The 144,179-nt window shown below is 45.4% G+C and overlaps 3 protein-coding genes, 1 long non-coding RNA gene and 2 pseudogenes across 5 annotated transcripts; 3 read left to right on the plus strand and 3 right to left on the minus strand.

Annotated features, from left to right (window-relative positions):
- Nucleotides 1–15,910: 15,910 nt before the first annotated feature.
- On the minus strand, nt 15,911–16,945 carry LOC144140845 (uncharacterized; annotated as a pseudogene).
- A 25,094-nt stretch (nt 16,946–42,039) lies between these two features.
- LOC144140852 (uncharacterized) lies at nt 42,040–46,183 on the plus strand. The gene is made up of 3 exons (XM_077672362.1): nt 42,040–42,399; nt 44,812–44,878; nt 45,996–46,183. Exons 1-3 carry the CDS (start codon nt 42,055–42,057, stop codon nt 46,181–46,183), a joined length of 600 nt encoding a protein of 199 aa, XP_077528488.1. The 5' UTR covers nt 42,040–42,054.
- A 4,942-nt stretch (nt 46,184–51,125) lies between these two features.
- On the plus strand, nt 51,126–67,083 carry LOC144140831 (iripin-2-like). Its single transcript, XM_077672339.1, has 3 exons — nt 51,126–51,283; nt 54,331–55,229; nt 66,699–67,083. Exons 2-3 carry the CDS (start codon nt 54,343–54,345, stop codon nt 67,006–67,008), a joined length of 1,197 nt encoding a protein of 398 aa, XP_077528465.1. The 5' UTR covers nt 51,126–51,283; nt 54,331–54,342; the 3' UTR covers nt 67,009–67,083.
- On the minus strand, nt 63,506–65,521 carry LOC144140832 (uncharacterized). Its single transcript, XR_013316363.1, has 2 exons — nt 64,775–65,521; nt 63,506–63,637 (listed from the first exon to the last, which is right to left on the minus strand). It is a non-coding gene; the product is annotated as an uncharacterized LOC144140832 (long non-coding RNA).
- Nucleotides 67,084–92,151: 25,068 nt separating the features above from the next.
- On the plus strand, nt 92,152–98,106 carry LOC144140833 (iripin-2-like). Its single transcript, XM_077672340.1, has 3 exons — nt 92,152–92,308; nt 94,654–95,552; nt 97,724–98,106. The coding sequence occupies exons 2-3, from the start codon at nt 94,666–94,668 to the stop codon at nt 98,031–98,033; spliced, it is 1,197 nt and encodes a 398-aa protein (XP_077528466.1). The 5' UTR covers nt 92,152–92,308; nt 94,654–94,665; the 3' UTR covers nt 98,034–98,106.
- An 8,551-nt stretch (nt 98,107–106,657) lies between these two features.
- LOC144140853 (iripin-2-like) lies at nt 106,658–110,759 on the minus strand (annotated as a pseudogene). Its single transcript, XR_013316364.1, has 3 exons — nt 110,623–110,759; nt 108,859–109,755; nt 106,658–106,994 (listed from the first exon to the last, which is right to left on the minus strand). The product of XR_013316364.1 is annotated as an iripin-2-like (transcript).
- Between the last annotated feature and the right edge of the window lie 33,420 nt (nt 110,760–144,179).

The raw sequence follows: 144,179 nt of genomic DNA on the forward strand, positions 1-144,179 counted from the left end.
GTCCGGAATAAGAAGACCCCGCCTGTACATGTCGGGGCTTCCCAAAATGAAGGATAGAAGAGTGCTGTAATAAAGCAACGGGTTAAAAGGAAACGAAGATACATTGCCGCGTTGAAGGCTGATAACTTCCGCAGTGAATACTTGTCAACGCGTAAATGTGGTCTAGTTGGTTCGAACTGTGAAACATGGGTACGTAGCGCTGTAAAGACGGGACAAAAGAAGAGACTACACAGGGCTAGCGCTAGTCCTGTGTAGTCTCTTTTTTTGTCCCGTCTTTACCGCGCTACGGAACCAGGTGAGTGAACATCGAACGGGAACTGCGCTGTCCGATATTTTCACAGGAAACATTAGAATCTCATCGACGCACAGACGAATGAGGTAGGCCAGTGTCACCTTGGCAGCGTCACGTCACTGCTTATTATGCAGGCACGTCTGAACAAGCCCCTGTAGTCGTCAGTGTCATACACTGATCCATAGGGGTTGGGGGAACGGCCGTGTTCATGGAACATCGATTCTGTAGCCTGCCGAAGGGATTTAGGTAGCCTTAGGCGACCGGTTCGGGATTTGAGACAAGGAGAAGGAGTGGGCGATGTATGGTATGGAGGGCACAGTCTTTTTTTAGGCTAGTTTGCCCAACCAGGACAAGTTTACTGAAATAATGTGGAAGTCAACTGCACTTATCTGCTCATACCGCATGGCCGCCTCCATCGCAGACACAATGTGTACCTCGTCAACGCGACACTGCCCAGATCACTATAATCGATAGTCTTTATTGGGCTACATAAACACCACACATCTGATCCCCGGGTCCGTCTGTAATATGTGTCCCTCGATGTAAACCGAATGTGACGGGCCTAGCCGTAAGTGTGGATGTGGCATGGCATGTTCTGGACAGCTTGCATCATCCTCAAAAATGTCTACTTTTTTGGGTGGATACGATCTCTTCATTTACTTTTATCACTGTCTCAATCACTTCTGAGGTCCGGGATAAAACGCTGTGTTCTCTCACGAGGAGCGGTGTCCTAATCTGACCATATATTCTGCCCCGTAGTTTTTGGGGGGATGGCGGGGTACACAACCAACTAAAACAGAACCAGTGAGCTAGCAAGGCTATGCCAGGATTTCCGTAGCGTGAGCTAAGTTTGCGGTGGTTATCCTTAGCTTTCCTGGTTGTCTAGGATGATCTTGAATATCATGCCTACTGCTGCTTCAATGACACACCTACACAGTATACGCATTAGGTTAAACAGGTATATTTATCAAGCGGATCCGGCTTAGAGTCACCAATAGCCCCAGAGCTAAGCTGGTTCCACAGTCGCACGCCGGTATTGCTGCGACGCACGAGGCGTGAGAGAAGCCGGCCAGCCAGCAACGCTCTGTGCGACGTCTGACGTCACTGCTCCTCGCGAATGCACAGCACGGCTCTCCAAGAGCCACGCGAAACTGCCCTAGCTTGGCTGTTGTAACTCAAGCTTAGAAAAAACAGATATTTTCCAAGGGCGCCCAGCGTCACACCCCAAGCGTTCTGTTACTGCATTGCTCAAAAGAACTGAAGAACTGAGGACTACGAGTCTTTGCAGTGACAGTAACAAACCCTCTGCTTGATAACCCCAATAGTGCTTTGCCTTAACCGCTCTTCTGAGTAGCCTAGATTAGCCACTTGAGGAATTAGGCAACGCCGCCTCTGGGTGACACCGAATGCGGTGAATCTTAAATACTTAGGAATAAGGTTTAAATACTTCACTTGGGACTTCATCTTTAGCCATTCTGAATTTATTCATTGATTGATTGTAGGGTTTAACGCACCGACGCATCGCAGGCGATGAGGCGTGCCGTAGTGGAGGCCTCCGGAATAATTTTGACCACCTGGGGATCTTTAACCTGCACCGAAACTTCGTAAGCACAGGCGTTCTTGCTTTTCGCCTCCATGAGAAAAGCGGCTGACGTGGCCGGGATACGAACCCGCGTACTTGGGCTCAGCAGCATAATGTCATAGCCATTGAGCCACCGCGGAGTATTTCTTTCTGAATTCACACATACAAAAGCAAGAAAAAGGTAGACGGCCGCATTTTTAATCCAAAGCAACAAATCAACAATGTATCCACACTGAATACGAAAGGTTATATTAACTTATTTCATACTGCAACTTGCCAAGTTGATTTTATTTCTATCTCATTGTAATGATGCAGGAGCTGCTATATACGCACCCTGCATATGGAAGCAGCATGCACGAAAGCGAAAGAAATGCAGGTGACTATAAGGCAGACGTGGAGCCGGCTTTCCAGATATGTGTCCCCCGCCTACATAAAAAGCACCCATAGTCACCACTACAGATACGATATCATCATTCAGACAACTTTTCGAACGTGCCTGTCTAGTCTTTTTAGGGTATATTTTGTACTAACACGGAAGAAAAGGCGGTGGAGGTATTTTTATGACGTGGTGTTCGCCATTTAATTGTTGCATATAACAAATGAACCTTGCCTACTTAATAAACTGGGTAAAAAATAGGTCTTTGGCTATGGTAAACGGAGTAGCTTGATTCAGAAAACCATTTTTAATCGTGTAAAACGTTTATATGCGTTTATAATTGCATTTGAGATTTTAACAGCCTTCGCGCCGATATAAACGCCAACCTCAATGTTTCACGCAGGGAACAAAACGTGGACGGAAACGTTGGTGGAGATTGCAGAAGGCGAGGTGTGCGCAGTGTTTATTACCACATTTCCGAAAGAAGGTAAGATCAGCAGTCCAGACTAGAGTAAGAAGAATGCCAATATCTTCAGTAGACTCCGTTTTGAGGAATGCAAAGCGGCTACACCATCTTCTTGGTTGGGCACGGGGAACTTTCTCAATTTTGATCTGTAGAACGGCACTGACCTTGCAATACGTGCACGAGTGATCCAGGGGCAAAAGTTGGAAAGATAGTAGCACCAACGTGTTGTATGGAACAGTGAGGGTGTCACCAATTTTCGACCCACCGCATTTCCTGGGACGAGAGGAAGATAAAATAGCCTGGCTTCAATGAGGAACAACCGAGCTTTTGGAATCTCAGCACCTTGTCCTCCCGACTTGCAAGACAGTAAACAAAAACGTTTTCGCAGAGTCGCTTGGGTAGAGGAACTCTTCAACACTGCCGGCAAACGTTTTCCCTCTTTCCTTTGCGGGTGGAACCTCTGCGAAAGCTACACGTATCGCAAGGCTACAGCCACACTGCTTGATTTCCTCGTCGCAGCACAAGCACCTTCCGTTTCGGGTTTGGTTTTTCTACTTTTTAAAGTGGCTATCAAATGCATTCATTGCTCCAAATCAAAGAATGCCGGCCAACCGTTGCTGCATTGGTGAAGTCACGATATTGAATCATGCTCCTAGAAACGACAGAAAAGTTTTAAAAAGTTTGTAATCTACCTGAGGGGCATAGAGCAAATATTTCTATCTCGATTACTTTTTCCCGTTATTTTAGCCCGGAGTGGGTTCCTGGACTACGTTCTGAAAGCATTTTAGATATAAAAAGTGATAAAGAGTGTTGGAAGGTCTTGTTAACAAGCTAGGTGAAAAACGCGGTAAATAAACAGCATCATATCCGTTAGAGCTAGTTTGTGAACCATTATACGAATTTGAGCGCATAAATTCAAGCGCGAAAATCCTGCTACTGTACCAAGCAGAGGGGGAGTGTGAGTGACGTGCCAGCAGCCAATGAACAAAACAGGTTTCTGATATGGCGTCGGCTGTCAGCCGAAGGGTGGGGAAAAATGCGCCACGCACCTTCAATAAAAGCAATTGAATGGGAAAGACAGACTGCTGTCGAACAGGTCACCCGCGCTTCCGCCACAAATCACACGGAAACCGCAGCCGGCTAGACGACGTATATATGTTCACTGCTCTGAACTGCGCTGTTTTGATAATTATTTCTTTGAAAGACTTCGTGGAACTCATCGCATCAGCTAAAACACCTGAAACAGCTTTGCCGGGAAATGCGCCCTTATAAATTGGTGGGGCCAGTATATTTTTCTCTTGAAGATTTTACATTATTTATAATTTTCGTCACAAAGCGGTGTGGACACCCGGAAGATTAAACATTAAAAATAAAGCTAGCCGTTGTTCCAAAGGGCTAAATCAGAAGGAAAAACGTTTCAAACGCCATATAGGCGGTTCTAGTTAGACATATCGCAGAAAATTATGGACGTTCTCAGAAGCTCATACTCGGTAACACCAGCAGACCAAGCTCGCCTCAATTACATTTTTAGAGCATTTTTTTCCCCTGAGAAACGTGCAGTAGAACCTTCAAATAAGCAAAGGCTCCATTCCAAGTATTGACGTTTCTGCTTTTGTGTATGCGGTAGCCCCGCATTCCGGTTTAGACGCACTTACAGCCACAACAACTGGGTGCTGTGTGCCACCAGAGTATGAAGGTTACTTGCAACGAAGACAAGCTTGCACCAATACCTCATGAAACCCACCGAAAGGTCAGCATAAAATTGGTGGTAAACAATTTCAAGCCCCCTGAAGCAATTCCTAAACAACTTCCTTATTCATCCTACCACAAGCAGCATCCATAAAGCTCCATATACGGCACGCCGTTAGCAATGCAGGGTTTGCCTTACTTGCGGTCGTCGTGGTGATCACAACCAAAAATCAGTTTTGAAGCGATCAGGGAAACAGAACACAAGATTCTTGTTCGGACTTCTTGGTGGAGGGGAAGCCCAAGGTGAGAGCCCGCGGTGGCGACTACATTACACCATGTTCACAAGAAAATGAACACTTTCAAAAAGTACACAAAACCGGGAAAGGACAGTCCCAATCGTCGCTGCTTCCTGCACGGAGAGCCATCTTCAACCCCCGAATCACGCAGTCGTCATACCAGAGCAAAAGCTTCGAGTAGTTACTTATTCATTGAATAATTTTTACTGTGCCGGAATCTGGATTTGGCCGTTTATTTTTAAAACGTTGCTCCAAGTAGAATTGTTGCCGGATCCCTAATACACATCCGTAACTTCTGGTGGTATCTTTGATCCGCATTATTCGCTATTCTTATGGTATTGGCATCATGGATAGGCGAGCTAAAAATACTACAAGCGCTTCTACCGAGAAAGTATCGTTCCCTCACGTGACTAAGCGCGAGCAGAACAGTACGCAGTTGCTGGATGCCCTTCTAACCATCGGGTATGCTAACCTGGGGGGCGCTTCTCTCTAACCTCCAGAGCTCGCATATCTCCTGTTCGTTTTACCCACTAGGAAAACAAATTCAATTTTAAATAAGGGGGAGAATCGTTCAATTAAAGCAAAAGTTAAACACTGTTCGACGCAGAATAAAATCTGCTAATGCATGGAGCAGTCCTTCCATTGTGTTGGCTAATACATAAACAGGCGCTCACCCGAAAACGGCTGCGCCTTTGACACGTACATTCTGCGGTTGGAGCAAAGAAATCGGCAGCTAAACGTCAGCGGCCGTAGGCTCCGTTCGTTCTCGTTCCCCTGGCATTAGGCGCATGAACCCGCCACTGCGATACCACTGTCTTCTACAGGTGGGTGTGGGAACCGGTTTATGTGAGGTCGTCGGCGGTTCTAGGAATCTTTTCCTACGTCTGCATAACGCTTCATGACTTTTACAAAAAGGCTCTACAAAAAGGCTTTTTACAGCTCCGCTGATAAAAACGCACACCCGCCCGTTTTTGAAAGAGGTTCTGACAAAAGCTATTCACGTTGTGACTCATCGGACTAAGGTACAGAAGCATGAAGAGGCACTCACTAATAACAAGTCTACATGCAACCACGAATTAAAACGGGCCATACAGCGTTGTGCGAAAACTATTACGACGACATCCACTGGCCCAGCGCTGTAGTGATATAGCTGTGTGCGCGTGCGTGTCCTTCTGTTGTCAAAGCAACCCATTTTTATATCAGCCGCAGCGCCTCGTTTTTATTGAATGTAGCATCCAGCAGCGCCTTGGGTGGCGCCCCTAGCAAGTGACACGATTCTGCATAGTGGCTGGCATGTGCAGAAGCCGTGGAACGACCTTGTTTATCTTTGAGATAGCATGATCGTCAGGTTCTCGTCAGTGAGTTTCTTAAAAGATATTGCCGTGAACCACCCATTGTATTTGTTTATTTACGTTTTTTTCTTTTTCGCATGGCTGTGCCCGCCCGTGTTATCTTTGTGCCAACTGAAGCTCTTGTTATCCATTTTGATAGGGAGAGTGCTTTGAAGTAACGTAACCAGCGTAGAATATTCTTGTTTGAGCTGCAGTGTTCTCGATGTAATTTGACGATTTGAGAAACACCCGCGCCGTAAGATAAACACCCGCAGAGCAGACACCGTGGCATTCGATTCGCCGACACTCGCCTGCGCACGTCACTTTGTTGACTGCTGCTTCGCCGCCTTGATATTCTCCGGGTTGTTATGGGAGCGCACGTTCGCTCCAATGAACTTGTTTTTCCTTGAAGACAACTGCGTGGTCTTTGGCTTTGTGACGATATACTAGGGAGATAACTGGCGCTACAACCAAACGAAACCGTGTGAACTGTGTTTAAAGCAACTTTTTCGGCTTTACTCCCTAAACATCTCGATTGTGATGTTTAACAATTGTAAAAAAGGTGCAGCCAAATTGCGGTCAAATAAGGTAGTTTCTAGCCAAAAATGTAAACACCGAGCACCAGCTATTCGTGGCGCATTTCTTTCGTTTTCGTTTTTTGGACATGAGGTTTGGGTGAAAATTATTGCTGTGATTATCTTAAACGCGGCAGGCCAGCTTTTCGAACATACGTTGAATTCCGCAATACCTTAAGATGATGCGTTTTAATCCTTCTAGTGTTCTTGTAAAAGAATAAATTATCAGAATAGCTCGTAAATATTGTATACATACGAAATTCTTTTGCCCTACATTGAACAACACCTGAGCAGTTCAGCTTAGGCCATTCGTTTTTAGACCAGTTTAGCCCAGTTTTAGACCAGTTTAGCTTAGACCATATCTGGCTGCCGCAGCGCCTTGCCATAAACTCGCTTGTAAATTCAGTGGCTATCAGCCGGCTGCACTGGATGTATCGAAGGTTATGCATTCGCATGTTCTGAAACGTTTTGACCTCTTTGCATGCCATGGCTTACGCAGGCATGTCGTATATTACTGCTCAGTCGCTTGGTAACACTCCGAGCTGATAAGTTGAACATTTGTTCAATAAGGTTGGTAAAGTGACTTTCTTCTTAGTTCCCACAAATAATTTATCACTGCAGACAGAAATTTAGTAAAATGTCTGTTTGTTTCCTTGTGCTTTGCTATAAGATCAGGAATTAAAGGTTCAGGAGGACTTTTATTGTTTTTTGTAGTGTCTTTAAATGGCTACTTTGGCGTTTGTGTCTATATGCCGTAAATGCTTCAGTGCAATATTGTCGCCTTTATGAAGACTATTTAGCCAGAACTTTTGTGTCCAGTTTTAGATCGTTATTTTTTTGACCGGGAAGAAGTTAGTGTTCCAAATTATATAGAATCCACCATAGTTTTATAGTTCAATTACTGCCGAAAAATGACCGCTCGTAGCACGGAAACATGACGCTCATTTTAAATATCAAAAGGCTCAATTTGGAAGCGAAATTGCGAGGTGATGTAGTGCGCTAATGTATCCACAATTTTTTCCGTGAATAAAACAGGAGAAATAAGCTACGAAGGTTCAAAAAAGGACTTATTCGACCTCTTGTTTCTGGCCTAAACGACTTTACGATGACGAGAATTCTGTCACGGCTGTATTCGTTACTAGCGCTATTACAAGCAGCACAACGATCATAAATTTAGCTAGTATTGTGTCCGCGTGATCACCATAGGAGTTGGAATGTGTTTGAAGAAATGACCGAAAAAATAATAAACCAACCCAAGCCGTAAAAGGTCACTGCAGCAGGTGGGCAACACGCGTCATATAATTGCAACCCAAAAAACATGTGTACTTCTTCTAGGGCTCCAGGCGATGCTTCTGCAGTATAGCGCTACGTTCATCTCCCCTGCGTTCTGCTATGGTGCAAGCGGCTGCTTTGAATGTCCAGCTGTGTCCGCTTTGTTATCTATGCGTCTGTGCAAGTAATATGAAGTGTACGCGCAGTCCCACGTGTAATGAGGTAGATGCTAGAGCTGAGCCTAGCGGTGAGCGCTTTGACCACAATCCCAACCTTGAACTAACCCCGTTAATCTGCAGGTGAACCTAATCGGGATAAAAAACTGAAGCACTGCAAGAATGTCGCTCAGTAGTTTGGACATACTTATGCCGCCTTTCTATACAATTGGAAACGGAGCTTGCTACACCTCCGTGCAACGTAGGGACTGTTGCCCCACCCATTTGTTTAATCATGTTAAGCGGTTCTGATAACAAGGAAACCTACACGTCTTGTACTACTACGGCACCTACTGGTGTACAAGCTCACAGATGTATATCATAACTAGGAACAATGGTGCGCTATGGGAAATGAAGAATTCATAATGTGTGTAACAGTCTTTAACACAGCCACTCATTCCCTCAAAAGAAGGTGCCAAGCTTTCAAACGAGACAGATCCCCACTCCCCGCATAATATTGAATACAATACCTAAAACCACGTTACATATCTTTATAGGAAGTGCAGATAAAAATTTTGAGTTTTAGCCCTGTTTATACTAAACATGTTTGCCTGTTCACCCAAACAATAACCTCCGCTGCTTTCAGAAAGACCAACAAAACGATTTCCCAATAGGAAGTTTCACACGTTCAAGAAGGGTTGCTTAACCGTTCACTTTGAGCTGTTCCCTTACTTTTATGGTGTGCGTCTATGCGTATTAAATTCACTTTTGTTCACTTGTACATTCTTAATTTCAGAAAAACGTGGACTCTTGTGTGAGATGCGACTTCAAGGCATTGCACGGTGCCACCAGCTGGAACAATGTGAGAACATGTATCAAAGAAACTGCGGAAATGCAAAGTACAAAATTGATTCCGACATGTGTGGAAATCGAAGTGAGCACGAACAAGTAATGGCGTACTCTAGGTGTCCTGATTAGCCAATAAATATTTAATGTTGGTCTTTTTATTGTCATTTTATACGGGATCACCAAGAAAACGTATCATAAAGCACCTGTTGTGAAAGTGTTGGGAATCAATCCGTAAATGTAATACTGAGCTTAGAATCTCATACTACCCCCCAGCATGGCCCAATATTATTTCCAACTTCATTTTTATTTCAGCCTTGCGTGGACAAAAAATGGGAGCCAGAGAAAACATTTCTTTATTTTTATACCATTTGTAGACGCTTGCTAAGAAGAGTATAAATATTGTCCTCTACTCAACAGAATGTCCCAGTTCCTTGTTACATCACTAGAATTATACGCAGTGATTTTTTTCCGAAGTATTTATATCGACAAACAAGGTTTAGGCAAGGGTGTTAATGTTTAGGATTTGAAGTTGCGAAAACATCGTCTATTTTACTACTAAGAAACAATATTCTCAATTTGGTCATTATCTCACTATGGTTCCAGACGTTTTTCTGGTGGTAGCCAAAGAAAATCACTGAACGATTTTTCTACCCAGTTAAGAAGAGGGAAACACATATAACAGCAGTTGTAGCGAAGGAAAAAGAGCAGAGGGAGACACGAGTATTGTCGATAGAGATATGGTGAAAATTTCTGACTGGAAAAGACGCATGATTGAAATGCAGATGAAGTGAGCTGATTTAGGTGTAGAGAGGGTAATAATACAGGGCGATGAGTTAAGTGATTAGGGTTCTTTTACGGAAATCTACAACACAACACTCTCGGTGATTTTGACACCAGGTAGGGCTCCTGGCCTAAGAAGTTTAATGTATAAACTGAAGGTTCGGCTGAATGTATATACAAATAGGTTGAATGCACGCCCTGCTGAATAAGCCATATTCGGTATATAATAACACTCGTGTTTCGGTCTTTTCAGCAGTCTGAGAAAAAGTGCGCATCGGTGCAATTGACTCACGACTGGCGGTGGGATACGGCTTTCGTGGTCTGCGTTGCATACAGCATCAAAAGATAAAGTTGGTAATAATATTGGCACCGCTGAAAGTTCGCTCAGTTCACTGCAAAAAATACCGCCCCTAAGCCCGGCCTCGTAGCCTCATTCCTCAACGATATCAGCGCTGCTGGGCACGACGCATGCTTTGCAGGTACATACCTTTTTTTTTTCCTTCTTGTAGTTAAAATGGTCAAGAGAAACACGATCTAAAGACAGTTCTCCACGGCAAAGCGCTAGTTGCCTCACCGGCGACTCATCGGGCACCATATTACCCGGCCTGTAGACCCTCTGCATTACTGACTCGCAACTGCTTGAGGTTTCCCTGGATACATCGTCTCACCGTAAGCCAACGACCGCTCGGAAGGCAAGAGTCCTTTTCTCCCGTAGTCTGGTCGCTGAACCAGTGCAGAAACTTGTATGTTACGGCTGATAGGCCCTGTACCGATAGCAGCGTTACCAAAAAGCATTGACAATGAATACATTTTGCGGATTTGATTTAATGGTGCGTTTTCTTTACTCTATTTCTTTAACTTACACTTTTCAATACTTCGACTGTACGTCTACCTTTAACACGTAATTGACATTGCCGCCAAAAGATTAGGACAAACAAACTGTAGTATGTAAACCTTTTAGCATCAAAGCTCCTGGACCATCGCCAATAGCAAACACACGGCGCTAGCTAATAATAATAATATTAATAATAATAATAATAATAATAATAATAATAATAATATTAATAATAATAATAATAACAATGACTTTATTTGGCATCAAGGATACATGATGCAGGAGACCTGCAGAAAAAGCTGGCGTGATGCCAGCTTGACAAGGCCGCAGGCCCCCCTACCCCTCCCCGAACACGCGGCAGCAGCCGTCTCACTTTCATAAAAATATTCCGGATCATACGCGTGAAATAAACAGGTCTACTACAAGAAGAATTATTACTGTACATGTGTAATGAAACGAAACGTGTAATGCTTGAACAAAATATAGTTTCACAAAATGCGAAAAATGTAGGCGCATTAGCCTTAAAAAAAGAGAGAGAGAAGAACCATACGCGTGATACATACAAGTGAAGCATACGAGAAAGTCTACGAGAACAAAAAAAGAAAAAAGGAGCAACAAACACTGTACAGGTGAAGTGCATTGGTGCGTATAATGCTAGAAACAGATAACCGATTTCTCAATGCGAAAGACAGGCGTACTTGCCTTGCAAACACAAAAACAGCATCATAAAGAAAGGAAATGCCTAATTTAGCGCTTTGGCAAACACCACAAATACATTGTCATTTTCCGAAACAGTGAAAAAAAACAAACGAGACACTACCAAACGTATCGCGGGAAAACACAGATCAGTATACAAAAATACAAGTAAATAAAAAAAACAGGATACAAAAACACATTTTTAGGAAAATTGCAAGTAACAGAGCAAGTGATCATGTCGCCAGGTGAAAATCACTTCGTAGTTGTTTAAAGGTGACTTTTTCTAAGTCAATTTCTTTATCCCAAAGTTCATTTATCAATCGTGGAAGTTTATTTCCCAGCGATTGAAGACCGTATGTGGTTCTAAAGGTTCGAACATTCCACATTTCATTTTTTCGGGTATTATACTTAGGCTGGTTAAGTACTAAATCTGCCAACTGCTTTAGAAACGGGTTACAGTTTTTGATATCTTGCTTATATTTCTTTGACAAAATAAAATCGTACATTTGTATTACTGGCATTAAGTTGTATTTTTCAAATAAGGAGCGCGTGTGATACGTACTTGGCACTTCCGCTACCGCCCGTAAAAACCTCTTTTGAAGCTTATGAAGTTTGTTTAGGTTTTCTTGAGACGTTAGAGCCCAAACTCGATGGCAGTAATTGATTCTTGATAAAAAATAAGGTATTCTAAATTAAGAACAAAATATTCCGAGGAAGCAAGTGCTTGTTTCGGTACACAAGGCCGACTACCTGAGAGACCTTCGCAGCTAAAAAGTGCATGTGACGATCCCATGATAATGTTTCTTGAAATATTACTCCTAATATTTTAAGTGAAGGGACTATCTCGACAGGGATGGAATTTAAAATAATCGTTTGATTTACGATTTCCGTTTTATTTTTAGCATGAAATACCATAGCCTTAGTCTTTGCAACATTTATTTTTAGACCATTTTCTCTTGTCCATTTTTCTAATCTAACCAGCAGTAGATTTGCATGTGTTATTAGTTCGTTCACCGATTTTCCTGTTAACAGTAAACTTGTATCATCTGCATATATTATAAATCTAACGTTTGAGGAAATGTTCACGACATCATTAATGTAAATATTGAAGAGGAAAGGCCCCGAAATGCTTTCTTGTGGAACTCCTGTAACGATTGACAAAGAATCTGAATTGTGACAACCCACACTAACAATCTGATTACGGTGTTGCAAATAAGCCTGTAGTAATGACCCCGCCGTTTCACGAATACCGTACCGTTCCAGTTTTTGAATAAGTAATTTGCGTTTAATGTGGTCAACAGCTTTCGTAAAATCAACAAACAAGCCCAACACAACGTTTCCCTGTTCGAATTGCTGATAAATGTACTCTTTCTGTGCCATGAGAGCATATTCTGTACTAAGGCCTTTGCGGAAACCATACTGCGAATCATGAAGCAACTGAAACTTCTGTTCAAAATTATTCAACCGTTTCAAGATTAGCTTTTCTAATGCCTTCGATAAGACTGGCAGAATGGACACTGGCCGGTAATTTGACATGTTATTCCTATCGCCTTTCTTGAAGAGTACGGTAACGCGTGCAACTTGCATTTTGGAGGGAAAAACAGCGCGGCCAAGGCACAAATTAAATATATGTGTTATATATGGAAGAAGGAACATAAGAACATGTTTTATAGGTTGAACTTGCATCCCATCAATATCAAGTGCGGTAGTATTTTTCAAATTCAAAACTAGTAATTTCCCTTCATTCTCACTTGTCGGATCTATAAAAATGGTACTGTCGATAAATGGGACATTTTCAAGATTATTACTCACATCACGTATTGTGTATAAGAACATGAATTCTTTCTGTACAAAATATAACTGACTGAATCCTGCTCAGTTCGGTTTCCGCAGTGGAATAAGCACGATCACACTATTAGAGGACTTTAACGACTTTATTTGCCATGAACTGGATAATAATAATGTTGTTCTTTCGTTGTTCGTTGATTTGCAAAAGGCATTCGATACCGTTGACCATCAATTATTATTGCACAAATTGTACGATATTGGATTCAGAGGCCCATATTTGTCGTTCTTTAAAAATTATTTTTTCAATCGGGTGCAATGTGTAAAAGTAGGTACTTCTTTAAGTAAAAACAGGGCAGTGAATTTTGGTATTCCACAGGGTTCTGTGCTAGGGCCTCTTTTGTTTAATATTTATGTTAACGACCTTGCCAATGTACCACTAAAATCTAAACTTTATATGTACGCTGACGACACGGTCTTAGCCTTTCCGAGTAACTCGTATGATGAAGCTGCAAGAATTTTTCAGACTGACATATGCCATTTGCTCGATTGGTTTGTTTCTAATCGTATATTCATTAATAAATCAAAAACGACCCTACTTTGCTTTCATAGCCCACATAAGCGGCTCACAATATCTAGGCCTATTTATCTACACGATAGCGGCTGCCGTCAGTGCTTCTGCCCAACTGTGCCACGATCAAGTACTGTTAAGTACTTAGGTTTAACATTCGATGAAACACTAGCTTGGGACACGCACATTCAAGAAGTGGCGAAGCGCTTGCGGGTAGTTTGCAGTTATCTTTATTCCCTACAATTTACATCAGATATTTTAATCAGAAAAATGGTGTACAAATCATTGGGAGAGTCAATAGTACGTTACGGGCTAACTATCTATGGTCATGCCTCACAATACCGGCTAAACATATTAAACCATATAATAAAACGAATATCTCGCAGCATTTCATATGGAACACTCCTTCAAGGAGAGGACAAAGATTTAACAATGCATCAACTAGAAATGCTGTCTGTTGACAAACAGTTTGCCTTTGATGCACTTTGCAAACATTATTTTTCAAATACCTTTAAAGTAGACAACAAAAAACAAAGACCTTTGCGCCGTATTGAAACGTATGTAATTCCTCGAGTTTATACCAATTACGGGAAAAGAACACGACCCTACTATGTACCTTCTCTTTTTAATAAACTTGAAGTAGATGCTGCCCTTCATAGTTTTAAAAAAATCAAATTGTTCCTGCGCTTATGGCTAACCGAAACTTCTTGATTTCTTAGCTATACACCCGCACACTTGACATGCTCATGCTTGTATGGTATAGGTTTCATAATAAGTTTAGTATTTAAGTTTGCATTGTATATGTTCTTCCGTTACATTGTGTTAGTTGAAATTTCTTTTGTTTTGTCTGTGTTATCGAACAGTAATTGTTGTCCGGCCAGAGGAAGTTCCCTCCTCTTATTTACCTTTGTATATTTTGTAAAGGGCATAGGCATGTGCCCCGTGCACGAAATTGGGCTGCCCAGCCCGCTCACAAGCATCGCTGCTTATGTGGGCTGGAATGTATAATGTGTACTTTTCCTGTAATAAAGATTATTATTATTATTATTATTATTATTACGTGTTTCTGCGACATTTACAAAGAATTTATTAAAAGTGTCGGCCAAGGGCTTTCTCGATATAACCTCGCCGTTAAGATTTATGCTGTGTACTGAACCCGAGGACACATTGCGATTTAAGAGAGAATTTAGCCTTTTCCACATTATATCTGAACACCCAGCAACTGAGCTAAACATATTGTTATAATACTCTTGCTTAGCCTTTTTCTGGTCTTTATTTAGGCGATTCCTTTTAACCTTGAATTCTTTAAACAGTTTAGTATCTCTCGTTTTAAGATAGCGGCTAAATAACATATTTTTTTCTTGTATTCTTTTCCCCAAGTTCAGCGTTAATCCAGAGTTTACGAACCTTTCTGTTCTGCTTTCCTTTAACCAAAGGAAACGAAGCAGCATAAATTGGCTTTAGAATGTTCAGAAATTCTTCGTACGCCTTGTTTGGCTCTTTTATTTTAAGCACATTCTCCCAAGGAGCCCTTAAAATATTCTCCGAAAACGTTTTCAGCGTTTGTTCGTTTATACGCTGGGTGAAAAACGTGTTCGGTTTGTTTTTATCACATACATGTTTCCGACAACAAATGTATATTGGCAAATGATCACTCAAATCCACAGTAATAACACCAGCCTTGAGGTTTCCTGTCGGTATATTTGTTAAGAACAAATCAATCAAGGACGAAGACATTTGTGTGATTCTCGTAGGAACAGTGATCACATTAAAAAAGTACTGAGACTTCAACAAAATATCAAGTTTTTGTACTACAGCTTCCTGTTTGAGCATATTTATGTTCATGTCACCCACACACAACGTCAAAGCGATTTGTATTAGCGAACGCAAAAGAAGTGTCCAGGTAATCCAAAAAGGATGCCGTTTCGCCGTTTGGTGGTCTATAACAAACAGCAAGAACCACATTTTGTAGTTTACCTGATAGAAACTCGAAGTCATTGCAAGACGTGGTGAAATTTTGAATTAGGTCACAGTCAAAGATCTTTTTCACTAGAATACATACACCACCGCCACGAGCGGAATTTCGATTAAGGTAGAATGTATTGTACGAAGGCAGGCGAAACACGCTGGCTTCATCTGTCGACCATGTTTCAGTTAACTATATGACGTCAAATACGTGATTCAGCTGTTCTAAAAAAAGTCTAAGATCGGACTGTTTATTATTTACCGATTGCACATTCAAGTGAAAACATTTAAACGAGTTGGAATACAAATTTCCTAAACTTTGCGAACACGCTTGCGGAAGCACGTAGGAATCGTTTCCTACGCTAGCCATGTCGAGCCGATCATTTCCTCTTTCTTTAAGTTAGCTTGTTCAGATCAGCAGCATTCGCGATGCGTATGGCTTTCTCCCCATCAGCTTTGCGCACTAGAACTTTCCCATTTGAGTGCCATGCATACTTGAAATTCCGTTCTTTAGCCCAGTTCTTTACCTCAAACAACAGCGCACGTGTTCTTTTCGTCAGGTTTTCCATCAAGAAGAAGTCCGTATCTAGGCTGCTCAGTTTCTTTCTGTTTTTTCACCAAAAGTCTCGGTTCGCTTGCTTCGCAAGACGACAGATAACGACCGGCGTCTTATCATTTTAGGGCGGAAGCCGATGAATGGCGACCACATCATTTTCTGCGAGTAGCGGAAGCTGGTGTTTAGCTGCCATTGCATTGATCTCTTCTAGCAAGTTTTCTTCTTCCGTTTCCTCTATTCCGTGGAATTCTAGGTTAAGTCTACGGCTCCTCCACTCAAGATTATCTACTTCTGCCTGTAGTTCAGCTACTTCTCGGTCCCGCATCTCTACCTTTTCCAATCTACGCTTAAGGTCTTTGACGTCATGCTCATTCTGCTCTGTTTTTCTAAGTATTTCGTCGTATTGCTCACTCAAGTATTGTATCGCGTCGTCAATGCTCTCAACCGTTTCTCTGAGCGGTACCAGTTTGTCCAGCTTGTCGTTAATATCTTGAATCCAAATTCGGACATCCTGCATGTCGGCCTTACTGCTCAGTTATTTTGATTCAGCTGGAGCTGCTCGCAACCTCGACCGCCTACAGGTAGGGCAGCGCCATGCATCGCAGTATGCCTGCCCTTTGGACTTGATAGTTGCTCCAGAAATTCCAGCACTTTTGCCGGCGTGGAATGCCCGACAGCAGTCGCTACATTAAATCCATACGACGTCCCCAGTGAACGACTTATCGCACACTGGACATTTTCCGTCCCGGGGCATAGTTGCACAGAGCGGCAAATGAAAAAAAGCAGTGTACAAAGCAGCACCAGCAGCAGCATCAGTAGTTGCGGCGTAAACAAATTTACAACGTGCATAGAAACAGCACTAACCTGCGAAACAGAAGGAGACCGCGTTCGTTTTACGCCGTTCTTTGCGCCGCAACCGCTGCTGCCAAGTGGTCTCTGTGATGGCTTGGTCCCCCCTTTAAGAAGCCCAGCGGCTGTACGGCGCAGGTGCAGTAGATTGCATCGCAGGACAGTTGGGCGCAGGCGCAGCGGGGCCTAATTGGTAGCTCTTCGTTCCGACGACGATGGGCACATGGACGACGAAAAATGCGCACGGTGGCTGGCGAACGCCAACAGCCTGCGAAACAGAAGGAGACCGCGTTCGTTTTACGCCGTTCTGAGTACAACTAATAATTTTGCGGGCTGTACATTCGAAAGCGCTAACGTTCCCTTGAGCACATCAGACGCCTTGCTTCCTTCTCGTCCAGCCGAATAGCTTTGCAATGTCGCCCCTTCTCGTTTCTGCCGCCATTTAAAGGGAGAGTTGACAACGATGGTGAACATACTACTTACCTGCTGATCGATGCAGTTGTTCATCTGCATTGTTCCTGTTTTTTTAATCGCATGGTTGAGCCTAATGAGTGAAACGCCGCGTGCTAACCTACGCTATCGAAGGAGCCAGCTCTCGCTTAGGCCTAACTAGACTGTAGCGACTGCTGGCAATGTTTGAGAGCTCGAGCAGGTAGCTTTTTGTCTTAATGGGACCATCAAGCCTACCTCTTCTTCATAATGGCAGCCTCAGGCACAAAGTCGCTGTCTGGAATTTTATACCTCTAGAAACAAAAGTCTCTCAGGGCTGCTATTACCTGCGGCATTACAATTATACACACTGAGTATTGGACTATCTTCAAGAAGCACTACATGCAAAGGTGCAGTAGCCAGACTTAGGACAAATTTATCACGCATTCAGTAAAAAGCGGGGACCCCTTGCGCCGCTTTGACAAATCTCCTACCGCAGCAATTGGCTAATGCCCCTTTGATTGCGCGCTCTGTGCCAACTACCTGCCACGCACGCACTATACAGCAAAAAGCTTAAAGCATCTGATGCTGTAACCTTTGCAGTAGCGCAAAATGGTAGTTCACGTCAGTATACCGAAGATAATTGAAAGCTCGACAATCTTTTTGAAGAACGAAGCTATAAAGAGCACTCAGCGGCCTTCAATATACATTTTATATTCCAAACTCGCGAGTGCTTAGCTACATGTTTCTTGCTTGTGCGGGAACAGTCATGAACTGTCACAGCCGGTTTTAGAAGCCTATGTTTGGTGTCTGCTTCGTTAAGCTTTTTTGTCAATCATTCCGTTATATCCAAGCATCAAACGCTTGTGGTCCCAGCGCATTTGAGGGACACGGCGACGCTTGCATGCGACGGCCACTCGTTAAGCCAAAGGACAATCTCTGGAGAGTGTGGCGAGGGGAAACTCCTTCGGGGGTTGTTTTCAGATATTCTGTGGCGACTGGGACCTGCCAGAGTACCAATAATTAGAAGAGGGCGCTTGACAATGGCACTAAAACATGTATTATTAACCAAATACACACACGGCAAGCAGCAATGACAACTCAATGTTAAACGACCGTTATATAAACCTCGGCAATCCAAATTCTAGTGAAAATATAAAGTACAGTCCCCACCAAATGTTCAGGGCGATAGAGCGTTGTTCGCAGGGTGTCATGGGTGCTGGTGATGATGAGGGGTATGGCATTGCGGGGCTCTGATGATGGCGTTGCACACGCTGGAGCGTCGACGAGGAAGACGCACCGTTGTCCTAGTATACAATGGTCTGCTTGGCCGCCGCTCACAATATGGCGCCCTGTAGCAGCGGGCAGGATGCAACCGTGCACTGCCGGTCGCTGACGGGCAGCGGGCGGCGGATCGTCCTAGGGGTGGAGCACGCCGACGTTGCGCGCCTCCACGAGTCAGGAGTCGCGCCTCGGCTCAAGGATGCCAAGGCGCCAGGTAGACACCTCTCGAGCTCGGGTCCCGAAAACCCTACGAGCTTCCAGTCTACCACCTGGACGTTGCGTTCCTCTAACCTCCTCCGTCCACTGCTCCCGGTGTTCTCTGTTCTCACCTCGGCACCCAAGCTCTTCGCTTGTGGTCACTACCCATTAGCCCACGTCAGCCTCTCGTGTGGCTTGGCATTTCTTTCTTGTCGGGGCAGTCACACTAAGAGCGATTCCCGAACGAGTACTGCGTTGTTCCCGCGAGATTGTCGTTGTCGACGTTACAACGGGAACCTCACCTCACAGAGAGAAAGCCTTAAGACAATTCTAGCAGCTCGGCGTGCACTATTTAAGATGTTCCTTCAGGGATAATAAAGCTCAACAAAACGATAACCCAATGGTTTACACGGTATTTTGGAACTAACATAATGCTTTATTGTGTGACGTCGTAAGCCGGTACCCAATGCATAACGTTTTCGTTCTCCTTAAGGATGCGGATACCGATTGGCATAGTACAATTGGTAACGAGCAGTTAGGCTTACAGTCCGCTTCAGACGGAACATTGCATCCTGCAAAGTAGTACACACACCACATTTGTTTTTGCGGGACTGCTAGACGCTTGATAAGCTTGACGCGCTCTTAACCGTTCAAAAAAACGTGAATTATTAGGTACAATTTAATTGCTCAGTAAAAAGACCTTTGCCGTACTCTGATTGCTCTACGCGTAATCTGAATTCTACAAACATTTTACATCTACCATATAATCACAAACCCTCTGTTGGTGTTTCATTGCCGCGACAAACGCCTTCACGTTGTTTATGGGTGTGGATTCAGTCTCCCTTTCCACGACGTGGACACAGTGGCAAGCTTCTACGACGGTATTTTGGACCCTACTGCATTCTACAAGATGTTGGCCAACTTAACTACGAAGTGATCCCCGATGGTGATGGCGAAACTTCACGACGAAGCGCGCGCCCCGGAGTCGTCCACGTGGTTCGCTTAAAACCCTTCCACGCAAGATGACGGATTTTACTTCTTTTTTGCTCGGACTGTCACATTATTTTAGCATCGGGTGGGTGCACTCGTAAAGGGGGTAATGCCGCGAACCATGTATTGGGTTGGCCTGTTTATGTTTGTTTATATTGCGCGGCCATGCCCGGCTTTGTTATCAGTGTCCCAAGCGAAGCGCGTGTCTCATTGTTTATTTTCATGCCGCACGGGCGTGCGCACGGGTTATCCAATTCTGATAAAGAGAGGGTTTCGCCCTAACGTCACTAGCCTAGAATAGTCTTCTTTTATATACAGGTTTCTCGAATTCGATGGTTCGGGAAACACCCGCGCTGAAATATAAATTTTCGCAGAGCCGACGCCGAGGTATTCGATTCCCCAACACCAGCCTACGTACGTCACTTTGTTGATTGCTGCTCGCTGCCTCTGGATTGTTTGAGTTGTTAGGGGAGAACAAGTTCGCTCCACTTAACTTGTTTCTCCTTCAGTACAACTGAGTCGTCCTTGCCTTCCTGACAATAATAAAGTATTAAACTTGATAAGACAAATGATCGCTGGTTTCGAACGAATACCGAATTGTTATCGCTAAACCATCCTAAAAATACCTAAGGTACCATTGTTTTGGACAATTATTATTAAGGGATTACCACTTTTTCTATCAGCTGAAAGAAATTAAAAATATTCGTAAACCGCCAAATCCTTTATAGAGCGTGCCCCGATATATACAAAATACAATAATGCACAGTTTTTAAGCTGTAATAAAAACCGGATATCTGGGACAAATAAAACCAGTTTGTACCGCATAAGTTTGAGAAGCGCCGAGTTTTACAAGATACAGTGGAGACAGATCTGAACGATGCGTCTAGATTATTGATTACCTATAGGGATTAGCGCGGCTAAACTACCTAGGTCATGAGGAACGACCAACTGAAAGCTACTGCATTAATTTTTACCACCTGGGGATCTTGAACGTCCGCCGAAACCTGCTCAGAACAACAGGTATACGGTACGAAGTCGCCTGTAATAATTATTTCGCAGTGTGCCCCAATGACGTACTCCTTAAAGGGGCAATGCAGACAAAATAGAAGTTTGTTTTATTCGAAAGATTTCGTGTTTTATAGTGCCCGTAGCGCTTGTCCGGCAATTTATCTTACCATTTCTATTCTCCCACCAAATCGCGTGTTTTTGGGACGTCTGCAATGACGCCATAAGTGCGCGTATTCACCAACTCTGTGCTCTGCTCACATTCATAGCGGCCACAGGGCCACCCGCTCGCCTTCACAGTGTCCTACACATTTCGCGCTCCGTTCACCATGGTTGTACGGTTTTGTTTTTCTGCCTGTCGCCCTTCTGGGGTCGTGGCGGTATGTCTCGGGCTGGGTGTGGTGTGCTGCGTGTTTCCCCTGGCTGCCGGGGTCGGCGCGCGTTGGGTGTGCCGGTTCCGCGCGGGTAGGGGGGAGGCGACGTCGCGCATTCCAGCTCCCCCTCCATTTACAATCCTCAATCCCGTTCTACTACAATTCACCGTAATTACACTCCTTCTCTTCCTCGATTCCTCCTTCTTCACTTTTTACTGTACCCCTCCTCGCTTCTGTTCGGCTGGTTGAGGTGTCGGCGTAACGCCAGACAGTTATCGGCCTCTATTCCCTCTTCCCCCACCCCTCCAACAACCACTTCCTCCTCCGCCTCCAAGCTAACTTCCCATTGCAAAATTCGGATTTGCAGCCTTGCTGGCCGTCAGTCCCCCCAAATAGCGCTACCATACGTACACACGGACCGTTTACCGCCGTTGCTTTGTTTTGGACATATTTGCGCTTGGGTTCTTTTGGTTGCGGTAGAAAGTAATCGGTTCGTCGAACAGGGGGTATGCTCGACAAACATGCTCACGTAGGACAACTTCGGTTATGCCAATCGGCCAGTGTCGTGTAAGACAACTCCAAAGCGGCGGCTTGCTGTGCAGCTAAAACAAACATAGTGCGCCAAGTTCGAACAGCAGTGCACATCGGTACTTCTATGCTTGCGTGTATTTCCTAACTTCCATTGTTTTCCACACCATCCTTGCTGCTGTAAAAAGGATATACATTACCTTTATTCGCAAATAGCTGGCTCGGCTAGCTTATAAGCCCTGCCTAAATTGCGTTTGCTTTTGCCGACCTCAGCGAATCGTGCAGCTAAGCGCGTATGATTTCATAGGTTTTGTTGGGGCAAATGAGCTGGTGGGTCGTTTGGCCAATCCCATTTTTCTAATTATATAGCTTATCTGAGCGGAGTGTGTGCTAACAGTGGTTTCAGTATGGTTCTAACAGGGCAACTTTTCGAATGAACCAAACCTGTGTTTTGTTTGAATGGCTTTTTTAAGAGCGCAAATAACCATGCATCTCTAACGACCTAATATAGCTTAAGCAAAAAGGGCTAAACTAGGGACAAAAATACAGCTGTTAGTCTTCGCGGTCAACAGTTCATCTTTCATGGGATTATCTGTAGCAGAGTGTGTGTGCACAAATCCGGACTAACTGTTCGTCTACGCCGATCTATAAGGAGTAAGGGGAAGACGAAACGCATGCATTTAGTCCCTTTGCTGTGTAGTTAATCCCCTAATGGCGTAGTCGTTCCCATTTCGCACATATATCTGTGGACAGTTTCAGATTTCAAAAACACAAGTCATTGCAGTCAGTGGGCCCTTTACATGGTGCCACTGGGAAAAATCTTTATGTTAATTATAAAAAAAAGCACCTAGTGTCAATCGAGCGACGGGTAATGGCAAGTAGCGGCGATGCGTGATCGACAAAAGCTTCTCGGCGAGGTTACGGTGATACGCTGTGTTGCATACGATTCGGGCGAGGTAATAACGGCCAATGAAATATTTCAAGCCCGTCAACAATACCACAAATATTACTGACAATAGCAAACGTTGATCCCCAAGCGTAATGAATATGTATGTTTCACAGACGCGAAAAAAAGCATTAGTTGCAGATGACAACAACTGCAAAATAAAAATTCTCGCTACAGGTAAGCGTCTTGGAGTTATCTTTTACACTCGGTACATAATTGCCTTGTGCACCAAAGCTATGACAATGATGAAACTGCTGTAAAACCCAGTTGCATCTCCCAGTCCTGATCGTCTAGCGACGCTAAATTGAAGAATTCAGGCTAAGCAACACCAAATTTGATTTCGCCGATGCAGGAAAATATGGTCTGTTTCCCTATTCTGTCACTCACACAGACTACCGCTTTCACACACCATACCTAGACCACTTAACGCATGTATCGAACACTAAAAATACACTTAGTTTGCGCTAATTTGTGCGTAAACAAATGAGTCGTCCGATCACCCAGCCATCTATCTCAACAGGCGACGAGTTGATTGCTCTTTACGAGAAAAAACTCAATGAACCCTCAAGTTAGCAAAGCGCTAAGCGAAAAGCGCAAATCGGTGTCACGGTCGCTTGCACGGATAAAAATTCCAGCACCAGTTGAAATGATCCCATCACCTGGCACAGCACTACATGCTGTACACTTGAAAATTATCTACTCGACCATTCGTCCGGCGGCGTGGTGAAGTGATTCTGCTTCGGGCCACCACCATGAACGGACGCAGGATGCAGGGCTCCTCAGGAGCGGTTAATGCGGCCAGGTCTGGCCCCGGTATCAGGTTTCTTGCCCAGGACGATGATGAATACCAGGTTTCCCTGCCAACTTTGCCAACAGGTCGTATTGTTTTTAATGCTGTTTTTTTTTCATGGTGATATGAAGGCCCGCCTGTATCGCGTCGAAGATTTCCGAGACGCGTTGGCTTGTTTGGAACTGCTTCCCGAGGTGCTTTCCTTGGGAGCGTTTCATATGAGTCACGTTTGGGCAGTGACTTTCAAGAATGAGCAAGCTGTGAAGAAGATGCTCGAAGGGAAGGACGTAAGAGGGAAGAGACGGCAGTGTATTGTCATCGACCCAGCGAACCAGGACCTCCGGCTGAAGTGGCATTGGGTGCTATACAATGTGACCGAAGAACACGTGCGTGTTGCGCTCGCCCGGTACGGCAGAGGCACCGACGTTACCAGGGAGAGGTGGAGAGTTCAAGGCATCAACGACAAGGGCTCGACTACGCGGTCAGTTAACCTCAAGCTCAAAGCCGGCGTGGGGGCCGAGGACCTTCCACACCGGCTCCGAGTGGCGGGCGAGTCAGCGCTCGTGGTCGTGCCCGGGAGAGCCCCGCAGTGCCTGCGCTGCCAAAGTACGGGACATATGCGGCGGGACTGCAAGGTGCCGCGTTGCAGTGTCTGTCGCCGCTTCGGCCATGAGGCGGCACAGTGCACGAGGACGTACGGCGCCGTAACCGGACCCGTTCCAGGCGACAGCTCGGCCGAGCTTGTCATGGACGAGGAGGAAACCGAAGAGTTGGCTGCGGGAAGTGAGCCGCCACGACAACCGACGCAGGAGGCCGGAGCAGAAGTGCCAGGGAGTTTGGCTCCTCCACCCATGGACTAGGAAATCGTTCGTGAGGAGGAGACTACATCGCCGGTTGCGGCAACGGTTTCAGCTTCCAGCGTCGCACCGGAGGTCACCTTGTCTCAACAAACGCCGACGCGAGCAACCGAAGGCGCCGGGGACGCCGCCAGTAACAGCGAAGCTAATGAGGTGAGCGGTGAAGATGGTTCGGCGACGAAACGCCCCCGGCACGAACGAGACGACCAGGCGGCGAAAGAGGACACGGCTACTGACGGGAAACCGGCCCCTAAAGGGCTAGCGACTCGTCGTTCGTCCCTCAAACCAAAACCAAACAGTACGCCGTACGAGCGAACGCCAGCCACAGCCAAACCGCCGTGAAAGTGTGCGTCCATCCAGGTACCCCTCCACCGTTTTTGCTTTTGTCGCATTCTTGGCTCATTGAGAACGCTTGTTTGACATTTACCAGCGTTCGCCTCAATATGAAGAATCAACGAGAAGTGTTAGTGACTCCTTCGGCGGTTTGCAGTGTGGCGCCCGTGTGCGCAGGCCCCCCTCGAGGCGTTTCCCCCGCTTTTGAATGCGCCATATACGCCCGCGCGTCCTGACTTTTCGCTGCCTTGAAATGCTAAATTTTAGCACCCCTGTTCGTATCGCCACGCTAAACGTTCGTGGCCTGGCTGACAGGCGTCGGCAAAACTAAGTTTACCGCTTGGTTGCCGATAAAGAACTCGATATTGTGGCTATTCAGGAAACGAAAGTCGGGGGAGAAGGGCAAACGCAGCGTATGGCGCAAACTTTCAATGCGCACCACCATGTTTGCGTAAGTCACGCAGTTGGCGTTTCTGGGGGGTGTATGCTGTTAATTAAACACAGTTTGGGCGTTGCAATTCAATCCGTCACGGCTTGTCTTGCAGGACGGTTCATAGTTTGCGATTTTAAATTTTTTTCGCGCGATTGGCGTGTTGTAGTTGTGTATGCGCCGACACGAGCGAACGAAAGGAAAGTTTTTTTCGAAAATATTCGTTCAGGACTGCACACGGAACGTATAGTTGTTTTTCTAGGAGACTTTCTCTGTGTATGCTCTGCGCGCGACAAGTCCAGTGATACGCCATTCCGTGACTACGTATAGTTGTTTTTCTAGGAGACTTTAACTGTGTATGCTCTGCGCGCGACAAGTCCAGTGATACGCCATTCCGTGCTGAGCACGAGGTCGCGGGTTCGATTCCCGGCCGCGGCGGCCGCTTTTCTGATGGAGGCGAAAAGCAAAAAACGCCCGTGTGTACGAGATTTCGGCGCACGTTAAAGATCCCCAGGTGGTCAAAATTAATCCGGAGCCCTCCACTACGGCGCGCCTCATCGCCTGCGTTGCGTCGGCGCGTTAAACCCTACAATCAATCAATCGATACGCCATTCCGTGACTCGAGTATCTTGGCGTTGCTTGAGGCAGCATCAGACTATTGTTTAGAAGATGTCGGGGATGTGCTTCTTGGCGTAAGACAAGTGCATTTCAGCCATTTTCAGGGCACAAGCCACGCCCGCTTGGATCGGGCTTATGTTTCGCTCGAGCTCTTACCTGAGTGCGGAGATTATTGCGCGTCACCCGTGTCGTTTAGCGATCACTGCCTGGTTTCTTTCACCCTTGGTGGGCGCACGTCAAGAGAAAACACGTTTAATTGGAGTCTTTGGAAAATGAATAGTAAATTATTGCAGAAGGAAGAATTTACAACTGAAATAAATGAAAAAATACGGCGTTTACCAGATACGAAAACTAGCTGGTCCTCTAGGTGGGGAATTTTCAAACAAGAAGTAAAGTTGAGTGCGATAGAAAAATCAAGTGCACGGAAGTATCGTGAGAGACAAAGAGAACAACTTCTACGTAAAAACCTCGCATTGCTTACTAATGAAGAATGCCAGTCGCCAGGGTCGCATACGGAAGAGATTAAAAGGGTTAGATCGGAGCTTGAAGTTATAGACTAGAATAAATACCACGGTGCCCTGGTGAGAGCAAGGGCGGAAAAGTTGCTATTGGGTGAAGCGCCCACCAAGAGATCACTTGCATCAGAAAAGCGCTACGCTTCTAGAAATCGTATAGTCCAAATCGAAAATCACGGAGTGCTAACGAGTGACCTGACGCAGATAGAGGGTGCATTTAAGGATTTTTATGAAGCCCTTTTTTCTGTTCATAAGGTCGACACCGATAATTTCAGAGACGAATTTCTTGAACTTACTGCCTAGAACAGAAGACGACATGAAGGCTTCTCTTGAGATGCCAATCACCATAAATGAAATTTTGAGTGCCATTGATGATTTAGCCCAAGGTAAAACGCCAGGCCCAGATGGCCTAGGCGCGTGTTTTTACAAGGCCTTTAAAGACACACTTAGCGCAGTGTTATATGAAGTTTACGCCGAAGCGTACGAAAGCAACAGACTGCCACCGTCCTTCACTCTATCTCGCACAGTTCTCATCCCAAAGACTAAAGATGCCATTAAACTTAGGAATGTAACAGCGTGCCGTCCAATTAGTCTCTTAAATGTCGACTATAAGATATTAATGAAGGTCTTAGCTGCTCAGTTGCAATTAGTAGTGAAAAAAATAGTCGGACCACACGAAACTTGTGGCATTAAGCGTCGTTCTATTAGGACCAATACCCACGTAGCCCGTAGCATCCTGGAATGCTCTGACAGCCTTGAGCAAGGAGTAGCAATAATACAAATAGACTTAGAAAAAGCGTTCGACAAGGTCTCCCACGAACTGCTATTGATGATTCTTGAGCACACAAACGTAGGAAAAATGATTACGGATGGTGTACGCATGGCATACAGGGACTGTAGTACAAGTTTGGTGGTCAACAAGTCGGTAGGCGCTCCAGTTCAGGTCAGCCGTTCTGTGCGCCAGGGGTGCCCACTGTCCTCGCTGCTATTCTGTATGTTTATTGAAACGTTTTGTGTAAACATCCTTAAAAATAAGAAAATCAGCGGGTTTTCATTACAGTCCTGCGAAGTTCGTGTGCTCACTTATGCAGACGACATTGCTTTGTTTTTCCAAGACACGAGTAGCATCCACGAAAGTATAAGTGTCCTTAAAAGGTTCTGCCTCTACACTGGTACTTCCGTCAATTGGGATAAGTGTATTGGTTTCTGGCACGGAAGCTGGTTATGGAAGCCACGTACATTCGCAGGTATCAGCTGGGTAGACACGCCAGTGAAGTACCTAGGTGTTCCCCTCGAAAACTATAGTGACAGTGATCCTTTCTGGCGCAGGCAAGCCACCGAAATTCGTGATAAAGCGGAGAAGTGGGGAGGTAAGCAGTTGTCCGTGTCCGCGCGAGCGACTGTGTGTAATCTATTCTGCGTGTCAAACCTTTGGTACGTGATGCAGGTTCTGCATTGCTCGCGTGCCAATGTTCAAAGATTGCACAGGGTGTTTGCTTTTTTTATTTGGTGTTCCACTTGGGAGCGCACAAGCCGAACCAACCTGTTTAGACGAGTACGCTGTGGGGGCCTTTCTCTGGCGCACCTTTTTCTACGCCAGGTAGTGAACCACTTTCTTTTTCTACGTGATGTGCAAAACCCTTTTCTGCGCCCCGTGTGTCAAGTGGGCCTAGGTAGAGTTTTGCCTGAATTTTTTGTTACTTCTTGTGTGCGTGACGGTGGCATTCATGGATATCTACGTGAGGTGGTACTTGCGGCAAGATTTTTAGTTTCACGGTTTTCTTTCGAATATCTGGCTACCGTGCACAGAAAAAAAGCTGTATAGAGGCCTTCTTGACATCACTTTGCTGACTCCTTTGTACCGATCCCTATACTGTGCAGGGCCAGGACGAGATGTGTGTCAGCGTGTGAAACAAATGACTGTCCCCCCTTATGTAAAGTCTTTTTTTTAATTACACGCGGGAGTATTACCTGTTAAAACTTGGATGATTGAAAAAGGTTGGTTTGTTCCCTGGGGCCCTGACTGCTTGGTTTGTAAAAAGCCAGATACAGTAGAGCACGCATTCATAGACTGCTGGGACAGGGTTTTCCTGTGGGACGTTTTGCAGAGAACACTAAAAAAGCATTTCCCGTTGGATAGCCATGGAATCAGGTTCTTGGCCGTTGAAAACTACGGCGGTGTCCCGTATGATCTTTTGATGTTGCTGGCCCTGCATAGTATATGGAAATCTCGAATGGCAGTTCGCCATAATGATGTTGATGTGAAACCGAGCAGAGAGTTGTTCTGCCAGAGTGTACGGGAGATCTTAGAAGTGTATAAAGCCCAACCATCTCTACCTGACTGGTTAAATGTGTTGCAAAGTGTGGCAAGGCTTCGGCCTTTTTAACAATTGCACACTAGCAAGTGGTGTGCTGGTGTCTTTTCGCGCTTTGTAATTTTTTTGTTTGTATTGTGTATACCGAAGATAAGCAATAAAGAAAAAAAAGGTGGCGTGGTGAATTGGTAGCGCGTCGGATTCCTTGCGTCTATTTGCGGGCGTCGGCGGTTCAATCCCTGTTGGTGGACGTCTGTTTTTTTTTTCTGAGACTCGGCAGTTCGTCCCTTGGGGAGTATCGGAATGGACCAACCGGGTGGCGGACTGACCATTCGTTCCCTCACAATTAGTCCCCAAAGGGACTAATGATTGTGGCAACGGCCGTTAGTCCCCCAAAGGACGAACTTTTAGTCCTTTTTGCCTAAGAGTGTAAGAGCGATGAATATTTCTACTTTAATTTGCAATAGGATTAACCACCCGATGACTCTTTCCACCGAGCACCAGAGCTTACAGAGCCCTGGTAACAACAGAAGAGTAAATAGAACAGTTATCGGTCGGCAGCAGGATTTTTGCGGAAGGGTCGACCATATCAACCACATCATTTACGTATACCAATAATGCAATCGTCCCAACACTGACACTTGTGGGGTACAAGGACAAATATCGTGAGATTCAGAATCAAACCCATGAAATCACACCAACTACTGGATTTTCATTAGGTAGGCCTCCATTCACTTTAAAATATTTTTGTTTCTTCGGTTTGTAAGGGCGTGAAACGCAATTTCGGTGTAATACTCGTTTGGAAGCTTTCGCAAAATGCGTGCATATTACGTCAAATAGTTTCTTGTTGTCTACCGAAGCGCTAAAATAGGGGAGAGCTCAAACGAGTGGGGACACGATTGAAAGCACTTGTACGAAGCACTGCTGTTGCCTACATATAGGCTCATTGGTCTCCAAGAAGAAAACCATGTGTTTTCCATGACATGTTCGCTATCCTTAGAGCAAACCGACGCAGAGATACGGGCTTGTAAATCTCAAAAAGCATCCAATTGCAACTTTTAAATTGCGGGTTGAATGGACAATGGCGACAAAACGCGTTTGGTTCATTCGACATTTCTCCGGGTTAGAATGATACAAACTGTTTTTATCGCAATCTTCAATCATATGTGCTATATAATACGGAACAAATAGAATGGGCGGGCCACATACCAGCTCATCTCTCGCACTAGAACTTATGACAGAATAAGGTCATATGCGCGACTAGCTTAAGCAGGCAAAAGTTAAACAAAAGCTTGCAGAACGAGGTTTTCACGCCTAAATATAATGCGTATTACTTCGTAGCGTAAAAAATGGCATTGCAAACAATGTAAGTAACAGATGTACACGTAAATATAGAAGCACGAATGCGTACTGGGAGCACCTGCTTGTTATAACTACAAAGCACTACAAGGGTTCGGGGTTGTCTCAACTAAAACTGGCCAATTGGCGCAAGCGACATTCTCTTACGTTACACTGTGTGTCGAGCATACCAAATATATCCCGAAAATATTGTGATCCACCCTAACAAAAATGAGGCAGCTGCAAATCCTGTTAAATACAAAGCGAGTGTGGTCAGCGGGCCTGACAGGTATTGTGGCGGCATGTACACAACGGACGTATACAAAGCAACAAAGCATGTCCTTTGTTCATCTTCTTAAAGCCTTGACTTAACATTCGTTTCAACTACTTGGTCTGAAGGAGTCATCGCTGACGTCACAAAATACACAATTTAGCGGGATAATTTATGAATTTCAATAAACCAATTTTATCAGTTTCCGAAAGTTACACATGAACGCTTTATACAGAAAGCGGTCTCAAGGCCAGAGACTGAAGTGCGACCTCTTGTATAAAATAACCTAAAATACACTGAATAATTCCACGAAACGATGACACAGGAGGATATGTACACGAATGATGTAAGCAGATTTGATAGGAGGAAGTACAAGTCACAGTAACTATACAGGTGCAACTTCAAAAATGTTGAACCATGTAGCTTTGGGAATAATCATGGTCATGCTTTAGGTACAGACATAAAGTATCACTTTCTCTCTTTTAATTTTGGTCATCTGTTAGAAGATTGAATTTATTGTTTTGAAGAATTCTGTAAAAATATTGCCGATAAGTGCACTGTTTTTCTGCCGTAGTTACGTTTTACTCTCGGCAGGATGAAATGGTTATCAGAAGCAAACCTTGTGGCGTTTGTATGACAAGATTAGTGGCCAAAAAAGATAAATTGGGAAACTACTTCAAAATTGATTGAAAACTGATAACACATGAGTTATATGGGGCAATGAATGACCATTGGCGGTATACGAACTACATGAGATTATTCGAGTAGCTGGATTTTGAATTTTTTCTAATTGTACAAGGGGAGGTTTATATGCTGTACAAGCATGATATGGAGTATAAAATATGTGAATGAATATATGAGAAGTATAATGATCCGAGTGTTACGGACTTGAAGGGCTTATTTAACACTGCGTGCGGCATAAGCCATTTTTCTAGTTATGTTACTTATGTGTTGAGGCTTGTGAAAAAGGAAGAGTGTTCACTAGCAAGAATATTTTCGTCGGTAAACGTAATATATGGTGCGGATATTATGCCTGTTTGATGGGAGTAAAGGCACAAATATTTGATTTCGAGGCAAGCATTTTTGGCTCCTTAATATTAGCCCAGTCTTATACGTTTAACAGAATCGATATTTTTTTTAACAATTAAGGGTTTAACAGTACTATCGAAGTTGTAAAAAGAAGTATCGCCTGAGTACAATGTTACTTTGAGGAGGAATAACATATGGGTAAAGTAATAACGTATAACAGAAAAAGTAGCGGCCCAAAGGTCGAACTTTTCGTTACGCCAATGCTAGTCTTTGTCACCCAGTATACGTCTGCTATAACGACAACTTCAATATTATCATCTAAATTTCTTTAAGGAGCAATAAGGCTGGTCCACAAACACAAGCAATTCAAGTTTAGTGAGAAAGATAAAGTGATTTATAGTGTCCAATGCTTCAGATAGATCGATGAAAACTGAACTACGAAAAATGGCAGCATCTCTACTTTGGGGATCATGGTGAGGGTGCGGAGTACGGGGACTCGAAATGATATCCAGGTTGCCCCCTGACCGTTATTCTATTTCAGCCTAGAGCTGCACCTTGATTATTCCCTAAATGAAACTGCAACTCACGGCTCAAATCCTATAGCGCTTGATTTTCACTTGATGGTTGTGTGCGAACGGATGGACGCAGATTGACATTGGAATGTCCCAAAATACTCCGCACTGTCACCAGCGAGGGAGTAAGCTGTTTGACTCTCGGGTACTGACTCACGGTCGTAGCCCAATGGTTAAGACGAGTGGCACCAACTCTCTCTGGTCTATCAGACACAGGCTCGAATCCTGCCGGTGCCTGTGGGATATTTTGTGATTGTAAATGCCATGCGCACGAACGCGGACGGACATTGTGCGGTCCTAAGGTACGCCTCACCGCTTTCATCATTGAATTTTTTCACCCTATCTGTAAGAAGAGGGAAAGTGGACTAGCCGGGTCACAAAGCAAACTGGCATAGATAGAGCACATTGGGTTTACTTCAATAGATTCTAAGACGACTGGCACGGAGATTTCCATATAATTTACTGAGAAACGGTTGTATGCCTGTGGGCGTGTAGTTAGGGAGCAATTATCAATCACTGTTCGTAGGACAGGCACAATTTTACTTTGCTTAAATTCCTTCAAAAACGCAGAGCTTTTTAACATAAGGTATAGAATATAAGAAAGCACCTCTGAAATGGGATAAGGAATCATTTTTATTTGGCTATGTTGAACGTTGTCAACCCCGGCTCTGGTTATATTTTTGTTGGTATGTTACTAAAAATTTGGAGGGGGGGGGATTTAGTGGGAAAAAAACGAATGGGGCAGATCCAAACACATCCGATACCTTCGTGCAATATTTTGGAGATGTGATGGAGATGCAGGCGTCTACAATAGACTGAATTTACAAGTTCACATTTTCTACTTGACAATCAGTTGATTATCACAGTGATTCAGTAGAAACCGAGAGATGAGTATAGAAAAACAGGACCTAATTGTCGATGGAGGGACGCAACCGGGAAATTCTGGGAACAAAATTCAGGAAACAAAAATCAGGAAATGCAAATCAGGAAATGAAACACGTCGAATTTGGGAAACAAACCTCCATTGAAAATTGAAAAAACTTTTTAAAAATGACGAGGGGAAAAATAGACTCGTTCGGAGCGCGACAAGACGGGTCGGAGATCGATGGGAGAGGCCTTCATCCTGCAGTATACCCAGTGTGCTGCTGCTGATGTTGATTATTCAACAGCCGGATCTCCGATGAAGGGAAAGGGGCCGCCACACTGCGTCAGTTGCTCCCGCCTATGACATTCACAGTACTGCACTATAGGTGGTTACATGCTACAAATATCTTGGTGTACTCTTAACTTCTAGCCTCACCGGGAATAAACATGTAACGTACATTATCTGAAATGCTAACCGCATGTTAGGTTATTTGAAACGAAATTTAAAGCTGCAACGCCGTCCGTGAAGCTTCTTCTGTATAATTCATTTGTCAGGTCCAAACTTGAGTATACCGCACCAATTTGGGACCCACACCCCAAATTACTAACGCAAGCACTTGAAGCGGTTCAGAACCGTTCAGCTCGCTTTATTTCTGTTAACTATAACCGTCTAGCTAGTGTAACCGCAATGAAAAACACATTATCACTACCCAATCCTGCATTGCAGCGCAGCGTAGCACGTCTTTGCCTATTCTTTAAAATTTATCACCAGAACACAGACCTAAAAAATGCACTCCTAAACGCTCCCACTTACATTTCACGACGCATTGATCATTCTCGCAAGGTTGGCATTCCGCGCTGTCGCACTGCTGCATATTCCAGTTCATTTATTCCCAACACAGCATCAGAGTGGAGCCACCTACCAGCATCGATTGCGCTAATCAACGATTTTGACGAATTCAAAAGACGTTTGAATGACCTGTATTCCATGAGCTAAGTGACGTATTTCATTCTATGTACAATGCTTCATATATTCCGTTACTGTACTTTGTCTTGTAATTCTTTTTATGGGTAATCTGTTGACAGTAGCATTTACACTTTGTCATTGTCATTTCGTATTTGTTTTTGGTACGTGTTTCATTACGAGTATGAACACGCTTACAGGTTTTTGGTTCTATTACTATCTTTTTTCCTTTGCCTTGTATACGCGTTGCAAGTTGTCTTACGTTTGTCCTTTTTTTGTGTTGTACTGCTCATGTACCACTCCCCTCAGTAATGCCCCTGGTGCCATGAGGGTATCTTGAATAAATAAATATATAAATAAATTTGCGCAGGTCGGCTTCACGACAACGCCCCAGAACGGCCATTCAGCGTGCTTAAATGTGCGAATTCGGCAGAAAAAGACGCCCAGCATTCAATTAATATAAAAACTAGGATCTGCGCTGGGACTACAGCACACACGCACGCATTGCGCAGTTGTCCCAGCGCAGATCCTAGTTTTTACTTTAATCGCATGCGGGGCCTCGTTATTCGCCAAATTCGTACATGTAAGCACGCTGAATGGTCGTTCTGGGGCGTTGTCGTGAAGACCAACAGCGCCGGTTTCTTGGACTGCAGCTCTGGTACTTCGGCAAGCTGCGCCATTTTTTTGCAAAGATTATATGGTGTGCACATGGCTAATAGCCGTGTAACGTTAATCCAGAAATTATGTGCAAATGGAAATTACTTTTATGTTCTTTTTTACTTTTGGCTTACTGCAGTTATCAAGTAGGCATGCTGAAATCATCAGTAAAACTGGGGATAGGCTCTTTCCGTGGCGTTCTTCGCGTGATTTCCGACGAATCGTTTTTTTTTCAATTTGTCCAGGGACCTTTTCTTTGTATAAACTTATGCATGTAAAGTGCACCAGATAGAGCCGAGTGTGATGAGGTGTCTGCAGCCATTCAAAAGTGGCCAATCTACAAATAATATGGGTGTGACCCACGAGGAAGAAGAAGAAAAGGTAGAGGGAAGCTGTTCGTTTGAGGAGGCAGCAAGACGGCCACCCTCGTGGTGTAGGCCCGAGGACCGTCCCCGGCTCTCCCTTCCAAGCCACAACTAGGGCTGTCAACGAGACGTTGGCAGACAACGACGCGACAAGACGCTGGTGCGCCCGTCGGAGTGATCGGGGTTATGGTGGCAAAGAGCACGGGCAGCGAGGCCTCGCTGCGGACCAGGCCTCAGCACTTCACTCCCGCCGCTAGCCATCGGCAGCCATCACGTCCCTGCCAGCGAGATGCCACCTCAACGACTCCAGTAACCAGCGCTGTGGCCAGCCAGACAAGTGTGTCTCCGAGTCGTCACATCCAGGCAATCACGTCCGGCGATCGCCGTTTGTGAGCGTGTGACTCCGTTCATTTCAGCGATTTTAGGTGGGTTGGTGTCTTTGCAGATCGGGAGCACTTTACAGTCAGTTCTTCTTTTTGACTTGATGTGGGTGTTGTCAGTCCACAAAACCATCCGTATTTTTCCTTCTTTTGTACCAGTGCTTTGGCAAACAATTTGAGTAAATATCTATTATCCAGAAGACCGAATTTGGTACGTTGAAATCGGGGATCAACGTTGGGCTGCCTTCCTGTCGCCCCCAGAGTACCACAGGGAAGTTTTTTTGGGATCCGGTTTGTTCTTTTATAAATCAATAATACGAATGCTGTATGTTCATATGTAAAATTCCGGCTTTTCTCCGAAGATTTTTTGTTATATAAATAATTACTTGCCTATAAATACGCAACAGCCTAAGCACAATGTGATAAATGTGTTTAAATAGTGTAATTGTTTGGTGAATGTTTTCAATTTAGATAAAGCTGCATTTATTCGTGTACCCTTAAGAAAAACTCACGCGAATATTGCCGCGAACCATGCATTGCGTTTATTTGTGATTTGCTTTTACCGCCCGGCTGCGCCGGTCTGTGTTATCTCTGTGCCAAGGGAAGCGACTGTTCCACTCTTTTTTCTGTGCCGCATGTGTTATCTGTTCTGATAGGGAGAGCATTCCGATCTAACGTGAACAGCCCAGAATAATCTTCTTGGATCTACAATGTTCTAGATGGGAATCGACGATTCGAGAACCACGCGCACCGAAAGATAAAAAGCCTGCAGAGCAGAAGCCGGGTTATTCGACTCGTCGTAGCTCGCATGCGTACGTCACTTCGTTGACTGCTGCTTCGCCGCCTCTGTATTCTTTGAGTTGTTAGGGGAGCACGAGTTCGCTCCAATAAACGTGTTTTCCTCGAAGACATATGCGTCGTCTGTGGCTTCGTGACAATATATTTACACACGAGATGGCTTACCCGTACAGCAATCTTCTCATTTCAAATATTTAGAAGTAACGCTCACAAGTTATTTGTCATGTACCAAATGTATTGACAATATTTATGGTTCAGCCTTCCGTAAACTGTCTTAAGACACAAATTAAAGAACACTTCCTCAGATGTGAAACTCCTTGCTGTTGAATTCAAATGTTACCCTCCTTATTCAGCGTTAAGCCCTTGCGACCCTCCAGAGAATCCTTCTGGAAAATAAATTGAAATGAATTTACTCCCGCCGGACCCTTTACAGCGGGTTATGTGAGCGAACTTCCGGAGAGCCAGGGTAGAAGACGTTTGGTCTGGTGGGCGACAGTTTCAAATAAAGTCTTCGAGGGGGTGCGACCACCGTTTAATCTATCAATGTACGCTTTACGGCAAGGTCTTTTCCAATTGAGGCATTTTACTTATGTCTGTGGGTGAGGAAAAACCTTACATGTGGGGTGCGCCTTTTATGTTCCTATCACTTGTTTAATCGCGCTATGTGAAAGCGACTGGTAACATCCACAGCAGTGCCTCACTGTTTGTGGAGTTCATAAACTTATAAACCCCCACTTAAAAAGTCCAGCAACTAACGGAGCATAGCAGCTTCGTTTAGGCCTCAATGAGATGTACGTGAAAATGTAGGCCCAAGAGCGTAAGTGCTGAATTCTCCTGAATTTGGTAGTTTAAAACCATTTCTTATACGCTCAGCATGTACAGTGCTCAGCGATTGAAACGCGATACTCGGAGCGCGTGGCTGCCGGTGCTTGTTGCGCCACCGGTGAGCGCTTGTGAAAGCGAGCTGACGCATTGTGGTATACGGTGAGGGTGAGAGCGTTTGTGACGCAGGCTGACGGCAGGCCGCGCCGCGCCCCGCGAAGCTGGGCGAGCTGGCACCGCGCGCGTTATGAAGAAGTTGAATCCGCATTTATCGCGATGGGTTATCGTGGCGCGCACGGCACGCAGGCGCAGCGTTTTGAAGCCATGACATGTTGCACCCCTATGGCGCCGCCAAGAACCACACACTGAAAGGCTGTCTCCCGGATGCAGTCAGCCTGCGTCACAAACGCTCTCACCCTCACAGTATACCACAATGCGTCAGCTCGCTTTCACAAGCGCTCACCGGTGGCGCAACAACCACCGGCGGCCACGCGCTCCGAGTATCGCGTTTCAATCGCTGAGCACTGTACGTATAGTTTCGCTTGTAATCCAAATTTCCATGTCATCAACGTCACACGTAGTGTTTACTCGCAGAGGCTGCCGAGAACAGAACAGCGTAGCTTTCCTTCCGCATGAAAAAAAAATCCCCCGCCATCAACAGCAGTTCACTTCCACGCTTCTATTGTGGCCTGACGGGGTGGTAGCAAACATCACAGACACAAAAACATGCACGATGGGTGAAAGGCTCGCATGCCAACAAATATTTGCTTAAAAAAGCACGCTCACCTTCGTCATCATCAGTATTACATTGTTGCAATAGAAGCCCTATGGGAAGCGGCTCGCCATTTCGTTCACATTTTTTGGTGCAAGAAAACCAAGACAAAGTAACCTACAGAGGAGACCGACGCGGAGCAGATGTTGGCTTACCTTTGAATGCTTTGTCACCATTGGGGAACGAGAACGAAGCCGCCGGCAGAACGATCCCTTTGGGAGACCTTTAGGCCCGCATAAGAAAAAGAAATTGTAAGCCGGGCCTAATACCACTGCTACTTTGCGGACACATAAAATGTGCATTCAAGGTTCTGTAACTGCCTGGGCAATGGCCAGAACGTTCACCCTGTAAGTCCATTCGCCAGACCGACCGGCGCCTATGACACCGGGCTGGACCAATGAGGCGTTACTCGAAAGACGTCTGATTGTGCGGGAGGCACTAACCGATGTTACCGGCAGGGTTAAAGACCCCCTCGTAGAGCAACCACTTGTACGTCAGTTGACTGATGTTTTGAAAACTCTAACTGGCCAGAACGATTGCGTGACTCCGATTAACACAGATGTAGAAAACCCCTTGAACATTGTGAACACAAAATCACTAATGTTTGACGAATTTGACTTTAAGGGCCCGATGATATCGGAAAATATTAAACTAAAACGGAAGATAACCGATGTCAGAAGTAATCAGCGAACTCTCAATACACGCAAAGAACAACTCCAAGTAGATAAGATCTCAGAGCGCCCAAACAACGAAGCGAATAACACACAAAATACGGAAACTGCTAGTTATCTTCGTGATGTTCTTTTCCCCGGGGCTTCTCCTCCAAGCCGCAGTAGCGCTGAGGATCTGACCCCGGGGAAAAGAACATCACGAAGATAACTGGCGCAGTCGACAGGATCTTCAACAGCGACGACTCAGCCAGCCGGCGGGCGAGACGGGCCCCTCGACGGGCGGAGCTTCCGGTCTGCTGAACGAGATCGGCGGGAGCAGCGAGCTCGTCAGCCAGGTGGAGAAGCGGCTCGACCGGCGCTCAGCGGGCTTCTCAACGGAGAGCGGCAGCCTGCTGAACGAGATCGGCAGGAGCAGCGAGCTCGCCAGCCTGGCGGAGAAGCGGCTCGACCGGCGCTCTGCGAACTTCTCATCGGAGACCGAGGCAGTGTCTGCGGCCTGCTGAGCGGCGGAGAAGCAGCTTGACCAGCGCTCAGTGGAGGCATCAGCAGCCCACTGAACGAGGAGCGGAGCGGCAGGAGCAGCGAGCTGTCGGCAGGCGAGAAGTCGGCGGGCCATTGTTTGGTGGACACCTCGGCTGAAGGAGCCGAGCCTAAATGGATACCCCATCTGCACCGGTGCGGCATCTCTACAGGCACGGAGCCATGCAGGTCAGTGCCTCACTTGATCCTGGGTGCGTGGCTCACCATGACATGTAGGGGTGCTTCATGAGCAGCCCTGAGATAATGGGGGCCGGTTAGCTAGGTATGATGAGATGGAGCTGACTGTGAGGGCTGACGAGGCAGCGAGCGTCAGAATTAGGTCAGCCATGTCTTTCGCTGACGAGATGGCCCTACTGCAGGCGAAATTGAAGATCGCTGAGGCGGAGTTAGCAGCGGAACGCCTAAGGAGTGAGCGTTTGAGAAGCGCTAACAACGCCACCGCCTCACCGATCGGGCAGAGAGCACAAGAGTGCAGCGAGATGGATGGGAGATTAGATTGCATGAGCATGCTGCAAGGGGTGCTCGTAGATATGCCGTCCCAGGAAGCGCTTGTGCTTGACTGGTTCGCTGATGCCGAGGCCAGGCTAGACTCCCACTGTGTTCTGCCAAAATGGCGAGCAGGGGTAATTCTTCCCTACTTGAGCGTGAGGGCTAGAGGCTGCCTAGCTGGACTCTCGGGGGAGCAGCGGAAGAACTATGCAGTTCTTAAAGCAGCAGTACTGAAGGGGCTGAGGCTGGCTTCAGTTGAGCGTGGGCCTGTCGTCGCACCGTGCGGAGACAAAGAGCTTTCCGGCAGCGTGGGCGAGCGGCCAGTGGCTTTGCATGATGCAGCAAGATGGGAATCGCGCGAGGAATCCGATGCAGTTGGTGTCGCGCACACTGCATCTTTTGTTTCTGGAGATCCCCAAATGTCATGTCGCGAAAATGTGATCGCCATGGGGAGCTCCTACGAATTGAAAGAGGAAGGTGTAAATCAGTGTACGGCTGCTTATGTAGGGCAGCCCCTGGCAGTTGCAGGTAGGACTGCCGGCGTAGCTGAACAGACAGTCAGTGTCAGCGGTAATGTGACCGCTAAGCAGCCCTCTGCTGCATACGCTGACCAACGGTGTGTTGGGCAGCACGGCGCTCCGAGCGCAGAAGCGGCCGAACCCGAGGGTTCGCCTAGAAAGAGGCGCAAACGTCGGTCAGCTTCACCTCAGTGCAGCGTGGCGGCAACGCATGCTCACAAGCCAGCAGCGGTCCCTTCTCGAGCGAGAAAGCGAGGAGGAGAGGGGCCCCGGATACCGTTGTGCGACGAGGTGCGCCGCGTGGCAAGGGTGTTTTCGGACGACGACGGCCGGTGCGTACCTTCTAAAGGCCGCTCGCGCTGAATGAGCTAGATGAGGATTGTGGCTATTTTGTCATGGTGACCTGTAGCCAGGGTCAAGAGGCACTGGCCGTGCTATTGTTGTGTCGTCAACCTGAAGGAACGATGGTGCACGTGCCAAAAGTTTGTGTGGTGTGTGTTTCGTGTGTGAAACATTCCTGAAGTTATGTTTCACAGTGGTGGTGGAGGTGTCGGGCGCTTCGACGCACGAACTGGCGGGGGCCCTGGGGCGAGCAGCGCACAAATGAAATGCACGTGTCGCGCGGCGCCTTGAGACGCCGCGCATTTCGAACGCCTGCGCGCACCGGATCTCTTAACCACCACCACATGCGATGGCCACCGACGGAGACAACTGGCTTTTCCCTCTTCCCTAGCCCCCAGCGTCAGGGTGGAGGGAAGATGAAGACAAGGAGACGAGATGAGAGACGCGGCCCGGGCGCAGGAGAGCTCGGTCCGTTGTCTTCGGGCTCCGCGCGAGTACTGTTTTTTAGTCGCCCGCCGGGCTGTAAATAAATGTACAGTTTTGTATCGGAGGCTGAGTTTGTCGGTTGGAGATACCCGGGGTCAGATCTTCAGCGCTACTGCTGCTTGGAGGAGAAGCCCCGGGGAAAAGAACATCACGAAGATAACTCTGCTGAAGGAAAATAAAATCTCGTAGCCGAACAGCGTAAACACCAGTGAAGACAAGGAATGAATTGGTCAGACAATTCTCCATAATACAACAGTCATTTTGGTTCCGCGCAGAAGACACCACGCGCCATTCGACGTACATTGACTGCTCAGAAGAAACATGATCGTGATAGACATGAAACATGCGTGGCCAAAAAACACCGTTGACTAATTGACCGAATTATGACAGGACATTCAAAGCAACCAACGCTTCATGTGGTTGTAAGACATTCATACCGAAGAAAAATAAATGCAAGACTGTTTTTCCATGAAATGAACCAGATTCTACACTCAAGCGGTAGCACATAACCTGGATTATCAGGTTAAAATCAAAACACCAAGTAAATGACAGCTCAAGTTCAACGACGAGGGCGAAGCGAACGGGAAGGCCAGAAGAAGTCCATTTTTTTTACAAGGATATCTATGATGCGTTTCAAGGGGACATGAACAAGAACAATGTCTGTGATGGACAAACCTACTTCCGGCTGCCGAAAGCGGAGGTTCTGAAGCAAAAGATGAAATTAATAGGGCATTTCGTGGACTTTTTTTCTGCAGAACAAGTTCCACGGCGATACACTAAGTCAGAAGGATTCCAGAACGGCATGTCACGAATAGGCGGTACCATCGCTGAAGGTGGAAGCGGCGAGATGCCTAATGCTGATGGCTCTGTAACGGGCGTGACTTTTCTTTGACGCTGACTACACAATTTACTTCCCACAACTACCTTTTTCCACTTTGGTGTGACGGCGGATATCGTAAACGCAGCAGTGGTAGAACGCTGTTTATTCCGACGTGATTTTCGTGGACTTCACCAGTTTGTCGCCAGTAACTGTAATTCAAAGTAAACTTGTTAGGTAATTCCCTCGCCGCTAAGGACGTTGAAAAATAACATGCCTCGCCTCGCCCGCTCCCTTCATAATGATCACCATTAGATCGTTCCACTAAAAGCGCTCATCCAAAAGGGTCTTGGCGAATCCCCCATTTTCCCCACAACCTCTCATCAAAACGGTATTTTACAAGTCTTGACCAGTGCTTCAGCGATAATTTCCCAAATTTGCACACAGCTCAGAGCAGTAGCTTAGTCCTCAACAGCTGTAAAGCACGTGTCCACAACGACAAGGACGTTAATAGTACAGCATCGGACGCTATTATCTACGGTGACAACAAGGGTTTAACTAAAACGTAAAGCTAGCAACAGTTAATGTTAAAAGTTCGTTGATGATAAGGAACGTAGTTGGGCTAGTGATTGTTTACGTGTTCAGTAGAAATATTACTATTTGGAGAGTTTGAAATGTCCGACCGCAAAAGATTTTAAGTAGTGCGCAGCGTTTATACATCCGAAAAAGTATTAGTCTTGTGTCGGCGTTGTGTTTAAAAACTAGTAGATATCTCGAAAAAATTCACTACGGCTAGCAGGAGTGGGCATGTGACAGCAGCAGTGAAGATGGCGTTGCTTAAGCCCTTCCTGTTTTTCATACAGATGCTGGCTGTCTCGTCTCCGTGGCCGATAACCGTTCTACGGCTGACCCCGGAATCAACGCCGCAGCCTGGCTACTTCGTGCGTTCTTGGACAACCCCGGTGACCAGCTGCTATCTTCAACACGTGGACTATGCGCGGCCATGCGTGGACACGGCTCCACTGCGCATCTACACCGGAGGAACCACCGCATCACAGCCACCAGGGGATTCGGACAGCATAAAGAGCCAGCGTGAACACGCTGCCATCAGTGGGCATGTGACAGCAGCAGTGAAGGTGGCGTTGCTTAAGCCCTCCCTGTTTTTCATACAGGTTAGTTGCTCACCTTCCTTGCATTGTAAAAAAACGAGCAACCGTTGTCTGCTGCTTGTCCCATGCCCCCATGTAGTTTTGATGGTTTGCACTGACTGTGTTCATGCTATGCAATTGCTTATTTTGTCTGGTGATATCGAGCTAAACCCTGGGCCTCCTAAACCGGCAACCGAGATTACCAATAGCGAAGTACTGGAAGCTATAAAATCCCTCGCAGGTACAATGGAATCACGCCACGCCGAAGTAATGTCGTCGCTAAATGAAGTAAGAGCCAGCCAGAAATTGCTCGAAGATAGAGTAACTGATGTTACCGAGAGATTAGCAGCGGTTGAGAACAAGGTATCCACCCTGGAACGCCTTACTGACGACGCTGACACTCGCCGCACAGTAGCTGAAATTGTCAACTGCGAAAATTCGGCTGTGCTGTCTCGGCTCGATGATTTAGAAGACAGGGCTCGGCGGGACAATTTGATTTTTCACGGCATTGACGATAGTCATTCAGATACATGGGCGTCAGCTGAAGGGAAAGTACGGGAGCTTTTGACCACCACCTTTTCTGAACAAGTGCCCGCTGATGGCATTTCTCGGGCACACAGATTAGGCTCCTTTGTCGAGAAGAAGTGCCGACCTATAATTGTCAAGTTTGCGTCTGCCAAAACGAAAGACCGAATTTTATCTCAAAGGGCTAAACTTAAGGGCACCTGTATCACAATCCAGGAAGACTTTTGTAAAGCCACTCGCTACTCGCGCAAAAAGCTTCATGATTTTGGCAAAGCTACAGGGAAACAGTACAGCTTGCGTTATAACAAGCTGTACGTCGGCAAACAGTGTTATACTTATTGCAGTGTAACTGATAGCGTCTACGAAATTGGGACGTACAGTGCCCCTCTTTCCACTGATGATACAGCAGGCATTAGTCCAGCCAACTCTCCGTTACCGCACCCAACCGCTACCTAGCAATCCTCAGCCGTGCAGGCGAAACCCAAACGCGACCATTATTTTCTATTCACCAACATTAGAAGTTTGATGAATAAACGTGATGAGTTATCGTCCGTGATTGACGCGTGCTCAGCCGATGTTGTTGTACTCACCGAAACTTGGCTGCATGAAGGTGTGGACAATAAGGAACTGCTGAATTGCAAAACAGATTACACCATATACAGGCACGACAGAATTGGGCGGAAAGGAGGTGGCATTCTTATTGCGGTATCCGACGACATTGCTTCTTATGACGTCCGCATTGTATCGCATCTAGAATTTCTTTGTATTTGTATCCAGATAAATCACGCAGATTTCTTGTTATGTGCCTGCTACCGTCCGCCGAACAGTTCGCCTACTTTTTGTGATGAATTCCATGATTGCCTAAACCAAGTGGTTGTGAAATTTCCTAAAGCCCCCTTGTTTGTTTTAGGTGATTTTAACTTTCCGGCAATTTCGTGGAACGAGCCTTTTCCTGTAACAACCAGTGCTTCTAGAGAATGCTCAAGTTTTATTGACGTTTGCTCTATATTTAACTTAAGTCAACTTGTTAAAGGACCTACTCGCATTACCCAGTCGTCTTCCAGCACCCTTGATCTTTTACTGACCACGGTTCCCGAATCTGTTTCATCTTTAACGCTTTTGCCTGCCTTGAGTGACCACTTGGTTGCCCATTTCACTATACCGTCAGCCTCTTCGCGCCCCGCCAAACAGTTTAAACAAATTAGAGACTACGTTAAAGCTGATTTCCAAGCCATAAATAGGGAACTGGAAGCTTTTATAGATTATTTCCTTCCTGAATTTTGGGAGCGTCCGCTCAATGTTAATTGGTCTTTATTTCGAAACAAGGTTCAATGGCTGACTGATAAGTACATACCGCTCAGACGAATATCCTGTCCTAAACGCCAACCGTGGTACAACGTCTCACTAAAACGGCTCCTTAACAAAAAAAAGCGTATTTTTCGCCGCTGTAGGCTATCACGTTCTGCTGACAGGTGGTCGGCTTATGCGCGCGTCGCATCAGAATATAAAAAAGCCCTTTCTCGGGCAAAAACCGAGTTTTATCAGCGAACGCTCCCATCCCTCTTATCAACTGATCCCCGCAAGTTCTGGAGCGCTGTTAATATGAGCAGATCTAAAGATGTAAAATTAAAAACACCTGATGGGGCACTTGTTCCACGAGAGCAGTGCTGCGTGTTGCTCAACAATACATTTTCTTTATCTTTTACTAAAACAATGCCTACTTCGTTTCCTGTTAAAGAAAGCTTATATCTTCAGCCAATGGAACCAATTTTTATTGACTGTGCTGGAATTTTCAAGCTGATACAGGGGGCTAAAATTTCTTCATCTTCTGGAATAGATGGGATTAATTATAAGTTTTTGAAAAGTACCAATGTGAACTCCTCATTGATCCTTTCTTATATTTTTTCACAGTCTTTACAGTGTTCCTTACTACCCGACGACTGGAAGGGTGGAAAGGTGATTCCAGTACACAAGTCTGGTGAAGTGTTCTCCCCTTTTAACTATCGACCCATTTCTCTTACATCGATCCCATGCAAACTACTCGAACACATCATCTACACTAACTTGATGAGTTTTCTAGAATCTAATTCATTTTTTACAGTTTACCAACATGGTTTTCGCAAAAATCATTCTTGTGAAACTCAACTGATCACCTTTACTAATGATCTCTGTTCTTTGTTGGATCTTACGTCAGTAGTCGATTGCATTTTCATTGATTTCGCGAAGGCATTTGACTGCGTGTCCCATCCACTACTACTTTATAAACTTAGCAAACTGAGCATTGACCCTAACATTTTAAGGTGGATTGAATGTTTTTTGCAGAATCACTTTCAATATGTAACTATCAATGATAACGAATCTCCTCACTGTCCCGTTACATCTGGTGTCCCTCAGGGATCAGTATTGGGGCCTCTTCTCTTCCTAATTTATATTAATGATCTCCCTGATGCCATAACCTCATCAATACGTCTTTTCGCTTGACGATTGTGTTATATATAGAAATATATCTGAACCTTCTGACCCCTCAAAACTTCAAACCGACCTTAACACAATTTCAGCCTGGTGCAACACCTGGCTAATGAAACTAAACGTCGACAAGTGCAAATATATGAGGTTAACACGAACAATCAAGCACACCCCTGTAAACACATATTTCCTTAACGGCTCCCCTCTTTCATCGGTTACCACCTACAAATACCTTGGCGTTCAGATTTCAGATAACCTTTCGTGGCAGCCGCACATTGAATATATTAGCAATAATGCGAACCGCATGCTCGGCTTCCTCCGACGAAATTTCTCTCGAGCTCCCACTTCATTAAAACTGCAGCTTTACAAAACTCTTGTACGGCCGAAGATTGAATACGCCTCTTCTGTATGGGATCCACATTCTGCCAATCTTGTCTCCACACTGGAAGCTATCCAAAATCGGGCCACTCGTTTCATTCTTTCTGATTATTCCCGGTCATCCAGTGTCACTAACATGAAACAAATAGTACAACTGCCTGACCTTGCAACCCGTCGTGTGATATCCCGCCTATGTGTTTTCCATAAAATATTTTACACCAATCAGACCTTAAAGCAGTCCCTTTTTTCAGTTCCCCCATACGTGTCATCACGCATTGATCATCCGTTAAAAGTTGGTGTGCCATACTCCCGAACAAACATCTACCTGAACTCGTTTGTACCAATGACCAGCTTGCAGTGGAATCACCTTCCAGCCTCCATCGTCTCCATCAGTGACGCTGCCCACTTCAAATCCGCAGTCAGCAATCACTTTTTGTAACCACCCTGCTGTTTTCTTTTCTCTTGTTATTCAATGTTGTACCCCTCCTCTCTGTAACGCCTCACGGCATTGAGAGTAAATAAATGAAATGAAATGAAATGAAATGAAATAACTGTTCTGACACTGCTAAAGAAGTTATATATGTAAAGATAGAACGAACCTATGGACCGACCTCGAGTAATATTAAGAAGGTTGCTGGTAAGCCTGCCTATAGTTCTTTCTGAAGATAGAATTCGTAGTGACTAAGACCATTCGGACTTTGCTTTAACACACTAAACAACGATCAATCGCCCGGGAACCACGAAGAGGAAGACGCGCTATTAGGTAAAGGGACTCACGCAAGTGGAAAAAAGAATCAGGTACGCAAACATGCAGGCAGAAACCTTCGAATGCTAGTCAGGATGCACGATGATATGTACTGCCTGGACAGGAATAACGTCGTTGCAATGAACACACTTTTCTGCGATGAAAAGAATGGAGAAAAAACTTTAAATGACCCAACTCTTGAATAAAAACGTCAAAGGCTTTGCAGAAATTGAAGACGCAGGTATTGTGCATATAGTTGAGGTTCTTGAGTAGAAAAAAAGCAATAACCATAACGGGTTGTCAGAACAAAGAGAAGAGACGAAAGTTGCTGAAAGCAGCAAAATATATATTCCTTAGTAGGACAAAGCACGATAGTTTTTTACTAGGCATCAGAACCAATCTTACTTCATTATAGCTGAGAGAGAAAGTGTAGTGCGTATACCGACGGATAAGCCAACGACGACCACTTGAATCAGTAGTTGGTGCGACGTGAGGAAAAGCCGCAATTATTCTGGTAAATTCTCTCTTAAAGCCTAATGCGGCAGGAATATGCATGTCTGAAAAAAACGCAAGCAGAGGAAATTTGTAAGCAGTCAAGACTAACACGAGAACCATTAGTGATGTTTGTGCCTGCAACAAGTGAAACTCTAAAGAAACGTAAAAAAGGCGCGTGAGGGAGAGTTTACTATCAGCAAACATACAATGTATTTATAAAAAAATGCAGCTGCTAAAAGTAATAACATGAACAATGGTATTTGGAGAGCAAAAATTATTATGCCGTGGTAGGAGCCAGCAAGGTCAGAACATGCAAAAGTATTAAAAAGTATCTGTTTGGGGAAGGAGTAACAGTCCTTTCGCACGAACTGGACCTAAGCTCTTTGTCCAGTTCATAGAGGTTATGTCCAGTTATGTTCATAGAGATTATGTCCATACCCTGAATATAACCTATAAAGCTACCTCTATCTCTAAAAAGAAAGGAATTCAACCAATTAATGCTGCCGGTGGTGATCTGGCTAGCGCCTAAATGAACGGCTAGAAAGCAAACTTCGGTCGCCCAACAGTGCTATCCCGCAAATAATGTTACCAGTAACGCTTAGGGACAGAAAACAAACAACCTGGATTAGAGAGCAAACTGGAATAGAATATATCATAGTTCAAGTTAAGAAAAAGAAATTGACTTGCGCTAGCCATGTACCACAAAGACCTGACAAGAGTATGACCACAAGGGTAACAGAATCGACACTTACAGAGGAGAGTACAACAAGGGAAGGCCATTAACGCAATGGGGAGGCTAAATAAAAAAATCAGTAGGCATAAAATAGACTCGGGCAGCGCGCGACAGATGCGGGTGGAGGTCTATACGGGAGGCTTTCGTCCTCCATTGGACCTAAATAGGCTTTGAATATTATGAAGCGGATCGTGCTTGAAACCTTCCCAGAATATTATATGATGGCCTCGCACGAGTTAAGTGTACGTAACGTTGAAGATGTCCCGCATAATTTCAATCGAGACGTGCGAATACGTCAAATAGTTCAATAAGCGCCAGCCAATGAGTTACATCTCCGATGAAAAAATTTATTTACAAAGCTACTAGTTACCGCCTAAGCGACCCCTCCTGAATGTGAAAGAGAAGAAAATGTCTAACTTAACAGCTGATTCTCACCGATACAGTAGTAAAGATAGTGTGGAGTGTAATAAATCGCCTGATAACACTTCTGAAATACAAAAAACATTCATTCTGAGCCCACTGCCTAATACACAGCTGGGGAAAGCAACAAATCTGCGTAATCATCCCGGACTGCTCATGGAAGGAAAGCTAGGCAGGGTAAATTGTCGCACAAACGTCGAAAATGTTCTAATATTAAAAGGATTGTGATTTGAGATATTAAGCATGCTTAATACAACTTTAGCGTGCCTTTTCGTGGAAAATACTTAAGACTCTTTAGATTTGAAGATGAGTCTCTCACTGAGACTAAACGTACTCCCTGGGGTTTCTTTCAAAACTGAGACTAAGGGGCGTATTCCGAGTCACTCCTCCACTCCATTTGCTCCCTCCACTCGTCTGAGCGGAGGATTTCGCAATGCTTATGCATAGGGAAATCGATTTCAAGGATCTCCTCCACTGGAGGTTAGAGTAGAGGAGGGTTTCAGAATACCAGGGTAAGTGTTTTCGAGAGCGCCCTGCAGATAAACTGCTTACTAGCAAACGAGAACTCGAGAATACGTTGCAAGGAGTGGCGCCCACGGATAGGAAAATAGCATACCTACATTAAAGGTCAAGGTTGGTGAGAAAGTTTATAGCTGAATTTATTGGTGGCACATATATGTCCGCCGGTTTTGTATGCGTGACTTTCAAGGGCCAATCCCGAGGAAATAAAATTAATACCGGAAAGCCGGACCACATGTAACAAAAAGACAGCTACTAAATAAAATAACCTAATTCAGCAAATCCTTATGGAAAGAAAAAACAGCGCCATCGCAATGATAGAACTGCTACAGAAAACTGGAAGAGAAATTCATGACTAAGGGTATGAAATAACGAGACTTGGAATCAAGATTTCGACATTCACGACAAAACGACAGCGATGTTGTGACGAGGATAGGTGTTCAATGTGTTGATTTCTAAGTATATAACTGTGCGGGAGACCAGTCTCCAAAAGCCGTATTGTCTGATTTTGGACTATTTGTTTCATAAGCTGGAGAACAAAGCGGTTTTTCTTTACAAACAATGCTTCATGCTTTACGTATTCTCTAACTGCAATCATTCTGATGCAAATGCTGGCGTAAATTGACAAAAACGTAAGTACTATAAAGACTTCTTAAATACATAAAACAGCTGTTCCCAAAACTTTAGGGAGCTCCCAAATATTTTGAAATATTTCGACGCGAACGCAGTCATTAGCATCTACCGTAAAAACCCGCGTATAATACGAGTTTTTTTTTTTTCCAATTTTACTATGTAAAATTTGTGCCTCGTATTAAATGTGGATCCCGAAGTTTTCAGCCGAAAACTTACACTTTCGGTTTTGGTTTCAGCGCATGGTGCGCCATCTTGCGATGGCGTTAGCTCGCTGCTGCTTCTCTCAGCCGGCGCCATTTTGATTGTTTTGACCACGCGAAGGATCGGCACGTTCAGCGCAAGTCTATCACGATGTCGGGTGCACGAAGGCAGTTTTCGGCTGCAATTAAAAGAAAAGTTATTTTATGTGCCGAGACCATTAGAAATTGCGCCGCAGGACGGCAGTTCGGCATCATTGAAGGCAGCATTCGCGGGTGGAGAAAGCAACTGGTGCTTGACTGGATAAAGTCTGTGCAGTGTCGGCGGCCTGGAGCACTGTTAGGGGTTCCCGTCAGTGCTCGTGTTGGACGCCTTTCGCTGCCACTTGGCCGATTCCATGAAAAAGTTGTTGCGCGAACCCCGCGCAGCTGCAACCGCTAGACGTTTGCATAAACAAGCCTTTCAAAGACTGCATCAGGTCCTGCTTACAAGACTGGATGAGGTCAGAAGACCCGTAAGTGACAGCTAACGGATGGCTGACGCGGGCTTCTCCAGCGGTGCTTTGCGGCTGGATCGCGAATGCGTGGGCCAGCATCTTAGAGGAGCTCGCCAGTCGCTCTTTTAGGAAATGCGGCATCTCGAACGCCCTTGATGGCGCTGAGGGGCACAGAAACATTTCCGACAAGGCGACATCAGGAGACAGCGGCAGCGAACCTGACGATGACTGAACGGACGTCAGGAGACAGTGCCAGCGAAAACTGAAAATGACTGAACGGTAACTGCAGTGCAAATAAATGTTTTCTGTGCTCTTTACCTCGCATTATATGCGGATGCAAACTTTTTTTCTGATTTTTCTGTCCCGGATTTACACCTCGTATTATACGCGGGTTTTTACGGTAGTGCTTTAGACATTCTTAAATGGCTTGCATATTTCTTTAAACGTACCGAACATAACTACACTAAAGCCGTTGCCCTGGACTAAAACAAAATAGTAAACGCTACATTATATCCTGTTAAATAACGCAAAGCACACAGGCGGCAGATTATTAAGTGGTATTGCATTTAGTGGTGTAAAACGGAGAAAATCGCTCGGAGGATCAATATTATAAAACAATTCCCTGAATGCAAAAATACAATAACCATTCTAGGCGTCCCATATTCAAAGAGTTGCTTATCAGCCCCAACCAGCTGGCTTTCTTTTGAGCAAGGTCAGCATGCTCTGTTTGTAGTGGGCGAGGAGACACCTAGGGCCAAAATGCATAAACCTCACGTCGTCTTTTGAAGTGAAATCCGAAAAGGGTGTAAGATATTCGATTGCTCTCTATATAACTTCCGTTGCATGAAACATTATCAAGCAGAATACTCCATCGAGGGTCACGAATCTTTTTTAGGTCATCAGTGCTGCCGACAAAAGCTTCAAGAGAGAAATTTGATGCAGCCTCTGTGACGTTTCGCAATCCGCCGCTGTCGTCCTTGGCTTCTATGCCACGTGTAGGTTCTTCCAGACGTTTGAAACCTGACCAGGGACTGTTTTTCTAAAACGAGACGAGTCGTTCATCGCCCTGCTTTCGAGGCGTCTCTCTTACTTCCGAAGCGAGAGCTTGACGCGATAAAGCTCTCCCAGATAGATTGCTTGGCTCCGCAAGATATAAGCTAGACGCACTTGGATAGTGCGGGTGCAAAGCATCAAGGCATCCAGTCGTTCTTCGCCTTCGCAACCGGGTTTTCTGGGGACATCTCAATCCAGTTTCATCCTCGGGAATACTTACAGATCTGGTTGGACGGACACAAACCAGGTAAGAGTAAAGGCCTCGGCAGTAATTTAGACGATTTTACCACGCACATTTCAAGTTCATTTCAGCCCCAGTTGTAAGCAGAAATGAGACATTTAGCTCACTGCAGAATAGAGAAAAACATGACATACGAATTTACTGCCGCATTGCAGTACAATAAATTGGTGCGTTCTTAAAATTCTAGAAGTGCTAGACACTATACGGTTATATTGGCTCTAGTTATGTTAAACTAAGGAAGTGTAGAAGGAACACGGTGTGCATTGCAGACTGATGACAATAAAGTTAAGCTAAGGTCGTTCTAACATATTACAAAACCGCATGGGTACGTCTTCATAGATTTATATCACCAGAGCCGCTTTTGCCTTAAACGTGCTGTTCAGAGCGATGTATTTTCCGTTTTCTCTGTAACTGAGTACAGCGTACAACTCGAATATTTTGTCTGAATTTAATCCATTGGTTAATATAGAAAACTGTGTAGCTTTTGCCGAAAATTGAATATAATTTTAAAACAAATACAAGACCCCTGTTAAGAGCAGCAATGAAAGCATGGCTGCAAGTAGGACATATATTGGCTAGAAATGCTTTGGATTTTAACAAGAATATAAATGAAGAAAACATTTAGACAGGTTTCCTGTCATTGTGCTACTGCGGGAAAAAACATTTAAGCAGGCGCCAGTGGTCCCCTCTACATTTTGTTGGACTAGAAGAGATTTAAATTTTGTGGTGTTTTTGCAGATTCTCTTATAATATAAGAGCTCCGCGAGGGTACGCATTCGTGGATTTGATTGCTTTTAGAATGATTTATGCGATCGCATTTCTAGTCCGATAGCTACCAAGGTGTGCCAACCTATGCAGCACGGTAACGAGCGGCGGGAAGCGATGGTAGGCGTAAGTAGGCCGTATTTTTTTGATCATTTAAAGACCCCGGTGCCTTTTATTTTAAGATACAGTTCAATTTAAAAACGGCAAAATCTCTGACACCCTAGAGTATTGAGGCAAAAATACGCATAGATTAGAACGGGGAGAGGTGCCCCATAAAAATGTTACGGGAAAAAGTATCATAACAAAGTTGAGAACAAAACTGCGTAAATTTAAGCCAGAGATTAGAGTCTAGGGCGCACTATTGCGATTCTTCGCTCTCCGAACCGATTCGTAACTATAGTTGAATAAATGTGGATCACGTTATCGCATTCTGGTTTTCGTTTTAAAACGTTGAGGGAAATCAATCCCCGGCACCTACTGAAAAAAATTAGATATTCCACCGCAGAATTTAGCAAAGCACATTTACGCTAATTGCGAGCATGTATGGCTGATACCATTAACCTAGTGAACTTGATGTTGACTGAACATCGAAACATGTCCTAAAGAAATGTAAGCAGACGAGCAAGAAGAGTTCGCGAATGCTACATGAACAAATAGGAAAGCACATTTACACTTTTTTTAGTATTTGATTTTTATTTTCTTGGCGAAACCAAGGGGAGGCTGAGACGAAAGGCGAACGTGGCCTGACAGAGGCCTCAGCCACCCGATATACAGGGTACATAATAACACGTCTGTTCAAAAAGTTAAGCATAGTAACACAATCGTAACAGAGAAATAGCACAAAGCAAAGTGATTGCTACATTTCCTATGTATTATAAAAGCATAGCTCTAACATTCACAGTTTATAATAACAAGGAGGAAAGAACGTGGTCACATTGTAATAACAAGGGCGATTGGCCGAGCCTGTCAATCGCAGAAAGAGGAAAAAGACGAAGCAAAGGAAAAATGATTCCGCCAAAATAATCGCCGATGTTCTCATCGTCGTCGTCATCATCATCATCATCATCATCATCATCGGATTGGCTGCACCCACCAACAATTTATGTCATTGATAATGTGAAGACAATACAGAGCCAGTTGGCGCGGGCCATTCCAGGGTATTAGGAGAAGACGCCACTGCAGGAACGACTTGGTTAGTGATTGTAAAAAGAGCGTGGTACCTCCTACGCCAGAGTATTTGGAAAATATTCAGCTGGATGTCCGTCGTGGTGACTGTACACGCCTACCCAATAGAACCAGTCAAACATGGTAGCCCACACAAATTGTCGACGCCTAGGATGAGGAGGTGAGGGGAATGCGGTGATGGGAGCCAATCTCACTTATGCATTTGAAAATCGCACACAGACGCTTTAGCATTCTGTACGTCGTGAGGAGCGCATGAGTATCGTTTGACTGTGGGGTTTAACGCACCGACGAAACGCAGGCGATGAGGCGCGCCGTAGGGGAGGGCTTCGGATTAATTTTGGCCACCTAGGGATCTTTAACGTGCGCCTAAATCTCGTACGCACAATCTCGTACACAATCTCGTGTCCTGCATTTTAGTTTTGTATTTTTGTAGCAGTGTATTTTGTGCATCACTGAACACAAGTATTGGAGTTTCGAAAGACTTCGAATGTACGGTCAGAGGATTAGAAACAGTATCTTGCACTTTCACCTCAATTTTTAATGAACTCATTGCCGACTGTGTACAGACGAACCAAATTTCTAGGATGTTTTTCAAGGTGGTGATAAAACATTATCGGTGAACTGGTAGGAAGATTTCGATGTAGCTAATTGTATGCGCAAGTACGATATTGTTAAAACGCTTGCCTAAAGAACTGCACACGTTCTAACTCATCGAAAGGCCCTATTGTAGTGTACGCGTCAGTATAAAACGAATAAAAAACAGATTCCACTTTCAGTGTGCCTACATAGGTTACGAATTAAGCAATGAGCTCCCACAATAGAAGATTTACCTGTCGGATGCCGTCAATCAGCGGAGCGTGTGTAGTCACTAATGCATATTATATTTATGTGTGAATAAAAACCCCACAAAAATGCAACATATTATCCATCCGTTCAATGCCTTAATTTGCCCCCCATAAGCAGTTATATTATGCTCCAAGTGGTTCAGGCATGACTTCCGTTTTTGGCGGGGCCGCGTACCAAATTCCACTTTCTGTTCCACTCCACGTACGTTTTATTCCCCAATAAACTGCTACAGTAACCCTTTCTACTTTTCTGTGCAGTGCCACGCCATCATGAAGCAACTTTTAGCATTAGCCACCGTAATAGCCCTGGGGTGTTGCAAACCCTCCTTCGGCCTCTCCGAGAAGGAACAGAAGCTGGTATCAGCGAACAACGACTTCGCTCTACGCCTTCTGAAAGCGCTTCCAAGCAGTCAAACCGAGAACGTCTTCTTCTCACCATACAGTCTTTCCACCGCTCTCGGCATGACCCTTGCTGGCGCACGTGGCACTACTCATCAGGAGATGTCCCAAGTTCTTGGCTACACACAAGCCGGCCTCAATGAGGCTGATATAAAGGAGGCGTTCACCCACCAAAACAACCGCCTCCAAGCTGATGCGGCCAGGGTTGGCCTCGAAGTGGCAAACAGTGCGGCTGTACAACAAGATTTTCAAATTCTCGACACGTACTACGCTCAACTGAACCAAAGCTTTAATGCTCATGTTTTCAACGTGGACTTTGTCCACCAAGGTGCGCAAGCGGTGGGCGCCATCAACGCATGGGTGAAGCAGGCGACGCATGACAAAATTCCGAAGCTGTTCGAGCAGCCCCTCGGTACCGACACGAGGCTAGTTCTGGTAAACGCCATCGTTTACAAGGGCCTGTGGGCAAGCCAGTTTATGAAAAACGTCACCCACAAAAAGCCTTTCTATAACGGAGGCATTCAGAGCGCTGAGGTGGATATGATGTTCCAGAAACTGAAGACGAACTATGCATTCGACCGGAGTCTTCAGGCGAACGTGGTAGAGTTGCTGTACCGTAGAGGTAACTACAGCATGATCATTCTGCTGCCCTCTCAGAGAACCGGCGTGGAAGCTCTCAAGCAAGCTCTTACCGTTTCCAAGCTGGATTTGGCAACTTCATCGTTTAGGAACGGAACTATCGACTTGTACCTTCCCAAGTAAGTATTTCAAACTGGTTCTCGTTATTAGTATCAATTCTATTTTTACATTTTAATTTATTGTGCCCCTAACGTGCAACGACGTAATCGCTTCGATTCCAACAAAAAACATCTCCCTGGATGTATATACGATAATACAACGGACCTTTGTAGAAAATGTGATGGCAGAAGCATGACGAAAAAGTAGCACGTAAAATCGTTTGTCGATTAGCACTAGGCCACCGTAACAATATTGTCAGCGTATCTCCGGGCTTTGGTGCATGTCGCCAAAAGACGACAGTCTTCGTCCGGCGGTGCTACACAACTCATCATATCTATGGCTTGCGTTTTCTTGACCAGTGTTTGCATCTAGACTTGACACTTTAAGACAACTTCCATGGTTGCTGAAGAGTGAAAATCGTGTTATCTGGGGCCATCCTTTCTAGAGCTATGCTAACTCCGCTCACAATGTATGAACTATTGCACCAATGAGCAAATTTTCGTCCTGCGTAATAGCACCGAGAAAGGAAAGACAAACCACAGGGCGCACCATTGAAGATACTTCTGGCCACATCGGTAGCGCCACCCGGCAATCACCCTGGAAAACGCACAGACGTGCGCATCCAGGGCGACTGCCAGAGGGTTCCACTAGTGCCCGAAGGTATGAGTGGTTGAAAAAACAAAACAGGTTTCTTTCGTTCCTTTTTTTTAACCAGGCTAACACTAAAACACAAACAAAACTTCACTGTTGAAATTTGTGATTGCACCAAACTGCAGGGAACGAAATGCTTTCTGAAAACAATGCCTTGACGTATAATTCTGCCGAGAGTTTGAGAGTGGAAGCTCTGATGGGAATTCTGTATTGCAGCATGTAACAATTATGTTGTTTTCACTGCTGTGAGAAACATTTATCGGACATTTAAAATTCTTCAGTGATGTGAAGGCACAATACGGTGATTACAAAAACCTTCACTTCTGCATTTGTTTCCGGTACCGTCACATTCACCTCTCATGTGGAACCCATCCGGAAAATTCTTGTTTCGTCCTGTCACTGAACAGGGTTACTGCTGTAGGCACCACGCTTGACTGCGGCTGCTGGTGACCGGGGTGCAAGTTGCGTTTGAACCAAAATAAATTCCTATGTATATTTTATTTACCTATTCTATGATTACAGCGGCCGTAATTTAATCTCATTCGCGTAACCTCAAGCAATTACGGTCACTTTTCAACCTTGACGACATATCCAAGTGTTTCGCCATAAATGTCAAATTTTCGCCTTAGATGACGAATTTTTTATAGTTGGGTGGGGAATCATCTTTTTTCATTTTTTATATTTTTTTTAGAAAAGGAGACGCAAGTAAATTTGTTTTTTCACGCACTTCAAAATTTCAAGAAAACCTACATCTCTATCAGTTCCCCGGTGGTGCGGTGGGCGTTTTTTTCTACACTGCCATAGTATTGCACTTGCTATCGCAGAACTCACGAATCAAGGTATTTATCGTAAATGAACACAGAAAATATCAAATATGCAGTGACGTTTTCCTCGAATACGACTTCTTTTGCTGTTGTTTTTGCTCCACAATGTCGAAATGTATGAGCATTGCTACCAGATTTGAGTGTTTAGAAATGGCATTGCGTATATAAGCGTATCCTTCACAAACTGTGTTATCCCTGGGCCCAGCGACAAAATCGCGGGTCACAGTGGGTGACAGACATACAGACGACAAAATTACCACGTCCAAGTAGGCCAAAAAGGACTATTGTTTTTTAAAATATAAGCGCATGTCCGTGGCCCTCACAAGTGGCGTAAAGACTATTTCAATGCGGTGTTTCCACCAATGACACGTGTTGGATACCCGCCTCTTCAACTGGTTGCTTGTCGGCAATCTTGTCCCGCGCAGCAATTTTTGTTCGATGACCGATTCTGCGGCGCAGGGAAGACCGCTAGGTGGGGAAGACCGATCCCTCCAAAAAGCACCGGAAACCCCTAATACAAGATATAGCTTCCCTGCTTCTAAGAAATGATCTCCATGAAACAAACTATAGAAATTGTTTAGCGCAGAAAATGTTTTTTTTTATTTGCACTAGGGTGACCTTTCTTGATTTCTGAAGTACACGGCCCACCTGGAAATATTGACATAACAGCTTGTCCCAATCTTTTCTACTTCAATATGCATTCGGCTCTTTTTGATATTTCTGGCTCGGGTATTATAATAACGAAGTGCAATAGCTAGTTTTTTATTTGCTGGGTAATATGTACAACGGTATCACTGGAGTGGACATACCGACGGTGAAACTAGGAATAATATATTCTACTATAAAACAGACCTACAATATAAACAAAAAACGTTTAACAAGGCAAAATAAAAGAAAGAGACGTACAACAAACTGTAAATTTTACATTGCAGACTGAAATACTCATATGAAGAGTATGTAAGTATCACCCGGATGTAAGTGTCAATCTTGATATCATAGAAAACAACTCTTAATACAAATCAGTTTTTTTGTGGAGCAGTTTAATATTTAGACGCGTTGGCTTCAAATCTGAAGAGAACGTGGTGTTACAAGAAACGGGGAGCCGATAAGGGTTTTGAACAACAGTGATAAAGTGTAAGAATGAGAAAGTTCGTGGTAATTTCTCCGCACATGAAGCAGATTTTCTTGTTCAGTGTTGACAGTTTTTGCAATATGAAGGCATTCTTTGGATTCCCGGCGGCAGCACCACCTTTAAGTAACAGATGAAGCAAGGGTTTGAAAAAAAGAAGCTTTAATTTTTAGAACAAGTCGCACAGCCCGCAGCAGGTATCCAGTTGTCTTAAGGGCTTTCTTATACAGGATATTAGCGTGCTTGGAAGAATGTACTGTATGAGCAAAATGAAGGCCCAAGAATTTATATTGGCTTCGACGACATACCGTGGCGCAACCTACGAATGACATCACTTGTTGGAAGCCGGGGCGCGTTGTCGTCTGCTACAACACATTTTCTTTGCGTATGTGACCGCGTGTTTTTTGTGTGTGTGTGTGTGGTCACCCTCTCTCCCTTCCTTGTGGACTTGGTGCAAATTACCCAAAAATGTGGTCTGCCGACCGAATACTCTGGGCCAGCAATCACCGACTCGCGTTCTCCCGGCGACACCGGCGCGTTTAGGTAGTTGCTACCAACGTGACCCACAGCTCGTACGCAGCAAGTTAACGCAAAGGACGATGCAACTGATGCCGAGACAAGTACGCTGTAAATTCATCATGAAATACCGGTGAGGTGACATGTACGAGACTCTGCGTGCAAGCTTGTAACAGAAACGAAAACGGGTCGGTCATGTGTGATCTCACCGCTCGTACTGCTTGCATTGCCTATTAAATTAATGACTACGTGATAACGGTGATCGAATTGCTTCGCCGCCCTGGCTTAAAAGTCCTGCTATGATCTGAAGTCTAGCTTGATCAGTGCTTATTTCCCCTACAATGTTTTTCTAGTTATGCCGGATTTTAATTGACGATCACTCCATAGCCTGCACTCTGCACGGCTGATATGTTTACTTTTCGCGATCACTTGTCCGCAATGTATGAATGGTATGAACGCCAGTTTTGAACGCCTTCGAGCGGGTTTGGACATAGCTATATTTAGTTTTCATTTGGACCTCGGCGTGGTAATTTATAATTGCAATGTGAGTGTTTGTCTGGTCCCAGTGAGCCTGCCTTTCTGTTGCATCAATTTCGCAACTCGAGACTGCTCACAAAAGGCGGGGCTGTGTACGATGCGAAACACGTCGTGAATTATTTGGGGTAATTGGGAGTTTTAGAATAGGAGAACCGAGCGTTGGGGCCTTGAAGAAGTTAGCGGAACACAAACGCAACACGCGCGCGCGCGACGAAAGGGTCTTCTTTAACTGATCGCCGCCGGCTTCGGACGCACGTAATCGAATGTTGGTAACTTTAGGCTTAGCGTCGCTGTAGATATTTCATCGCTGCTATCGTTACAGTTGCAAATGAGAGTGCCTAACGTAACTTTTAACCAAACTGTCACGCCTATTCTCGTATGTGGAACACTGTATGCCTGCCACGGCCTCGACAGATTCTTGCCACCCTTCGGCCACTAGCTACACCGCGCGTGTACGGGCCGGTGGTGCCGGGACCGACCTCTACGGCCGGTCGGCTAAATCACGGCAGATATTTCAGCATCGCTTTGAAAACCGCAGCTCATGAGACTACCTAGCACAATTTTTCACCACACTAACGTTCACTTTCCCCAACCTGGAACTTCTTTTTCAAGACTTGCATCATTTTAAAAAGCGGCGTCAGGTTGTTGGTGCCGCGACCTGCGCGGTTCGAGCCACTCAGTCAGCCGTGCGGGCAGGCACGGCGGGTGTGTGTCCGGAGCGTTTCTGCGAGCACTAGGCGCTAGTGCAGTGCACGGGCCCGGGCCAGCCGAAAAGCCCAAGCCCGACCCGGCCCGCGGCCCGGGCTCGGGCCGGGTAGCACGTATTTTCTCGGGCCCGCGCCGGGCTCGGGCTTGAACAAAAATTTTGTCGGGCCGTGCCGGTCCGATCCGGCCCGGGCAGTTCCTGAGGCCCGGCTATCCTGTGCCGAAAATTTTAAATCTTTGGCCAAAGAAAGTTTTCTTGTTGATATTTCAGGTAAAGTGAAAACAAAAAAGGAAGTGCTAATTCACTGCCGTGGCATTAAAAGATATGATAAAGAGACGACTGCACTAAGAAATCCTTCACATCAATAAAAGAAACGTCTTGATTCCACCAACTTAGTGGGAGAGAGCGGGCCAGAAAACGATGGCACTCCAGGCACAGACTACGACATGATTCTATTTTCTCTCTCCTTTTCGAACTAAACAAAAAGCAGAACAAATGTGACCTGGATTTTGCAGTATGTGCAGAGATCGTAGTACCGATTTTCTAAGCAGAGCCCATGATTTTTTCCGCAAGAATTTTTTAGAGCGATGACTAAAGACAAGAAAGAACAGAAGCGCAGAAAAAATCATGCTGCCAACGTAACTAAAGGGAAAAGAGAAAAATCAAATGGTGAAACCGGACGCATCGTCTGATGAAATTCCAGCAAGGAATGAAAGCATGAAAGCAGCAATATCTGTTCAAGAATTGCAATAGTAAAAAATCCACTTACTTGGAATAGTTTAAAGTATCGTCGGGTGTGCCATGATTTCGAAGACTGGCAAATGAAGTTACACGACTACAGAAAATACAGCTTCTAAGCGAGGATAAGTTGTACAAAGTTCGGTTTAAGTTTAAAGGAAATTTTAATCTAAAATAATTGTATTCTCTTGTGCTTACGCTTTTTAGGTTAACAGCAAACATCTTCAAGTTCATGTTAATATCCTGTCGGACTAGGGATTATATTTAACAACACTCTGGCGGGCTCGGGCCTGACTCGAGCTCATATTTTAGAAGCTTGTCGGGCTCAGGCCGGGCTCGGACTCAGAATTTAAAAAATTCGTTCGGCTTGGGCCGGGCTCGGGCTCAATTTTTATAGATTTTTCGGCCCGGGCCCGAACTGGGCCGTGTCTCTCTCGAGCGGGGTGGGGATCTGGCCTAGAAATTGCGGTTCGTGCACTGCCCCACTAGACACTTCATGATTTCCTGCTTTATACGTTTCTTACAATCAAGGGGAATCTAGAAACTTCGCTTAGCGATCGTCGTAGTCTACATTGTTGGTCGGGGAAACAAGCCGCAGCTTACCCTTCGGTCGCATATGTTATAAACCGCCACGCTCAAGTTGTTTGCGGAGAATTTACCACAGTTGATACGGTTATACAGTCTCTATGAGGTCAAACTGCACGTGACGCACTGAGAATTACCTTCAAACGACGGTATCTAACACGAAAATACTTTTAGAACGCGCTTCCAAAGCGAAGTGTCACGTGCTGCAAGCCAACTATGCAGCAACATATTAACCGTGATCCTACTAGTGACGACAAAACGATCGCAGCGCCGGCCTTACCAGTGGTGGGCCGCGCAAGCAATTGTATTTATTCTGTTTTTGTAGAATTCGATATTAAACTTGGTAACTGCGTTACCCTCCCTTTTTTTATATCCTACCAAAACAACGCGCTACACGGCATCTATTTGTGGTGAATTATGTAAGGAACATGATTTGCAATGCGAACCTTTTCTGTAATCCAGGAATTTCTTTTCGTACATAAGGCAATCAAGCGGAATGACAAAATCTAAGGATTTTCATGCAACGGAAACAACATTACATGGTCTCCTGTTCTGCCTACGCTTAGTGATAACAAAAACTACGACACAGACAAAAACTTATTGATTGTAAAATACAAGGGTCCGAAATTTGCTATACGTTTAGCGCAAGAACGAATACTCAGAATGGGGTTTTCAAACACTTTTTACAGAGAAGCGCCAATAGCAGGAGACTTAAACTGTGCCCCGCAAGTTTGCAGTACTTTTGCGAATACTGGCACCAGGCTTATTAAATCTAAAATCTCCGCATGGCTGCCTTCGCAAGAATTGTCTATTTGAGACGCTGTGCAGGTCGTTAAATCCTGAAGCTTACTGCTTTTGAACTTCTCCTTGGCGCATGGGGTCACTGACGGAGTAATGACATATGTTCTGGGTGTTTCCAAAACCTCCGAGAGGGGCCTAGAAAAACCTACTTTACGGCCTGAAAATAGTGATGTCCAGTGAGAATGTTCCGCAATTTGTATTAGCTGCTTGTCGGAAAAGGTATCGAGCATTATAACGGCTCGTTTCAAATCCTTTTTGCGAATTTCGGCGCCAGCAGGATCTGTTAGAAACAAGTACTCGTACCAATGTCAGTGGCTAAGCGTTTGAATCACAATGCCATTGTTTACGTTCGAAAGTTTGCTCGAAATGTTAAAGATTCAGAGAAATATAAATAGGTTTGCGCCCTCCCCTTGCTCTCTGATGAACAGGCTGTTTTGGTAGTAGATAAATAATAAATGCAAACAAATATCTATGAAACAGTTTAAATCGAATGTCGCGATGAATGTTCCCTAAGTTCAGCCGTATAATTACAAACAAGCACTCATGTATTGCATGAATCAGAACAACTGAACACCACAACATAGTCTTATTGGAGAAAGCCTCTAACAATTCGAGGGAACAATTCATTGTAGAGTTTAACGCGCCGACGCAACGCAGGCGATGGGGCGCGCCGAAGTGGAGGGCTCCGGGTTAATTTTTACCACCTGGGGATCCTTAACGCGCGCCAAAATCTCGAACACATGGGCGATTTTACTTTTCGCCTTCATCAGAAAAGCGGCCGCCGCGGCCAGGAATCGAACCCGCGACCTCGTAGAGGGAACAATTCCGAACCTTGGAACTACTATCAAAAGATGTTCATGTACTACAAAACAAAAAGAGAAGCGAATTCATCGTGTAGGACAATCGATTATTACCAGCAGAATATTTCGTGTTTGAGACGAGGAGGCAATAAAAATATCGGACGGAAATATAACAACAAAAAATTTAGATATGCCTTCATAAGTTATTTGATCGTTGGAAATTATTGACCGAATAACACCACACGAATAAAAGCTTTACTCAGCTTAGAACTCTAGGGCGCTTTCTAAAATGTAGCTCACAATAGGCCTTATGCAAAAGTGCTGCCCTCTGTCGCAGCCGAATCGAACCCTCGCTTCGACGCCATGTTTAAGGATAACGCCGGTCAGGAATACGTTTGCTACAAGGTGCTGCGCGTGTGTGTTATCGCTTCTTGGTGACTCGCTGCACGTGTCGTGCTGTGTTGTCGCACGTAATGACTGATGAATAGTGTGTGGACGTGTCTGCGTTGCCCCGGTTCCCGTCCGGCTTCGCGGAGACGTATTACGCGTCCAAAACGCAATCGCAACGGCACCAGGAGCGCAGTTACAAGTTCGCCACCGAATCGTACGTTTGCCTGCCGACGATGAAGACGAAACGGTGCGCCAGGGAAGTACTCCTGGTTTGTTGTTATTTGTATGTGCATTAAAGTTTGCGCAGAAGTTCTTTAATGGTGCCTAGAATGAATTACATTCTAAAGCTTACCGAGCCTTCAATGGTGCCGCACGCAAATCGAAGTTTTGAAAAATCAGTCGCTCGGGCAGCCGCAACACGCGTGTTCCGTTTCACTTTTTTGTGCGTTTCTTATTTTATGCAATAAATATTTGGCTCACGGCTCTTGTTTGTTCAAGTAGCGCTGGGGTATCGTGTTTTGCAACAAACAGTGCGGTAAATCGTCCTTATGAAAGCGAAAAAACATTGACGAATGCTCGCTCTTCCGCGATTCAACTTTGCGCTTGCTTTTGTTGAGTAAACAAAATCATCTTGAGTAAAGTGCTGCGAACAAACTCTGGCAGTCCTGACATTGAATGGGGGGTCCCTTTTCATGGCAATCAGCCATGCCTTCCGAGCTTCTTCACCATCAGGAATGCAGTGGAATGACACCTGCAAAAATGAGATGAAGTGATGATTGCCATGGAGGGAAAAAACAACCTCTTTAGCTTGTTTTCCGTACTGAAAGTGTGTGCTAGCTTGTAATCGCAAGTACGATACGATAGGTTCACTTAAGGAAGGTAGCAAAGAAATACTTGATAAAATGAGAGGGTACAACGGTGGTACACACCAGAGAACAATGTCTACGAAACAGCTACCCCCTCCTCCCCTTCGTTACCTCCTCAATTATGCACTGAAAATGCTCAATAATCATTTATTGCGCTAATTGCAGAACTAAGCATACAATAAATGTACCTAAACTGCGTCTTTTTCCATGTATCTTTTTTTGTTAGAAGGGCATCTTTTTTTGCGCAGCGTTTTTTTTTTTTGCGTGTGCTTTTGGCCAGATAATCATCATTCATGGCAAGAAAAACCGCGGATCAAGCGATGGTTCGTGTTCGGCACGGAGTTAGTTCACGCGACCACTCGAACTCATTTTGCCTTGCATTTGGTGTGAACGCAGAATGCTTACATCGCGTGCAAACTTCTCTTCGTTGTGAGAATGAAAAAAAACGGAATCTTTCAAACAGTACATAAAGTACGTCCGGACATGAACTGCAGCAGCGACGTTCGCCTTGAACTCGCAAAGCATGTAAACAAAGCGGTTGCACCCTCTCTGTTCAAGCCAGTTGACACTCCTGCCTTCCGAGGGATCAAATAATTTCAAACACCGGACCAGCAAGCACGAACGCTAATTTAGCAGTATTACACGCACGAGCGCTGGCCGTTCCATTCAGCATTCGTTGTAATTCTTTTTATAGCTTCGATCGCGTTCGCGCCGATCACCGAAGTAGTAGTCCGCAATCGCCGCTGCGTTAGCGCGAGGTCGCGTTCGCGCCGATCACCGAAGTAGTATAGTCCGCAATCGCCGCTGCGTTAGCGCGAGGTAATTCTGGCATACTGAGACAAGCAGGCAGTTCTTTGGTAACCCCTTTCATATCACACGGACATAATTTGTTGTTGTCATTGTTACATTAACGAATTTTACACGAATACGATTCGCTGCGCGCGCGACACGCACGCGCGGCACGCACACACGCGCGCGCGACACGCAATAAACATTAATACTTTGACTTCTAGCATTCTTACCTTTGCCCCTTGAGCATCCTTGTTCCCACGTTGTGTGCAACATGGCACACAACAGTATGTAGGCATCCTGGACGACAGGAAACGATAGATCGCCGGGAACTCGCTGCAGTTCGATGCTCCGCTTTCCAGTTGAGCCCTTGAACATGGCGGTCGCGCTCGCGGTGGCCGCGAGAGGGCAGCAGATTTTGCATAAGGCCTATAGCATGCCATAAAACCTAGTAGCAACCAATTGCGGCCGCCGAACATACAACTACATATGAGGGTTTGGCGAAGATCTCCCAGCAACACTATCTGGCACACAAGGGATCCGGTTCTTTCCCAATGTTCAGTCACATAGCACTAAGCTGTGTTCCCTCTCTCCTCTATGCCATACTGGAAATCAGCACGCGCTGTACGCTGATGATATTACCACCGCGGCAACCAGGGGTTAAGAAAAGACATGCAAGACTCGTTACAAGGAGCACCGAACGCCACCCAACCGTATGGAAGGGCAGAGGGACGAACCGGCACATCACAAAATTAGGTGCTGCTCATAGTCATAACATACCGACGAAAAACCGACCAATTGCTCGACATTGTGGTCACTGGCGAGGGCAGAGCAACTAACAGAGTGGGCAGCCTACGGTTGCTAAGCACGAACTGTGCGCACGGGAACGAAATAGTGTGAAATCACCATCGTTGTAAGCACTTGCCCATGAGGCAACCCAAAAAAAGATTCTGCCTTACTCACAATGAACATGGCGAAATAAGGCACCAGGATGTACTTCCCTGACCACCCGTAACATCCTGTACCCAAGCCAACACATTTCACCAGTCCGCCTGATGTGAACATCTGGGCTTGCATCTCTCTATCGCAATGACCATCATTTATGCGATTCCCCGAGACCCCATCCTCCGAAAAGCAGTGGAAGCCCGACACAACTGCGACAAAAAATAAAGGAACCCAAACACTTACACAGATTAATAGAACATTGAAGACTGGACAATTCCTTAACTTCACGCGAAAATCACCCGCGAAGAAGCCTGTCTGTAGCGCCAGCTTTAAACGCTTCAGCTAGACAACTGTTTTTGAAGGAGCCGATTGAGAGGTTGGGGTTGACTTTATCGATAACACTTATATTATCTATTGGCGCATCAAAGATGGGGTTTGCAAGAAGGGATATATATAATTGCATTCAAAATTTTCTTTCTGCCTCAGGTCGTTTGAATTGCTAAGCGGTGCTGATTAATGGGTAATTCGGGTTTCATTAACAACTAAGTTTCCTTTTACAGCCTCTTTCCGGAAATGAGTGTATTGAAGTCCCCACGTTTTTAACCGATTTAGCCCTGGCCAATCCCCCCTTGTGGGTACGGGCCAAAAAATTTGAGGTCATCATAATCATCATCATCATTTAAACGCTTTCTCTAGCATCTCACTATAGAACACCTTCTATCCTACCACGTATCTTGGCCGATCGACATCTTGTGGAGGAAAGACAAACCTTTGTCACTTCTTATACCCCAAGAATACCCCAAACACCAGGCTCTGTCTCTCTAACGAAACCCCACTACCTGGAGACGTGAACCCGATCTTTCGCGCGCAGCCCTGAATTACCATCGCAAACTGATCTACCGGGCAATACCGAATGCCGCAGCAAATTAGGTGCTCGACGGAGGGAACCACCCTCTGAGAGCTGAATACTCCACTTACTAAAGTTTTCCACCACAACTTGCCATATAATGATCTTTTCCAGGAGTAAAAATATGTAAATGTGATATAACCTGTGAGTGACATGAACAAAATTTGCTGAGCACGATCTTTTCAAATCTGGACTAAGAAAACCAAGTGCAACAAATGCTTCCCGTCACTTTTTTAATGTGCCGTCGAGGTTGATTGTTGGATGTAACAAGAAACCTATAGTTTGTATTGAATCTTTTCGCGCAGGTTTGAGCTGGACAAGAAAAACGACCTCAAGGACAACTTGACACACCTAGGTCTGCGTCAAATGTTTGGAAATGCGGACCTTTCGGGGATGACTGGTAATCGACAGCTGGTCGTGACCGACGTAGTACAGCGGGCTGTCGTCAAGGTCGATGAAGAGGGAACAGAAGCCGCCGCTGCCACTGCTGTCGTTGTTGGCATCCGTACAAGCACCAGAATCCCCGTAGTGAAAGTAGACCATCCGTTCCTCTTCTTCATTAGGAACCGAAATACAAAGGAAATTTTCTTCGCTGGACAGGTTAACAAGCTTTAGGTAAAATAACTCTCAATGACGCTGTGCACTATAATGGAAGGATGAACATTCGTGAATAAAAAGTGTTTTGTTCAATTTCCAGTGCGAATTTTTGTTAGAAACTAAAGGATTTGCAGTTAATCTCAAAAAACACGAGGAGCAATACCTGGAAAAACTCCGATTTTCAAAATAACAAAACGCTCGCAAAACAACTATTTAAAATACTCTTATGATCGCTGTTAAAATACAATTTTAGCGCTAATGTTTAGCTACCTTTTTGTCGCAACGTTAGGTAGGTTCAATTATTTTGTCTGTTTCTGTAACTGGTTGGGACGTACGGAAACAGTGTTGCCGCTTTTACCTGATTGTATGTGCCGAAGCTACGACTCAGGGATGAGCAATGCCAGAGTAAAGGGATCAAAAACAATTTCCATCACGTCTCGGTAATGTCGCCCGTGCGTCAAAATCTCGGTACACGGTATTGTTTGCCTATATGTGCAAGGCCACTGACCAATCCCCGGAAGAGCTGACAAACTCGGCGCCCTTAATCGCTTTTATTTGTTTCGGAAAAGGAGAATATGCCTTTAAGAGGACGCCTACGGGGCGCTGAGGCTGGGGCAAAGAGCTCAGATAATCAAGTTATCCAATAGTCAGATAGTCTGATTAGCCGATTTAACACATTAGTTTGGGCTAAAGTTGTTTCTCGCCGTGGGCCGTGAGCGCGTGCGATATGGGCTGGCGTGGGAAGGGGGGTTGCAGCTCGGGCTGTTGCGTAATTGTATTACATTGGCCTTGACTAAATGACACCTACAAAGGCACGTTCCACTTCAGCTCTCAGGTTCCCATGCTTTCACTCATGAAAATCGCAGGTACAGAGCTCATTATTTCAGACAGAAAGCGTAAACTTTTCCACGGCCACACGATAATCGAAGTCTTACGTAAGTGCCTTATCTTCAAAGCGCACGTATCGAGTTATCCCACCGTTAAGGCTGGCGAGAAAACCGTAGTCATTGAAACCAGTGAAAAGTATTTAAAGTGGTAGAAATGAATACTAATATTCATATTTTTATTCCTGCTTAGATCGGGTGGAGCCAGGTGTAGAGCGCTGCAAAATGCGCTCATGACAATGTAGCCGATACCCAAACCTTAGAGACACCCGACGAGTTTATGTAGCCGTTAGTGCATCTAAGAACCAAACAAATCTGTTTAGACTTCCTTTCACTGCTCATATCCGCTGACAACAACATTTAAACATTGAAAGCACCAAAGCAAACACGACAAAAACAATGGAAGGCGCCGACTTATTCCAGTAACGAGGGGAGCTCCGAGTGGTGGCGCCACCCGTCCAGCTCTCTGGTCCCTGTAGTGAAGAAAGTGCGGCACAGCTAATTTGCGATTAATAATAAATCTACCCGTGTCTTGGCAGTTTTTCCTCCTGATCCCCCATACTGCACGAAAACAGCAACCCGGGGAACAGCAGGAGAAGGCGGGTCATTTGGTGAACTTGAATTACTATTCCAAGGCACAACATAAATAAAGATAACACTGCGGACTTTTCCAATACTGCAATGGATAATTTCAAATTAGAATGCCGTTTCAATATTCCGCACACCTAGGTTGGGACACACACATAGTTAACCTTTTTAATAAACTGTCCTCAGTCACCGGAGTACTATCGCGATGCCGGGATTTCCTTCCTGCACAGGTCAAACTGCAAATTTACAATGCATTATTTGCATCGCATGTTAACTATTGTAGTCTTGTGTGGGCTACGACAACTAAAACAAATGAAATAAAAATTCTGATGTTGCAAAAGAGAATGATTCGAAATATCACCAGTATTCCGTATTTGGCATCAACACAAAATGCTTTCCCAAAATACAACATTATCAAAGTAAACCACTTGTACAGGTTTCGTCTTTTAAGTGCATTTGTTTCTGCATCAAACGCACTAAAAAGCGTTTTAATATCACTCTCATCCCTTACAGCAAGGGATGCCGATTCACGCACGCGCAGCACAGAACAATGGGTAGTGCCACGGTTCCGCACTAATTATAAATATCAGGCTCTGCACTTCAACATTCCCACCATTCTAAATTAACATAGTCATACACATTACTTTTCCCGCAAACAGTTGCGGCAATACTTCGTAAACTTGTAGTTTCCATCACTGTTACAATCATTGCTGGCGTTTTGTATTTATGTGCTATTGCTGTTCTTTCGTGCCTTCCTGTGTATAGAACTGTCTTTTTGTGTTAATTTGTACGAATTGCGAATTTCGAAACCATATTTCTTGTATAACTTTTCGAATTCAGCTTATCGTGAACTACGTACGAAGGATGTACTCTTTCAATTGCTTTCGTTATGAGTGATTTCTTTTTCTTTTATTGAAACCTGCCAAATGAGGGTTTCCGGGCCACTGCCAAGCTGTTTTAGCAGCTTTTAGCTGGGACGACCTTCAAGTTTCTTCTGGAAAAATAAAGATTATCTTATCTTATCTTATCTTATTAATAAATAGAAGGTAAGGCAGATGCTGTGTGGTAGATTTAGGTCGCCAGGTTTTGTTTCTTTCTCCTTGTGAATGGCACCCAGTCAACGGATTCATGCAAAGAGACTTTTGTTTTGCTTGTGGAAATAATAGCCGGCACGATACGAAAAACGCAGGCGAACTTCTGAGCATATAACTGCATGCGTATCATGCTGTGTGCAGTGTAAAATGTTACGCAGCCGGTTAAAACTACCTATATATACCGCATCACAGCATAAGTATAGTGGACTACGTACCAATTTCATCGACGGCTGCAGCGATTTATACATTCCTATGAAGGACTTAAAATTGTGCACGTACTACGCCTCAGCGAGATGATGCCTGAGCGTTGAACGAAACCCGCCGTTTCTGTGGCACTTAGTGAACCACGTGCACATCATGTAATAGCCTCAACAACTATTTCGTTATGAAGGTGCTCACAAAATCACCACAAATGCTTCAGCACTATAGCAGGTATGGCTTCGCACAAAACGACTGAGGGGAAACGGAAGACCTATGTTTAGTCCTCGAATTCGTCATTGTTGATTTTGTACTTCACGCGTCAAATTAGCAAAATACCATGGTCACAAAAGCGGTTTGCCCACCGCAGACAACGTGTTTGCCTTTCGGCGCCCTAAACAACTTGTTATGGTTACGTCTGTAGGACATTTGTAGGTTTATGGACTTTCAAAAACAGCTGCGGCTTGGTGGAGTACTGGAACGACAACAAGAGCTAACCGTGGAAATGGTTCCGTGTGCTTCTTGGCCGCTGTTACGGGCGTAGGCGACAGCAGAAGCATATCACCACTGTTACCTGCCAATACGTCAGGCACAAGAGAATTGTACATTCGCATCGTTAAGGCCTGATACTGAACCACCGATGGATTGGTTTAGTCTTGCAGCGCATACAACAAATTCGGCATACAATAAACACATTCAACATTTCGAATAAATACGTCGTAAAAATTTGTTTCGGAGATGTGATTACCCAATACCTGATAACGTGCACCTTTTATGGGTGTATACACCACGCGAAAATGTTAGTTACATTCCAAGGCTCTGCGTCGCTAAATATGTGCGCATGCAATCTCACCTTCCAGCAAGAACCAAGCAAAGCTAATAAAACCACGATTAAACGACGGAAAAATAAATGGTCTGCAAGCCCAGAAGAGCACATGGCTTCTTACAGTGCCTCTCGCAACGAGTTGATCTCATCACAAATACGCCAGCATGGGAAACAAAACGCAAACGCTTTGAATATGAAATCAGAGCCGTATAAAAGTGTGTGGGATGCGCGGAGACACCTTTCGACAAGGGGGATCCAAAAGCACGCCCTCTTTATTCTTTTCAGGGCAGAGTATACCAGCTCATACAGGAGTATACCAGAGGGAGTATACACAGTATACCACAATAGCTCATACGCGAATGAAAAAACCAGTGCAGCTTCGGAAATGCTAAAGACGTTCGTCTGAAGTTAAGACAGGTATGACTCACCTACCTAGATGCAAAATGCACTGCTCTTTCGCAAGACAGGGTGGGGAGGGGAACGCTTAAATATTGTTGTTTGCGAATCAGGTTCGAATTAAATGAATTAACATTTTATTAACCACACACACAAGCTGCGAGTTTGCTCATTTTGCTTTTTGACTTCAACGAACAGCTGTTTACATCGCGGACGCATTTTTGTTAAGTATAGCACTTCACAAGCGAGAAAAGGTACTGTTGGATGGGTGTGGTATCAATAACACCCTAGGATTGCAGTTTGTCCTAGATTCTGCAAGCTTCCTTGGTCATATGACGTTGTTTTGAAGAACTGTTTAGACGCGGACATGGATTATTCTTTAAGCCCGCCTCCCCGCTACTTGAGGAGGGTATATGTCGCAGATGAATGCTTGCGGGCACTCACCTCACAACAAGACGATCCAGCATTAAATTTTAGTCCTGTGCTGATCCCCGAGTATTTTTTTTTATTTTCCATCGTACTTCTTTCGCAGTATGTTCGTGAAATTCATGTCACCCGGACTTGTCAAGGTTATATGATATTGAATGGAAGCGCTCCAAACCGAACTACATCGCACTGTATAGCCGTAATATGACCTTCCGAAGAAACGCTGCAAACGGATCACACTGTTAGAAAATTTAAAAGCAGTGCAATTACAATCAGCCCCATGCATACACCCGTTTTGCGACACCACCCTGTGACACACTCCTGGCGATTATACAGACCGAATGTACCACACTAAGATCACGTCGGAAATATGTACACTCTAAATGAATACACCACATTTCCGAACTGAGTGACTGCGCCAGAAAAATATGTACTTCCAATAAATACCAACGGTGAACCTCAGTAGTGAACGTGTCCCAAAAGCAGCGGCGAAAGTGGTGAGCGTACCGGAGACTACCATGGTTGCTTTCGAAAAAGGCCGCTATGGTGGATTCAGTGGTGTCCCTACAGGCAGTGTTCTAAGTGCATAGGCCGCTGCAGACGGCCGCTTTGGATGAGTTTGATAGATGTAGGCTTGTTTCGCACCTACTAGAGCTAAAAAACGGATTGTAAATCTGAGACCGATTAGGGAAAATGGTGTTGCAAGAAGTGAAGTCTGCGCTCCTCAGATAGCTCAAGACGCAAGCGTAACATGGTCCCGAGCCAACAAAGGTGGCTTGTATCCCCAAAATAGGCATCTACGATAGTTTTAGGGGCGAAGCTCCTAAAGCCGTGGGTCTGTCCATTCCTTGTGTCTCGTTGTACGTGACCGCCTAGTTCGATGACTCACTCGCAGGTGGCGCTACGTGACCGCCTAGTTCGATGACTCACTCGCAGGTGGCGCTGGTGGGAGTGACGTCATGATGACGTCACTCGCACGTGACTGACACTATAACAGGTAATCGCTGTTGACGCGCTTCCTCTTTTGCAACGAGTCACCGGATGGAGGATGTGGTTGTTGACAAGGCTGTGGAGCGGAGGGCGCGCAGGGCGACGGCGCGTGTTTCCGTCTCCAAAACGCCGTAACACCAAAACTTCCGGTGACGTCACACAAAAATAAAAAACAAAAAACAAATACGCAGAAGCCGTTTATGCATTAAGTAGTAATAAGGATACTCATAAAAAGTAAAAATATTGCTGCATGTGTAAGCATTTGCATCGAAACGTTTCACGCATTAACGAAAGTGGGGCGGATGCGCCACGAGCGCCTACTAGTGGTAGCAGCAGTTATAAAAAAAATAATAATAATATAATAATAAACAGCGGGCGAGCGCGATCATCGTACAGGAGGCGATGGCGCGCTGTTTGTGTTTACATTATCGAGTGACAATGGTTGTGATGGTTGTGATCGCATTGTTGTTCAGCAGTATGCCAAGCTTTTCACATGGACCATTTCAGTGCGGTTGCTTGCCCCGAGGCCCGTCGCCGAACCTGTAATTATCAATGTAATTATTAAGGGTATTTACTAATTAACAGTGAGCGGTAGCGGTATGGTAAAAATGCACACAGACTGCCTTCTATGCGAGTTGTGAGCCGGGAAAGCTGCTTGGCGTTCCGAGTAGACGGAACGATATATAAGCAAGGGCTTTCTCGAAATCCCCGTCACCTTATCTTCGCTTGATAAAGAGCGCATCCTGCACCTGTAGTAACTATTTTTAGTCAAGTTCACGAACAAAAACACAGCCTCCGAAAAAGTTGTAGTTCTGTGTATTTTATTTCTGAAATGCAAGGGCGGAAAGTACATTGCACGATTTCTTTCTCAGCCAGCTAACAAACGGTGATATAATCGCTGAGTTGGGACCATTTTTGCAGGGGCCGTGCTCACATTTCTCGAAATTTCTATTTCCTCAGAACGCGTATGTGTCAAAATTGGAAGGTTAGCAGCAAAAGCAGATAAAGAGGGCGTTAAAATTAAACTGCACCTGTTGACTGTCATTTGCGAACGGTTTTGTTTATTGACCGTACCATCTAACAGTGGTTCAACTTCAGAGACCAGAGTCACGTCACTTTGTTGGTACAGTGTAGGGTACGGGGCATCTCATAGCACCATTCCCTAGTAGGCTGCATTGCAGGTGCTTAAAATATAAATTATAGCCTACATCTGAGAATGTAATTCCCAAAACCTGTGTCACCGAAATCATGCAGGTGCCACTGACAAAACTTTTTTCACTTATTCTCTACAACTCCAATGCCGCTATCTACCACCAGCTCAGCTCCAATTTCTAAAATTTCAGTAATTGGCGACAGTGCCAGTGTTTCAGTAAACTACTTATGTACTTTATTGCCGCTTTCCAGTTTTTGCTACAATTTGTGTAGACTTTTTGTCCCATTAATTGCAATTTTTGAGGTGAAGATGTGTGCTAGCAGTCCCTTTTTCTTATATTGATTTTATCAATCGTGTGGGGACACAAACCAAAAAAAAATTGCACTTTCTAGCCACCTAATTGCATAGAGGTGATTCCTGTACAAGCTGGGTCAACTTTTCAAGTGTAGTCACACGCCAGGAGCATCTTCTAGTGGTAACAAGGGCCGAGCACCAGGCTTGTACCTATTTTCTCAATAGGTGCCCGGCACCACCAAGGCACACGAATGCACATGGTGACTTCCACAGCAGCGTTGCACACTCTACTCAGTAACCGCCTGTGGTAGGACATGCCGCCAGACTCTTCCTCCCTTCGGCAATGCGGTGTTGTAGAAGGCCGGGGCCCCACCAGATTGACAAAGGTAGGAAGCCCCTCGCAAGGGTAAAGGCAGCTTTCCAGGCGCGAGTTATCCTTTCAAAAGTCCGCACTCGACCAGGGACACCTGTACCCATTAAAGAAACCAGTGGGTGCCCGGCGGTGCACAGATTCGAACCCAGTACTTCCCCCATATGAGGCAAGTGCAGTACCTCTGAGCCATCGCTGATGAGGCATAGCCACATTCCGTTTCTGCAGTGCACTGCAGAAAAGTTGTGTCCACGTAATCCAGGAACACACTGACCGCCAGACTCATAGGCTTTTCTGCAGAGGGTTTTCTGACACCAGTGCTTAAGGCAGTTGCAGACTGCCTCTGTATTAAGTTTAAAAGGCGAAACGAAAATGCACAACCCCCATGAAAACAAGGTGAAAGTGATGCCGTATCTTCATAAGCCGTCGCACAACATAAAGAAAATTATTTCATGGCGCAGTGTTCGAGTAGTGTTTTCCGCACCATGAAAGCTGTGCAGGCTGCGCACGCACATTGAAAACGCCAATACTGGGAGAGCTGGCAAAGGTGATGGTGGAGGTGTTGGTCCTATACAAAAATTACACTGTTGTGTTCATGAGAAGCACCAACTTCACAGTCTCAAGCCCTGGCATGTTCTCTCACCGCGGCTTCATGGCTGTAAACAAGAGGTGTGCTTGAGAAGCAGCGGCTTTACAGCCCGAGGGCCTCGCATGAATCCATTCCAGCGTACTACATAAGTCTGCAATTCTTGCCGTAGCCTTCTAGTCAGAAGCAACAGCCCACCTCTGCAAAGGAGCAACATTAGCACCTCGAAGGACTGAAATCAAACCATTGCAACCTGCTGGGCAACCGGTTCCTATTCTTACTGCAGCTGTACAGCCAGAATATTCTTGAAATGCAGTAACATGAAGCGCTAAGGTCCTGAACTATTCTGATATGCCGCATCATTTTCTATTCTTACAGCAGCTGCATAATCAGATGCAACTGTGCATGCTTGAAAATCAGTGACACATCACTCTAAAGCCCCTCCAACTCGTCATAGTTGCTAGAACAATAATAACTTCCAAGTGTATGGAAGAGGTGTTGAATCTAAACAAACTAAATATTTATGGGAAGTCTCTGAAAAAATTGTCCCACTTGGTAGAATAATGGCTCTATCGTTGTAAGGGGACGCTGGACACCTGACTGTTTGCCAATACACTTTGTAAACTCCTTTGGAAAAATTTATACTCTACTGTTAAACTGCACAAGCACCAAAATGTAATTATGAAACTCCAGCCATCACTATGAAGCACATTTTTATTGCTCACGAAGGTCATTTTACAAACTCTGAAGAAAAATAAAGGAAAGATAAACTGCTGGGTTCATTTCTCAGAAATGCACTGCACAATTCCAAAATAACTTTAATAGCTGACGACACTTCAGACAGAATCCAACACTGCCAACAAAATAACGGCAATTTGAGATCAGTACACCCTTAGTCGGCCCCTTTGATGCCACTTTCATTAGCAACGGGAACAACGAACCAGCAGCGTAGCAGGCATAATGAAACACTGCGTGTAAGTGGATTTTTAAAATCAATTTATCAAAAACATGTGAAGTAATGCCGCGGGGCCACACTTTCAGCTTTCTGCAATGACGGGGTCCAAATCCAGCAATGTCTTTGGTTCCTTTTTCATAACTTGTAAAGAATACTACTGTAGTGTCCTATGTAGTGGCACTGTCATCCCGTACTCCAGAAACACAGCCGCGTGTGGAAATTGCGGCGCACAAAAGTGACAACTGTCAACCTCCATAGCCCGCGATTGAACCTGCTTCACGTGTGGCCGCCTCGAGGTCACTTTCAACAGTACTGTCGAAGTTTGCGTCGCGGGTGTGGAAGAGTCGCCGAAATTGTTCCAGAGGAAGACGCTGAGAGTGTCATGAACATTCTTACTGTTCACACTGATAATTAAGCGTACGGGTGTCTACTTTGATGTCGGGGTTCAACCTGTTTTTCTGGCATCACCCCGGCACATCATAAAATTTTTACTGGACACGGTCAGCTGTGTCGATAATGGGAGAACAAAGCTTTCAAAACCTGTTCAGAGACCAAGCTGAGCTGAAGAAATCGCAACTAACATTACTGGATTTTTCTCGTCGACAAATTCCTGTGCGTGGACAGTTCCCTGCCCTTACTGTGCACAAATCGGAAACAGCTGTAGTGACTTTCCACATTACCCAAGTGGAACATCACTTCTGGGTATTGATGCCGTACAAGCTTTTGGCCTCCAGATTGAGGGCACAGAATTACACTGCCTTACTGTGGCCAAACATTGACACAAACCAAGTAAAACATTGACACAAGGCCCCAAAATGCTACGCCCCGAAATGCATCCACAGCACTCAAACAAGTTGTCACCGCCCACCACGAAACCACGCGAGTCTGAATAAAATAGTGTCTCTGGTGACGTCTGTACGTCAAGATGAACTGAGACAAGCGACAGTGGAGGATAACACTCTACGAGAAGTTTCCCGTTACGTGCAGACATCGTGGCCGCCCCGCAAGAATCAGGCACCTAAGCTGACTCCATACTATGAAGTCCAAAAGGAGTTGACAGCAGTTGATGGCATGCTCTTCCGTACTAAGCGCATCGCAGTTCCTGTCAAGCTCACAGCAAGTTTTGTCCAGCTGGCTCACAAATCCCACCCTCGTATCGTGAAAACCAAACAATGCCTACAAGAGAAGTATGATGGCCAGGGTTCGGCAAACATGATGAAACAGCTATCCGCAGTTCCGTTTGTCAGCATGCGGAAAAAAGTGCCAAGATCTCACCCACACCACTTCAGCCAATTCCTCTTCCTGACAAACCTTGGGACACGATAGCTATTGACGTTGTTGCTCCTTTTCAGCGTGCACCTGGAGACTACCGATTTGCCATTTAAGTAGTTGATTATTTTTCAAAATGGCCAGAAGTGGCTTTTTGCACTGACGCTACCACTCACACGGTGACGAAGTTGCTTCTAGCACTCTTCGTACGTGAGGGTTACCCTACTGAAATAGTGTCTGTTCATGGTCGACTTCACATCAAGGGAATTTGAGTCCTTCCTTGAAGACCGTGGAATCAACCACATCTTTTCTGCCGTGTACAACCCACAGGCAAGTGGTCTCGTTGAGATTTGATCGTATACTGAAGTCATACATGCAACTGGCTCTGCTCGAGCAGCGTCCAGTGAAGGAAACTGTGACTGAGTACTTGGGAGTATACAGAGCCACTCCTCGCAGCACCACCGGTCTCTCCCCGGCCGTTCTTCTACATGGCCGACACATGAGAACTTCTTTGGACGTCATTGGTCAGCTGACAGCTGACTTCAGCACAAATCCTTCACGGGAGATGAGCCTGCTAGGAAAAAGAGTCCCAGGGTGTGAACGATAAAGTAAGGCATACGCTGAGCAACAGCGAGCTTCAAGAGTCCCCAAGTTCCAAGTTGGCACCTACATACGAGTGAAGAAACCAGTTCCTGGGCCAGTTCCTGGCTCCAAGTTATGGACCACTATTAAAAATCCTCAAAAAAATTGGCCGCTGGTCCTTCTATCTGGAAGACGGTCTAACTTGGAACGCTTCACAGCTATCAGCGGTACCAGGGCAAGAATCTAAGGACAACTCTTGCACGTACAACATGCCCCTGTTGACGGACTACCAAAGTACAGCTGCACCATCGAAGACTTGGATCACTGCACCTGGGGGTCCGCCACAAACACAATCTGCGAGTTCATCCGCAGATCAACTTGAGTCTTCACGCACTGTACCATCACATGTGCCACCGAGCCCACCACAGCCGCAAGGTTCGCAGCCACAAAGTCTGGCTCCAGGCTCTGGCACTGAGGAGTGCAGTGTACCGGTAGAGGGAAATGGACTCAATGCCAGGGCCACCACCTGACCGGCCCAGGAGAAATCGCAGACCCCCAGTGCACTTCCAAGATTACGTGCAGTGATTCGACAGCTGTCAGGGCTCATACAGACAGTGACTGTATTGGTGATTTCTGCACACAAACAGTGACCGTATTGGTAATTTGTGCAGACAGGACTGTCTAGTCTAATGCGCGCGCACGCACGCACGCACGCACGCACACGCACACGCACACGCACGCACACACACACACACACACACACACACACACGATGTGCAGTGCAGTGTATCTGTACAGCTGACATAACTACTTATGCTTACGAACAACCATAGTCCATAGCAGTCATGAAACACTCTATATAACGCCAGCGCATTTGATTACCTGAACAATATTCGCGCTCGTTCATAGTGCTTTGTTTGTAAGATACGCAGTCTCAGACGATTGTGTACAGGATAAAAACGCATCGTTGCTCCGATTGTACTACCGCCCAGAGCAACCTGCGAAACCACTCCGTAAAGGATACCTTCCGTTGTCATTAGAGTGAACTAGAATGCGAGTTGTAACACCAGCTACGTAGGCCTCACGTTTAACGTCGGGTGAGCCCATGTTCACAGTCAGAAAAAGAACCCTTGTAGCTTGTCACCACTGCTGTCGTAGAACAAAGCCACTCAAATTCCATCAGGGAGATTTTACACCGACACACATCACACCAGCAACAAATAAAGCCAGGACGTTCTCGGCAGGAGATAGGTGACGACGCTACGAGTAAAAACAGCCCACCACGACTTCCTCAAGCACAAATGACGACTCGGCAAGACACACACGGCGCAGACGACTTTAGAGCCTTATGATGCACTACATTCGTACAGTTCCTACACAAACTTCGTGGGACGAATCGCACATCAGAAAACGCCATTGTGTCTTTTTTTTTTTTTTTTTTTTTTACGGGTGCTTTCTACCACTAGTGCCACTAGTAGGCGCTCGTGGCGCATCCGCCCCACTTTCGTTAATGCGTGAAACGTTTCGATGCAAATGCTTACACGCGCAGCAATATTTTTACTTTTTATGAGTATCCTTATTACTACTTAATACATAAACGGCTTCTGCGTATTTGTTTTTTGTTTTTTATTTTTGTGTGACGTCACCGGAAGTTTTGGTGTTACGGCGTTTTGGAGACGGAAACACGCGGCGATGGCAGCGCGCGCTCGCCGACAGGATCCCGCCGTGCGCGAAAGAGAGGCCGAAGCATCTTGTCTAGAAAGTCGCGCTTAAACTGCGCGTCGGCAGCTTCGGGCTGAGCTCGCTTGATGCGTTTTGCAGCCGCCTCGCAAGCTCTCACTGCACCTGGGTTTGCCTGCCGATACGAGCGCTTGCTTGCAGCCTCACGAACCCTACAACAACAACAACAAACGAACAAGAACAAAATAAAAGAACAAAATAAAAGTTGATTTGTACAATGTACGCACAAGTCTTACGTCTTCCTTAATAATGTAATGGGCGAACTTTCATGGGAGAGTTACGGTTACCGATGATCTCCCCCTCTCGAGCTTCGCCCCACTTATCATCATTCATTCCGTGGATATGGCGTGACTTTTTTTATTAGGGTAAATAAAGGCAATACGGCTACATAACTGGAATAAATAGCCACATGGGCCCGTTTGTAAGATCGACGTGTTGGGAACAGGTGATATCACTGTGAGGGCCCCTTAAATGCAGCAATATACTAAAAGCAGCTAGCCGTATGTATTCAAACCAGGGATTTATAAGTTCCATTTTGCGCCATTGCGTCGCATGTAGAACATGTTACACGGGTTTCATTATCTGAGAGTTGCTGGTTCGAATATCCCCGGGGAGGACGTTCGTTTTTTTGTTTTCGTTTTGTTACTGTTTTTTCAGCCTTTAGTGCTTTTGAGAGCTGAAAACGCATATTTCAGCAGAAGACACACCCCTGTGTCACGCATAATCGAAAAACGACGTACAGCCCAAGCGGGAAGCTCATTCAATGTGTCGTTGATTCTGGGCATGGAGGTTCAGTTGGCCACACTGAGAGCAACCCATCGGCTGCGCGGTGGTGCACGCCGTGTCTTCGCCCCTTTTAGTTCAGTCCGACGAACATACGGCGTTCTGCCGTGGCGGATTTTCCGCCGCGCGAACTTCGTCATCATAGTTAGCTCCATGTATTCTGCCCTTGACTGGATACTCCGACAGCGAGTTCCCCTCTTTATTGAATTTCAGATAAAAACACCCACTTAAACAAAACACATGGACGGATCTAGGTAATATCCACTTATATACTTAGTTCAGTTATTTACCGTTTGGATCCTCATAAAATACGTAGATAGCCCCTTTAACTGGAACTTACATGGAACCAGATTAAGAGAGTGGCGGGACACGCCGTGGTAGCTCAGTGCCTAAGGCGTTGTGCTGCTGAGCACGAGTGCGCGGGTTTACTCCCGCGCGCGGCGGAGGCTTTCGTGATGTAGGCAAAAAGCAAAAAACGTCTTTGTTTACGAGATTTCGGCGCACGGTAAAGATCCCCAGGTGGTCAAAGTTAATCCGGAGCCCTCCACTACAGCACACATCATCACCTGAGTAGCGTCCTCGCGTTAAACCGCATAATCAAAAAACCGCGCTCCATAATGCAACAGACAATGGCCGAAAAAAGCAGCACGCACCTTAATAATGCCTCACTGTGTTGTAACGCAAACGGACAGTAATATAATTTTTGAAGGTGTACCTCGCAGCGTTGTTTGGGTAGTATAGCTAGTTGTTTTATAAATCATGGTAGAGGCTGTGCAAATCGCACTACCCGAGGAACAGAATTTCAATACTCTCGTCCCATCTTCGTCATCCAGGAACAGGGGCCAAATGGGTAAAATAGAGACTGATTAACGTCAAAGGAAAAGTTAGTGCTTGGGCTCTATAGTCCATCATTCATGTAGTTAGGATAATGGAAGATAACGCTCTTTATAATTACAGGAGTGGGCCTTGTACTTATAAACCTTCCGGTAGTCTTTGAATATTCGTTTTTAAAGTAAAGCTTTCTGCCTCTACCAGCGAACCATGTAGTCGTGGCGTGCGCGACAGGAAACTGCCTACCAGGCTAAATAAAACTACTAGCACCGCCAGGGATCGATCCTGGGACCGAAGAGAAGCGGAGCAAGAGCCTGTCGTCTGAGGAAATAAGCTGCACTTTTTAGATGCGGAGAATCTCATGCTCGGGGCTCTCTCCCTCCCTCCCTTGTCGTCCACCGTCCGCACAATAATGCGCATGCACGTCTCTGCAGCCCCGTCAGAGTTTGGGCTGATGTCAGCGCAGTCCACTATAAAAAGAAATAGTTAGGCGGCTCTCGGTTTCGATCCCACGACTCTCTGACCGCTGCGGGAGGGACGTGGCACTCATCCCACTGCGCTACAAACCGAAACGGGAGCCCATGCTACTAAGGCGCCTTATGTCCTTCCCTCATTCAAACTACATCAAGGAGCTACTGATACAACGAAGGCACGTGAAGCTGAAGGTCAACGGAAACGACGAACTGAAAACTAATGGGAACTTCAGTCGACCCCATGGCTGCTTCGCATACTACTCAGGGTTCCGCTACGGGAAGATGGTGAAACTTTTTTTCTTTATTGCCTTCTTTGACAGGATTACAAACAAACCACACGGAAATGATGAGGTGTACACTCAATATTAACCCTAAAATGGCAGCCCATCTTGGGCCAGCGGGTGATTTCAGTATTCTTTCATCCCCGATAATGCTTCAATTGTTGGTAGCCACCCTGGTTTCGAGGGGGGAAGTTTCGGTATCTGCATAAAGGAAACTATTGTATCTTTACAACAAAGTCTTTGCTGGCTTTGTGGAGATCGTAAATATAAAAGTAAGACATCAGTCTGGTTCAATTCTCTTATAGCCAGCTACTACATAGAAGTGATGCGGTAAATGTTATCTTAAGGGCGACGAACGTAGAGAGACACGCTCTATCTTACTAATAAACCTCAATTCCACCAGTTTTAATCATTTGAAAGTTTCGGGTCAAGCAACCATAAAACCGGCAGTCTACTGTAAGAAAAACTCGTACTTGTCCTGTGCTTTGTTAGAACGGTAACACCATCCACAGCTGCAGCAATTTGGCTTTATTGTAATTTGTCTTTATTTCCTCTTTGCGGTACCGAAATGGCACCCGTGATCGTCCAAGACAAAGAAAATGGTGGTGGTGTTTGTGGTTTGTGAAAAACGAAAGTAAAGGAAGGGCATTGGGGATATTTTTGAGCTCAGCATTGAGCTCACTTGCATACAATCTCCCTGCCAGCGTCGTGTTCAATGCGGTTTCCTTGTGCTGCAGTAGTATGACCCGGAGACAAAAAAAATGCAAATTTTATACCTTCTATTTCTATACTATATATATGTCTCACATTGTGGTCACGATATTGACTTCCGTAGTGTTTAGAGAAAAAAGGCGGTTCTCCTCCGTACAACAATGTAGGAATCCGTAAGGATGGGAAACTGCCTTGTCGTGAGGTAGACTGAATGATCATGAATTGGCCAGGTGGCTCCTAGAGTGCCCAGAAGCTTTAGTCTTAAACACGACTGTATGTGTCAGAAATACGCAGAAATCTGTTCAGTTCCACCAGATGTGTAGCTGTCTAGACAAAGGCCACCGTCATTCCATTCAAAGACACGTCGGCGTAGATGTTAGCCTTGTCACCTATCTTGTTATCTGAGAGACTGCGGAGGTATTGTTAGTGTACGTTTCTTTCACAGCCCCGAAGCAGGCGTCGACGTAGAATTCCGATGGATGGGACCTCCTGCAGGGAGAGTACAGGCAAATTGCTGGTGTTAGAGCCACTATTCAGATGGTACCTTTTTTAAAGCAAAGCTTTTTACCTCTACCCCCCAAGGGTTCTTTCGCGAACGTTGGTGTCACCAGAAAACTCCAGCAAACAAATAAAAGAATTCAAAGGCACCGCCGGGAATCGAACCTTGAATTAATAGACTAAAGAGAGAGCACATTGTCTTACCGATTTAGCTACGAGTCCACGCGAAGACGGAGAAGACAGGTGGTGTACTCACCAAGCACATCTACAGGTTTATACCCTGCGTTATCGCTGAATGCCACGTGAAAGCGTCACGCGACCACTCACGCCTATCTAGCGGCCCTGTGCGCACCTTGCTCGTGTGCTAAGAGTTACAAAAAGTAAAGGAATCTCACACCAATGCATGGCATCTCATTTCTAGTACGCCAATGTGCAAAAGCCTGCGGCCTCCAGTGTTCATGTAAACATCACAGCTTTTTGTCACCCGCCGTCACGCCAAACCAAGGAATACATTTAAATACTCCTTAATGGCAAGGCCATCACTCCAAGCCCCAGCATCAATTTCCTGGGCCTACATCTCGAGGCTAACACCAAGAGTTACGTCTCTTTGCAGCGCCTGAAAAACAGCATTAATCAAATCATACACATGATCAGGCGAGTTGCCACTAAGAAGCGAGGCCTAAAGGAATCCGGTACCTTTCGAATAATTGAAGCTTTTGTCCTCTCGAGAGTGACCTACGTCAATCTTCCGTCTTCTTTTCGACTAGGAAGACATAGAGATGCTTTATATAATGATTAGAAAGGCGGTCGAGCAGGCCATTGGTCTTCTCATGAGTGCATCCACACAGAGGCTGCTTAGCACGGAGCTCCACAACACGGTGGAAGAGCTGATAGAAGGCCATCTTTGTAAGCAGAAAGTCCGCCTCAGAACTGCGGTGGGTAACCGCATGCTTCACCAGATTGGCTGGGAAGCCCAGAATGTCACTCCGCTTGACGTACTCCCAGACTCTTTGCGACTAAACCTAAAGATGCTCCCTTTGCTTAGAAATATGAACCCCTCAGATGACGAGGGTCACCAAAAAGCACGGGCTCAAGCGCTAAACACCACCCTCGGTGGGGATCATGCAATTATCTACACAGACACCTCCAAACATCGAAGGCAGCAATACGCCATCATCGTAACTACTTCCAGATCCAACCTCTTTGCGTGTACCTCGCTTAGGACCCATGAAATGACGGCAACAAAAGAGGCAGCCAACACCTTGGCTCTCTCTCATCCAGAGGTACGGAGGGTAGTCACCGATTCCCAGCAAAGGTACTCGAATTACCAGTCGGGTTGGGTGTCTTGACCTGCTCTGCGCGTGCTAAAAAACAACTCCCCAAACGGTTCCATTCAGCTCATCTGGACACCCCCTCACGCTTCAATGATGGGCAACAAATACGCCCACCCAACAAGCCTGCGCTTTTACTTCCCGTGCTATGGAGCTGCGCGAGGACAGTCACCCGCTTATCACGTTCAGGGAGATAACCCAGCGTTATCGCCTTCTGAGAGAGACCGTACCTTCGCCTTACCCTGACCTTCCCAGAGAACAACAAACTACCCTACGGCTCATACAATCCGGGCTCCTTCCCACAGCCTACGCGTCTTCACTTTTTGTATCCGAATCTCTACGACGCTGAATGTAAATTTTTCTCAGAAGTAGGAACACTCCGCCCCGTAATCAGGGTGTGCGACTTTAGCCCTGAGCTCCCTCCTCTCTTTTCGTCACCTACCCAACAAGAGCAATGGGAGGCGCTGCTGTCCAGGCCCTCTCTACGTACCCAGCTTCAGCGGGTGGACAGAACACGGGCCACGCGGAATGGATATGGGCCCACCAGAAGAAGGAATCACTCCCCAGGGCTGCACTCTGGGCCGCTCAGAAATCTGAACAGAAGTATTTCTTCCACTTCTTTTCTCCTTCTCTGCCGCAAATCTTGTCGCCTCCGTCCGCTGTGCAGAGACGGAGAAGTCAGATCGTGTAACACCGGGTTGGAGCTGACTTAATTTTATAAAAAAAAGTTTCCACTCTTGTGCTACACCAATACCTTCAACCAAACTCCGTTCATGCATCATGCATTGATTTAACCTTACCAAGATTATCTCTTTGAAGTAATAAATGGTGTGGTTAAGGGCATTTCACTTCTCCCTATTTTGTTATTCGTAGAGCAAAGTGAGAGAATTTATGTGATGTCGCATGGGTAATCGTTATGGGTGCCGTTTACAACTTTGCTTTCCAACCACATTCAAGGGGTGGATTGGCGCGATTTTTTTGTGTTATTTCGATTGTGCCGAATGGTTCGGATGACATTGAAAGCGTACTAGGAGCTCTTTCATGAGCTAACTCAAAGGCACAAGTGCAACTGCTTCGTTGAGAGTATATACGTGGTTGAGGGTGTGGAGGCCGCTGGCCGCCGAAGAAGGTGCCGATTAATCTGGTGGAAAGTATCTACTTGTGACTACTGTACTGTATAAACTGGGAAGGATTAGGTGAAACGGCCATGTGCAACGCCACGGGCGAGCATGGTACAAGTTACATGGTGCGCGGGGCCATTGGGATTAGATATCCGGGTTAGTAGGTGGACGGCGGAACGGAAAGGCTTTCTAAGCGTTGCTATCCACTATGTTTGGCTGGTACAGCTGCTCAGAGAAACGTCCAGCATTCGAATGGTGCCATTGTGAGTTTCCAGTAGCGCAACCCCCACTTCAAGGGTAAGAGTTTGTTCTCTATTTGTACCACGTTTATCATCGACGCTGAGGAGTTCTGTCTTGGTGGGGACGGCAATATAGCTGGAATTGGGAACGAGTATATTCGAGGCTCCGGACTGGTGTTTGTAACTGTGTGTAGTTTCCTTCGAGTCGTAATTGGGGGCTTCTGTCCATACCGCAGTATTGTACCGCAAAGCGCTAATCAGGCGGCAGTGTCTCGTTCAAGAGTTCTGGTCACGGTGTTTACTGCCAGATCAACTATGATAAACCAACTTGGCCTCCTGTGAGGCTCCTCTATTTAGATAGAATGTAGCGGGGCCGTGTGTTTGAAGGTTAGGACGGATAGGCGGTTTCTAGGGAAAGCTGCGTATTTATGCCCGAGCTTTTTGGCTAGGACCTGTATGAGCCGTGTATTTATTGTAGACCGCTAATTTTGTGGTTGGTTGTTCCAAAACTTTCAAGGGGTACAAATTCATGGGAACTTCAAGCTTTGGACAAAGATAAAGCCCTTTTTTCTTCTTTTTTTGTCAGCCTTTGGGTAACATCTACTGCACTTTACGTAGCTGGCTATGAGAGGTTCTTGAGCCAGCCTCAAATAATACTTTAGCATTTTCAATCCGCGCAGAGTTTTCGCGGATTTTGTTATCTCGATGCGCTCACGGTGCACAAAGAATATGAAAAGCAACTAGAACTTATTGTAAACATATTGGTTTCAGCAAGGTTATTTATGTTACGTACATGTACGCCCATGATGTAATATATAGGTTAGCTGCTTTGAGGGTTGCTTTCGCAGCTTCAGCTCATCGGGCTCAATCACAGTCCGAGGCGGCCGCCACCCCTGTGCCCCCGCTAAGAAGCGGATTGGAAGCTCCAGCTTCATAACCTCAAGAAGGAAGACCGCAAGCGCCTAAAAGTAGAAACTCCGCTAAGCATTTTTCCCCTCTCACACTCATTATTTATTGCCGAAGAAATTATATCCGAACATACCTTATACCACACACATTATACGCAAGTGGACAGACGCAGCCGAATTCTATTAGAAGCGATGTCCCCACAGTAGTCCTTGGGACGTAATAAATCTGTTCCATCCAACTTGGCTTTGTTCTGTATTCTCCAGTTACCGCCATCACCTTTTAACTGTAGATTCCGCTAGTCTAAAGGTAATCACCCGGTATGCTTTAAAAAACGATCTTTATAAACTGGGCTGGCAGTTCGACTTTGATGGGCTGACAATATGCATGGAAAACAAAATCCTTTTTACACTCCCGCAGATAGAGGCCTCCTGGACTTAGGAGGCTAACCACGCCCTTATACCCCTTCCCTTTAAGCTGAATAAACGTTTTGCCATCCATCCATTTATTTGATTGTGCAAAGCTTTACCAAAAACAAATGTTTGGTATACGTTTTTTGTAGATAATTCTTGTCAGAGCAGCGCGCACAATTAAAATATTTTATTACTGAGTGCTCTTCCGCTCTGTGAACCATGTTCCTACTAACGATAACATGCTAGAAGGGAAACTGTTCGACGAGAGCCAGCAACCTCACCTGCGATGTGCCATGATATGAGCGACGACGCTGATTGTAACTGCAGAAAAGATTGCACTGGGCGAGTTGGTATATGTCTAGGTTGAACAGCCCTTAAAACAGTAGTCCTTTTTTCCCGTATTTCCTACATTTGTCCTGTTTTAAGCGTTGACTCCAATTGTGGCGTGATATAGCGCGACACATGTGCGGTATGCGCCCGCGCCAGCTTTGAACCACGTGCTCCAACAATGTTTTCTAAAGCTCGAAAAGAGACACAGCCGACCCTTTAAAGGAGCCATGAAGAGAAAATACAAGTTTGGTTCATTCGAAAGATTGCCTCGTTAGAACGATACTGAGACCACTTTTAACACAAACTTCGCTCAAATAAGCTACATAATTAGGAAAAAGGGGAATGCCCATGCGACCCACCAGCTCACACTAGAATGATCTGCGATTGGCGGAGACCGGCAAAAGCAAACGCAAGTTAGGCAGGGCTTACCAGTTTGCATAGTGACGTATATGCACGTTAAACATACTGCACATTCCCTTTATGACACTAAGAACGGTGGAGTAAACGGTTGAAGTTCCGAAGAAACACGCAAACGTGTACGCCAATGCGTACGAAACTACTGCCGGCCGAGCTCGACATCTCGCCGTCGCGCAGACAAATTTTCGGGTTCGAGGCTCTTCGGGGCCAACAAACCGTCCCGGCACGTACAGCCGCGACCTTGCTTGGTATATTAATCCCCTGACAGGAGGGGGTGGATAAACTTCATTGGGAGCATCGTAATGTGGTGTGGGGCCCTCAGTCCAGGACTCCATTGGAGACCCCTGCCGCTACGGCCCTTTCCACCAGCCTAAGCTGGGAATCGAGACCGGAGCTGGACAGCTCCTTTTCCCACTGCTCACGGGAAGGGTGCGCGATTCTTGGAATTTTGGGGTTTGCCGAACACTCCCATACCATATGGTACAGGGTGCCCGCGGAAGCGCAAAATTTGCACAGCGGAAGTTTGACATGAGGGTGGCCGTCATATCGCCAACCAGCAAAGGTAAAAATAGAAACGAGGGGAATAAGGAACAGCAAGCAGTGACGAGATAGTGCCAGTCGTCGCAGAAGTTTTGGAATGGTGTTGGCTTGCTGCGGTCGTTACGAGGTCGTTTCCAAATAACCACTGAAAACTTCAGTTTGTTCGAGTACTTTACTATGAAAGTTGGTTGCTGCGTTTTGAAATGCCCATGTAGTACGGGCAAATCGTCGAGGGAGTGCGACGTGCCCGCCGGTGAGGAGATCTCCTTTCATGTGCTGCCCAAGGACGAACCTCGGAGAAGCAAGTGGCTACGTTTTGTGAACTTTGCAAACGGAGGAGAAAGGAAGCTAAAGGAAGAACGAGTGTGCTCGCTTCATTTCTGACGAAGTGATTACGGCAGGGACCCTTCCGTTAGCTCACTCCTGGGACATGCTGGCGCTCGTCGCCGACTTCGTGAAATCGCTGTCAAAGCGCTCTGAGCTTGGGAAAAAAATACCGTACACACCGCGCATTGACGCTCGTATCTTTCTGGTCGGAGCAGAGAGCTCGCGCGAATGGCTTTCCATACACCACACCAGCCAACTGGCATAAGCGATACTGCTACTGAAATTAAACTATTATTAACCGTAATAAAAATTCGGCACATACGTACCAGTCTGTATTCGTCCGTCGTCACGGGGCTGACGAGGCAGCGGTGCCGATGGCTGGGCGTTCGTCTGTTGTGGCTATCGCGGAATGGTCGCTTTTGGGTCCATCCGCGTATCCCACAACTCCGGGCGCTCGAGCACTTATAGTTCATACCAATAGCTAGCTGCAGCACTGTAAAAGCTACATTGTTGTCCAGCCAGGGCGCCTAACTCACCGCGAAGGAAGCGACAAAAGGCGCCGGTGCCTTGCGGAGCCACTTGCCGAGAAGGGAGAAGAGAATGTTCTTTCAGGACCCCTTCACGGCGAGTTAGGTGCCCTCAGTTGGCTGCGCTGTTCACAACAATGCAGCCTCCACAGTGCTGCAGCTAGCTTGTGGTATGAACTATACAAGCAATGAGCGTTCAAGTGGTGTAAGGTTGTTAAATGCAAGCCCGAGCTCCTCGGCGAGAGTTTTGTTCTCCGGATCAGGCGATTTTATGACTAGGGCTGCGGGTGCACTAGGTTTTTCTGGTATTTTTAAAATGGCCGCCGTCTCGGTTTCGGAACGAGTTTCGGTTCCTGTCTGACTCGCGCGTGTGGGTGCTATATGGGGCGACATACTAAGTATCTGTTTGGTGGACCGGCTGGTATGACGTCATTGTTCACGTCAAGAATTGTGCAATTTAGCGGGATATTTAAAATTTTGGCTTAAATTGCCTTATTTCTCAGTGAATAAAGCATCATTCGCTTCCGGCAAAGCGCTTGGGCTACTATGAAACACGTAATCTTTTGAATAAAACAAACTTTTGTTTTCTCTTCATGGCTCCTTTAACCCTGCTCAATCCTCAAAGCAGGTCCGCGCGAACAGTTCAGGCGCATCATCATCGCCAATGTCACTACACCCGAGAATAAAGTTGGCTTTACCCCAGGGTGTTTTGGTAAATATCACCAGCCACGGCAATGCCAGTTTCACTTGAAGAAGCTGGAGTTCTAGGGTCACCAACTTCCGCTTCATACAGTACAATGCGGCCGTGCTGAAGTTGCAAATCGCGATGATACTAACAAACGTGGAAATTCCGCATTGTGTAGTTGGACGTCATAAAAAAAGATAAATATAAAAAAATACGATTTAAGAAAACTTGTTGTTCAATTAATATGTTCATGACTATTTTAAATCGAGGGGAGCTGGCACTAGCACGGTAAACCACAAAAAAGTTGTGTTACTCCTTTCAATCCTGAATGAACTCAAATCTACCGAAGTGTTACATGTAGATTATTAGATACCTTTAGACAGCACATAAATGCTGTTGTTTTCACGACAATGCTTTATAAATACAATAGTCTGGAACCTCCATCAGATAATCTCACGAGTTCGGAGGAGAATTTTTTTGAAACAGTAACTGGTAGTGTTATACAAATGCGAAATTGTCAAGATAAATCTTTGTTGGATGCAATTCGAATGCAGCGCGTTTAAAATTAGTTTTCCAAAGACACCGTTCACTCATATATATAAAAGAGAACGAATCGTCAATGGTAATTTCAATAACGTTATGACAAGAACTCATAGCTTCAAATGCATTTGAGTGTCTGTTGATGTCTGTTTTCGCTGGACTTAACGTTGCTGAATCAAATTGTGGAGGTTTGCTCGAAAGGCAATATAACGCTGTTCTACCTGCATGCACCCTAAAAGGTCAAATCGGCCGCATACGAGACATTTAGCGTAATTTTTTTAACTATGTTTTTCCCTTATCGAGTTTTCGTCGACATTTCTTGGTTGAGATAAAAAAGAATTAAAAGAAGAAAGGTGCGCTTCATTTGCTCATGATACCGCCGAACGAAAAGTCTCAAATATGTATTATTATGTCACCATGAACTCCTGCCAGTTCGCCAAGAAACACGCAGATGAAATCTTTTGTTAAAACGTGAAATGAACCAAGTGTAAAAAACACAAATTCACACACGTACAACCTCCGCCGAAAGGCGGAGCTCAATTCCACCATATTGACTTAGTACGGGCTGAGCGGGCGGGTCTAGACGGGTTCATTTTTTTGTCTTGATAGTATGAGTGTGTAGAATAGAATTCCAGAGTGTGCTGCTGCAAGTTTCAATGTTGAAGAAGGTAAATGCTTGCCAGGATTGTATTCCAAGCAACACCATACCTGATGTGCTTCATATTATTGTATATATTTTTTACCCCACCTTGTAATGGCCCTCAGATGAGGGTTACAATAACCATAAATAAATATATAAATCTGAATAAACAGTTCCATAATAATGGGCCGACGGTTAGCACTGTAAAACGTACTTATCCCGAGCCACAAGTGTACCACTCCCGCAGACGGCCTAACTGAAACATATAGGAGTTATTCTGCTTAGCAAAATGCCGGCATACGTGCCGCCCGCAGAAAATACCGCGAATATGGGAGAGCTTACTGGTTGGCTAACCGAATATTTTAAAGATGATTCTCTGGCCTGATTAAGCGCAATGTTTCCTCTGTGTTTATGCCTGTCTGGAAATCAATTAAACCGGTTGTCACCCTTCCAAGACAATAACCATAAATAAATATATAAATCTGAATAAACAGCTCCTAAAATTTTGGGCCGACGGTTAGCACTGTAAAACGTACTTATCCCGAGCCACAAGTGTACCACTCCCGCAGACGGCCTAACTGAAACATATAGGAGTTATTCTGCTTAGCAAAATACCGGCATACGTGCCGCCCGCATAAAATTCCGCGAATATGAGAGAGCTTACTGGTTGGCTAACCGAATATTTTAAAGATGATTCTCTGGCCTGATTAAGCGCAATGTTTCCTCTGTGTTTATGAATGTCTGGAAATGAATTAAACCGGTTGTCACCCTTCCAAAAATAGAATACACAAAAACACGAGGCTATAGATAAAGGACCGCACACGTGATTTATCGGATAGTTTAACAACTTCCGTCGCGTCCTACTTTAAGAAGACCAACAAGAAACCAAACCCGTTGCCTACAACACTTTTAGGTCAGCCTTGGTGCAAGAAAAGTACGAATACAGCGCGTCTCTTCAGCCTATCTGACGCACAAAACACGGCTTTAGGCGGAGGGGCCTTGGCTTTTTATCACTTTTCCCTTCGTGTGGAACCGCATATCGTTGCAGTCGTAGCGCGTGGCTGAGCAGTGGACGGTTCTTCATGTCTTTTGTAACTCGACCAGGCAGTGTGTTGCTACGGAGAGAAGAATCATTTATTTTTCTGCGTTAAAACTGTCTCTCCTATCTTTGAAGAGGGACCTTGGCGAGATAAACTGTCTCTATATAGCATGCGATGCTTCGCGTTATACAAGTTACACCATTTGTGGCCACTGAGTGCACAGATCATCAACGTGTTCAGTTGCAGTTTGTCTTGAACAGGACTTTGGTCGCGGCAGTTCCAGCCAAATTGAGATTCTGAAAAACTGAGGCCCTCATTGGAGTGTTACCAACAGGTATGTGCGCTCATCCGCTATTTGTAGCCGCTGTAGCTTGACTAATTCAACTTCTTTCATCCATACCGTACTCAGAAATGTAACGGTAGTTCTGACACATGGTTTACAGAAAAAACTTCAAAAATATTTAACCCGCTTCCTCCCACGTGGACGCCTTAGACATTATTTAAATCATTACACCTTTTTGGAGAGAGAGAGAAAGAGAGAGAGAGGATCACAGAGACAAAACTATAAATGGTTGACAAGGACAAGTTATGTCTGCAAGCACTAACACGAGCTAGGCAGGATATAGGAGGTAAAAGAGAAACAAATTTAAAAAAGGCCCGCAATGAAATGCAAATAAGAAACCTATAAATAAAAAAATGGTAAAAAATGTCGACCAAACGGCGGTCGAGGAGGAACAGAACACCAATCCAAAAAAAAGGAAGGAAATATGTGCATGACGGGGCAAACGCGTGCAGGTATAGTGAGCTCACAGTTAACAAATTGGAATTTTTTACTTCTCCGTGGCAACGCAAAAAATGATGCAACATTTTGTAATATCCATAGAGTGCAACACGAAAAAAAGTAATAGCATTTGGGACATGTTGTCCGAATCACAACTACGTAAATATGGTCATCGCAGGGAAGTACGCAATGCCCTAATCCTGTATGCCTTCTGACACAGGGCAAACTTCCTAAGGCGTACGCCTGACTCGTTCTTGTATTGCCAGATTATGTTCTCCTCTAACACCGGGGTTGAATATATCTTACGTTTTACGGACAACGAAAAGTTGCGTGCCCTTCCGACTTGTTCCACTTTATTCTTGAACTTTATTTTTCGAAAGCGTGTAGAATTTTAAAAAGAATCATGTGATCCTTTTTAAAAATGTACATGCTTTCGAAAAATAAAGTGCAAGAGTAAAGTGGAACAAGTCGGAAAGGCACGCAACTTTTTGTTGCCCGTAAAACGCTGCTCTGCCCGTAAGAAATGGGCAGAGCAGCAAACATTTTATGCAGCGTTACCCTCTTAGCGCTGACGCAGTGTCCTTGCCAGTGGAGCTGGTTTATACCACGGTCACCAACACCAGACCCGTTTACAAACGATGATAGCGGATATTTATACCACGACACAGGTGATAATGCGAAAGGAAACGCGTGCAACCGCCTTATGCTCTCTATTTACTGCGGCAAGTTCAGACTGACAGCAGACATGGTCCGAGGGCAGCTCTAGCCTTCCTGTGCATTTATTTTAATGCTTAAACATTCCATGCCCCGTAGGGTTAAATCAGGAATGTCGTGGAGGCCTGACAAAGTGATGAGTCTAAAAATGGCCAACACCGTAAGAATAACGCAATTAGACAAAAAATAGTGCAATTAGTCTTGGGGTCATAAAAGCACAGCTAAGAAAGGCGAACTGAGTACGCAACCCCTACTTTACGTAAGATACTCAGCTGTAGCTAAGTCGCTAGCTCCAGGCGACATCGTGAAAGAAGACCCGGGTATCTGTGTAGACGCCTGAAACGCTGGGGACAAAGTACACACGACAAGAAGTAACTATTGTATTTGCGGTTATGAGCACCTGTAAGCAACTTGCGCACATTATCTGACAATTCAAACTCCCATGTTTGGATTTTTTCATTTACGAAGGGAATAAAAGTAGTACGTTTAACATTGTTTTGGATCAGTCACGGCAGAAACTATTTTTCCCCAAAGTTGGCCACAAACTGCACAAGTCAAGTAGGATACCGTTTAATTTCTCCTGGGTGTTTACAAATGCCCGCCCCTTTGTTGCGCACCAACCAATGCTAATTTATTTAAGTTTTTCAGCGCAGATGAAATTATATTTAAACGTGCCCTTAGGGTAAATATTCGCGCAATACGGGTAACTTTAAGGAAGAAAAACGATATAGTAAAAGTCTCTTTTGAAGCACTGCACTCATTAGGACGCATGTCAGAGTTTGTCCTCGATTTAACCGTGACGCAGAACGACGCTCAGGAACAATACACAGATTCAACTTCCGTTTTTCGATTGGCACCGGAGTAAAAAAACCCACCCACACACAAGTAAAAAGTTTTTGTGCCAACCGCAACAATCAAGAATGAACCTTGGACGTTTTTAAACATTTCATAATTATTTCAGAGACATTTACGAATGCAAATCAGTGACTACGTTCAATGCCCTAAAATTTTATGCAAGAGCAGAATGGGGAAAAGTAATTTTACTCAACATACTTTCTTTTGTTGTGTCCCGTTAAACAAGGGTAGTCTTTGTGTAGCTGAAGTTGAGTTTTATATTATAGCAGTGTGTTTTGCTTTTGCTTTTTTGCATTGATTGTTTGTTTTGCTTTGATTCTTCTGCGCAGCGCCACACCACCATGAAGCGAGTAACGGTGTTCACGGCATTTCTCGCCGTCTGCTTCTTCCAACCATCCTCCGGCCTTTCAGATAAAGAGCAAAAACTGGTGTCAGCGAACAATGATTTCGCCCTCCGCCTTCTCAAGACACTTCCAAGCAGCCAAACCGACAATGTCTTCTTCTCGCCGTACAGTCTTTCTGCTGCCCTCGGGATGACCTTTGCTGGCGCGCATGGCACTACTCAGCAGGAGCTGTCTCAAGTTCTTGGCTACACACAAGCGGGGCTCAATGAAGCTGATGTGCAGGATGCCTTTGCCCACCAAAACAACCGCCTGCAGGCTGAAGCAGCCCGAGTTGGCCTGGAGGTTGCGAACAGTGCAGCGATACAAGAAGGTTTCCAAATTCTTGACACGTACTACGCTACATTGAACCACAGTTACAACGCTCACGTTTTCAAACTTGACTTTGCCCAGCATGGCCAGCAGGCGTTGGAAGCCATAAATGAGTGGGTGAAGAGAACGACTCATGGCAAGATAGAGAAGCTGTTTACCGAGCCCCTCGATACCGACACGAAGCTAGTTCTGTTGAACGCCATCGTATTTAAGGGCTTTTGGGCAAGTCAGTTTGAGCGCACGCTTACCGAAAAAGGTCCCTTCTACAACGGTGGCCAAGACCGCACGGAGGTGGACGTGATGTTCCAGCGTTTGAAGACGAACAATGCATTCGACGAGAGTCTGAAGGCCACTGCAGTAGAAATGCTGTACCGCGGAGACGACTACAGCATGGTCATTGTTTTACCCTCTGAAAGAACTGGCGTGGAATCTCTCAAGCAAGATCTTACTATTGCCAAGCTCGATGCGGTCACTGCCTCGATGAGGAACACAACCATTGCGTTGTACCTCCCAAAGTGAGTATCTATAAGACGCCACTGTTCTTTAGTACCGAATTCCTCGAAATATTTTCTTCAGTAAAATATGCTGTTGGGCTAGTTGGTTCATTGCTTAGGGAAAATCGAGCGCTACAAACGAGAACAGAAAATACGAAGAACGACGAGACAGATGCGCTTCTGTCTCGTCGTTCTTCGTTTTTTTCTGCCCTCGTTTGTAGCGCTCGATTTTCCTTAAGAATAGTTTCTTGCCCGCTACTTCATGCGAGAAAACTTTATAAAAAGCTGCAGGCCACAGCACTAGATATTTTTATAGCTTTTTCATCAAAGCGCCTATGGCGGCCGCTAAATAGGACAATCAGGCCTTCGCTACGCTATGCAGACAGTGTCATCTCACACTAAAGAGCATGTAAACATGTTACCTAATTTTAAAATAACAGTCAGAGCAACTTCAGACGCCGTTAGAGTAAGTACTCCAAAAATCTCACGTTTCTGCGAGGGGCAGCTTTTCCAGGAGTTGATATCAGCTGTTAGGTACTTTTCTTGGCCGCTTTGCGTAATTGCAACAAAGCCCCGCTTAAGGTTTCAGTAGCTTTCAAGGCAAATTTCTAAGTATTCTTGGCATTTTGACAAGTAAAAATTGCAAATAAGAAGCTGATTCATTATACAAACTGGCGGCGCGTGCACTGAAGAATCTGTAGCACTTGAGCGAACTCTGCTTCCGCCCTAAGTGTCGTGTTCGTACAAAACAGCTTAATAACTTTTCGGGCGTTTCTGTTAGTTACTGACATCAGCCCCAGTTTCGGCTAAGGGCTTATAGGCGAGAAATCAGTTAATAAATGGCGCGCGTCTCTTTTCATATAATATTTGTTTTTAAAGCATCCATGGCTTGTTCATTCAATTCGGTGACACTGGCCTAATTTACATAATTCAATATAAGGCATTGATATCTCCGATTTGACCTTTTAGCTTGCTCAGACTTCATCATTACTTTGAATCGAACATTTGCGCATACGAGACGGTGCCAAGTGAAGGTATTAGTTTTGGTTCATGTCAAAAACTTGCTATGACGTGTTATTAGCTGGTATTTTCCCCGTATAAACAAAAAACGATAGTTTATGACGTTTAACGGAAGGTGTTACTGCGTGCTGGTCAAGTATAGCGAGCAAATAGATTCAAAAGCTATTAGTTTTGCATCTCCCTGACGGTTTTTTAGTACTTGTAGAATTACGCTTATGCGATCATCGCAAGCAAGTCCAGTGGAAGAACAATTTCATTTATAGTTGAATTGTCTGTGCTTCCATTGAAAACTTGCATGAAAATGCGTAATCACAAAAACTGGGAAAGAAAAGTGGTTTGCAACCAATTTTTGCCATGGCTTCAGATTAAAGTCCTTACCAAATGTTACAAAAACGAAAGTGAACGATTACATATATTATATTTTAAACCACGTATATGGCAAATTCAGACCAATTTTCAGTCGCCTAATAGTATATTAGCACGCAGGCTTTCCTACTACAGCTCTAGAACCATAAACCAGAAAAGAGGCTAGCAGGGGAAACTGTATATAAAAATTAAACGTAAGGTAAATGACGTCAAAACTGGAAACCATTGGCAGGGAAGACCACTCTTCCTGTAGAGAAATTGCTTCAACGCACAAACGTTGTATAATACGGCAGACTTAAAGAAACAGTAATTCAGCAAGATTTGTTGACGGGGTAGTTGGTCTGATACTTGAACAGCCGTGAGGATTGCGCGGAACGACGACACGAAGAGGAGACAACAGGACGAGAGGAAAGAGCAGTAATTCTAACGATGAGAATGAGAAAGATCCGTGGAGGAGAGCGCTACCGCACTTCTAACCTCTCGCATGCTGCTTTAAATGTGTGTCTCAATTTCATCAACAGGGGATTCTCGGAAATTGCTTTAAACAAGAGTACCACGCTCACTCGCCGTTTAACCCCATTACCTCTTTTCCTGGAAGGGTACACCTGTGAGAGTTGACTCTTTAGCAATGAACAGCAATACTACTTTTTGTTGCCAACGAAACCAAAATCTGTACAAGTACCTTTGCCACGCTTGAGAGAATAGGCACAATTAGAAGACTAAGGAAATTGCAAACTAACACAATAATAGAGAGCGAAGTAAAAGTAGTTTTCTGGACCGAGACTTAACCACTGATTTTTCTGCAGGTTTGAACTGGAGAAGAAGAATGACCTTAAGAGCCACTTGGTAGACCTTGGCCTGCACAAGATGTTCGGGGACGCAGATCTGTCGGGAGTGACGGGTAACACAGAGCTGGTCGTGTCCGACGTCGTTCAGCGGGCTGTCGTCAAGGTTGACGAAGAGGGAACAGAAGCAGCCGCCGTTACTGGGGTTACAGAGGTCACCCGCGTGGGCTTTGAACCACCCGCTGTGAACATAGACCACCCGTTCCTCTTCTTCATTCGAAACCGTGAATCGGGGGAAATTTTCTTTGCTGGGCAAGTCAACAAGCTCTAAATGGATTTAACTAAAGGAGGATGGGAGCAATTTTTTTGGTCGTAACAGTGATGAATAAAAATTGTTTCCTCAATTTCTGTTTAAATTTTCTTCACAACGGTTGTTCCCCTGTTTTAAATCAAGAGAACCTTGTCAAAACACTGCAGGGCTCTATTCTTTTCTTGAAAGGTAGTGAATGTGAAATAATAACTGTCCATTGTGGAAAGCTTGGGCCAATTTTGTTTTGCGCCCCCTTGTTTCATAGCTGCTGCGTGTGCAGATGGTTCAAAAACCATAGCCAAATACGAAACACCAGAGAAGTGTGTAGAACAAGTGGGGACTGGAAGAAAGACGTTTGTTTTCTGGTCAGGAATGATGTGGTTCCTACGTTGACGCGTATATAGTGGTACGCACGCAGGTACCTTTAAAGCGAAGCTTTGTACCTTTACGAGTCAAGGGCTCTGTCGCAACCCTTGGCTGGGAGCGTGAATTTTCTACCGACTTACTAAGCTAGGGGTTCCTTTTTAAACCATACGATATGCACTCAAGCTTCAGTGACTTTCAAGATAACAGCTAAATGCTCCCGACTCTACCAGAAATCGTAATTTATCTTGGCGCCATTAATTCATAGCGATAGTAAAAAAATGCAATGAAGCAGACCTACCGTCCATCAGTAATAGGGCAGCGAAAACAACACGATACAAATCACTACAAACGCGATAGAAAAACAATGCCTACTTCAAGTGTCTTTTTCTTATTTGGCGATATAAAAAACACTGTGAGCAACTATATGTAGCGTCCATCATCAGGCAAATTTAATCCACACTGGTAGCTGGTACTGATAGTAAAGCTTCTGAAATACGACGGTTACTGCTCAAATTTACTTTCCTCCAAGCCAATGCACTGGCACCAACGAAAGCGTTTTAGTGCAGTGTTTGTGCCTGCTAAACCGCCCTTATTTCCAAACTGCACAAAAAATGTTTCTTGGCTATGTTTGGGAGGACCTAATTGTCAAGATGGCCCCGAGCGGCTAAAGAAAGAATAAGGTTCAAGATTCTCAAACCAAAGTAGCATAATTTCCTCAATTAACCCACTTGATTAAAAAAACATGCGTTACGTGCAGTCGCATATATACTATACTTTAGAACTTTAGTGCATCAAACCGATTACGTTGCGGCCCAAAGAAAACCTGACAGCCGGTTGTAAACCTGCTCTCTCCCAACCCGTGTGCAACGTGAACATCTCCTGCGCTACGCCCAGGAAAACTTTACCCCACCGGAATTTTCGTAGATCTTGGTTGAATATGTACTTAAACCTCACACCACACTTGTCGGACCAGCTCTATCTCATTTTTTGCAACTCGAAGAATTCCTGAAAGTATCCTTATAAATTAGTTTTAAAGTTACTACTACGGTGACAAATTAAAAACAATTAGCTTCCATACAGCGTACAGGGGTTAAAAGAGTCTTATACAGGACGGAGCTCATAGTAGGTCACTTGTTGGCTTTTGTAATACATCTGCTCAAACACGTGCCTCTACAACGCAACGGAAAAGGGAACGTCTCATGGCTTTTTTTGACTTGAAAGTTTCCGCTTGCGGGGCCCTCAGGTGAATCATGGCGGACATATCCGTACGTGGCACTGATCTGGTTGTGCGTACCTCATGGCAAAAGCGTTGGCAATATTCATTAAATGCAATGTAGCCTACCGTACCTAGTGCAAACGTAGTTCGATCAAAACATGCGAGGCCATGACAAGCGGACGTAGAATGGGGCTAGTTGATACTGCTTCATAATGAATAGCACTGTGTATACCAAGACCAATTGGACCACAAAGGGACCGGGACGAGGCGCAAACTTGCAACTGTTTACTAAAAAATACAACAAATACGGAGGACACAAAAGTATATCGACAATGGCGCGAAATTGCGCTGGCGCGTCGAAAAATGATGAACGAAACATCATTCAAAGGCGGCCACAACAATGCGAAATATCATTCCCACGTCCATCCTGCCAGTGTTTGCATGCATTATTGTAGTTTAAAGACTTTCTTCAACTTTTTTTGAAATCCTAAATGCTTGCAGACGTAGCCACCGACCACACGCAGTACATAGATTCGGGGGTCGCAAAGTACCTCAACTAATAATTACTGCTCTACGCCTATCAGATAACTTGGAAACTTACTCAAAAAAGTTTTCCCTCTTTCCCTTTTTTGTCGTTCTTCGACGCTCGAATTACGTCATCAATTTCATGCAGCGGGAGTTGGCTGGCTTTGCTTCAGTCGCAGGCAAGGAACGCTTTTCAATAGCAACTTCCAAAATAAAGCCGCAAAAGCAAAGCAGAAACGGAAGGCGTATCTGGTGCGACGAGCAAATCACGCAGTGCCGCTCCTTGCTGGCGACAAATGTAGCTTTCGCGGTGCCTCTTCATCGGTATTCATGCATATTCTTGTAAGGGGAAATCGCTCTGGACAATGTATTTAAACGATTAGCCATTTGGCATTTCTGTGCATAACGTACCACCGCAACGATGTATTCAATGTTGCTGTCGAACTTGATGTCCGTCTGGGTGAGCTTATAGTTTCCAAAAGATGTGCGCATTCAACAAAGTTACGTTGCAGTTCACGTTTAAAGGCATACATGGCTCTGTTTTTTGTGCTCCCCAAGAATGTTACAGTTGTGACGTGTGCTTTATGGTCACTTGTCGCAGAGTTCTCTGGAAACTAAGTTGCTGAATATCAGTGCCAAAATAAAGCGCCAACAGTGGATGGGACCCTTACTCCTTTCCTATGTACCTCCGACATTAAGCAGAATGCAAGCATTCTTCCCAAAAGCAGGATATGGCAGCCGTGCTGTGGTACATTGCCGCAACAAAAAGAGAGAGAGAGAGAGAGAGAGAGAGAGAGAGAGAGAGAGAGAGAGAGAGAGAGAGAGAGAAGTAAAGGAAAGGCACGAATGTTAACCAGGCTACGGCCTAGTATGCTACCCTGCACGGGGGAAAGGCGAACATTCTCTTTCCAACTGGTAGGCAATGTACTCGTAACAAGATGCTCATTCATTTACCAATAAACGCTTGTTGAAATCATTTGTGTTTAAACATAGGTGCCTTAAAGACACTAAAGGGTGGGGCAAAGTTTAGCTGTATCGATGAATTACGGTACCGAGAATATACATGCACCATTCTCGCGACTAACAGTTTCTTAATAAGGCAGAAAAAGCCGGAATTCTGAAAACAGGGGTCAATGCCCCGTACGCGTTCGGGTACGACGGTTTGTGACGTCACAAATATGGGCAGTGGCGAGAGTTAATTGGAGAAGCATCTATGGATGTTTCCGTGAAGCAAACAGCTCCTGAGTGGGTGAGCATGTGAAATAAACGGAAATGAAAGGTTTGCGTGATCTCATCGTATCCAAAAAACGCAGACTACAGTTTTTATGCACTGGGAGGCAGGCTACTTTCCTCACTCTTGAATCAGATCATAATGAGTAAACCTATTTTACCGTGCCATAAATACAAAATACATTGCGTCTGTGTATTTCTCAAATACCCTCACATGTTTCTCAACATGAAGGAGCTCATTGCCTTCTGTGTAGGCTACTAGCTAAGACAACCCTTGTCAAAAGTCGTAGATGTATTTCTAACAGCAACCTGGGAAGAACTGTTACAGGACTGCAAGCGCAGTGTGAACGGTCTCTCAGCTATTCTATTATAGCCAATTTTTAAGGGAACTCTTTTGTATTTGTTCCTAGACCTTTTCCCACGAAGGAACAGTGATTGCTACCCGGAATTAAGATGAAGATGAAGGAAAAATGACAACAGTAGGAGTACAAAAAAATTCAGTGGCCCCGTGATTAAGTGGTTCGGGCTCTAATTTAGGCTTCAAGTCTAATTTGCGCGGTCTTGAGCTCTCTGAGTACCACGATTTCTAGGTATGCGAACACAATAAAGATGACTTCGGTGCTTACTGGACGCTAGATATACATGACCTCAGTGCTGTTATCGCAGGGATAACGCAGTTGCCATGAGCAACTGCACTAAATATGTCTTTTGAAATATTTTAAATTCCAACCAATGAATGTTTAAAAATGTAAAACGCCTTCAGAAGGTTAAAAAACCATCATGCGCCCCTTCTTCTAACGACGACAATACTCGAAGGGGAATTGTTCTCGTGATGAATTCTTTGGTTGGCCAATCCCACACTGAGAATATGTGCTTCTCACTACGTATGCACCGCTGTTCCAGAATACCCGAAGAAACTCCCGGGTGTGCTTTCCGTAGGCCTAACGTTTGCTCTCAGGGTGTACGGCACGAATCGATACATGCTGCTTGGCGTTCGCCAAGACCATGTGGAAATGGAGCAATCGGCAAGACGCCGGCTTCATAACGCGAGGAACCCAGGTTCGATTCCGGCCACGGGGAGCATCTTTTCTCTTTCACTTCCTCCACGATTTTCATCATCATCGTCAGGAAAAGTTGCCTCTCCTGAAGGGCGTATGGTCCTACAACGGAATCAGCAAGAACATTAAGTTTGCGCTTTCAAAAATGGCAGATACCTGGTTTCGCTGCTATTCTTTAACACAGGCCCGTGGTTGAAGTCTACCTTCGGACGCAAGTGCGCATTCTAATTGTTGGATTTTTGTCAGTATGTTTTTCTACTGATAATTTTACCAAAATTTTGCTTTCACAGTAATAGGCTGTAGAGAGAAACTTTAAGGAGCTCTCAATATTAGTATATCGAATTAAACTGATTCAACTTCAGACGTTAAAACTCGCCGTGCGAACGTCTAGGGGACCACAAAATTGTTGTTAAAAGTATTAAGCAATAGTCTTTTGTTTTTCACCAAAGCAACATGTCATACTCCAACGCTCGATTTCCTGGGTCAGTGTCAGTTTTGAAGCCTGGTGCCGAAAATGATGGGTCATTAACTGAGCTGATGAGAGAGAGAGAGAGAGAGAGAGAGAGAGAGAGAGAGAGAGAAACACTTTATTGGTGAGACACTGGTTTTAGGTTGGGAGTCGGGGGGTGCCCTCACGCCAGGGAGCTGAGGGAACACATCCATCGATTCCGCAGATGAGAAGTGACGCGGAGGTAGCTGTCTGATGTGGGGCTTCGGCGGAAAGAACTAGGCACTGCCTTGCATCCAAATCAAACGTGGACAGAGTTTTATATATGAAAAGGCACGGTATTGTACAAGCACAAGAACATATGGGCGGCCCCGGGATAAACAACTGGAACGGTGTTCTTCCTAATGTAAAGCGTTAACGATGAAGCGTATACAATTCTTTAAAGGTAATTATTTTGAATCATGCCCAAGTTATCCCCCCAAAAACGTTGCCGCTTAATCAAAAACAGCAAAAACACCCTACAGTCTGGTACCTTAATATAATTCAATTTCGGAGTATTTTGCCAAACTCATTTCCAGCTTACAAATCCGCATTTTTTTCTAGAGTAACGTTTATTTTGAGTATGTTCAAGCAGTTTGCAATAACAGAAGTGTCGATATGCAGCAGTGCCCGCGCACTTCTCTAGTGCAAAGGCTTTGCAGTATCGTGATTTTGCTTGCTTTAAGGGCTGAGCCACTTGTTACTTGATGGGGTAGAAGTGTTTGTTGTGGTAGCAGAAACACACCTGTAAATTCAATACCCACAATATTACGTGGTGCGCAGGACAAACCTGCCTTATAGAAGACTGGTAATTGGTAACAGCACTACTGTGGTAAACACACGATCAACAAGATTGTTGACCTGTTTACATCTCCTTGTTGATCCCTCTTCGCTCGAGAGCACAAAACTGCAAGAGGCAGGAAGACGGCTGATGACGATAAGAGTGGCTTGTTCTTGCGAATATTTGATGTAAATGTGATCTTTTAAGGTGTTGTTTGTATACAATACTCCCTCCATCCGTGTACGTAATATCGAAGTTCCAAAACGCTCACCAGAACCATAATAACACCTTAGGATTCATTTCTGAAGTCTCTGCCAAACCTTGTGTGGAGCTGCATTGCGTTTAACCATATTAAGAGACAACGGCAACCTCAAACCCGCCATGGAGTCATTTAAGCTTACAAAGTAGAAGAAATGAAAGTTATACGCGTTTGAAATCTGTTGAAACAGCACAACGGAAAGCGCCACGCTGACGGCCACCTTCTGAAGAGGTGGGGTCGCTCACAATGCCACTCGCCGCAGTGTGTACGTACTCAAAGCTGACATACGGGGGAATGGTAGTTTATTGGGGCATATATATGGGGTGGTGGTGTGCCGCACGCACCAGACCACTAGCGAAGAAGGCACAGTGGTCGGAAGTGGTATCGTCTCAGCAGCGCTCCTTGTCACGCGTTAAGGGTTCAAAGATGGGGGGGCCGCTGGTGGGCATGGTCCGTCGAAAGAGTACGGCCCCCTTACGACTGTGTAGGGTAACCTTTCGCCTCACTACGGCAGCGATATTTGGCTACTGCGGCATGCTGGCGGCCACATTGCGTATAGGCGGGAGTCGCCCACAATGCCACCTCCGACGGTATGTACGCTGGAAGTTAACCCAAGGAGGACTAGTAGTGTATCGGTGCGTATACAGGCATTGGATGGGGGCTGCTTGCCGCGGCGCACGAACCGAGATCGTGCACTGGACGGCCGTCAATGCGGTGGCACCATCTGTCGGCGTATCGAGGTACTTTCGTCTGGTGTGAATGCTGTCGATGCGATGATGCCATATGATGGCCCAGGCGCGTACCTTCCTCAATCGTGACGGGCATCATCGACGGACATTTCCAGCTCCTAAACCGTTCCTGAGTTAATATTTCTTAGGGCCTTTAGTTATGCTTATCTGTTTTGAAAGCGAAAGTTCGTACTTGGTACTTTGATGAAGCTACTCACCATCGAAGTCGTCACTGCATATTACATTTTCGCTTGTTTCCTCCCTTTTGTTTCTGGTCATTTTACGCGAGCTACGTGGGCAGGCTCCGTGGCTGCACCATGGTGCTTGCTGTTATTCAATTTATTTTGTATAGTAGTCCTGTTGCGCGAATTACTTCCACATGCAGTGTGGTGAACGCCACAGTTTTCCAATAGTCAAAGTTATGAGCTGCAGTGCGCACCTGTCCTACTCACTTGCCATCACGTTAGCGAACAACAACACGTGCATGATTCTAGAAGTTTCACGTTTGATCTTCGTAGTTTTGTGAATCGAGCTCATCACAATCTGAAAGCTCCCGAATTTCGGGCAGTCACACACCTCGGTCAGAGCGTCAGTGAAAGAAACACCGTCAGCTTTTGCTCCACCGCTGAGAACTTTCCAATTGCGACACATATTGTGTGCTTCATGTGAGTGCAAACTCTAAATGGCTTACCATGTAACCGTGTTATAATTTGGCGAAGTTGCCAGGGTGCGAGACACCCCGTCGTGGATTCGATGGCAGTGAACACACAATTTTGTGTACACTATCGTATAACTGCCAAAAGTGTATGAGATTCAGTGTAGCAAAAACGGAATACCGCACGTGTTTGGTATCCTTCAGTATTTTGCATTTTCAGTATATTTGCAAAGCCAACGTCTGGCCGGCAATTTTTTAACAAAAAATGCCTGACTTATGAATATGATGTTAAAAACAAAAGGCGTAGGGGGAACAGCGCAGGGGTAAGGCACTCGACACCTGCTCTGGAGACTACCGTGCCGTGTGAACTTAAATAAAATTTTTATTAACTCTTCATATATGCCGCCCCTTCCTGCAGCGGTAACAACGCAGGCTGGTCTTCGCAAAATGGGAAACTTAGGCCTTTCACCTTAATACCTCCCGGCATACTTCTGCTCTTTGCTGGTCAAGCATTGTGTTTATTGCAGAGACGTCTTATAACATGTAATTTGGAAACATATCTTCCAAAACAAATAACGTTACGAGCGAGATGCCGCAACTCTTTAGAAAAAAGCCGGCACATGTCTAAGCGCAGTGCATCTGTTTCCTAGACGTAGAAAAAAAATTGCGAATATTTTTCAAGTTTGTTCGCCATGTTAAATATCGGTCTTTCTCGTCTAACTCGTGGCGCCTTTATCATATCCGTCCAAGAATTGCTGGGAAAACAGTATAGCACAGCTTTTTATTGCACGCAATCTTACCCCAGAGGTAGGTGCGGCTAGAGGTGAACACTTTGCGCACGGAGGATAATGAACACTGCCAATGTTCTCCGACATCGCTTCGCGCTTTCCCTAGAGGGAGCAGCAACCGTCCTACTTATGGTCTCATGACTGACTACAGCGAAATTCACACTGAGGTCAAATCACATGCTGCAGGAGTAATGATAAAGAAGTTCTATGTTACCAGTAAAATCTCCTAGTAAAAAGGGCGGAAACTCTTCTGCGGGTTTTCAGTATTGCCGGGTCGTTTATTCAGAGTTGATGGTCTCTATTGTTATCGCTCGTGTAAGAGCTTCCAAATCATGCATCAGCATATGCTCAATCACCGTATATTATAGCGGGTGTTTGAGTGTCATCTGTAATTTTCTCCAAGAAAAAAAAAAAACGGGCACTGCTTTGCTTTTTTACGGCTTTCTTAAAAATGCAGAATAAAGAAGCTACATGTCAAAAAATGTCGATTTGAACATAAACAAAATTTTGTATCCATAACTCTCCCTCCTACAAAAAATGCTCAGAGCACCGCCTCGACTATTACACTCAGAGCTTGTTAACTTCTCCGGCGAAGAAAATCTCCTTCGTACTTCTGTTGCGAATAAAGAATAGAAACGCACGGTTTACAATCATTTTAGGAGGTTCGGTTTTCCCGCGAGAGATCACATTAACACCAGAATCGGCGGCCACTTCGGCTCCATCTTCGTCGACCTTGAGGACAGCCCGCTGAACTACGTCAGACACGACCAGGTCTGTGGTTCCCGTGATGCCCGAAAGGTCGGTGTAGGAAAAAGGTTCGTCGAAAATGTTTTTCAGGCCAAGTTTGATCAAGTCGCTCCTTAGGTTCATCTGGCTCTCCAGGTCGAACCTGCGAGAAATGATTACATTTGAAATAAAGTACGTTTAGATCACATCCTGCAACTCATGTGTTGATTGGGTGGTTGGTGCATTGATGAGTTGAATCTACGATACTATATGTATTTATTTACTTATTTATTTATTTATTTTTATTATTTATTTATTTATTTATTTATTTATTTATTTATTTATTTATTTATTTATTTATTTATTTATTTATTTATTTATTTATTTATTTATTTATTTATTTATTTATTTATTTATTTATTTATTTATTTATTTATTGACGCGGATGCCACACCTGTACTATAAGCGCGATGCACTGGAGGGCTCTGGAATATTTCTCACCACCTGGGGATCTTGCAAGTGAGCTTAAACCTCGACACAAGAACGTTTTCGACCTTTCTCGACCATCTAAAAAGCACCCGCCGCGGACCGGAACCCAACCTGCGTTGTTGGACTCTATAGCACAGCTTCTCAGCCACAGAGCTAGTGCTACGGAAACCTCCCGCAACCGCAATAAGTATCCTTTATTTGTTGTTTTGGTAGTTCGCCTGTAGCAACTAGATTGGTAGATATTTAAAGAGATGGTGCAGCTGAATTGGTTATCTGCTGACCTCGCTTTCTACCGACAAATGCATAAACAGTGAAGTTGGGGCCCCTTTGTGGGTCCGTGTGGGGCACTATTTTTAATCTGCAAATGTGCAACACATAAAGCACAATTGCAACCAAACGTCTAAAGAAATAGCGGAGTGGACACACTCATTGGCTGCATGCAGAGTTGCTAACCACAGCTGAGCCTGTGTAGGGGTGAGCACGACAGGAACAGCGGCTTGGTGTGCAGTTTCCTCCACAATATGAAAGCTGTTCTCATTCTTTGCGTTTGACAGAACGACTTTTTCTTAAGCAATTGTTCACGCCTTGCCCATCATTTAAGCGGAAAGTTATGTACCGTTCCCTTCATAGCTTATGACACTGTTCACAATTCTTTGGAGCATTCTTTGGTGCTAACAAAGCACTATGTGACTGTGCTTTTATGGGTACTGACCATGGTATTTTATTAAATAGTTTTATTATTATTTGCCCCAGTTTACTCTTAAAATACGCATGCAGCGCATTTATTTGTAAATAAACGTTTTTGATAAGTTGTAGGGAGCAATTTTCGGCTTTTAGTTTTCCATTTCCATCCAACTTTGAACCGGTGAAAGCAGTTAGTACTGATGGGGATTGGTATTTCTTCACCGAAACTGAATAATCGCGGTGATTGAAAAAGTCCGCATGGCTTGACGGTGGCTTTCTAGGTGTGCATGATAAATGCCCCCTCAGAAAGTTGTCACCGTGCGACCGAGAATGACGACGGTGTCTTATGTTCCTCATTTGTATAATAAAAAAATCGATGACGGTTTTTAAAACCAAAACAGAGCATCAATAGCTTCAGTACTAAACCCAGGCAAACGAACGTTCTTTTGTTTTAATTACGAATTTGGTTGCGCGCTCGTGAGATTGAACTAAGACATCAAACTGCAAAATTATACACCAATTATCTGTCCTGGGAGAGCGGTTGGCCTGTTTGACTTTTTGTTTTCTGGTTTTTTTAGGGAGAATACAACTCGTTTTTAGGGAGAATATACCAGCATGCTTTGCTTGGTGATGGAGTTGTTTATGACCATTAAGCCTTAAAGTACCATAGCGGTATTACACTTTTTCTTGTCCCCTTTTGGGTATAAATATGTTTGCCTGACGATAAAACAAGCGACCTTCAAGTTTTCAAACAGTTTCTGGAACCGTGTGGCTGAAAACTTAAGACCATAATGTACATAGCTGTTAAAAATAAAAAGAGGAGTCTAGAGTGGCTCTTTCGTAGAGATACTCACTTGGGAAGGTAGAAGTCGATGGTTGTGTTCCTCAGCGAAGAAATGACGGCATCAAACGAGGCAAACGTAAGAAATTCCTTGAGAGCTTGCAGGCTGTTCCTATCAGACACGGGCAGCATGATGACCATGCTATAGTCAACGCCGCGGTAGAGACATGGGCCTGAAGACTCGCGTCCAATACATAGTTCGTCTTCACGAGCAGGTTCATCAAATCCACCTCTGTGGGGTCCCCGCGACCATTGTAAAACTGACGTTTTGTGGTGAGCTCGCGTTTGAACTCGATTTCCCACAGTCCCTTGAAAACGATGGCGTTCAGCAATACTAGCCTCGTGTCGGTATCAAGAGGGTCCTCAAACAGCTTCTCGACCTTATCATGCGTCGCCTGCTTCACCCACGCGTTGATAGTGTCCACCGCCTGCTGACCATTCTGGGCGAAGTCAAGCCCGAAGAGGTCAGCGTTGAAGCTTCGGTTAACTGCAGCATAGTACGTTTCCAGAACCCGGGAATCCTCTTGAACTGCGAGCCCGTTCGCCATGTCGAGGCCAACCAGGGCAGCTTCGCCTTGGAGGCGGCTGGTTTGCATGGCAAACAACTCCTCAACATCCGGAGGATGCAGACCATAATTTGCATAGCCAAGCACTTTAGACAACTGAAGCTGCGTCGCTTCGCGGGCACCTAAATATGTCATACCCAGAGCGGCGGAAAGACTGTATGGAGAGAAGAAGACGTTCTTACTTCCGTAGCTTGGAATAGTTTTGAGGAGGCCGAAAGCGAAATCATTGTTCGCTGTCGCGAATTTTCGTTCCTTCTCTGTGAGGCAAAAACAGTCTTGAAAGAGTGCTGCTGCCAGGACTCTCATCAGCGTCAGAATTTTCTTCATGATGACGTGGCACCTCACTGCAAACAACGAGGAACACTTTAATCTTTGGTTGCATAATAAAGCAAACGTTTAGGCGGACGATGCGACTGATTAACGCACCTAAGCAGAAAAAATGCTCTACTTTTGTTGTATTACAGTAACATATAGGCTGTAATCCATTACATTGAACAGGATTACTTTAAAGTTTGCTTGAAAAATATTGCGTCAGTTTCTTAAGGTGTATTTATAACTTTGAGAAAACAGTGCAGATGCCGGAGTAAGTACGCAAACACAACACAGGGCCTGTGGTGTGTGTTCATTTGCTTAGTCCCGTCGTATGAGCCCGTTTTCTTAAAGATAAAATTCACCGAAAAGCCCTTCAGCCAGCCCTTCGGCGATTTCCTTTACAACGTACACACAAACTTTCCTTAAAGCGCTCGTAACCACCGCCAAAACTGCTTTTTTTTGCAGTTCATGACTCCATTAGTAAAGTGGTTTGCGCGAATATTAGAAATAATGGGGTATATTCTGGGTGTCATAGTGAAGCATACGTTAATAAAAACAAACTTTGACGTATAATAGAATGCCTTCTTTTGCTACTTTGTGTCATAAAAGGAGAGCGTTGGCTAGAAAAGTACGGGGACTCGACCACTTTTTTGTATGCTCTATGCAGATTCTTGTTTTAAAATCCAGGGAAAAGCTGGAATTACTCAGGCTGGTTTATGAATATTTACTCGTCCAACACATCCGTCCCGTCAACATAAATGCGAAAATATTGACCCGTTAGACCGGTAGTTCGGCATACAGGCACACTCTGTTTTACTTTCAGCATGGTTTGAGCTAGGATGGACGTGATCGTTGCGTGTTAGATTTAGCAGCTGTAAATGTCTCCCGTGCGTACATACCTCGGTAGCAGCCTTCTAAGAGATGCAAGTACTCCGGGTTTCAGAATTGGCTTGACCCGTTTAGGCCAAAATTCGTGTTGAAGCTACCGAAAAACTTCCTGGCCCAAAGCTTTGCACCTCAGTGGTCGGAGAAGGTCCAGCTCACGTTACGCGGAGCTTTATCTCGTTACTGCCTAGCCAAAACAAGGAGGCCCAACCAAAGCAGGCGGGAAACGAACCACGTGTTCTAGCCAACAGTGGCGGTCAAGTTTCAAAAATTGCAGAAGTCGGTTCCTTACCGGCCTGACGACTCCGAACAGTTGCGCTCCGGCCGAAAACGGGAAGGTGATAGTTGGAAAGGGTGCTGAACCTTGTTCTTCTGCCTTGTGGGCCAGATAAGCTGCATAAAAATGCTATCTGCGCTTTTTTATGGCTAGCAGTGGTCATTTAGAGTGCTTAAGACGCTGGTTTTAGGTTTTCTCGACTCGGGTAATAGTCTTGCAAATAAAATTTATCAGCATGTAATTTTTTATTAGTACCGCAAGATCCCTTAAATTTAAAGAGGGCTAAGAAACCCTATTTGGGGTCCCCAGAGTTGTGCAACTAAATTATTCGTTTAAAAAAAATTATCTTAATAAAAGTATTACTGTATGTGGGGCATAAGCTAAGGCATGTGAAACGCGCCAATGATCACTCCAAAAGATGAGAACCAGAGGGGTATTTGCGAAGTCATTTGATGGTCTTAACAGCTTCGGCTATTTTTTTTTTACTTTTACAAGACACTTCATGAAATAATTTTACTGCCTTTTGTTTTGTCGTGGGGCTAAGCGTTAAAAGCACGAATATTCATTCTTCTTAAAGAGGTCTTGTTTCCCTTAAAATAACTGAAGCACTGTCTCTTGAAGGGAAACAATTCGCAACCGTTGGTTCTTCTTTCGCCGCAATCATTAGCAACTAACTCAAGATAAGGGAATTAGGACAAGCTTGGTTAAGCGGACACCAGTGGGCGGGCTCGCAAATGTGGTCTAGTACGCCTAAATAATAGCTAGTGATATGGATAGAAATTTTACAATGATACTTCTCGAGACACGACAATTTGACATTAAACCATTCCCACGTCCGCCACAAAACGTAGCAATATCTTTCGTTGTATCGCTGTGTTGTATTGCGTGCTGTATGTTTTTGTATGTTGTTGCGAGCTGGTGCACGTTGATTTCAGTTTAGACAAGACACATCGAAGGTATACTTTCCCAAGGACACCAGAAAAAACAGTGAATGTAAACAATAGGCTGGGATTGTGAGATATTTTCCTGTATTTCTCGTGCTTTCTTGCCCTTGTATATTGTTGCGGAGATGGGCCAGGTCGGCTCTATTTTTGGCAAAGCATCGGTTAGTTATACTTTCTCAAGAACGCCATGGAACATAGCAAATGCCCAAAAAAGGCCTAGATTCTGAGAATATTTGCTGTATTTCATATGCCGTATGGTGTTTGTATGTTGTTATGAAGCAGGTCCTTGTGGTTCAAGTTTAGATAAAACCTATGGATGTTATGCTTTCGTAAGGACGCCAGAAAAAGCATAAAATGGTCAACAAAAAACTTCGATTATGAGATATTTTCTATTATGGCTCATGTCTCAGCTTGCATGTTGCTTGAATGCTTGTCCTGGTAGGCTCCAGATTAGACAAGACAAATGGAAGTTATACTTTGCCATGAATACCATGAAAACCAGTGAAGGGTCAACAAAAGGTTTGATCCTGGCCGGACATGGAGGCCAAAAGCAAAAATGCCTGTGTGTCAAGCGTCCCGTTCACACTGAAATTACCTAGCAGTCAAGATTAATCCAGAACCCTCCACTATAACCCGCCTCCAAGCCCAGGGTTTGCTCCGGTGTATTGAACACTATATTTTAAACTTATAACGCGTGGAGGATGTGAAGAACAGAATGAGATAGTGCAAATTTATTGTGAAAGACATTCCTGCGCTTTGGAAAGAACGGTGCACCAAATTAAAACAAATGTAATAAATATTTGACCACTCGCTTGAGGTTTAACATAGGAGATATTGAACGTTCCAACCGAAAGACGAACCGCAACCAAAGTTTCAGAAGCCTAATTTTGTGTGATTTAATAATAATTCACTAAAGAGTGAAGCTTTAAGAAATTATAGCAAGATTAAAAGATGGTGTCTCAAATGGGTTGGCTGAAGGAAGGCTTCACGAGGAGAACCGAGTTGCCGGAGAAAAACTGCGGGAGTTTGTCGAAGCCAAACGTGACCAGAGTTAGTCCTTGCAAGTGTGTTTAAGCAACCTCCATTTTCAAGTTTTTTCTTACATTACGACAACAGCAATCGTCTCCTAGGGCTTCGCGAGGAAGGAACAGCCTGTTGATGCGGATGCGTGCCGCTTAAACTAAAAAAAAATTCACAGCATATCCACGGGGTGAATGATGATGAGTGGGCGAAGCTCCTGAGGGGAAATAATCAGTAAAACTGTGACTCTTCAGTGAAAGTTCGCCCACTACATCTGTGTCGGAACGTAACGTCTAGAAAGTCTCGCTTAAACCGCGCGTCGGCACCTTGGGGCTGAGCTCGCCTGATGCTCTCTGATGCTCGCCTCACGAGCTCTCACTGCAACGGGGTCTGCCTGCCGATACGCGCGCTTTCTCGCCGCTTCCCGTTCTCTGACGTTTTGGAGATCCTCTTCGCGCCGCAGCCGTGCCGCTTCGCGTACGGCAGGGTCCTCGCGCCGTTGCCGTGACGCTTGGGCCTCTCGTTCTCGAACGCTGGGATCTTGGCGGCGTCGTCGCGCAGCCAGACGACACGCTTCGGCCTCCCGCTCTCGTACGGCAGGATCTTGGCGGCGGCGTCGCGCAGCTTCACGGAGCGCTTCTGCCTCGCGGGCTCGCACATCTGCAGCCTTATCCATCGGGCGACTCCGAGCGCGCGCCAACAGGGAACGGATTTTATTACAACGCTCCCCGCCATCTAGTAAACAATCCAAGAACTAAACTAGAGGTGGCTACATACATACGTCGAGGATGGACAGACCCACGCCTTAAGGAGCTTCGCCCCTAAAAGCGTAAGTCTCTACGGGCTAACCAACACGGTGTCAACTTTTCTTGGCCCGCGCTTACAAAACTCGACTATCAAAGTAAAAATGTTCATCTTTCTCAGCTGACGTAATTGTTTCCAACAAAACGTGGGTTTCGGATAACAACATTAAAACAGTGTGGGGCTTTGTCATAACAGTCAGAAATCGTAAGCCAGAAATAATTAGGTACAATTTACTGGGGCTTTCCTTGTGTCCTTTCGAGGAGGCAGACACCAAGAGGATACGCGAAAGGGTAAAATTATTTTTTATCGCTTTCTATGGTCTCCTGGGAGCCAATGAGGCTTTATAGATTACTAATTACATCTTTCGAGGAAGTTATAGAAAAAGTTTAAACACCTAATTGTACCTAGCCGGTGATTCTGTTGCTCTGCAGTGGACTGGTTGATGTCATCTATAAAATTGAGCCTTACTCGAGTCGAACGTTTCTAAGAGCATTCAAATTCCAATTAAAATTTATTCAGGGAAGTGCAAGAGTGTATGAACATTGGGGTGAATTAACAAGACGAGGTCCCAAGGCTTCTAAACCGCGAGCGGGGCGTCCTATGCTAGTTGCTTTGGAGATAACAAATTTTGAGCACAAAACAACCCGGAGTTGTTGCAGACGTTATACAAATCTTAACACACATCATTTAACAACAGGGTATTAATGAAAAATATGATATATCGTAGAAAAAAATGGGAAAGTTGGAATCAATCGACAACAGATAGAGCATGAACAAAATTTCACACAAGTATAATATTTGTGGGAGTAAGAGGTGAGTAACTAAGAACATCTTCAATTTTCTTTTGAATGGTTGAAGTGAGCTAAATACCTTTATTGGCAGTGGTACATCATTCCAAGAAAAAACAGGAGAAAGAAGTAGACTAAATTTGGCATAATTAGTTCTTACCTCGGGCAACAAGTTGTGACGAAAAGAAAATCTAGTGCAATGAGGGTTGGTTAACATGTGGCGAGGGAAACATGCAAATTACCACAAATAGAACGGCACACGAGATAGAGGACACTGAAAGGCGCTACAATTGACACTCTGGAAAAATGTTCCAATTCCCAGTGGACATTATTATTAGGTTAACACAGCGATTCTCAGTCATGAGTGGGTCGTTTGACCCTTACCGGGCTTCCAGAAGTGATGGGGAACACCGCAAAGGACTATTTCCATCCGGGACGTAATTTCCAAAAATTTTCACTTGTAGATAAAGTCCCCAACCTACTTATCAATGCTCCCCTTTTGTGTCGCACTTTTATGTTGATGCGTGTCATTTTGTCAAAAAAGCTGCTCTTGGAGCTAATTGTCACCAAACGTATACAAGCTACCTCTGAGTGGCTGGCGTTTCCGCGTAAATGGCACGTCTACAAAAAGCCAACGTTAGATCATAGGCTACACTACACTAGCTACGCTATAAATAAAACGTAATGTTGCGAAACAACCTTTTTGCGTTTCCAGCATAGTTTAGCAAGAAGGAAAAATGAATGGGGTGGTTGAAAAGTTTTGGGGAGGGTTTCGCGTACCCCTGAAATTCCCTCGCGGACCACTTGGGGTCCGCGGACCCCGTTTGCGAAACGCTGGGTTAAAAATCACTTGATTTTCGTAACAGCGTAAAACAATAATTAAGCCATTTCGTTACCCATGCGGGTGGCATTTTACCGGCCACTTTGTTACTGAGGACGTCCAACTGTGTAGTAGCAAAGGCTAACGTGGTATATTTTTCTCTACATACAGGCATCCGCAATGACCACCACATCATACGCATACCAACGTGCCTCAAGAAAAAAATTTATCTGAATAATGCCTTTTCCAGTAAAAATGCTTCTAATTTTTTTTATCATAAATTGTTCGAAGAGTAGCGCCTAGCTCTGCCCTAGTTCTCGTGTGTCGTTTATTTCCGCTACTTATCTTGTTCTTAAGCCTAAACCAACGCTGTCAGCAACACGTTCTTCCCAGTCGAGTTTCGCCAGTGTTTTCACATGGTCCACTTTAATCACTTAACTCACATATATTACTTAAGGGTATAGGTTGGGGCCAGTCACAACAAATTATCCCAATATAGCATGCATCTATGATATGCTAGAAAAAGCAAGCGACCACAAAACGTTCATTGAACTCTTTTACTACAACATCCCTATAAATAAACATTTTGAAACTGTATGAATCAGCAGATCAAACGAGCCAAATGGCACGAATAGCGCTTTAATAATACCATGTGTTGTTAGCCTTGCAAGGGTACGTATAGAAAAAGAGCGCCCCGACAGGCTGTTTATTGCGTTCATTGTTGTTAAAATAAACCATTCATCGTATACGCATGACCTTCTTAAAAGTGTTGTGTGCGTGTGTGTGTGTGTGTGTGCTAAATTCAGCGATTTACAATGTGAAGATGCTCACGGTTTCATATGATAATGATTATAGTAACCGGAAACTTTTATTCTTACTGAATATTTCAACTTATTTTCCTTTTTTTACACGATACCTATAGGAAAAAAGCTACTTCTATTCGTCTAACTTTTAAAAGCGCCAACATTCAGTTAAATGAAACCTTTTTACTTTCTACTATATCGGAAGTCTTTCCACCAAAAATGATAGATTTCAAAACTGTCCATTTTTGTTTTGCACAATCTTTCCCAGAATAATGGAAATATTGGAACCACAGTAAATCTGTTCCTAGGACTCCTTTAGGTGGTCTGAGATCATAGTCGATTGCGCTCTGCTCGCAGCTCTAATTGCATCGATCCAAAATCTCACAATCATACTTATCTGATAAGGCCGTCTGAAGTTACATATCGTCCTAAGAATTATACAAAAGTTTGCGAATGATTGAGCGGAGATTTTAGATTGCGTGATTTGGATAAAAAAATTGAGTCAAGGCTTTGCCTGCTTTTTCAACAGCGGGGCTTCTGACCCTGGATGTAAGTTCGGCGTTGAAAAAAAAATACATAGAAAATTCCGAGTGCTCGTGAGCGCGTGCCTCGCGGAGACCGCCGAGCATCGTCGGAGCGCGCTGTGATTTTAGCAAAAAAAAAAAATTAAAACCTGACTTACTTTCTTCCGCCATATTTTCTGCCGCCGTTTGTCGATGAACCAATAAAAGAAGAAAGAATTTGGGGGTTATGAAATACACATGCTCTATTGTTTGAAATAATTGCACCAAACTTTGATGGTCGCATTACAACATGTCCTTCAATTTTTTTTTATTTTAGTGCCGTTCGATTTCACCTCGAGAGTCTCTCATTCGGTGTAGCTGCAACAACCGAACTGGACTATGCGGCGAAAGAAGCCGCTATCAACCGTTGGAGCCCAGAATGAAATCCGCAAAAATTGTATCACTCAAACCTTGCCTCCACTGCCGAAAAACACAGATTTGATTGATTTGATAGATATGATTGATTGCAGGGTTTAACGCGCCGACGCAACGCAGGCGATGAGGCGCGCCGTAGTGGAGTGCTCCGGATTAGTTTTGACCACCTGTGGATCTTTAACGTGCGGCGAAATCTCGTAAACACGGGCGTTTTTTTCTTTTCGCGTCCACCAAAAAAGCGGCCGCCGTCATCGGGAATCGAACCCGTGACCTCGTGCTCAGCAGCGCAAGGCCTTAGCCATTGAGCCACCGCGCCGGGTCAAAATACCGATTTCAAGGGTTTGTTTTGTGTTCCTAGTTTTTGCAGCCTTGCTACTAGTTAAGCCACAGTTGTTCTGCCCCAAGCCTCTTCCTTCTGGTGCAAAACATGGAAAGGTCTGGTAGCGAATGTGTCACAAGATCGGCCAAGGTTAAGCAGGAGCCTCGCGCTGTCTCCCGATGGTGAGAGAGGCGCCACCGGTGCCTCTCACGGCAACAGCCGATTCGCGGCAACAGGGCTCCAAAAGTAGAGGCGTCTAATCGTTCATACATTGCGCAAGAAGAGATGGAGGAGGGTAATAGGGGAAGAGAAAAGGCAAGGTCAGCCAATGGCAAGCTGGCTCCATGACCGTTTCAGCACTGAAATTGTGAAATCAATGGCTACTTCACAGAAAATGGTGCAGACACCAGGATAGGGGCAAATGCTAAGAGTGCGTCATATTAGAATAAATGTGGGTGATACCTATTTAATAGGAATCGGTAAAACACGAAAGTGAAATGCGCCTTTGCAGAGAAGTTCAATGTTTATTGTGCACTGATATGAACTTGCTCCCGCTATTTATATTTCATCAGAATGGCACCGCCAGACTTTCCAACATTAAACAATGGATTGCACCGGCCGGAGCACTGCGTATACCCGAAGGAAACCACACGCGCTCGCAAACCGTGCTAACGAAACCGAACTGGTTGTCAGCGAATCGTTTGGTGAGGTCATGGTCCTCTGCAGCAAAAGGAGCATGATTTGCGGGTCGGCGACTGTCTTGTGGGTGTGCTTGGAGACCGAAGTCCTGCTGGCGGGTTACTTCGGCAAAGGTGCGACTATTTCGGTCCTGCTCCGTGGCCTGTAAACGCAGACGGTTGCGTTGCGACGATATCAGGCCGTGAAACGCGAGAGGCAGAGTTCGCAGCTTAAACCGTCAATGCGTAAACGCGTTCCGCTTCCCGCTGGCGTCTCTCGGCGCACCAAAGCACCAATGAGCGACACATTCGCCAACCCGCGTCGTTTACAGCTTTTCTTACGCGGGACCGTCGCACCCGCAGCAGTAGCGCCAAATATCGGCGCTCATTAGCGTCACGACGCACTACTTCGCTTCACGTCTCCTCTGCGGCAGCCCCATCTGAACCGATATTGTTGTAGCGATGGGCATAGGGCGCGTTCGTAGAGCTAAAATGGCGTGAGTTCATATCCCAATTGTCAGAGCATCTCACACCTCACCTTGAGGGCAGAGTGATCGTGAGCTCGAAACCTAGCGCCTCCGCTTCAGTGGCGATGTCGTTTCCGTGACGGATATGACGTCGGCGAGGTCTTGCTGTACCCCGGCATGAAACACTTTCGTGTTAAAAAAAAACTGCCAAGAACCCCGAGGAGCAAGAAAATACCGAGCGCTGGTGAGTGCGCGGCTCGCGGCGACCGCCAAGTACGTGGCTCACGCCGCGGCTTTAGAAGAAAAACTCCAGCGTTCGCCGTAACCGTGCCAACACTTGCTCCGAACCAGAAGGACATGCCATAGCATACGCCTCTCGTTCGCTCGCTCTCGTGTCGTCGTGAACACGCGCTCGGTAGAGCGCGTACGCACATCCGGCTTGGCAGAGGTCACCGCGACCATTGCATTCTTTAGAAGCCATCCAAAACAGTTGGAGACATGGCTACGAGTGTGCCACTCCTTCCCGAGACGGCTTGCAGATCTCGCCACCGGCGCCTCGAGTCGATGAGCAAGAGCTGTTAGATGTATACAATGCTGAGGATGACTTTGCATCTACCACAAGCCGCGAAGAAGATGAGGACCTCTTTTGTGCATAAGACGACGATTACTAGCACCCCAACTATGCGAATAAATAATGATACTGGCACTTAAGCATGTGTCCGGCAATGCTCCTCTGCAACAGCTTCGTCATTCAAGTCTCGCACAGGAGTGCAAGTTTCCCTGTTTTTTTTTAAGTTAGCTCTGAGGGCTGCTGAGGTGTTCACATCCTTACTACTGACCCTCTCTGAAAAGGTGAAAACCCCAGATATCTCCCGAAACTGGGAGCAGCCGTCTTCTTTGTTGGAGTCAACACAAGTGGTAGCAAAATAAACCCGATGTAAGGGCAACAAAGCACGCATTCTGGTTCATCCATGATTAAAAACAAGGACGTTTCCTCCGCAACTGAGCGACCTGATGTTTGGTGTAGAGAACAGCTAGCCACGCGGATGCGAATTGGCGACCATGTACTCTCACTTTAATATTGATGTTATGCGGTAATTTATGAGATTTGTGATTGATAGTGTTAAAAGGGATGAAGGAAAAAAAGGGTGTAGAGGTGAATTGATTGATTGATTGGTTGGTTGGTTGGTTGGTTGGTTGGTTGGTTGATTGATTGATTGATCGATTGATTGATTGGTTGATTGTTTGATTGATTGATTGATTGATTGATTGATTGATTGATTGATTGATTGATTCATCGATCGATTGGTTGATTGATTGATTGATTGATTGATTGTTTGATTGATTGATTGATTGATTGATTGATTGATTGATTGATTGATTGATTGATTGATTGATTGATCGATTGATTGATTGATTGATTGATTGATTGATTGATTGATTGATTGATTGATTGATTGATTGATTGATTGATTGATTGATTGATTGATTGATTGATTGATTGATTGATTGATTGATTGATTGATTGATTGATTGATTGATTGATTGTGAGGTTTAGTGTCGGTGTCGCTACACAGGAGATAAGGCGGGTGTGGTAGAGGGCTCCGGATAAATTTTGACCTCCTGGGGATCTTTACGTGCGCCGAAATCTCGAACCCACGGGCGTTTTCGCTTTTCAGCTCCACCAGTAAAGCGGCCAGCAGGGCCGGGAATCGAACCCGCGTCCTTGGGCTGGGCAGCATAACGCCCTAGCCGTTGAGCCAGCGTGGTTGGTTTATTGGGACGAATTAAGGTAGAATAGATTAATATGTGAAGGATTAGGGTGGATTATTTATCAAACACGGGGGTTCATTCTTCCTTCAAAATTCATTGTAATGAATAATTACGCGGTATTTTAAAGGAAAATTCAGATGAAGGCGCTGGTAGCTGTAACAGCACTGAGGCGGAAGCCTTTTATCTGGCGAACGCACTCAATGCCCGCCAAGAGTAAGCGATGATTATGATCATAAACGCGAAAAGTAGGTAACAGGTTCCTCAAAGAAAGAAGTGATCGTGGTCACAATTGAGGTGGGAATCATTAAAATCTAACGAATTGGAGAAGAACACAACCTTCCTCATAGCTCGGGGAAGTATTCCTGTATTTTCAGTACCCTCACACGCAGTGGATCTTTGGTGAAAACTGGTAGGCCGAAAAGTGTTGGTCCCAAAAACCTCGACAAAGTTGAGTTTGAAGTCAGACAGCGTCAATACATCGGGATCTTTATTTGGGTACCGTAAGTTGCCGACACCAGTCACATAGACGATTACATTATGCTCGCCAAGGATGCTAAGGAGGCTAAGCCGTCGTGCTGCTGAGCACAAGGACTCTGGTTCGGTCGCGGTTGCTGTGCATGCTTTTTATATATTGGCAAATGCGAAAACAACCCTGTTTCCAGGTATTGTCGCAGGTGAAAGACCTGCGACAATGAAAGACCTGCGAAAGTGAAAGAAATTATTCCGGTTCCGTCCACAAGAGCGTTTATGCTTGCACAGGCACTGCTTCGGGGAGTTAGGCCTGCAAATGTTGAAAATTTGTATAACTGAATAACGTAGTCCCACATGTTACGTTTTTCTGTCACGTTTGAACAGAGACATAAATGGAACGTCATAAATGGAGGCTTGATTTCCAGGGCGAAAAACAGCGTTTTAGCGTCTAAAATGTGCAAGCGAAACCCCGGTTGAGGCTTCCAACGTCGTAAATATAGGCACCATAAATTTTTACATCTAAGTAATTGAAAGCGTGAAGGTTCCGGCTGGTTGGTGATCCATGAGCTTCACAGCGCGGAGACTGAGCAGGGACGTCAAGGAGAAGGACAACAAGCAAGCTCTTGTTTGTTGTCCCTCTCCTTGACGTCCCTGATCTGTCTCCGCGCTGTGAAGCTAGTAAATGTAATTTCAAACGATGGAGTGCGGGACCTGTATCTGCGATGGCTACACTTTACAATTTGGCTCGAATCCTCGCTGTAAACATGGTTGGAAAGCAAATATCGAAATGACATCCACAAAAATTGCCCATGGGACGTGACCTGATTTCACACACGTGGCTCTACCAAGAGTGAAACCAGGAATTCTGCCAGCCGTAACCTGGGAATCACGGTGGCGGCATCCCGAACGCAGCAGCGTCGGCACAGCCAGGCTAGGCCGGCCGACGCCACCGCTACGCCCGTCCGCGAGTCAGCAGAAAGAAAACGGAGATGAGGGGGTTTGGAAGGGTGACACAGCGCAACCTAGCAATCCTGATGGGCAAGCGCGGGGCTGACAGACAGACAAATGTTTTTATTTGGATGGCTCGACGCCACAGGCTTAACGGAGGGGTTAATAATGTCCGGCCATGGCTGCCTCGCAAACGAAGTGCCACAACGCAGCCAACGTAGCTTGGTGTCGATCACGTGGCCTGATCCAGTCCTCATAGGAGAGGACCCAGGCGGGACGATATTTGGCGCGAAGCCGATCGAATGCCCCACAGTCCCAGACGAGATGGCAGATTGTGGGGGTCACTTCTGTGTTGCAGGCAAAGCAATGGACTGGTCTAGGAAACGTTGCAGCGGAACCAGTGTTAGAGAGATTTCCATCGTGGGATGTAGTTTGGGGAGCGTAGTTCCACCATCGAGAAACCACGTCATCTATTATGCGTACCCCGACCGCGCCCGGTTGAAGAACACCTGAGCACCTCGGGGTAGACCAGGGGGTGTGGGGTCGCCGCATGGGAGAATAGTAGCGGCCAATTCATGCCTCCTTCGATTACGTCGACGGTGGCGCTCCACATCTGGATCAGTAAGCAGCGTACATGGTCTTACAGGCAGCATGAACTGGGAATGGTGTAAAGAAGCCTCGCTCGCTAGTTCATGAGCCTTCTCCGTTCCTGGGTCCCCTTAATGGCCAGGAATCCAGCGTACCGTTACCAGTACTCCAGAGTCAGCCCTGAGTTCCTCGCATTTCCGCTTGATAGCATGGGCGGTGCTGTATTACCTGGTTGGACCAATGAGGCACTTTAGTGCCTCAGTGCAGTCAGTCAGTATTTCCACCCGGTCGTAACTCCGTTCTGGGTGATCGGTGACAACCTGGCGGGCAAGGTGAATACCTTCCTCTAGGGCAAAAAGCTCAAGTCGGGCTACACCTCGCGCTACACCACCCGGGGCTCGGGGCTACACCACCGCGCGACACAAGCGCAGACCCCATAACAATTCTGCATGTGAGCTTCGTGATTGCCGTTTATATCGATATAAAGTAGTTAGTTTAGTACGTTTGAGATTTGCAAGAAAGCTGAATGAAATTTTATAATCGCTATTTATCAGAACGCGTTGCTCGTTTCGCTATTAATAATGCCTGTTAATACACAACCAAATTGGTATTCACCAATCTAGAAAACGGAGCCCCATTCGTGCCAATCTGTGCACAAAAGGAAGCATTTCTAACAGTAAGGAACAAAGCGCAAGCGACATGACGAACAAAGGGATAACTAAATCATATTTCTCTAGCGGCCAGGTATGTGCATATGCTCTCTACATTTTGCTTTCCCGCCCTGCAATCCAACCCCTAAAATATCTTTCCCATTGGGCCATTTCATTTCGCCGGGTTCTGGTTCCTGAGGAGGTGCAGTAAAACAAGTTAATCACGCCGTGCAGAGGAAGTGTGCAAACAGCGCGAAGCTCCACGAAAACAGGCCCAAAACAACCGTCGTTAACGCAGGCGACAAAGCCGGCGGAAATGATCGCGATTACGGGGCCGCCGGGGTGAGCAGTCTCTGGCGCGCGGAGGACGCTGGATTCGCCCATTCGCGGCCAATATACACTGTGCTCCGTGAGTGAGGGATATTGAGGGCTTCTCGTCCAGAGAGAAGTCGCGCTCTTCTTTATCTTACTCCATGGTCACCTCGAAAAAGCGGCCTTCCCCACCTTAGCCGCTGAATCAAAATCAGCGCCTGTCTCCCCGTAAACACGTGTGTTTGGGTAGCTTGGTCGCTAAGAAAGCGGTCTCTGGCTCCGCTTCACTTTGGGCCCAAGTTCGATCCCAGGCGGTGCAAGTAGTTTTATTCAGCCTAGGGCCCTATTCTCGACTGCACAAATTCCCGGCAATTCGCCATGTTTCCCGGCAATTCGCCAGAAGTCTTGTCTGATTTGCTTTCAATTTTGGTCCCGTGCTTCCGGTTGACAAAGCGGTTTTGTGTGCTGTTGTCATTTTGACGTTTCATGACGTTTACGGGCACCAGTTCTAAAGTTTGCCTTATTTCTCTTTACTGAAAGCGCATAATTCTCGGCCGGCAATTAAAAACTAGGCTAAATGCACCGGACATGACTACGTAAGCCTGTCTTTGCTATTCAACAACAATGCTGCTTGTAATACACACCCTCTCTGTGATTGGCTGAGAAGGCGTGACGTAATTTAAACAGTTGGCGCGAAAAATTACGTCACACATCGGCAACTTCAGCCTGCGTCAAAGTGACGTAATATTACGTAACAGCTTGAAAATGGCGGCTGTTTTTGTCGCAAAATACAAGCAAAATAGGGCAATAAATCACCCCGGCTTTCAGCGGCGCGAAATGTCCGCAAATCTGCAGCAGCCGCAGTTTCGCATGACGCGCGGTTTAAAGCATATTTTACTGAAAGAATTGATAGTTTAGAGAGTTTCCAAGTCAGCGATCAGGGAGCAAACAAATAAAGTACCGTAGTTTGCTTTTATGTTTGGCAATAATATAAAAAAAAATTGGGCCCATCTCCCCGCGAGGGGGACTCGAGTAAATGCGTCGCATAGGGGGTGGGTGTATTGCGTTAACGTTTAGTGTTTGGGGAGTTGGTGGTAGTGAATGCGTTGTATCAGCAGCTTCTTGACGTAGTTTGAATGAGTCAAGGATATAGGGCGTGTTCGTAGCCTCCCATTCTGTGTCGGCTGTGTGGCGCAGTGGGTAGAGCACCATGTACATTGCGTTCCGCCCGCAGGGTCGAGGGATCGAAACCAGGCGCCGGATAGTATGTTTTTTATATAGTGTCGGGGGAGGGGTGCGGACAACGACGGTGCGGAATACGACGGACGTCAACGCGGGTGACATCGTGAGTTACTGAAATGCTGTGCATCTAAAACTATTTCTTTGGCGTAACCGGAACATAAGGAGGCCATACCAGTCTCCCCATGACAAAGAGAACCCAATGATTGGTATTTGTCCACGCACCTCCTAGCAAGCAGCTGAGTCACATGATCAAACTCAAGAGAAAAATGACTCGTTTGTTTATTACAGCGTAGAGTGAAGTCAAGCTTGACAAATGAGTGAATCGGCGACATCAGTGCGCTCCGCGGTTATCAGGCGTAGCGCTTTGCTGGTCTTATTGGTCACACAAGCGATGGTCGCCGCCGTCTTTTTCAGTGATCACGCCATAAACTTGTAACGCGTGGTGACGTGGGAAGGTGATAACGCAACAAAGCTTGCATTGAAGTAGAGATAGAGAGCCCTGCTATATTACGAAAAGAGATTGAAAGAAAGAAATAGGTACGGTAAAAAAATGTGTGATATTGTTTAGTTCGACATCCGCCTTTCGCTCGCTTTTGGATCAACGTTACTCGATCGCCTTGTGGTGTTAACGCCAATTTTGAGCCCAGAAATGTGTTTTTCTTGACAGCCTCAGCTACCGTCTTAATATTGACAGTACATGACAAATGTGTTTATATCTTTCTTGCACAATATTTGATACCTTGATTGCGATCTTTATGAGTGACTCGTCAAATTACACATCATGTCGTCATAGCAATAGGTGCAGCACGTCACTGATTGCTTACTTCGTGTTTACGCAAAAAAAGATGGCGAACTGCCGGCAAATTGTGCAGTCGAGAATAGGGCTCCTGGTGGTGAGATAACCTGAATGCAGCACCAAGATTTCCATCTGATAACGCTATCTTCCCGAAACAAACTACTCACACGCACTGCCCCTAAAAATAGACTCCACAAAAAAATGCCCTATAGGGACCGGAACCTGGAGTTTGCCGCGCGACACTAGCGCCATTTTTTTTCCCGTAGTGGCGGAAAATGGAAGTTATGGACGAAAAAAAAAAGAACGTGTTGTAGATGTGAGCGCGATGCCCGCAGCTGCGGTACGTTATTATTTTTTTTTTTTTTTGAGCGCGAGCGCTTTTTTTCTTGCCGCGAGTTTTTCCCGAGGCAGTAGGGCTCGAACGTTAATTACCTCATTTAGTTAATTATTGATTAGTCAAATTGGGTTAAAAGTCAGTGATGTCAATACGGGTTGTGAGGTATCAAATTAAAGGTCTCGATTAGTGGAGTCACGTCATGAGATAATCACGTGAGTCATAGATTAGGTTAACAGTCAAAGTGATGCAACTAGGGCTTGTGAGGTATCAAATTAAAGGTCTCGATTAGGGGAATCACGTGGGAGAAATTAAAAATTGCTTCCCGGTAATAGTCATGAGGTAATCAATGTGAGTCATAGATTGGGTTAAGAGTCAAAGTGATGCCAGTAGGGCTTGTGAGGTATCAATTTGAAGGTCTCGATTAGGGGAATCATGGGGGACACATTAAAAATCGCTTCCTAGTTATAGTCATGAGATAGTCACGTGAGTCATAGATTGAGTTAAAAGTGAAAGTGATGCAACTAGGACTTGTGAGGTATCAAATTAAAGGTCTCGATTAGGGGAATCACGTGGGGCAAATTAAAAATTGCTTCCTGGTTATAATAATGCGATAGTCACGTGAGTAAGAGTGATGCCACCAGGGCTTGTGAGGTATCAAATTAAAGGTCCTAATGAGTGGAATCGCGTTGGACAAGTTAAAAATTGCTTCCTGGTCATAGTCATGAGATAGTCATGTGAGTCATTGATAGTTTAACAGTCAATGTGAGGCAACTAGGGCTTGTGAGGTATCAAATTAAAGGCCTTAATGAGTGCAATCACGTGGGACAAGTTAAAAATTGCTTCCTGGTCATAGTCATGAGACAGTCATATGAGTCATATTTTGGGTTAAAAGTCAAAGTGGTGCCACTAGGGCTTGTGAGGTATCAAATTAAAGGTCTCGATGAGTGGAATCATGGGGGACACATTAAATATCGCTTCATGGTTACAGTCATGAGATAGTCACGTGAGTCATAGATTGAGTTAAAATTGAAAGTGATGCGACTAGGGCTTGTGAGGTATCAAATTAAAGGTCTCGATGAGGGGAATCACGTGGGGGAAATAAAAATTACTGGTTATGGTCACGAGATAGTCACGTGCGTCATAGATTGGGTTCAAAGTCAAATTGGTGCCAGTAGGGCTTGTGAGGTATCAAATTAAAGGTCTCGATTAGAGGAATCATGGGGGACCCATTAAAAATCGCTTCCTGGTTATAGTCACCAGATAGTCATGTGAGTCATAGATTGAGTTAAAAGTCAAAGTGGTGCCACTATGTCTTGTGAGGTATCAAATTAAACGCCTCGATGAGGGGAATCACGTGGGACAAATTAAAAATTGCTTTCTGGTTATAGTCATGAGATAGTCATGGAGTCATAGAATGGGTTAAAAGTCAATATAATGCCACTAGGGCTTGTAACGCAACAAATTAAAGGTCTCAATGAGGGGAATTATGGGGGACAAATTAGAAATCGCTTCCTGGCTATAGTCATGAGATAGTCACAGAGTCATAGAATGGGTAAAAGTCAATGTGATGCGACTAGAGGTTGTGAGGTATCAAATTGAAGGTCTCGATGAGGGGAATCATGGGGGAAAATTAGAAATAACTTTTTGGTTATAGTCATGAAATAGCCACGTGGGTCATAGAATGGGTTTAAAATGTAAGTGATGCGACTAGGGCTTGTGAGGTATCAAATTAAAGGTCTCGATGAGTGGAATCATGGGGGACAAAATAAAAATCGCTTCCTGGTTATAGTCATGAGATAATCACGTGAGTCATAGATTGGGTTAGCAGTGAAAGTGATATGACTAGAGCTTGTGAGGCATCAAAGAAAAGGTCTCGATGAGGGGAATCATGGAGTACAAGTTAGAAATCGCTTCCTGGTTATAGTCATGAGATAGTCACATGAGTCACGAATTGGGTTAAAAGTCAAAGTGATGCCACTAGGGCTTGTGAGGTATCAAATTAAAGGTCTCGATTAGTGGAATCATGGGGGACAATTTAAAATTGCTTCCTCGTTATAGTCACGGAGTCATAGATTAGGTTAAAAGTCAAATTCATGCCACTAGGGCTTCTGAGGCATCAAATTAAAGGCCTAAACGAGGGAAATTACGTGAAGTGAATGAAAAGTGGAGTCCTCGTTATAGTCATGAGATAGTTACGTGAGTCATAGATTGGGTTCAAAGTCAAAATGGTGCCACTAGGGCTTGTGAGATATCAAATTAAGGGTGTCGATAGGAGAGTCACGTAGAACAAATTAAATATTGCTTCCTGGCTATAGTCATGAGATAGTCACGTGAGTCATAGATTGGGTTAAAAGTCAAATTGATGTCACTCGGCTTGTCAGTTTTCAAATAAAGGTTTTGACGAGGAGAATCCCATGGGACAAATTAGAAATTGCATCCTGGTTGTAGTCACGAGCTAGTCACGTGAGTTATAGATTGGGTTAAAAGTGAAATTGGTGCCACTAGGGCTTGTGAGGTATCAAATAAAGGTGTAGATTAGGGGAATTACGTGGGACAAATTATATATTGCTTCCTGCTTATATTCATGAGATAGTGACGTGAGTCATAGATTGGGGTAAAAGTCAAAGTGATGCGCTAGAGCTTGGTATCGCCCTCCCGAATGTAAAAAGAAAGTTGCACATTCGAGAAGGGGGCTGATGGGGTGTTGAAAAGTGTGCTAGGAATGTGTGTTCGCGCTGGTAGTGAAAGCGACAGTACCATATCTGCACAAGATCCCGGCAGCTCAAAATCCAAAGTCGGCCATGAGTCGTTCGGGGAAAATTGGTTTTTTAAGCTCGCCGCGAGCAGACTTGTTCAGTTTGTGCTTCCTTCAAGCTTCCCTATTCTAAGGCAGGATTTTGTGCGTCTTCAATATTACTGGGGACTTTCTGACCCGTTTCGGTATGAGAACAGAATAAGCTCTACATGCTGAGTCGTCGACGCAGCTCCGGTGCTTCCGAATAGGACGTTATCTACCGGGGCCCGATCGCGAAAGGAAGCCACATCTCTTTCCGCACATTGGGCAGGGGTCGTTTGCTTTCGCGAAAAAAAAGGCTGTTTGGGTGTATTTTCACAAGCAATAAACACCTTTTCCTGATTTAGCGTCAAAAAACCTATAAAGGAATGCTACCAACAAATGTTTTGAAAAGCTCTTCAGCAGCCCTTTAAAAGCATGTAGAGCTTTTAATATGTTTGGAATCGTGTTTTTTCTATTTCCGATAATTTTGTAAAAAAACACGAAAAGAAAATTTTTTTCACGCCCTTCACTATTTGATGGAAATTACAACTCTACTGAGATGGCATCTCCTTGCTATTCGGAATGAAGCTTTTGTCTTATATATGAAAAATAAATATATTCATTTGTTTTGTTTGTTTATTGCTACTTTGTTACTTGTGGCTTATACGCCATGTGGAGCAACGTACCAACACAATACTGTACCAGGATGGTAAACATATCTATGGTGCGTTACGTTTTTATGGTAGTAAACAAATATACACACGACGAACCAGCGCGCTTCGGAAGCCTTTTACATCCCCTGGCAGTCTTATAGCAGTAACTGAAAATAGCACCCGCTGCAGTGGCTCAGTTATGCTGCTGAGCCCAAGGACGCGGGTTTGATCCCGTTCGCGATCTCTGCTTTTCTTGTGGAGGAGAAAAAAAGACGAACGTATGTCGAGATTTTGTCGCGCGTTAAAGGTGCGCAGTTGCTCAAAAGTAATCCAGAGCCCTCGTGGCCCAGGTGCACAGCCGCGGCGCGTAAACTCTCATAACTTGAATTTAAAAAGGCCCTATATCTCCATCCTTTGCTGCAAATGCCATCGAAAGACAGTAGTCTTCTGCCATCCGAGCCTGTAAAACCCCCTTGTGTCCCCCCCACCCTGGTCTCTTCTGCTCCCCCTCCCCCACCATAGATGCAGTCGAAGTTTGCTAAATTTGATCCGACTCTCCTGCGTTCGCTGCATCTGTTCAGAGCTCTTTCTTCTATGGCTCTTTGGCGCGAATTAACAGCCCCCCAAAAAAGCAACACACAGCGCCTCAAGAAAGCAAGCAGTGCTTGCTCTAAAGTAGTGGATAGGGAGCGTCGTGCTGCTAGTGGGAAAAGAAACTCGAGCCACCGTCGGGAAAAGAGTTGTCAATCACGTAGCTGGGGAATTTGAAAGGCCGGTGAAGTAAAAATATATTCTTTTCCAGCAGTCCCATGACGGCACCTGATATCAGTGCCAGACTTTCCTGTAGTGAAATTTGTTATAAACGACTTCATGCTCTAGAGAGTATGTTGCAAGCCACCGACGGAACGAGTAACGCGAGTCACCGACGGAACGAGTAACGCCAGTCACGTGATGCGCCGTCCAGAATGACGGTCACCATGAATACTCGTGGCGACGTCACCCTCTTCTTAGGGAATGCGCGGCGCAACAGCGCCATGATGCGCCCTGCAAGACGTTTCGCAGGGTTACTCTTTTAACGTGACAGCACTATACTGTCTTTTCTGCGCCTTAAAAGTGCAATGAATAAATCGACATGCATGTATTCCAATATACAGATACCTGTTTGTGTCGTCTCGGTACAACTATTCACAACTATCTGAACACTGGCACCACGATTTGTAAACTATTCCACCATAAAAATAAGGAACGTTTAGGAGAGGCTGTGACCACCTCTTTTGTGCAACCGGTAACGCCATCTTAGGAGTGTTCACTTGTTCTTGTATTTTGAGCCCATTCTCTCTTTGGTTCTCCGTAAGTCGCTTGTCGCTTCGTCGTCTTCTCCAACTGTGCCTGTGAACCTGTGGAAGCAATTTTCTAGCTTCCGAAGTAACGAAAATTGATCACTTAGATTGTTTCAGCTTGTCCAGCAAACCGACATATTGCCGCACTAGCGACGCCGCAGCTGCGAATTCGTTTGTCAATTCGCACCATATAGAGCGGGCTTATGGCACCCTACTTGCATTTACGTTTAGGGCAATAGATCCATTTTTGCAACAAGTGTGGTTCCAGAACATGAATACTCATCCGCCCACTTTCATTCCAATACCGTATGAATTCGAGGCGCAGACAAAGAAGTGGCTATGACTATCATTGTAACGATCGTCCTTCTGCAGCTCCGATAGACATCTTGTACCTCATCACATAGCTTAGCTTTGAGGCTCACTTCATTTGACTGTTACAGTATATATGCCCAAATCCGAGTAACAGTTTTTGCAGTGGGTCAGAAAAATCAGCCCGTATAAAGAAAGATCCCCGTACAAATATTTTCCGGGGTGGGCTGACAGCAACACATGTGAAGTTCCCACCCCACTGTGTTCCCTCCTCGCCCTTGTGTTACTTCAGCATCGCGCCCCGCTTGGGCCAACTACATTATGCAGCCGGCCAGCGCGGATGGTGTGCAAGCCGTGTATTGGAACGGAGTTTTTGCGGAGGCCGCATTACCTTGGTTACACAAGCGGCTGCCATAGAAATGCTGCACCTTATCAAGATTATTTTATTTTATGAGCAATAATATGGATTACGATCGAAACTGTGTAGCATATGTTATACAACTCCCAGACGGCAGATCAAATTATCTTTCGAGCGAATGACATTTGCTTTAAATGTCAATGTTTCAGCGCTAAACGACAACACCGAAGGACGTTTGAGATGAATGATATTTAGCGGCGAACCGCGGTTCGGGAGCTCCTTCAGCGGCGAATAGAGTGGCCTCGACAGCAGTGCCGCATCAACAGTGAAGAAAGTTCACTAATACACCAAAAAATACGGTTTCTAAAAAGTGTCACCAAACATATTTCCTTTTCATATTGTGTTTAAAATAAAGAAAGGCAAACAAGTACTATGTAAAGATAAAATCGCGCCCACAATGTGCGCTGTACCCTAATAGAGATTTTTCGTGGACTTGTGTCGACTTGTAATATTAACTGATGTCACCTAAACTGGTGATTTTTCTACTTTATTTAAAGATACTTCTTCGTTATCTTTTCAAAAAATAAATTGTATGAAAATATTCTAGATGGAGACCTTTCATTTGATCACCCCCAAGGCCCAGTAGCGTCACACTCACGTTTAACCCAACCTCTGACTCACGTGACTATCTCATGAGTATAACTAGGATGCAATTTTTAATTTGTCACATGTGATTCCCCTCATCAAGACCTTTAATTTGGTACCTCACAAGCCCTACTGGCACCAGTTTGACTTTTAACCCAATTTGTGACTCACGTTACCATCTCGTGACTATAACCAGTAAGCGACTTTTAATTTGTCCATGATTCCCCTGATCGAGACCTTTATTTTGATACCTCACGAGCCCTAGTGGCAACACTTTGACTTTTACCCAATTTGTGACTCACGTGACTATCTCATGACTGTAACAAGAAAGCAATTTTTAATTTGTCCCACGTGATTCCCCTAATCGAGACCTTTAATTTCATACCCCACAGGCCCTAGTGGCCTCACACTGACTGTTAAACCAATCTATGACACATGACTGTCTCATGACTATGATCAGGAAGCAATTTTTAACTTGTCCCACGTGATTCCACTCATTAGGACCTTTAATTTGATACCTCACAAGCCCTAGTAGCCTCACATTGACTGTTAACCCAATTAATGACTCACATGGCTGTCTCATGACTATGACCAGGAAGCGAATTTTACTTTGTGCCCCATGATTCCACTCATTAGACCTTTATTTGATACCTCACAAGCCCTAGTGGCCTCACATTGCCTTTTAACCTAATTCATGACTCACATGACTGTCTCATGACTATGACGAGGAAGCGAATTTTACTTCGTGCCCCATGATTTCACTCATCGAGACCTTTAATTTGATACCTCACAAGCCCTAGTGGCACCACTTTGACTTTTAACCTAATTCATGACTCACATGACTGTCTCATGACTATGACCAGGAAACGAATTTTACTTTGTGCCCCGTGATTCCACTCATCGAGACCTTTAATTTGATACCTCAGAAGCCCTAGTGGCCTCATAATGCCTTTTACCCTAATCTATGACTCACATGACCGTCTCATGACTATGACCAGGAAGCGAATTTTACTTTGTGCCCCATGATTCCACTCATCGAGACCTTTAATTTGATACCTCACAAGCCCTAGTCGCACCACTTTGACTTTTAACCTAATCCATGACTCACATGACTGTCTCATGACTATGACCAGGAAGCGAATTTTACTTTGTGCCCCATGATTCCACTCATTAAGTCTTTTAATTTTATACCTCACAAGCCCTAGTGGCTTCACATTGCCTTTTAACCTAATCCATGACTCACATGACTGTCTCATGACTATGACCAGGAAGCGAACTTTACTTTGTGCCCCATGATTCCAGTCATCGAGACCTTTAATTTGATACCTCACAAGCCCTAGTGGCCTCACATTGCCATTTAACCTAATCAATGACTCACGTGACTGTCTCATGACAATGACCAGGAAGCAATTTTTAACATGTTCCACGTGATTCCACTCATTAAGACCTTTAATTTGATACCTCACAAGCCCTAGTGGCCTCACATTGACTGTTAACCCAATCAATGACTCACATGACTGTATCATGACTATGACCAGGAAGCGAATTTTACTTTGTGCCCCATGATTCCACTCATCGAGACCTTTAATTTGATACATCACAAGCCCTAGTGGCACCACTTTGACTTTTAACCCAATCTATGATGATATGACTGTCTCATGACTATTACCAGGAAGCAATTTTTAACTTGTCCCACGTGATTCCACTCATTAAGACCTTCAATTTGATACCTCACAAGCCCTAGTGGCCTCACATTGACTTTTAACCTAATCCATGACTCACATGACTGTCTCGTGACTATGACGAGAAGCAATTTTTAACTTGTCCCACGCGATTCCACTCATTAAGACCTTTAATTTGATACCTCACAAGCCCTAGTGGCACCACTTTGACTTTTAACCCAATCTATGACTCACATAACTATCTCATGACTATGACCAGGAAGCAATTTTTAACTTGTCCCACGCGATTCCAATCATTGAGACCTTTAATTTGATACCTCTCAAGCCCTGGTGGCATCACTTTGACTTTTAACCCAATCTATGACTCACATCACTGTCTCATGACTATGACCCGGAAGCGATCTTCAATTTGTCCCACGCGATTCCCCTCACCGAGACCTTTAGTTTGATACCTCACATGCCCTAATGACATCAATCTGACTTTACCCAATCAATGACCCCTAATTATTTAATTAACCTAAATTTTACGTAATTAAATGAACGCGCGTCGTCCGGACCTAGTTTCTGGCAAAAAAAATTGCCCCCACCTCCCCGAAGGGAATCGTGAGGAAGTGCGAATGCATTTCTTGCGCCGAGAGTACACGGCGTAGTAATTCTGACATCGCCTTGAGAGGCGCCCAGCCAGCGAACGGTCTAAACTGGAGCAGAGCGAGCAGGAGACTGTAGCGAGAGAGCGCGCGCGAGCCGACCGACGGAGGTCTGCGGTTTATCGCTGCATATAAAGGGGGGTACGCCGCGCTGAGCCCGCCGAGCCAGGTGGCTGAGAGAGGAGGCGGGCGCTCGAGAGAGAGGGGTGCGCGCGCAGCTGCAGCCAGCGAGGAGAGAGGAGGAGCGAGCGAAGGGGGAGGGGGACGCGCGCAGCGGCGCACGGCAGCTGCCGGGAGAGGAGGTGGTGCGTGACGTCACGGCGCGGGTGAGGAGAGGGATGCGCGTGGCGCACACCGCCGCGCCGCGAGGGAGAGGTGAGGGCGTGGCGTCACGTGGTGAGTGACGTCACTGCGCCGTTGCTACCGACGCTCCTCTCCGCTCTGCGCCGTTGCTAGGGAGAGCAGGGCTGCGGACGCCGCCGCCGCCGGCGGTGGATGGTTTGGGGTCGCTTATAAAGTGCATCGCACTTAAAATGTGCGTGTCACGTGACCAACATCATCACGGTAACCAGCGGTTGCTCTTTAAAACTGCACGTAAACCCGCATGCTCCACATTCGCACGCCAGGAAATACCCAGTTCAGTTTTGCGACTTTCTTCCGCTGGTGGCGCTGTTGAATGGCGCCAGCAGCGCCACCTGTCCCACGTTCGGGCCCTCACAGCGGGAAAGAAGCGTTTGGCTTAGCATTCCATCGGGTTGTCTGCGGCTATTTTTCGCTTAGGCAATTTAAACAGCGCTTGTGTGCCCACCTATTACTGCAGTGTGTTCTTGCTACACATAATCCGGCTGGGATTTATCAGAACACTCAATGCATTCCTTCAAGTTCACAACACCGCCCTCATGGTTGGTCTCTACTAATTCAAACTTTCCACGAGGGCACATTTTTTTCACCGCCCTCATTTTAGAACGGAAGCGGTGGCCGAACTGTGGAGCTTTTCTGTGAACAAATAAAGTTGTTTTCTTAGGTAACATACTGAAGTGCAATTGTAACCTATATCTGTATTACGTGCAATAAAAATAATGCGTCGTGAATTTTATCCCTCTATTCTTAGCAATATGGCAAAGTCGTGAAATTTCCGAAATAAGGGAAGTTCTTTTGTGAAGCCCGGTGCCAAAAGTTCTCTGATTTTCGGAAAAGAAGGAAACGCCAAATTATGCCCACGAACTATTTTTAAGCCGCAGCGGGTAGATAAGAAGCATTTGAATTTCACCTCGCAAGTACCTCTTTATGCTTTCATTACTGATTAGACAGGGTGAATTGTATCATTAAATTTGGTGGCACCAGCTGAAAATAATGGCGTGTTGTGCAGTGTTATAGTACCTTTGCGACTGAAGGTTTTGGGGTATGTATCCACAGTTTTAACTCTCCCTCCAGTGGTAGCGAGTGCGGACCACAAAAAAGAAGGAGACATGGTTTATTGTAGGATGGATAGACATTCTACGCAAAAATATTTTTAGCAGCTTCAAACAACATAAAAACATTGGAATATAGCCGACTAATATTACTGCCTACCAGTTATGAAAGTTATGTTTAACGAGAACCAGAACTTGTACCCATTCTTATCAGCAGATATACACGAACGTAGCTTTTGTTCCTGACACGATTCGTTATCAAGGGCATGGGAGGAGATTGTCATTTTTAAAGTGCAGAGCATTTTATGGGCTCGCCTTGTCGTTTTAGCTCGCTAATGGTCGATGCGACTGCCGTAATCAGGCGGCGCGGCGAGATAACGGACCCAAGTGAAGCCATCTGTACCGGCGTCAGGGAGTCACGCTGAGGCTTCGTAGACCCCGCGGCTTAAATTAACCTAACCATTCAAACCACATGAACCGCTGGCGCTTGTCATACATCTCCCCGTTATTCAGAGCGAAGAAAAAGGGCCCATCTCCCCGCGAGGGGGACTCGAGTAAATGCGTCGCATAGGGGGTGGGTGTATTGCGTTAACTTTTACTGTTTGGGGAGTTGGGGGTAGTGAATGCGTTGTATCATCAGCTTCTTGACGTAGTTTGAATGAGTCAAGGATATAAGGCGCGTTCGTAGCCTTCCATCCTCTGTCGGCTTTGTTGCGCAGTGGGTAGAGCACCATGTACCTTGCGTTCCGCCCGCAGGGGCGTGGGATCCAAAGCAGGCGCCGGTAAGTATTATTATTTTATATTGTGTAAGGGGAGGGGTGCGGACCTGTTGTTGAGAGCGAGGAGGGTAGCGTGATGTGGGAGAGGAGGAGTGGGGGAGAGCGCGCACCTGGAACGGCTGTTGCGGACGCCGAGGCACGCCAACGCCGACAACGCCGGGTGACATCGTGAGTTAGAGAAATGCTCTGCATTTAAAACGGCAGGTACAGGTCCGCGCAGAAGTAAACGGAGCACGGGAGCGGTGGCCCAACTGCATCGCTGCGCCGCGTATGGGCGCCGACGGAAACCAAGGAACACCGGTCTACGAGTGTGTTCGCCATGCCCCCGCCACCCTATCTGATATGTTTAATCACCACTCTGCTGTCGTGTCAGACTGGGCGTGACGGTTTTAAAAAGGCAGCGCTGGGCCATAGAGGGTCGCTGATTGCATTGCCGCTCGCCGGCATCAGCGGCGACCGAATCTGCCGCTGTTGAGCTGGACGATGCTGCGCGCGCGCTCCTGTAAAGGGCGGCATAAAATTGTACGCCGCTGCGGTTTTCCATAGTATGCTTTTGCAATATAATTCATTTAAAGTCGGCAACAAAAGTGCACTGGACAATGTAGAAAGCACATTCACAGGAATTTTTGTTGTTCTTAAAAAAAATCTTGTTTCCAACATTGTTTTTTTTATTTTTGGGTTTTGTCCTGAGTTACTGCTGCCACTCAGTTCAGGTCTGTTCTGAAGAAAAGAAAATACAAAATGCCCATGCGGTGGAAATTTTCTGTGTGAAAGTACGCCGCAAGCAATTGATACAGTCCTTGTCTTTATTACAGCGGGCCTCATAGGTGGCATACTTTGTTGTCGCATAAAAACCGACGTTTTAGCATCTTCTATTAGGTAAGAAAATGTTGCAGCTGTGTGAAAGTACGCCGCAAGCAATTGATACAGTCTTTGTCTTTATTACAGCGGGCCTCATAGGTGGCATACTTTGTTGTCGCATAAAAACCGACGTTTTAGCATCTTCTATTAGGTAAGAAAATGTTGCAGCTTTAAATTAAACCCTTTGAGGCTGTTATGTTGATGGTCACATAAAGAACACATCAATCAGCTGATGTTTCGACTCGCGCCGTTCAAAAATTCAGTGCCATTCCAGTCTATAAAGACGGATGACCAGCAGAGCTGTGGTGAGTAATTATTAGCGGCTAATTGCCATGTAATGTATTTCCCGATTGTTCCAATAAAACAACAGTAACCGCCACGAATTTGTGACGGTCCGCAAAAATAACGATGAAAAATGTTAACAAAAACATATGAAGGACGCCCAAAACTACAAATACAAAAAAGGAAAATAAAGTCCCGAAAATTAGTAATCAGAACGGAATGGTAAACTTTATTATGTGGACTCACCAAAATATGCCAACCAAAGTTATCCAAAACCGCCAAGACTTTGTCCATTTATGTTCAGGCCCCCTCAGAAATATTGCTCTGATTAAAATAACTTTCGCGCTGCTACTGAGCCAGGCAACGCGTTTTTAACAGACAGCGGAGCAGTTATAGGGCTGGGCTTTACGACAGTCGGGTGGGGTGTCGCTTCACGTTCCTTCCGGAGCAGGTTTTTCCTCCCCGAAAGAACGGGATCGCACTGTGGAAAAAATTCACAAAAACATAAAAGCGGTCGCACGGCCTTCATATACAATAGAAGACGTCTTAGATTTCCAATAAAAGAAAATGTTTTCTTAGCCCTCATTCACACAGCCGTCACCTTCTCCGTCACGGTGCCGTCACGTCAAGAAACCGCGACGGAGACGTAAACGAGTAGCGTTCGTACTGGAGCTCTCCGTCAGATTACAGGGTCGTCTGCCTAGTGATGAGTTTAGCTTAGAATTGAGCGTTTTTAATCTGAAAACTAAAGAAAATGGCTTGTGCTCACTTTTCGCTAAATTTAGCCGCAAACATTTGTTTTCTGGTTAGCTGGTTTAGCGCGGGGCATGGTCCCGTCACGTTGACGTGACGGAAACGTAGAGCTCGGCCTCCCGTCACCGTCGCACCGTTTTTGGCGAGAAATCGGCCGAAAAACGGCGCCCATGACGGAAGACGGTGACGTGACGGGGTGAAAAACGGCTGTGGGAATGAGGGCTAACAATGTATTTGTGCTTAGAGGACAACCAACTTGCAAAAGATAGGGTAAGTCTGGTTTTCGTAGGCTGGCTTTCACACATTGCCTTTTGCGCCGTAAAGTATGGCCAGAGGGAAATAACTTTATATTCCGAGCAAGTTGGCTTAGGAACGCGAGGTGGCCGCCGGCCGAAGGCTGGCGGTGATGCTGACGGCTCGGTTAACCATAAGTAGCTGCACCTCCCGTAACGAGCTGCCCAGCGCGTCCTCCCACGGTTCGATGCTGCAGATTTGGGGATGGGTTGAGAGGACAGGTCCACAGGTCCACAGAGGGTCAATAGAGTCACAGAGGGGACAGTTAGGGCAAGGGAACTGAGAGCGATGAATCTTGTGGGGTAGGGAACGACTGACGCGAGAGTTGGCCTGGAGGGATCCCAATAAGCGCTCCTGATCGTCGGTGAGGGATGTGTGGTCAAGGGGGACAGCGGCGGTGGGCGAGACGGTGATGCTCCGTGACTTCTTTGACTGAGAGCAGTCGACCGCGGGCCGACTGGGCATCGTGGTAGGGCGCCTTGGGGGAGTATATATAATTACAGAAAACGGCTCCAAATAAGCTGTTATTAAGTTAACTGTGCGGGTGCAAACGGTACATCATTACTGTCGGCTGTCAATACATGATTTGATTGATTGTAGGGTTTAACGCGCCGACGCAACGCAGACGATGAGGCGCACAGTAGTGGAGGGCTCCGGGTTAATTTTGGCCACCTGGGTATCTTTATCGTCCGCCGAAATCTCATACACACGGGCGTTTTTGCAATTCGCCTCCATCAGAAAAGCGGCGCCGCCGCAGCCGGGAATCGAACCCACGACCTCGTGCTCAGCAGCGCCACGGCGCAGCCACTGAGCCACCGCGGAGGGTCTGTCGATACATGACCATCTGCGCAGAGAGTGTGGTGACATAAAACGGCAGTAACTGTTGTTTTACCGGAACTATCGGAAAATAAATGATATTACAATTAGGCGCTAAGAAAACTCCAACTTTACCCACTACAGCTCCACTGGTCATCCTTCTTCACAAAGTGGACGGGCACTGAATTTTTCTAACGGTGCGTGTCGAAGCATCAGCTAATTAATGTTTTCTAATTACCGTAGACATAACAGCGCCAAAGGATTTAAAAGCTGTAATATTTTCTTAACAAGTTGAAGGTGCTCGTTAAAAATAGCCGCATCCGTTTTAACCCTTTCGGTACCATGAAAAAAGAAAAATGGGCCAAGTTTACCAAAAAATCCTTTTCTCTCTCTTTGAAGAGCGATTTGTTCGTAACAAAAGGGCAGCATTATTTCTATGAAACAACGTTCCTTTATTTCCCTTTGTAAAAAAGATTGCCATAAGATGGCTTCACACGGCCCCAATATTTCGATTCAATCACTTTCCTGTATTTTTTCAATGGTGTCAAAACGATTGCTCGAAGAAGGCTTCACCTCATGCCCTGAATGTCTTGCAAAAACAGCGCCGTCAGGCCTCCAAAATAACTGATGACGAGTATACTCGTCATGACCGATGACGTCCATAATCTTCATCGGTCATTTTGGTACAAAATTAAATGACGACTATACTCGTGAACGGCAGTGAAGAAGTTAATGCGACAAAAAAATATGCGACCTATGAGGCCCGCTGTAATAAAAGACAAAGACTGTATCTATTGTTTAAGGCGTACTTTAGCACAGAAAATTTCCACTGCACGGGCATTTTGTATTTTCCTTTCTTCAGAACAGACCTGAACTGAGTGGCAGCAGTAACTCAGGACAAAACCCAAAACAAAAAAAAAACACAGACCATGAACTGAGTGGCAGCAGTAACTCAGGACAAAACCCAAAACAAAAACAAAACAATGTTGGAAACAACATTTTTTTTTCGAACAAAAATATTTCTCTGAATGTGCTTTCTACATTGTCCAGTGCGCTTTTGTTGCCGCCTTAAAATGAAATATATCACAAAAAAAATTCCCCCGCATTTCCCCTGGGGGGAGAATGTGAAAGTGCGAATGCACGGTTGTCGGCCCGCTTGCGGCGCTTGCGCTCGGCCCCCGCAGCCCACCGCCTCGCCGCCTTCTCTTCCATCTCTTCCATCGGGTTTGTAGTATCACGTGTACACCATGCAGTTATCAAGCCGCTATAACGCCGCTGAGTCGCCAACGCACGCCACTGACGACGTAGTTTGAATGCGTTAAAGATATAAGGCGCGTCACTAACACTGATATCAGCGTCGCGTCCGTGGCTTGGTCGCTAGAGCGTCGCGCTGCGGCCGCAAAGTCGTCGGATCGAAACCTGGCGCCGGATGCTGTTTCTTTTTTAAATATAGAGGAGCACTGCGGACGCCGCCGCCGCCGCCGCCGGTGGTGGATGGTTTGGGGTCGCTTATAAAGTGCATTCGCACTTAAAACATGCTATGGAAAACCGCAGCGGCGTACAATTTTATGCCGCCCTTAACAGGAGCTCGCGCGCAGCTTCGTCCAGCTCAACAGCGGCAGGATCGGTCGCCGCTGATGCCTGCGAGCGGCAATGCAATCAGCGACCCTCTATGGCCCGGCGCTGCCTTTTTAAAACCGTCACGCCCAGTCTGACACGACAGCAGATCGGTTATTAAACATATCAGATAGGGTGGCGGGGGCACGGCGAACATACTCGTAGACCGGTGTTTCTTGGTTTCCGTCGGCGCCCATTCGCGGCGCAGCGATGCAGTTCGGCCACCGCTCCCGTGCTCCATTTACTTCTGCGCGGGCCTGTACATTTGAGGCAAAATTTGTGTATGTGACCGGCAGCCCCAGCGTTCATTTAGTTAAGAACGCTCGTTGGGTTGGTTTTTACGACAGTAAGCGAAAAAAGCGGCCGCGCAAGAAAGAAATGGCACGTTAGAAATGCCGCAGAAAGGCTCCGGCCGCGCAAGAAAAGAATGGCCCGTTCAAAATGCCGCAGAGAGGCTCCAGCCGAATAATCAGCTTTTCCTAGGCAACCAAGAAACCTACGAATAACCAGCTAAACTTTAGCTCACGCTGCGTATATCCTGGCATTGCCGAGCTATGCCACTGCTACTTTTGTGCGCTTGCTTTAATGTCGTAAGCTGGAGCTACTCTGCGTCAAGAAAAAATGCTGCGTTCAAAATGACGCAGAAAGGCTCCAGACGCGCAAGAAAAATTGGCTTTCGAAACGCAAAACAGCTCCAGCATATGAAATAAAGCAAGCGCAAAAAATTAGCAGCGACGCAGTCGAAAATGTCAACAGAATTACGACGGAAACCGAACAAGAATTCCTGTCGTACGACACATTTTTCTGTAGTTACGACAGAAGTCCTGCCGTTACGACAAAGCCATCTGTTGTTTCGACGCAAATTTCTGTCGTAACGACAGAGTCAATTTTCGCAACGACAAACATTCCTGTAGTCACAACAGACATACCTGTCGCCACGACAGCCGTCATGCTGTCGTGACATAGCCAGCTGTCGTGACGTCTGGCGTAACTACAAGACTACGACAAAAATGCTGTAGTAGCAAAGCTGGCTGTCGTGACGACAGAGTCTTGTAGTCACTACATAGGCATAAATACTGTCGTGACGTCTGTCGTTGCAACAGGACCACGACAATAATGCTGTAGTAGCAAAGCCGGCTGTCGTGCCGACAGATTCTTCTCGTCACTACAGATGCGGCTGCCGTAGCAAAATATGTCGAGATATATGAAGCTGTCTGCACAACAGCCAACAGTCGTACAAGATAATTCTGTTGTGAGGACAGCTTTGCAACTGCAGTTTGCAACTGGGCACGCGGGAGCAGAATTGAGTTTGCTATTTTGCTCGTTGTAACACGACGACTAACAAAAAATTGGGCCCATCTCCCCGCGAGGGGGACTCGAGTAAATGCGTCGCATAGGGGTGAGTGTACTGCGTTAACGTTTAGTGTTTTTGGGAGTTGGGGGTAGTGAATGCGTTGTATCAGCAGTTTCTTGACGTAGTTTGAATGAGTCAATGATGTAAGGCGCGTTCGTAGCCTCCCATTCTGTGTCGGCTTTGTGGCGCAGTGGGTAGAGCACCATGTACATTGCGTTCCGCCCCCAAGTGCTGGAAACTAAAATACCTTAATATAAATACCCAAGAAAGTGGTGTGGAAATAGCCCCGCCGGTAGCGTAGTGGTTATCCCACCAGACCGGTATTCTGGAGGTCGTGGGTTCGGATCCCACCCGGCGGGCATTTTTTCCCAATTTCTTTCTGAATCAAAAAATTCTCCATCTGTTTCTATTTTACGTTGGAGGGGGAGGGCGGGGGGGTTGGCCTCAGGCCAGGGAGCAGAGGGAACACATCCATTGATTCCGCAGATGAGAAGTGACGCGGATGTAGCCGTCTGATGCGGGGCTTCGGCGGAAAGAACTAGGCACTGCTTTGCATCCAAGACAAACATGGAGAGTGATTTATATCTGAAAAGGCATGGTATTTTACAAGCACAGGAACATATGGGCGGTCCCAGGATAAACAACTGGAATGATGTTCTTTTAATGTACAGCGTTAACGATGACGCGTTTAAAATTTTAGATGCGAAGCAGCTCATGGTCGTGCCTGTTCCCTCTATCGTTGCACCACCACTGCGCATCCCTGGCCAGGCGCCGCTGATGATGATTGTGGCAGGATGCCCCTTGGGATTGGCCAACCAAAGAATCCATCACCATATAGCTTCGCGTTCAACCACCGCCGTCATCTTACCGTAGGGAAACCCTCAGTACCACACTACCACTGCGCATGCTTGGCCAGGCACAGCTGATGATGATTGTGGCAGGATGCCCCTTGGGATTGGCCAACCAAATAATCCATCACCAGATAGCTTCGCCTTCAACCACCGTCGTCATCTTCCCGTAGGGGAACCCTGAGTAGTATGCGAGGCATTCCTCCTCTCCTCTTCGATGCTCCTCTCCTCTCCGAAGCTCCTCTTCTCTCCGGGATTGCGCGACGAATGGCAACATCTGCTGCTTCGCGCGCGATAATGCGAAGCAGCTTAGGGTTAGAGACGCGGCGGTAGCCGCTGCATACGCCGCTGGGGCGCCAGTGTAGCTCCGTGGCTTAAATGACGCGTGCGCGCGCTCCTCTCCCCTCATTCTCCTCCCGCAACGCCGCGATCGAACTGAAAACTAATGGGAACCTAAGGCGACCCCATGCCTGCTTGGCATACTACAATGGGTACTACGGATACTACGCATACTACGGGAAGATGGTAAATTTTTCTAAAGGTAATTATTTTGAACGATGTCGAAGTTATACCTTAAAACTTTTCCACTTAAACAAGAACACCGTAAACACCCTACAGACTGATCCCTTAATGTCATTCAATTTTAGAGTATTTTGCCAAACTCATTTCTAGCTTACAATTCTGCATTTTACTCTACAGTAATTTTTCTTTTGACTATATTCATATAGTTTGCAATAAAGGAAGTGTCGATGTGCAGCAGTGCCCGCGCACTTCTCTAGTGAAAAGACTTTGCAGTATTGTGATTTTGCTTGCTTTAAGGGCTGAGTCACTTGTTACTTGATGGGGTAGAAGTGTTTGTTGTGGTAGCAGACTTACAGCGGTAAATTCAATACCCATAATAATACGTGGCGCGCGGGACAAACCCGCCTTATAGATGACTGGTAATTGGTAACAGCGCTACTGTGGCCAATAACACGATCAACAAGAATGTTGACCTGTTTACATCTCCTTGTTGATCCGTCTTTGCTCGAGAGCACAGAACTGCAAGAGGCCGGAAGCCGGCTGAAGACGATAAGAGTGGCTTGTTCTTGTGAATATTCGATGTAAATGTGATCTTTGCAGCGGTTGTTTCCATACAATACTCCCTCCCTCAGTCCGTGTGCGTAATATA

This window comes from Haemaphysalis longicornis, unplaced genomic scaffold (assembly GCF_048455015.1).
Source record: "Haemaphysalis longicornis isolate Haplotype H1 unplaced genomic scaffold, Haemaphysalis longicornis Haplotype H1 scaffold_52, whole genome shotgun sequence".
In the NCBI taxonomy this organism is placed as follows: Eukaryota; Metazoa; Arthropoda; class Arachnida; order Ixodida; family Ixodidae; genus Haemaphysalis; species Haemaphysalis longicornis.

What these genes read in the sequence shown, in the direction of transcription:
- LOC144140831 (XM_077672339.1), top strand. Translation starts at nt 54,343, where the DNA reads ATGAAGCAACTTTTAGCATTAGCCACCGTAATAGCCCTGGGGTGTTGC. An exon ending in ATCGACTTGTACCTTCCCAA is followed by an intron (nt 55,230 to 66,698) that starts GTAAGTATTTCA and finishes CTTTTCGCGCAG; the next exon opens with GTTTGAGCTGGACAAGAAAA.
- LOC144140852 (XM_077672362.1), top strand. Translation starts at nt 42,055, where the DNA reads ATGGCGTTGCTTAAGCCCTTCCTGTTTTTCATACAGATGCTGGCTGTC. An exon ending in CCTCCCTGTTTTTCATACAG is followed by an intron (nt 42,400 to 44,811) that starts GTTAGTTGCTCA and finishes ATTTTTTCACAG; the next exon opens with TCTTTACAGTGTTCCTTACT. An exon ending in GATTCCAGTACACAAGTCTG is followed by an intron (nt 44,879 to 45,995) that starts GTGAAGTGTTCT and finishes CCCTTTTTTCAG; the next exon opens with TTCCCCCATACGTGTCATCA.
- LOC144140833 (XM_077672340.1), top strand. Translation starts at nt 94,666, where the DNA reads ATGAAGCGAGTAACGGTGTTCACGGCATTTCTCGCCGTCTGCTTCTTC. An exon ending in ATTGCGTTGTACCTCCCAAA is followed by an intron (nt 95,553 to 97,723) that starts GTGAGTATCTAT and finishes ATTTTTCTGCAG; the next exon opens with GTTTGAACTGGAGAAGAAGA.